Source organism: Conger conger, chromosome 16 (genome assembly GCF_963514075.1).
Source record: "Conger conger chromosome 16, fConCon1.1, whole genome shotgun sequence".
NCBI lineage: Eukaryota > Metazoa > Chordata > Actinopteri > Anguilliformes > Congridae > Conger > Conger conger.
The window spans coordinates 17,618,228-17,749,883 of NC_083775.1; the positions used below are offsets into that span (position 1 = coordinate 17,618,228).

The following is a 131,656-nucleotide window of genomic DNA, read 5'->3' on the forward strand; positions in this document are numbered from 1 at the left end:
GATTGCATCACCACATATAAACCGTCCCGTCGTTCAGCTGTTGTGAGATCTCACTTCCCTGGCTGGCGTTCCTTGTCTGCAAGATTATTCCAGGAATATGTTGTTTTTTTTCCCTCGGCCGTTTTAGTCAATATGCAGACAGACCAGACTTAAACTTGGCAAACTGCACAGGTTTGCTCGTTTGTTCCGGTGTCGCTTCGGGACACGGAGGGGGGAAGGTTAATAGTTTTAAGAGCACGAGGAAGGAGATCATAGGCAGTATAACGAATACGTTTCTATTTTCTTCCGGTTTAGCCTTTAATGTGAATAGGCTACGTAACTATGTACGTTTGAAACGACACCAATGTTATGTTATCGCTGCTGCTGATTTGCATGGAAAGTACTCTCGTTAATGCCAGCGGTGATTAGACTATGTATTTTATTATACTAGAACCACACATTGCGCTTTAGTGTGTATTAACATGAGTTAAGTATTTGAGACCCGGTTTAAACATAGCCTATAACGAAGGGCCTCAATTTTTCTTAAATATCAGGAATGTCTTGGGCCTGTAACTACGTCAATGTCCACAAACATACTGTACTTACAGGTACCTGCACGCGTGCGAATACGCACACTTACTTAAAAGGCAATCCCTGGATTCAGACCACCACCCTTCTGCTCCACGGTTCTCCCCTCTGCACACCACAGGCTGATTGGATTATTGATTGTTCAGCGCCGAATTGGTTGCTCGTCTATTGTTTTCATTAGCCCAGAGAATCGTCCCTTCACTGTATTCCGTGCGCAATTTATTTTTCCGCGTAATTGATTGCGGAAATCAACTCAGAGGGTTTGATTCGCCTCGGTCAATTAAGTAGGTAGGTCAGTCCAAGCGAACCATCAGCGCAGTGAATAAAATCCATTAGCTAACGTTCGCTGCCACGAAAGAGAAATGGCCCTTTCTTCAGCCGCAGTCTGTCTTTGTGAAGTTAATTACATCTCTTAATGTGGCTGGGATGAATGCAGGCACAACACAGGGCTCTCCACTACGCAGATAAAGAGATACGGAAGGATGTGCTGCTGACTGACATCACTGGCAGCGCGTTTCGAGTTGCACTGTTCTGTTACGGTTATTAATTAAAGTCTGGGCAATCGAGTTCACGAGGGAATAACGGTAAGCTTTAGAATGGCGGATTCTGAGCAGAGGACTTGAGAAAACCTCCATTCAGTCAGGCAAACAATCCATCAATCAACTATTAACCAAATGGAAAGCATTACTATTTTTCTATTTATTATAATAAAAATACAATAATTACAATAACAATAATATAAATTAATTATTAAGTATTATCTATTTCTATCCATTCAGGTGATTCTGGATGAAAACAAAAACACATGACATTAGCCCAACAGATCATGATAATCCTTTAAACAATACAAAAAAAGACCACAATGACTGAGCATCCCGCAAGAACATTTTTCGTCCCTGGAAAGAAAGAGTACTCGGTTTTGTTTCTGATTTAGCAACAAGAGAGCAGACGGGTGGGGTAAGTGGCCCAGAAGTTTCTGGGAATCGGCGGGTTTGGCTGGAATGCGAGTCCGGTAAAGGCTAGCTAGTTCATCGGCGGGCAGAAATGCCTGCGCTGAAGGCGATGCGCGCACCACGGGGTAGCATGTGCCTAGCAAAAACCCTGGAATTAACTCAGCGCTTATCTTATACCTCACACATGTCGAAACCTATTCATGTGATCGAATAATTATTTGAGCGGCTCAGCTGTCGGTCCGCGATTCAGTCTTCCTAAAAGAAAGACCTGATCGCTAATTCAGTCAATAACCACTTTAAAACAGTGGATAAAAAGAACCCGTGTACCTTGTAAACTGGAAAGGGTCTATAGGCGCCATCTGCTGGGCGTAGTTGGGATCAACTTTGTTTCTTTTTGTCTTTTTGCCGCTTTAGAAAATGTTAACGTACCGTAGACTTCCATCTGAGCTGGGTTAAGCTTCTGAGCCTGACTGGTGAAATACCGTGAACCTCCGGCACAGACCAGGGTCGTCTATCCCTGATGTAGAAAGTAGCGTAAAGTTTTCCTTCTACTTTTAAATCATATGTCCTTGGGTATTTAGATTATATATTCGGTTATTTATTAAGTATTAAGGAGAAAGAGTACGCATACTTGGAATTCATTAACTTTATTTAATAGGCTCTTGTTTACATGGCAAAAGTAGAAATATGAAACCAAACAAAATTTGGGAAAAACAACTGGCACTCAACTTTATGATATATTTCTACACAAAAGTTTTTTTTTTTTTTTTTTCGATAATATCAAAGACTGAAACCTACACATTTAAGTATATACAACCATGATAAATAAGACAAATACTGCTTAGTCTTTAAGATTGTTTCATCTGCGTTTTCCCGCAATCATCAGTGCACTGAAATGTATGAAACTGGAGATGAACAGAACTATAGAAAAATAAAATGAAAGGAAAAAAACACTTGGTTTAAAATCTAAAAGCAACCACTGTTCAACTTGGGGGGAGGGAAAGCTTTTTCATTTATAAACTTAAATTACATTTTACGAAACGATTCTAAATCGATAAGATTACAAACTCTGGATGCTCCCGTTCCCACCGTCATTACAGAAAAGTAGCATGGTGGATGCGGTGAAGAAGTGCAATTCCATTGGTTGATGCTGTAGGGGGAGGGCCACTGCCCATGCTATACTATGAATGATAAAATAGATTCACTCTCACCGTAAACAAACATCCCTGCTGTATAGTTTGATGCGTACTCTGGTATGACCAAAGGTTTTTCCCTGACCAGTCCACCAGTTTTTTTTTTTTGTTTTTTTTTACTCCTGAAGTGGCAGTTAATTCAAATGGTACGGTAGCTTCACTTCCTCTAAGTATTCAACCAACAGTCTGAAATCCTGATGGGAAATAAACTTTACAGTCTCACTTTAACTGTACTGTAGCTACTTCGACTTCTTTCATACAGAACTCTGTAAATTCAAGAAAAAAAAGAAAAAAAAAGAAAAGTCAAACCCATTTTAGGTAACATTTAAGTGAGGGCAGATTAAACCTGATGGGTCTGGCATCCCGCATTTGAATATTAAGAAGGCATTTGTGTGGGGGCCCCTGGGTAGATTTGGGAGGGGCTGCAGCCGCACGGCGGCAGTGCTACGATGTGAAAACATGGAGACCGAACCGAGAGCTCAGCGCCCCCCTCCGCGCCCCTCTCAACTCCAGGGGGAATGAGCAGGTGAGCCGAGCGGCAGAGCGACCGCTCTGATCTCAGCGGGGGAGGAGGTCGGGTCAGGGTCGTGCGGCGCTCTGACAGTGCACCGGTGCATTCTGGGAGCAGAGACGCAACCTGGAGGAGAGCCAAAGCCCAGCCCGACAGGGCCCAGACGGCCCGGCGCCCTGCTCCCCCCTGTTCCCACCACCTCTGCGCGTTCCCATTCCCGCCCTGCAGGGGGGCCTCATTCCTTCCACACGTCGCCGGCTGAGACTGAACACTCTTGTGTTACAGCCGTAAACCGGCCGAGCGACCAATGAGCCAACAGCGCCGTCGCGGGCCAGGCCCGACGTCGCTGAGAAACCCGTCTCTCACACGCCGGGCCCGCCTCTCGCAGTCTGCCGAGGCAGCTCCCACATCTCAAAACTACAAAAACATTTTAAAAAGCGCAGACCAAGGCTTTCAAAAGAGCCCTTCCTTTTCAGAACAGCTCGTCTGTACTTCTTCCAAAGTAAAAGAGTCAAACAACAAAAACGCACGGCCCTCAGAGCGCGAACGCACAACAGAGGCCCGTTCCGACCTCTATACGCACAGCCAGGGGATTAAAGTCCACAGAAGAAAAAAAAAAACTACCAGTGAGAAATTTCTTCTTTGTAACCAAGTAAGAAAATTTTGGTTTCTTTACCACATTCAGTCAGACCTGCTGAGTTTAGAGAAAGAGAGGTGTGTGTGTGTGTGTGTGTGTGTGTGTGTGTGCGCACATTTGGCTGGGTGTGTCAGGGAGACAGGGCCTCTTGAGAGAGGGGGGGGGGGTCAAAGGGGCACAGTGAAATGTTCTGTGTGGAAAAGATGGGGGTGGGGGGAGTGAGGGCCCAGCATCCAGACAGAACAAGGCATCAGTAGAAGGGAGCAGCACTGACACCCCCCATCCCACCACACTGCCATACCAGCCGTATCCCAGCATGCACTCTGCTCCCCCACGTGTCCAGCCGTCACAGAGAAAGAAGCCCAGCCTAAACCCAGAGCGCCCCCCCCCTCCCTGCCCCCGTCCTGCTGGAAAAGGCCAGGTCCACTGTCCCAAAAGCGAGCAGGTTGGCACGGTCCAACGGTCCTGAGACGGCCTAGTGCCTCTTCATGGAGGACACCTTCTTCTTCCGGGCTGCCAGCATCTCGTAGAAGGGGTCTCTGCTGATGGCTGCCCTGTTGGGGTCAAGGTTAGTGTTAGAATCATTATTATTAACCTTCATTAAGTCACCTAACCTACATGTTTTGGGAAGAAACTGTACCCACATGCCCCTGCCCAGGATTCAAACGTAGCACCTTCTTGCTGTGAGGCAAAGGTGTTAACTTACTGCACCACTGTGAACAAAATCTATAAGCTATAATCTATCATTCTGATTATTAACACATCTATCAGTTTGTCTTGTATTGCGAAGGGTTGTTATCTTCTATGTCATTTCAGGTACTTCTCAATTCCCAATAAAATGAAAGAATCCCAAATGAACTGAAGCATATTCCAACAATCAGTGTTGTCCCACTCGAGGGAGGCACAGGGGAAAGGCCCAAAAGTGTTTATCTTGTCTTGTTAATTGCTTGTTGTGTGGATATATTTCCACAATTAGTGTTTATTCTTTTATTTACAATGACTTGTCATTATAATTCTTTGCAATTGGCTGTATGTAAAGCACTTTGGGCAACACCTGTATGTATGAAGGGTGCCATATAAATAAAACTTACTATATTAGTATTATTATTGTTATAGGATCACAAGTGACCAATGAGAGATGGGCAGCGACAGCAATTGACCAATGGGCAAAGGGCAGACTCACTTGATGCTGTTCATCCACTCATCCTTCTCCTCTGTGGTGGGGGCGGAGATGCGGTAGAAGGTGTGGTTCCCCTCCACCACCCGGCCGTCTGCCTCGGTCTTGCAGGCCTTGATCACCTGGTCCTTGTTGTCAGGGATGAAGAGCTCAAAGCAGTTCTGTGGAAACAAGAGGGGAGAGCTAAGATGGACAACACCAGCAGGGGGAGACAGAGAGCCCACTACACACACTCGTCTGGACACTTGGAAACAATACATTTACTGGATCGGCTAAAAGTTTAAATAACGAGGCTACGTGGCTGAAAACTCAGGGTCTGTAGAGGAGAAAAAGAGAAGGCTCACAGGCTTCTTGTCCTCCACTTCACGGATACTCAGGTTCTCCAGGGGAATGATGCCTCTGGGTTCCTTATCCTAGAGAGAGAGAGAGAGAGAGTACACACATGTACACACTCAGACTCAGTGCAGCTTAAACAGGGACTGAATGATCTTTATTCACACAAGGGGACGCAGCTATTAGACATGCTGCCTGTCCTCTTTCATTCTGATGCTACAGAGGAAAAAATCTGTACCACAATCTCACTGCTAGGGAATACTGAGTAGCTGAACCTTTCACACTTGTGAGAGAAGCGAGGATTCTGGGATTTGTAGTTCTTTCAACAGTACTCACAGTGGTGTACTCAAAGTAGTACAGGCAATTGTCCGTCAGGATGAACCACCTTCTCTTCCAGGTTTTTACCCGTCCTCCTGGGGGAGCACAAACACCAAGGTCAGCGCGGGGTTTAGAGGTCAGGGGTGGGCAGTGGAGAAATGGCTGAGCACAGAGCAGCAGAGGACGAAGAGAGGCAGACGAACAGATGGACGCACGGACGAATGAAGGCCGCTGTTCAGGCTCGCTGCTGAAACAAGACAAGGACCCCCCTTCCCCACCCTTTCCCCCCAAAACAGCCCACACCCCTCAGACATCGCTTCACTGTCCTCCTCGGCATTCCAAGACACCTTTAGACCACTGTGAGGAACTCGGCCCAGAACAAGAGCGTCTTTCGGCTTTTAACGCACATATATGAGTTTTCGATGAGAGTGTTCTTAACTGGACATTGTAATGCTGATGTAACAGTCATTGAAAGCAACTGAATTCTAGAACAACGACTTAGGACTTCCCTCAAAAAATCCAAAAAGCCTACAAAGGGTTTAAATCAACCTATCCTCCAACACTGGGGGTAGCCCCCAGTCTACAGTTACAAATTTACTTGCAAAGTCACTTATTCCCAGATGTACAGAAATTCAGGATGCCAAGAACGCAAAGTCTAATGACCTAAAGCAAACCCGGACTCTGTAGCCAGCTCCATGGCCGGCAACTGAGTAAACTGGCAGGGGAGGAGGAGGGACATTAAATCCGGGGACTCTCAAACCTACACTCCTCTGGCCAGTAATCAAGGTCCCAGGCAGCCGGGCCCTGACAAGTTGAATGGAGGAGCAGTTGCCACTGTGACTGAACAGCGGCCAATCAATTTCTGGAGGCGGAGCTCGAACAGGAGGTCAAATCTGGGCTACCAGGACCAACTGGGAGAACTTGCCAAAAGAGGAAAAGTCCCAGTCCTTAATAAACACGCTTATTCCATTCAGTGAAGCTCTCCATCCATTTCTCCTGCATCGCTCCTCATGCCTGCCGGCTGCTGGTGGTCTGTGACGTCCAGTACAAAGGGCTGACCCTGAGACTCACCCGCTCGCTTACAACACTGCAAAACATCACCGTCTTAACAAGCATTTTAGTCTGGTTATAAGACTTATTCTTTTTCTCTGATGTAGAAAATATTCGCTCGTTTTAAGTTAAAAGTTTGCTCGACAAGCGAAAACAACTTTATTCCATTCTTTTTCTGCAAATCTTGAAATGAGCCAAACTGTCTTACTTTATTGGCAATATCTTTTAATAAAAAAGAAAAAGGGAAATAAATAAGAGTCAGGGCGGCCTGTAGCGTAGTGGTTAAGGTAAATGACTGGGACACCCAAGGTTGGTGGTTCTAATCCCGGTGTAGCCACAATAAGATCCGCACAGCCGTTGGGCCCATGACCCTGCATTGCTCCAGGGGAGGATTGTCTCCTGCTTAGTCTAAGCAACTGTACGTCGCTCTGGATAAGAGCATCTGCCAAATGGCAATAATGTAATGTAATGTAAAGCCTAAAATACAACTGGGACCCTGGACCGGCTGGGTCACCCCGCAGTAAAATAAGGACACAGGTGTGTATTCTGATTTCAGAGAGACACTGCCGACTCAGCAACCAGCTTCTGTCCTCCCTCACTTAGCACGGTCTCGTGACCCCTGACCTCTGACCTCTTCACTCCCTGTTTCTCTGAGGGTGAATCTGACCACAGCTGTGGATGACAGCTGCTGCAGTTGGGAGTTGGGGGGGGATGACTAGATGGGACTATGATGAAATAACCTCTTGACGACAATGGGGCTATGTGATGGGAATTACACCCCAACACAAAGAACAACGACAACAACAATAACAGCAGGGTCACAGGCACAGACATGGCATGTTCCACCACCAGCACCCACAGAACGGAGAAACATTGCCTGGGACACTAGCTCACATCAAATGCGGCAATTCACTGCGCGGTTAGTGCACCACCCATCACCGTTAGTATGGGACGCCGCCTGTGAACGTGCGCTAGCTCCCCCTGCAGGAGGCCACCGCCAATGCCACTGGAGATACTTCCTGTGCTCCCGGTTATCCCCCCTTCTCGCACCGGCTGCGATTGGTTCCCCGAGTCCCGGCCCCTCCCTCCCTGCCTCCCTCAATATCAAGGAGGCCTAGGCCCTGGGGGATTCCGGAAGGTTAGCGGAGGCGTCGTGGAAGGCGAGAGACCGGACAGTGGAGAAGGCAGGCAGGCAGTGACACACGTTTGGGCCGGGAGACTGCGGTTAATAATCACCTGGTTGCTCTCGGTCAGTCAGGCAGCGATTACAAAAATGTCCTGCAGGGGGGGGGCCAGGTGGATTGTGGACTGGGCGTGGGATTTGTTTTAGGTGGTCCCACAGGGCATTTTTGTAGTGGAGATGTGGGTGCAGGACTGGAGGGGACAGCGTACAGTCTCTCACTGCCCAAAGAGCTTAAGAGGCGTCCTATCAGAATCCATTCCCCCGCCAGGCCCGCCCCTCCCCCAGGCACACTGTCAATCTCCAGTGTCATTTTCAGCACAGAAAGGCACGCAGCGAGTGTTGCTTTGGCACAGGTGCAGTATTCCCTTTTCCTCCAATCACAAAGAGCCTCCCGCCTGCCAATCAGAGAGAGCAATCAAGAGGCCAGGCGTGCTGCTAACCAATCAGTGAAGAGTTCTTTAAGGGAGAGGGTTCCTGTGCCAGTCAGAGAAGAGGGCTCCGAAGAACAGCACTCCTGTCGTCCAATCAGAGCAAGGTATGTCAAGCAAGAGCTCCTTGTCAATTACTCTGCTTCAAAAAGTGACTGTGTTCGTAATAAAAATAGGAAATCATATCCATACAGATGCAAAATATCAAGCTTTTTTTCACAAATTTTGTTCTTCAAAATTTAAGTCTGGTTTAAGTTTTGGCTGGTTGATTGCATGTTTGACTGCAAATTCAAGATTTTTCAAGACATTCAATATAAATTGTGGAGCTGTTAATGGAGTCTCCCTGCTGTAAGTCAGGAGCTTTGAGTTCGGAAAGGGAATGACTGCAGCTACCAAAACAGAGGCCCAAGAGACTGAGAGAACCACAGCAAACAAGAGAGAGAGGGCTAACTCTCCACTACAGTGGTCACAAAGCGTCACCGGGTGGTCCACAGTCTGCCTGACCGAGGACCACCGCCGCAAGCACCCGGCACCCACAGAAAGAAAGCAGCACACGGACAACCCACCAGCTTCAAGAAAAAAAAACCAACAAACAAACAAACAAACATACAGAAACTAGATTAATCAACTGAGGCACAAACCAAAAACCAAACGGAAGAAAAGAAACCGTTAAGTTGGCGACTGAAAAGTAAAAAAAAAAACTAAAAACAAAAACAAAGAAAACAAAACAAGAACCAAAGCACGGCGGACCACCAAAAGCACCCGCTAGCAGGACGTCGGCACGGCGACCAGAACAGTTGTACATACCTCCTGAGGAAAGACAACAGCCAAAATCATGGAAAACAAACAAACAGACAAACAAACGAGGAAGAAAAGGAAACAAAAAATAAATTAAAATGATAAGTAAATTACACCGTACTGCTTAATGGAACAAAGGACAAGCTTGGTGCAATGCTTTTCAGAGGTCATTCACTTCTGTCATGATAGATTGAGTACACTGTGACAAACTGAACCACAGTGTTGAAATCAAAAACCGTTTTAAATGTTCAAATGTTGGAGTTCCACGACTAACAAAATAGAGCCGGCGGTAGGCAGTTCTGAAGCTAGCCACAAGGGGGCGTCATTAACCAAGAAACAGGGGTAGTGTTTTAGACCTGCGTAGCCAGTAGAATTTGTCCAGATTTCAGTCATGACTGAAGCCTTTTTGACAGATTATGACATGGGCCTGCTGGCAGACCCTCTGATAGGGAGCGTTGCACCACACCTGCTTTGGACCGTGGGATAGGTCAGTCCACGTCCTGAGGAGGGCTGTACAGGAGGGTTCCACCGAGCCCAGGCAGCTAACTCACTGACTGAGCTCAGGGAACCACCCTCTGGGCAGCAGACCTCCAGGACCCGGGCTGAGAGGCCCCTGGGACCACACACTGTGGGGACCGTTCTCCAGTGGAGCTGTGTTTTCACCTGGGACACTGTGTGTGCGTGTGTGCGTGTGTCTGTGTGTGTGTGTGTGTGAGAGAGAGAGAGAGAGAGAGAGCATGACTGTGTGCAAATCAGTACCTGTGTGTGTGTGTGTGTGTGTGTGCGTGCGTGTATGTGCGTGTGTGTCTGTGTGTGTGAGAGAGAGTATGACTGTGTGCATGTGTACCTGTGTGTGTGTATTACAGTATGTGTGTGCGTGTGTACGACTGTGCGTGTGTACGATTGTGCGTGTTGGTGTACCTGTGTGTATTACTGTGTGTGTGTGCGTGTGTCTGTGTGTATGTGAGTATAATATGTGTGTGTGTGTCACGGCATTGCTGGCTCAGAGAGAGGCCTGCACACAGCACCACTGGCGAATGTGCCCACACTTCGGCTCACAGAGACCAGAGGATTCCCCCTCATCACCAACTCATCCTGTGATTGTGATGTTAAATCACCCTCCTCAATTTCTCAGGAAAAGGTTAATTGTTAATCAGCTCGTTTGATTCCTCATTGGGGAGAGACCAGGGACCATGCTGGGGCTCAGGGCTGGAGGTGCAGGGCCACGGGGTCAGGACTGGAGCTCAATATGCCGCCCGCTGTCCTGCAGAACCCAGCCAGCCCCAGGATGGAACACTGGCAGAGAACCTTAACACAACGTTCTAGCAAAGAACACTGGAACAGAACACTGAAGAAGAACCTTTGTTTGGCACAATGATACAGAACTCTGGTGTGGAACCCTGGAGAGTAATTCTGGTATGGTATCTTTACACAGAACCTTGGGATGGAACCCTGCAACATGTCACCTGTTAATCAAATGGGGGGGGGAACCAGTTTTGATTGAGTTTAAATGCATACGGATGGGAGGCAGTGAGATTCAGTTAGCAGGAGAACATTCAGTCTAAATATCCTTTCAAAGGGCAGTAAGGGTCCTGGTGAGGGCGCTTGTGTGTCTGTGGATATGCCTGCTTTCAAATATTAATGTACACGTTTGATCTTAAGGCAACATCAATAATGTATTGGTCGAGTGATGTATTCTCCAGATGCCCCCACACACACATGCACACACACACACACGCATGTATGTATGCAGACACATGCGCACACACACACACACACACACACACACACACACACACACACACACACACACACACACACACAGTGTAAGGGCCAGTGATTTCACACTCTCACACTAGTGAAGGGATGGTGAATTGTATTCTGCAGCAGTAACAGTAGTAATGAGGATGGTGGCAATGTTTAAATACCAGGGCGGATCTATTCTCTGGCGGTTCATGCGGTCCATGTCGAATGCCCCGGTCAAATGCCCACTCACCCAGTTTGAGCAGCCACCCCTCTCGGTCAGGGTTGAAGAACGTGTGCGTGAGGTCGTTCCCATCATCCTCTGGGATCTTGAATGGTTCGTTCTTGATGCTTTCATAGAGGTTCTGCAGGAAGGGAACAAAGAGGGAGGTGAACACAGAGAAGACCCTGACAGAGATCAGCCCAGGGATCAGCCCAGGGATCAGCCCAGGGATCAGCCCAGGGATCAGCCCAGGGGTGAACCCTACAGACATTAACATCGTTACCCAGCGTCTCACGCTAACGGCAGTGGTAGAGCTCTGAATACGAAGGTGTTTCAACACATTGCTTAAAAAAAAAATAAAAGTCTTAATAAATGTCTTGTAATGAGTAATGAAACAAAATATGAGCTTGTTTTAAGTTACTGATTGCTTGATGAGTGAAATTTTCTCCATCAAATGGAAAATCTTGAAAACTGCCTCACCTTATTGGTAATACTTGTCTTTTGAATGAAATGAAATAGAAATGAGATAACTCTGGTTGAGACTGACTCATTGTTTGGTTTTTGCAGTGCAGGGGGGGTGAGGTGTGTACGGACCCGCAGAAGGTCCTCGGGCAGGTCTCCCCCGTCGTTGATGCCTCGGTTCATGGATATGAAGCGCTCCACCGTGGGCTTGTCCTTGACGTTGGGGTTGTGCAGGCTGGTGTTGAGCATGATGATGGCGAAGGACAGGATGTAGCAGGTGTCTGCGGGAACAGGCAGCCGGGTCACATGACCGGCCGCAGGGACCAATGGGAGCACACTCCGGAGTGGAGCGAGTGATTGATGACACTATCGGCGGGCGGCTGACACAGCGACGCCTCGTCCAACACTTCAGGACGAGCGGAGGTCTCATCAATAATGCAGCCTCTCCACTACACAGCCATTAGAGCCGTGTGAGGCTCTTACTGCACTCTGATGAACAGCAGCCAGACTCTCTCAGACAAACACACACACACACACACACACACACACATACACCCACACACACACACACACACACACACACACACATATATATACCCACACACACATACACACATATATGCACATACAATCACACGTATATGCACACACATGCGCACACACACACACATATATACGCATATACACATACACATATATACAGATACACATACACACATATACTTCCCACTCTCACACACTCATAGACACACAGACACCCACTCACCCACTCACAGACACACTCACACATACATACACACATACACACATACTCACACTCACATACATACACACACAGACACACACACACACACACACACCTGTGGACTGAAAGACTCCAGAGTTGCACTGGCAGTAGCGCTGGGCGAAGGCCTCCATCATGCGGTCGATCTTCTGCGCCTCTCCCGGCAAACGGAAGCTCCAGAGGAACTGCCTGTATGTGGACAGAGACACAGGCCCGGCGGGGGGGGAACGTGACACAACGCCCCAACCGCACGGATACAAGAGCGCGGGCGGAGGGTCGCCACGGCGACGGCGTGGCGGAGGGTCGCTACGGCGACGGCGTACCTGAGGGCCTGCACCAGGTTGAGGTCGGTGAACTCGTGCAGCTCCACGAAAGCGTGCAGGACCTGGATGTTGAAGTCGTCTCTGCAACAGGAGCAAGAACGGCAGTCAGCGCAGTGACAGGGCAGTGACACTACAGATAAAAGCCCCTCACCCACTCGCACGACACTGGCCCAAACACAAAGACACTTTTATTACCCAGTTCCTCCCTCAGCATTACATCACTCCTGATCTCCACGACCTCCGAGTCTTAGATACCCCCATGGGGTTGTGGGATACCCCCGGTGGGGCTTATGATCGTGATCGGTGGGAAGACGGTCATTAGCCGTCTAAACAGAGCTGGAGCACAGTTCATCCACAATTGACCCTGCTTCATAAAACACTCTCTCTGAGGTAAGGGAAGCCCAAATGCATTAATAACACGGCTATAATGCGTATACCATTTTATTCTGCATGTGAATGTGGATTGCAAGCATTACGTTATTCATTATTTCAGTTTACTCCTGCAATCATCCCTCAACTATTCAACTTTCAGGGTAATACCACCTTTTGAATGATTATGTCACATGTACTGTGAAATTAGTTTATTTATCTATCTATCTTTATCTGGTGATAAAAAATGGCTCAAAGCAATATTGAAATATGTCTTATTTAGAATCTGAAAGAATTATAACTGTATCATGCTTGGTTCAGATTATAGACTGCTACAAAAATGTTCAATTTTGTAATTTCCGCCATCTTTAGTAAAGTATGCAAATGAGGGTACATACTTCCTGATAATTGAAGTACGTACCTCTGAAATGATCTGGAGGACAGATGCATTTTCGGTAGAACATTAAAGCAGGACAAGCAGCCCCTGTTGTTCGGCTCCCTTTGTCAGGGTTGTTCTGATAAAAGCTGATTAGAGATTCTGGTCCCCAGCCTATGACATCATCTCTGCCCGCTACGGGAGACAAAGGGCCCGTCTCCCGGCGCCCGTCCACGCTGCGCCTTCGCTCGCGACCCCGCCCGTAACCTCCGCCCCGACGCAGACCCAGAACAGAGCGTTCCCCGGACCAGAGAGCTTGGGCGTCGGCCACGCGTGCCGGCTGCAGATTAATGCGCAATCGGAGGCGGGTGACCATCACACGCGGCCTCACGACGCCCTCTCCGAGGATACGAGAACATAACGCTTAAACCGCCGGGATCGGTGGAAAGGGTGACGGGGGGGGGGGGGGGGGGACGGGCCACCCGGGCAGGACCTCGGACACCGTGACCCGCAGGCAGAGGGCTTTCGGAAATACACTGTCCCTCCCGGACGTGGTACACATCGCACACTCCATTAAAAGCATGGACAGCACAGCACTATTCAGGGCCCATTCACAGACTGAGTGGAGTCATAAGCGCGCACGCTGTCACACACCTGCGTACACAGGGCCTCGTCTCTTCCAGACCTGGGTGTAAATAGCATTTGTTTCGGATTCAAATACTTCTCTGCATTTGACAAAGCTTGCCTGGCGTATTGAGACAAATGAAATGATCCAAAAAGTGTAAAGCCCACCCATCTGCTCCCCCCTGCAGGTGTGGTGGAGATATCTGCGTCACCCAATTCCTGGTACCGGGGTCATTGTGATGCATCATCCCCTAATTGGATACAATATAGTTTAGCTTCATAGCCGTCCACTAGCAAAGTAGCTATAGCTATAGCTAAGGCAGCGTTAGCTAGCAGGCTACATGGATACCCTTAAACCTATCAAAGTGGTTTGGGCATGAAGTTACAGTAGGCTCTAGGCAGCTAACAACGTTAGCTAGCTAGGTTGATAACTGGTATGTGTTGTATACATGTGCTTTCGGTAACAGCTATTAGCTTGCTATCCACCCACAGTGCTATCTTGCTATACAGCGCTAGCTACATAGCTGAAACGAGGTACAACTTCGACAAAAAGGTAGCCTGAATGTGGCTGTTAGCAAAGGCAGTGTTCAAATGCTTTCTTGATAGCCTAGCTAGCAGGTTTCCTTTGATTGTTTTCCCATTAACCCTAAATAGCAAGCTAGAAGGCCAGCTATTAGCAAAGTAATGGCAACAACGTCCACACTTAAGCAAAAGTCGTAGTTCCCACAATCATGTGATAGTGTTGTAGCCAATAAGGGGTCGATACATCACAATGACAGGAACCAGGAAATATGTGACATCTCAGGTGATGCAAATATCTCCACCATACAGGCTCAAATGCACCAGGTGAGATCAACAGAGCACAGAAAAGTATTTCAATCCCTAACAAATACTATTTGCACCAAAGCCTGGTCTCGTCTCTGGAGCATTACCTCTCTCCCAGATAGTCTCCGATGGCGGTCTTGTTAAGCCCCTCCCCCTTGTAGAGGAACTGGGCGATGTCCTCACAGGTGTTCTTCAGCAGGTCATTCTCAATCAGGAACTGGATCCCCTGAGGCCAGCAGAGTTAACAGTCACACTCAAATAACCAGGCAGTACACACAATCATCTGCAGTTGCCAGGTAGCACAAAGAGCCTTAATGCCGACAATCAATAACCAATCAGCGCAGTTTTCTACAGTAGCCAGTCAACACACAGAATCCTAATGGCTACATGGTAGGCAATTATCATACAGAAGTATGTTCAGTCAAAAGACAGCATACATAGCTACATTTAGTAATCAGTTGGCACACAAAGCTATTCATCCTACACTAAGTAACGAATCAACACAGAGATCCATATAAAATAACCAATTAATACACTCTCACCACTGAAACGTACCTTTTTGGGGTCCATGTTAAATTTCTTGCGGCCCATGGCCACCTGTTTATTCCTCTGCATGTTTTTCCTACAGAATAAAGGTGTTTACATAGTTACACAATATACACGCAACATGAATAGACTTCGGTTGACCATGGTGGCATTTCTGCCTTATATAAGCTCTGCTAAGATCATAATCATTTGACCAAGTAAACAGGAGAAATGTCTGGGTCTTTCCAACTTTTCCCAGGGAGATCCAATAGTTTCAGCATCTCTGACATTCGTCGAGGGCTAGAACATTTATGTTGTAACCTTTACAATTACAGTATGTACTTTCACAGTTCTTCATATTATCTTTCCATTCTATTTTAAGATTTCGAATTACATTAATAACATTCACAGAATGTTTGTTGGACCTGTTGTAAATGGTTCAAATCAGGTTTAAATCCTGTAGGGTGCGGTGTAGCTATAAACCCTTTGAACATGATACTTGCCTCAGTAAGGCTCCTACTGGATGAGCAAGATATAAGTGCATAAAAGAGCCTATTATGATGGTAATAATACCAGCAATACAACCATCTAGTGCAGGCTAATCCATTTCTGTTGCCCATTCACTCCAATGATTCATATTTAGTGCAATCTGTGTGCTCAGACAATACTCATTGTCTGCAGATAGAATAGAACTTAATCCCATTACATAAGTGGAGTCATAATGTGCTCATGGGTGTGGCCCACTTACTTATTGGCCAACAGCACAATTGAGCAAGGGGGGGGCAGTGTGACCTCACAGGTATCACCATGGTGACTTCACCACCCTCAATCCAGGAAGAGATTTTATTTTCTATCTGAGCTGATCTAATACACACACACACACACACACCCACGCACACACACACTGAAAACTATTGAAAAATGATCTTTAGAATTTGTACAGAAAGATAAGTACAGAGTAAATATACCATATTTCAATAGATTTTAAAGGCTAGTTCTGTAGATGACTGGAATGGGGGGGTGGGGGGCAGGACAATATAATTGCTCTCCTCCCATGATGCATAAATGAGTAATGTTACTCCTGACCTGCATTACCCCCCACCCCACTTCCTCATGGGACACATGGGCTGTCTGCTCCACCAAGACACCCCTGAATTATTCAGAACCCCCCCCCCCCTTCCCATCTATGTGGGACAGGCTGTTGAAACATTTAAAAAGGCGTGTTTGAAGATGGTAGGGCGTGTGTCCTGGGAAAATGGCAGGATGTTAAATATCTCTGTCTAATGGGGTTACTCACTGAGTTTCCATCTCATTTAAAGTGAAAGCCTCTTTCAGCTCACTTCTCCCTGGTTCGAGCCCATCTCTCTTTCTATCACTCTCACACACACACACACACACACACACACACACACACACACACACACAACTCTTTGTCACACACTCACCTCTCCTCAGTGGAGCCCAGGTTTTCAATTTCATTGGTCACCTCTGCTATCTCATCCTTCAGGCGCTGTGGGGGAGGGGCAAATGATGACATGTATTAGCAAATCTCAGTGACATCATCCCTGCTGGTGCTAGCACTCATAGTGCTAGCGCTGAGACAGGCTAATAGTCCAGACTCAAGCTCCAGCAGGCATGTCCCACCACATACCAACACACACAGACACACACACACACACCCATACACACAAGACACGGCCTGCATTCTGGGGTCCCTCAGATCCGTTCCTGACAGCCAGCAGTAACTCCCTGTGTTCATGTGTTCAGGTAAACACTCAAAGGTCAAACACCCTCTCATACACACTGACCTGCAGCCAGACACGAACACACAAAGAGAAAAAGCTGAAAGGACAGGCAGAAAGACTGACCCTTACTCTCATACCATGCTCATCAGAGAAGAGACAGGGACCTCAACAGCCATGACTCAATACAGTTTCAATCACACGCCAGGGGGAAGGGGTGCGGGGGTGTGGGAAGGCAGAATAAGAATGCAGACTGAATTATGAGATACGACAAGTCTGCAGCTTGAGAAGTCACAGACACGAAACAAAGATGAGAAACTATTTTAACACCACAGACGGAGGGCAAAATCTCACACTACCACAAGCAATCCAAGAACCAATATAAAGTTGTGCTTTCATCAAAATTACCCAATTTTATATTGTTTCAGCTTTATTTTTCCATTTCAAATGAAATATATATATATATATATTTTCTCATCATTGTACATTACTGCAGTTGATGTTGTTTTTATATTGTTCTGTAACCATATTCCAGTGATATTGTTTTGCCGGTGCATCAGACATTCTACCTCCGGCCACACAACTGCTCCTCTGTGCTCCCAATAAAGCAAATGGAGGCTAAAATTGAATTGAGTGAGTTTGTTATGGGCGTGGATGGGCCTGGAAGACACTCGGGAGGTAAATGAGCGCTGTTTGATGGCTGACGGTAAGCTCCGCTGCGCTATGAGATTTAAGGCCGGCTGTGGAGGAAGCGGAGCAGTGCGCGCTGCATTGATCCGCCGCGATTAGCGCTAAGCAGCGCCGCGGTAACGCTCATTACTCTCAATAAAGGCCTTAACCCCCGCCCGCCCGCGCTCAGGGCGGCCGATCCGGCTGCAGGCACAGCACATGCGCACGCATGCACACACACACACACACGAACATACACACACACACACACATACAGAGACATGCACACACACACACACACACTCACATGCACGCAGAGAGACCTGCGCACACACACACACACACACGTGCACACACACATGCACAGACACACACAGAGACACGCACAGAGACACGCACACATAGAGACACACAGACTCATGCACCTGCGCACACACACAGACGTGCGAGCACATATACGGACACATGTGCTTATCACACGTTACACAAAAGCATACAGGCATCACGAACAGACACAAACACATGGAAGTCAGAAGTATCCAACCATGCAAATATGCAGACCCATGTAAGTGCCCTCTTACATAAGCACACACACACACACACAAATTCAGCAGGGGCAAGGGATTCAGGCCAGCCAAGCCCTTCTCCCCGCTGGGCCAATTCCTTCCAGGTCATAGGTCAGCGCCTTCCTCCAGGGGCTCACCCCGGAGTCGAGCAGCTGAGAATAGCAATCGGTCTCCCAGGGTTTCAGCGCACAGCGAGATTCAAGGTTAAAGCCCGTCTCCCCCATCTCTGTCCGTGAACCCCAGTGTTCTCCTCTTTCATGTTCCACCCATCCTTCTGCCTCTCTTTAAAGGAGGGCACAGAGAAGAGACAGCAGCACAGCTTCAGAGAGGATTCCTCAGATATCAGCTTTCTCCAGCGGAGGGGAGGCATCGGGGGGGTCAGGAGAAGGGATTAGGGAATGTGAGGGCAGGGAAGTGGGTCGAGTGGCACCTGCTGCGTTTGGATTTATTCCCAAACCGGCCAAGGCCGGGCCACAACTGTGGCCCTTTAAACTCCCCCACCCACTCTAGACAACCTCTCACCCCAATCAGAACTAGAGGGTAGACATTTTGTGGGGACAGAGTACAGGTGGGGGGTGGTTTCGGGCCAGTGAAGTAGAAGTAGGCGTGGGACCAAACCCTAAATCTCCAGGAATGCATAAGGAATTTGGCTTGACTTCACTTTAAAAGTCACCCATATGCCATCTAGTCTCCAGCAGTCCGCAGTCTGATTACATAATAGAATCAGTGTAATTGACGTTGCCATAGCAGCAATTTGATTATGCGAGCAATGCCAGTAAGCAAGGGAGCAGAAGGGCATGATGGGATTAAACCCATACCCTCGGTGCACTTCCCCAAAATCTCCTACGCTCCCACTAACCAGACCATAGCTACGACCCAATAACCCACATCCATGAGTTTCACACAATCAGTTAACACTGGTGGTCCTGCGAAAAAACTTTATTAGGATTGAGAGACTCTGACCATTCGGCTTTGAGTTATGAGACAGGCTAAGGTTTCTGCTTGAAGGACACATTTCACATTTCAATCTCTTCTTTTTTTCAATGTCACCAACAAAGCAAAACAAACTGAATGACCCGAGAGTCTGGATTTATGAACCCCACTGTGTGAGAAGCCACTGAGTGCTGTCAATCACTTACTTCAAAAACTGTGATTGGTTCCTTGTATGAATATCTCTGAATATCTCAGCCTTCTCTCGCTCTCATCAGGGACAGTTAGTAGCCTGGGTCCCCGATACATTCAGGAAAATGAAATGGCGAGATTTCCCTTCAGCATTGTGCTGCACCCAGAGATTTCCTTTTAGTTTGGAGAACCCACGTCCAGTTAGCATGCTGTTACTCACTGCCTGGACATCCCCTGTGAATAACCGCAAAGCCTGCTGGGATAGCGCCCACCCTAAACTCACTTTCCCTGAGCTGAAACACTGGGAGGTTTTATGGAATTAATTTGTGTTTGGCAGCTCTGAGGAGACAGACGTAGGTGGAGGGAGTAAATATTTAATGAAATAGCAGCAGATAGGCAGGCAGAGCCTTTGGAACCAAAAGACTGCTCCTCTCAGCATGACCGAGCATTGTATATAAGCAAAGATCACTCGCTAACACTGCAGAACAGTGTATAGCAGTGAAGACCACTGACTAACACTGCAGGACAGTGTATATCAGCAAAGATCACTGGTTAACACTGCAGAGCAGTGTATATCAGTGAAGATAACTGGCTAATACTGCAGTACAGTATATACTAGCGAAGCTAACTGGCTAACACTGCAGAACAGCGCATATCAGTTAAGCTCACAGGCTAACACTGTAGAACAGTCTATATCAGTGAAGATAACTGGCTAACACTGCAGAACAGCGTACATTAGTGAAGAACACTGGCTCACTGAACCATAACGCGGGAGATTAGTTCAGATCACTGCCATACACTGTACACTGCCATACACTGTAGCAGAGCTGCGCACTGTAACACTATATGTGCACCATGTCATATTTTCTAGCCATAGGTAAGTCATAACAGAAGAACCTCAATCAGGTCTGAGCTTATATCCCTATGTCCCTCCTAACAGAGAGACATCGCCAATCCCATACCGGAGTGCTGAGAATCACACATGGGGACTACGGGGGAAGACAAGCGACAGGCAGACAGAGACAGGTCCGAGGTGAGAGGTCATTACCTGAATGTCCTCCAGTAGCTCCAGTTTGCGGCGGCGAATGTTCTCCAACTCCTGCTGCTCCTCCGGAGTGAGGTCGTTGGGCACTGCGGAGAGAGAAAGAGAGAACAAGCGCTCAGTACGCCTCTCGCTCACTCACATTCACGAGCGTGCCTAGTACACCTATCATTACACCACAAATGCCCCAGCTTGAACTTTCAACTCCGAACTCCGGACCACAAATAACACGCAGAAATAAATGTACACGTTGCATTTTGTACACGTCGAGTAGAAAAACATTTCTGACCTTCCTGGCTTTCCATAAGAGCAGGGAGAGATCAGAGTTCAGTCAGGGTCAATACTTGATCCGCGCGGGTCTTCTGACCTCCCAGTAACCTTAGTAACCTAACCACAAGCGCCACCTGTACACGCGTGTGCTGATCCAGGATCAGCTTAGTGCAGAACGCATCTGCGTCACTATCTGCAAACCGGGCCCTTCAGCTAAAGCAGCCGACCGCTGCTGAGGTGGAGGAGTGGAGTGGCTCTGAATGAGCTCATCTTATCCATCTCTGTCCTCTCAGAGAGAGATTGAGAGAGAGAGAGAGAAAGAAGGGGAGGGAGGGAGAGTGAAAGAGAAGGGGAGGGAGGGAGAGAAACAGACAGCAGATAGCAGGTACCCGATTTTAAGTTTTTGTCAAACTTTTGGCGACAGAAGTGCTGAGCACCGTAGGTAGGAGTTCTGTTTTCTGAAAGAACAGCACTCACACATACACATACACTGTCACAAACACACACACACACAGACACACAAAACACATGCATGAGCATACACTTGCACACACACTCTCACTGTGTCTGTGAGGGCCTGATTGGGAGCAGGAGGAGAGCACTTAGATATTTACCAGAACTCCAGGGCAGACAGCCAGCCATCCCTCTGTTTACAAACACTCATGGCATCTGTCATATCCACTATAAAATAACTACCACAGGCCCTGCCCCAGAGGGATCCAGCCTAATCTACTCCTGTTCCCACAGCCCAACATAAATCCTCTCTTTTATCACAGACAACTCTCAGCTCACAGAATCAAGGGCACCAGCAGCAGATCCAGGTCTTCAGATACAAGCTCGGCTAGATGGCCCAAATGCAGTTACACATGCCCTAAATCCTCAGAAACAAGGTCAGAACTACCATTGAGGACACCAAGGTCATGTCCTCAGGACTCTTTCATGTCTATTACCAATGCCTATAACTTACTTATTTTCATTCTTTAATGAGAACTTACATTGCAATTAATTTATGAGTGGAATGAATGGTCATTAATGTTTTTTCAAAGTTAAGTCTAATCTAGAAGCATGTACAGCATTTACACCATAAAATGCACCCTCAATTAAATGACTATCAAAAACAGAGGATATCCTGGCCTAAACCCCACCCTCTCTCACCCAACTCTGGCCAAGTCACCTCTGTATTTGCTCAGGCCTGGTTATACACCTGCTTATATATATGACATTACATTACATTACATTAATGGCATTTGGCAGACGCTCTTATCCAGAGCAACCAAGACATGACCAACATGCTCAGTTACCTGGCACAAATTATGTGGCCAAAATTTTCAGAGACATGACCCAAATGTTCAGAGACATTGCCTAAATTCTCAGTTGAAGGCTCCTTCTACCTTGGATGTGATTGTCCGGCCAGGACCACAAATAACATGTGGACAGCAAAGCACTCGGTCTCTTCTCAGGATGGGCACCTTAAACAGGCCCCTCAGCCCAGTCCAGGAAGAGAGTTGCGGAATGAAGATTGTTTGCCTTGTAGTCGGGGGCGAAAGCATCCAGAGCATGTTGCCTTTCTCACATTCCTCTCAGCTAGGAGGTGACCCGGTCGGTTCGGCCCCCCTCCCCCCCCCCCGGGCATTCAGTGGTCCAAAGGTCAAGCCCGCTACATGTTGGGGGAAGGTGGAGGTATGATGGACCTCCTGGGCAGTGGTCTTGCTCGGTTACAAAGTTATAACCATCAGGCCACTGTTTCAACGGCCGGTTATAGCTAATTCACTCAGGCTAACGCTGCTTTTCCTTCTAACCCAGGGAGATCAACCCACCCACTCCCACTCTCACAATACCATCAAATCCACACACGCACACACACACACATACACACACACATACAAGTAGCCCACAAACTACACAAAAAGGAAAAGACTACAATATACATAGAAGATGCTGAATTAAGCCGATAGCTGGGTGGCCCAGCATGAAAAGATATCGCATTGGAAACTCGGGAGAACTGGCAGAACTGGGAGAAATTGGACCCTGGCAAATACAGTACTAAATACTAAATAAGCTCTGAGACCAGAGTCTTTATTCCATCCAGAAACTTACCCAGATGGTTTATGACATTACGATACAGCAGGAGACTATCTACTAAAGGTCAGGTTCCCCAAACACAAACCCTGTTAATGTAGAATAATCATTGACTCAACTGATCATTGTGAGCGCAGAGGAACAAACACCAGCAGCAGCATTAGCAGATCAGGGAGATCTCCTACTGCTTGTACTGTACAGTATGAGCCCAAGGTCTCTCTGTAACAGTGTCCTACAACAGTACTGCTAGGGGTACACATTCACCCCAATGTACAGAACACTGAGAGATGCAACTGGGGAGTTAAGAGGCTTAAATTGCTTTTGAAAAACAGAAAACACAGAAAACAGGAACTTTTTGTCAGAATGAGGTCATTTGGGGCGGGCACAGAAACCGCATGTCTGCCCACTGAATTTTCGGGACACCGTTTATGCTCCGACACGCCACCTAATCCTCACTGGCCATACAGAATGAGGGACTTAACCCCTCACCCACCCGGGGCGTCATGGAGTGACCAAGCCCGGCTATTTGTACAGCTCTGGGAATTCTGGGAAATGTGGGGTTTAGGTAGCTGGTGTGGGGCCAGGCCCTGTGGTTGCGGCCCTGCGGAAAACGCTGCATCACCGGGGGATCCGCCCTCGCTCTGCCATCCGCCGATGGCGACATGGAGAAAAGAGGGGATTTTTATTTTTCCACAGCCCCGGCCGCACCACACTTTCCCAGCAGAGCCCCAGACACCCCACCTCTGAGCAGGGGGCCCGTCCCACCGCAAGACACGGCTTCAAGAGTCACTTTGGCATCGACCCTTTTTTGCTTTTGTGAATGAACGCCTCAGACACTCAGGCTTGGCCTGAACTCCAGTGACCAAAACTGGCAACCGTAGAAACTCACACATGAGCTACAAAGGAGGAAATGAAGTCTATCAAACCCTGCCGAGGGGCGGAGGGGTGGAGGGGTGGAGGGGTAGAGGGATGGAGGAAGCGTATCTGCAGAGGGCTCCGCCCGAAATGCTCGTCCCTCTGGGACAAACAGGAATTCTCTCTCTTCATAAATGATTCAGATCATGTAGAGCATGCATTCTCAAACGCTCTACTCAGGGCAGGGGGGAAAGGGTCCGGGATCACCCATTCCCAACCAGAGCAGCGCAGTCAGACAGAGGTCAGGGAACACATTAAGGCCACAGATACCTTTCCTCTGAACCCACTGATCTCCATCTTATTAAAAGCACTACGCTGAAAAACATAAGGATTTAATAAAGGAGTGAAAAAACGGCTGAATGGATTCACTCATTCTCCCCGTTATTCATTCATGAATAATACGTTTGTATTAACCTTAAAAGACACCTTGCCAGGGTTGTGAGTGTGTGAGAGAAAGAGAGAGAGAGAGAGAGAGAGAGAGGTGGCAGAGGTACTTGCTTTGCGGTGTTTGGTGCATATATAATTGTGTTTTGTCTACAAACCACTAAACCACTGAACCAGACTGAGACGCAGAGTGCCACTGAGATAGACAGCAAAAGTAAGGAAGAGGCAGAGGAATAGAAAGACAGGCAGACGAAGAGAAGTGTCACCACCACTGGGTTCCACAGTGGTTTCAATGACATGCAGGGCAGAGGGCTGCAGAGGTATTCTCACTTCTTTATGTGAGAGGCAAAACCTGTTCTGTCTCATTACCTTCACAGTCAGTCACCCAGAAAACATCACATCTCATCTCTCAGCCTCCATCTCTCCCTCCCTCTCTTTCTCTCTCAGCCTCCCGTCTCTCCCTCCCTCTCATTAAATCACGCCGTCCAACAGTCCCCAGTCTGCTGAACTCAATGGGCCGAGCTCTCCGTTTTACTGGAAGACAAAGATGAAAGATCAGAAACCGATCTGATGTTCACTTCAGAACTGCAGCGTCTTTGAAGGCGAAGACGGAGATGGAAAATCCCTGCCACATCGCCTCCCCCATCCGCCCACTGAAGTCTTCTCGAAAGAATCGGGGCCACTTAAGGGGAACTGCAACATTCGGTCACTTCAGAGATGGGGCCTTGGAGTCACCCTCCACGCCAGGCACCCTCCGCCGGGCCATTAAAAACCGCCTGCCCACCGATTACAGCGACGGAAACGGAGAGGCCCGAAGCTCTTCGTCATCGTCATCGTCTTCAGGGACAGCGTGGAGACATCATCAGATTTAACATTCATGGGGCTACCCCCACCCGATTCCAGAATAACAAACTGAACCCCATGTACAGGACAGGGGTTTGGGGGTATTCTAGGGGAAAGCATATTGGCTCTCATCAAGGCAGGCTGTAGGACAATGCCATGGGCGACAGGATATAGTACAACACAACATCCGTTTACTCGCCGTGAACGATGTGACACATTTGCCGGGATCGAGCAGAGCCGCTCATAAATTCTGGGTGACAGCGAAGTGCGGCTTCGGTGACAAAACCCACTTAGCGTGAACAACCATCCATCTGCCAGCGGATAAAGGCAGCCGACTGAACCAATCTGTCTGGACGCTCTCTGGTCTAGACTCCCCATCCCCTCCCCCTCACTTTAGTCTAGACCACTGGTGTTTCTAGCATCCACAGTGGGTCTCCTGGATTGAGTTTGGGAACCACTGGTCTTGACTCTTCTGCTTCAAACTGATTCTGACTTTATATCTCACATTTTTTCTTCTTTTACTTGCTCCTGACCCGGAAATCAATCTAGGATTGATATTTTTAAGGATATTCCTAATTAACGTTCTTGTTTTTCACCTTTATTTTTCTTGCCACTTTTCCTAGCCTCTCCCGATAGGTGGAGCTAGGAGTAAAAAAAAAAAAAAAAATTAAAAAAAAAAAATTTTTAAAGCAGGAAAAGTAAGCGATCCCTCTCTCCCTTTCTCTCTAGAATTGTTCCCTCTTTCACTGGTGGCATTCTTGAGATTCAATCCTCTCACAGCACACTTCAGTCTGGTCTCTCTCAACTTGGTTCTGGCCTCTTTCAATGTTGTCCAGTCAAGACCATTTTAGAGCAGTCCAGTCTAGTTTCTCTCAATGCAGTCCAGTCCAGTCCAGATTCTCTCAATGCAGTCCAGTCCAGTCCAGATTCTCTCAATGCAGTCCAGTCCAGATTCTCTCAATGCAGTCCAGCTTAGATTTGCTCAGTTTGATCAGCATTAGAGTCTCAGACAAGTCTCTCTCCAGAGCTTCTGGATTCACGCTCCTCACACAGCCATGCCAGAGCTCTCCCCGACATACTTTCTGTGGGCGGAGGAAGGCATTCTGGGAAAGCGAGAAACCATTTCTTGTCTGAAGCTGAACTGTGGTAAAAATGTCTGCAATTTACACCAAATTTCCCCCCACCTCCCCAACAAACGAAAAATGGGTGGGGTGTGGGAGTTCTCAGTTTTCTTAGAACAGACAACCTCAGAATTTCACAACATCCCTTCTGCTATTTAAACACACGCACAGCCGCCAAGAGGCTAGCTCTGGTTGCCGTGGAGACCTTGTTTCGCTCTTCTCCTCCAAGGTAGCACTCAAAACAGACAGCAAAGCCAGGGGCTCCCGTTCGGTTTCCACAGACTAGGAAGTTCTGTAGGGAGACGTGGTTCTGGGAGGACGTGGTTCTGTAGGGAGAACCAGAAGCTCCTGTTCTTGTCCCACAGCCACGTAGATTCTGCAGGGAGACGCGGTAGTGGGAATAGGTGATTCTGTAGGGAGACGCGGTAGTGGGAGTAGGTGATTCTGAAGGGAGACGCGGTAGTGGGAGTAGGTGATTCTGAAGGGAGACGTGGGAGTAGGAGATTCTGTAGGGAGACGCAGGTCTGGAAGGAGGTACATCATGGCACAGTATTTCTGCGGGCTGCAAATGTCAATAGGAGTGTGATTTTGGGTCAGCGTGTGGTGTTGGAAAATGGGGCAGACAACCACCATGGCAACAGGCTGGCTGTAATCACGGCAGGAAACTGAGAAACGATTTTGCGGCAGAGATCCCCGGCGAGACCTCCAACATCCCAGTAATCTCAAATGATCTGACCCCGATTCATTCCTGGCAACATGAAGCCAAATAACTGAACACTGAAAATAGGTGTGTGTGTGTGTGTGTGTGTGAGTGTGAGTGTGACAGAGTGAGGGAGACACGCAGGTTCCAGTGCACTACACCTGGCTTGCCACACGTCCAAATGCCTAATGGGATCATTCCCGGTTATGTTTCCGGGGTGGAGAGGGAAAGGAGTGACAGCGGTATGGACCCCATACCTGCTGGGAAGGCCACTCCCCCCAGTTCCATCAGCACTCTGCAACTGGGGAGGGGGGTCAGTGGAGCAGCAGGGGGGGGACCAGGATTACGGCAGGCGACCAGACCAGCGGAGCGGTCAGATCCTCTTAAGGGCGATTTACAGGAAGGACAGCAGCATGGCGTGGAGGGCGGAGAAACCCCCTCAGCACTTATGGTGTCCACGGAGAATTCAATCACCTCCTCACAACCCCACATCCTATCCTCCCTCCCTCCGCCCCCCCCCCCCCCGCCCCCTCCTCCAACCCTTCACTCCCCTGCCTGTCCCCTCTCTTCTCTCAGTTCAGGGCCGGTAAATAAACAGGAAGGCGCGGGTGTTTTGGGAGCTGAGGGTGGCGGAGGATGGGAGGATAGCGGATAGCAGATAGCATCGCTGAGTCCCAGTCTGCCTCAGCAGAGCACTCTGACACCACGGCCCCCTTAACCGTCTCTCCGCCAGAACCCCAACCCCCAAAAACATAAGACAACCGCCGAAGGTATCGCTGTGACAATGAGGGTGAATACAACACGCTATGGTGATGAAGATTCACTTCACATTTTAGCCATGTCTTGTCCAGAGAAACGTACACAGCTTACTATTTACACATTTGGATATTTACAGAAGCACGTTTAGATTAAGTACCTTGCACAAGTGTAAAACAGCAGCACCCAACCTGGGAAAATAAAAACTACAATCTGGGAGTTACAAACCCAGTTCAAACTCCGCCGCAATAGTCGTAAAATCATCCCCTTCTATCCGTCTCGAAGAAATAGTGGCAACATCTTAATGTCAGCGCTAGCAAACAGCACAATCCTCCAGTTACGCCTGCACTATGTCATCCGTCTATGCTGATCACTTTCATCCATTTACACTCTCAGGGATTGGCAGCAGAGAGCTGACATCACTCCACTGCAGGGCAAAAAAAATGGGGGGTTGTTTCAATGACACAGGGGAAGTGGTGGTCAGAAGCTGTGGCAGAACAGGGAATAGGAGCGGCTGGAGATGGGACTCTCAGAGGTGCAGATAGCACACTGAACACATGTAGGCCTCCCCATGTGCAGTGAGCCAGCCTCTAGGCTAACCCAAGCTAACTGGGGCCCTGTTTCACAAAGCAGGATTACTGCCTTAGCTGGATAACTGCACTGAGTAAAACCCAGAACCCTCCCAAATCTGGAACATGGCCCGAGGTAAAAAGACCCATTCTGGATTGTACTCTGCTCCATGAAAGACCGCCCCCCACTCCAGGTTTTAGTTCAAACTGGCCTGGCTCAGACCCACGATGAGCGTTATTTTGATTTTAACCCCTGGGAGGTTGGGAATGCCCATCCCGGTCAGAGCTGCCCACAGCGCTCACCTCCAGCCCCCTGACCCCTGACCCTTGACCCTTGGACCCAAACACAGCACCACAGACAGGACAGGGTCACACGGGGAAAGAGTCACAGCACAATGCGCTCATTCAGCGAGACCCCGGTTGTGGGTCAAACTGAGGGGGAGGAGGGGTGGGGGTGCACTCTGCGAAGGAGGCGCGGGACCCCTGGCAGGGGAACACAACAAAGTGCACAAGATCAGAGCCTCCTTTGTGCCCCCGACATCTAGGACCATCGACAACAAAGACCAGAAGAGAGGTTCCACCACTAATGTACATTTATCTACTGGAAATAATTTTCCATGTTTTGAGGCCCCTTTCAATGCTAAGTGAGTGGAAGGGCTGCTTAGCATAGCATTAGCCATCAGTTTATTAATGCTTTGCAAAGTTTCACACTACATTAATGCCATTTATCAGACAATCTTACCCAGAGCAAATTACACAACTTATTTGCATTTTTTACACCCATTTATACAGCTGGATATATACTGAAGCAGTTGAGATAACTCTCACCAAGAGTTCAACAGCAGTGGGACAATCAAACCTACAACCTTTAGGTTACAAACCCAATTCCCTATCCACAGCAGCACACAGCTGCCACACTACACATTCATTACTCTAACAAACAGAATATACAATACACCGCAAATGTAAACAGTGCTCACAAGTAGTAGCTGTCATAGTACTAGACAGCTGTAGTGCACATGGTGCAGTGAGCCTCAGGTTGGGTTCAGTACTGCTAATAAGTGTGACCCCTATGTTCCCTCCTCACCAGTCCCACTTGCCCACCTGTTTTCCTGACCAGACACGAGTGGCCAAGCATGGTCAGCTAAATATTCTTTGCACCACATGTCCCAGTTCACTCAACCAGGGGGGCAGTTCTATGCTTCAGGAGCAGAGACTGTTTCCCACCCAAGCCGCAGGAACACCGTCTTTTACTACAGACTGCATTGCTGTTTGGTTACATGGCTTTACATTACAGTACCTTACATTATCTCCTTCTCACTTAGCAGATGCTCTGATTAAGAGCAACATACAGTACTGGAGAACATCATGGGAAATTTTCAGGAATACAAGTGAGGTATCCACATTAATAAAGGACTCTCACTGGTTGTATCCTCTCTCTATGCACCAAACACTGCAAAGTAAGTACCTCTCTCTCTCTCTCTCTCTATCTCTATCTCTATATCTATCTCGATCTCAAACATGTACATTCTTTCTGTCACGTAGGCTCGAGCACAGAATACGCACAAACATACAGCCCACGTGCACAGATGCTACATGTGCACAGGCACGCTAAAAACATGCCTTCACTGTGCCGCATGTGTTACGGTAGCGGGTCACGCAACACCTACCGTTCGCCGACACCCACATCGTTCACAAAGCAGACCAGGTTTCCCAGTGCTGGGAGCCACTCACACAGAACCACGTTCAGGTTTGAGCAGGACCGCGGACCGACCATAAGTTCCACCCAAACTCCCCAGCACCTCCGGGCTGAGAGCACAGACCCCATGAGCTCCCTTTTCAGCGCAGATCTCTAAAGCAGCTTTAACAGTGTGGGGGGAAATCCACCCCAGCGAGCTGAGCGTACCCGAATCGAGCGTCCCTGCCAGTACGACGCAGGTCTACCTCCTTCCTCTCCCTCCTTCCTCTCCCTCCTCTTTACGTTCCCCCTGTTCCTCGGGCTCCAGGCCAAACAGCTCCTCCCGCCGTTCCCGTTAAGAGTCGGTGGGAATCCAGGCGCGCGGACGCGGAGAGAGAAAACGGGTGGGCGAGAGAGCTGCTCCGGTGACGGAGAGAGAGAGCGAGAGATACAGAGAGAGAGAGAGAGAAGGAGCCGGCACAGCACTGTCCAAAACGCACACTACCCAGCCTTCTCCCAATACTCAGCTACATCTGGAGAGCAACCCCCCTCTTTTTCTCTTCCTCACACACTCTCTCTCTCTCTCTCCCTCCCTCACATTAATGTCACTGACAGAGGCACCACCTAGTGGCCAAACTCTGTTTCTTCACCCACTCATTCTCTCTCTTCGCAGATTTTAAAATAGATAAAGCATATATATTTATTTGTACAAGAGAACAACTGAACAAAGAAATAATAATGTGGAACTGATTTCTCTCTCTGTCAGTCTGTCAGATAGTTGCGCAGCCTATTATGGGGGGCGATATGGCTCAGGCAGTAAGAGCAGTTGTCTGGCAGTCGGAGGGTTGCCGGTTCGATCCCCCGCCCGGGCTGTCGAGGTGTCCCTGAGCAAGACACCTAACCCCCAAAATGCTCCTTGCATGTCTAAACGCCATTAGTGTGTGAGTGCGTGCGTGAGTGTGTGTATGAATGGGTGAATGAGAAGCATCAATTGTACAGCGCTTTGGATAAAGGCGCTATATAAATGCCAACCATTTATTATGGACACCTTTCCGACTGGCTGTCCAGCTCCCATGAGGTTTGGTGGGGTGGTGTACCACTTCTGCCAGCAGAGGACTGCCAAACTGACTTCCTGTCAAGTCACGGCCCCAGGGAACCAACAACTTTGTCACTCTCACGCCACAAATTCAGCAAACACACGCAATTAACAAGAAGGGTGTCGCAATGTCATTGCATCCATTTCCTTAAGATGACTCCGCATGTTCCTCGCCCTTTCAAATGACGCAGCTCATATTCCGAGGGGAACGACAACAGCGTCAATCTTAGGAATGGAACCCATCACCTTAACCCGCTTCCCTAGGCACTGCACCACACCGGCATGCTGTCGCAGCTCCTGCATATCCCAGGCTGCACTGCACCGAACTGTGGAAAGCGTAGCCAAGGGGACGCTGGAGTAATAGCTACCGATGTAAATCAAGGTATCGACTGGCCCTTGTGGTGGGAGCGTGAGGTATGAGACAGATAGACAGCTGCATTTATAGAGACACCAGGGAACCCCCTGAAAGGGAGGGGGCGGCCAGCATTAGGGGGAGACCGTGTTAATCACCACCCCGCCTCAGACACTCGAGGCATCCGGCGTCTCCCGCGAACGCGGGACGCTTTTCCTGCTCAGGGACGCTTCCCTCAGCCCCCAAACCCCACCCGCCGAAAGACACATGACGCAGCGATGCTCACAAGGGTGGGTGGGGTGGGGGGCAGGCCTGGGAATATCAAGTCCCCAGCCATACAGTCAAGAGAGTGACTCAGCATTAATGAGTCAAGACATACAAGACACAAGATCTCACAAGGCGCCAAATGGCCCAGAACAGCACTAAAGCGCAGAACTATTAATCATGTTACTGACAATATATTGGAAATATTAAATTAATGATTCATTAACATAGTCATCACTCTTTAACTTATCATTTTCCTGTTCTTGCGACCTTTCATGTTTTTTCAGTAATGCCAATACAGATATAAAAGCGATTTAGAAAATTAATGTTGCAGTCACGCCAACAGAACACATGTGAATGGTGACCTGAGCCTGTGTTAAATCAGCGCTCTGAGTCACTGGCTGTGAGTCGATCCGCCGTACATGATGACCTGCACTGGGTCACGGGGCGTCTGAGGAATGGCCGACCCTCAGGGACATTTCTCCACCCCCGTCCGCAATCCCAGAATTCTTCTGATCGAGTGAGAGGAAGCACAGTAAACACAACCCTCCCCTAAAGCAAACATGACACAGCTCTCAGCTCTCCGAAGGGATCCGATTCCTGCCCCGGAATGCAGCTGCCTCTTGTGAAACCTGTGAATCCGAGTGTGGAACATGGGCTGATCGTGGCGGGCTGTTCCTGGGGGGAACTTTAATGATGGCGCACAACATCTACTCCGGCTCCACGCCGCCCCCTCTGGGAACCAAGTGAAATGCACGCACGTGTCACAGGCATCGGCCAATGGGAAAGGTTGCTCATCCACATGTGACCAGCTGCTGTCCCTGGAGTTAAAGGTTAAAATGCCTCGCCTACTCTCAGCTGTGCTGTGCGGAGGCCGGTCTCACACCTGCCTTACGGGAAAGGCTGCGGCCATTTCCGTAACACCCTGTCTCACAGGCAAGGGAAGCACAGGACATGAGCAACGGTTGGGTCACAAGGCTGGCCACTTTTTGTTTGTTTCTCTTCTTCTGTAGACCATTGTCAGAAACAACACCATCTAGAATTCAGGGCAAGTCTCATGATTTAAGGCCAGAGTGAACCATTAAGACGGGTGTTTTCCAACAGGAGGTCAAATGGTTGCTCGCGGACTTGAGGCTAGTCAGCAAGTTTTATCGGCAAGTTGTTATAACAGACAAAAATGTCTATTATTGCATACTGATAATAGTTTGAAATGCTTATTAGATTTTTGACGCCCCCCACCTCGCCGAAACTGAAAATTCATGAAACAGTATCGTCTCTGCATACTGCTACTCCTTAGCAAGCTCTGTTTCTCGAATAGCTGGCTCATTGATAATATGAGGACACCCCGATTAAGATGTCACTACGGCTCCTCGGAATGGGTTTAGAGGTTCAGACTGAACTTTTATTACAGTCCCTTGTCCGTATGCTGGCTACCCCAACGTTATTGCATTGAGTGTGGAGGGACTGAAAGTTTCACACGGTCCCTTGGCTATGCGCTGGCTAACCCTGTGTATGGTGAGAGTCCTGCACACATTCCCCAGGGGTCAGCAGATTGGGGCCGGACTGGGAGACAGTGTTTTTAAGAGATGCTTACGGGGCTTTAAGAGGATCCAGGCCTGGGACAGAGGCCTCTGCTCTACATAAACAGGGACATAGCTGTGCTGAATAAACATCCTGTGATCGCACACACACACACACACACACACACACACACACAGACAAAGACACTCTTCACCTCGCTCTTCCACATACCACACACATTCCACATACAGGGGAGAGTGGTGTCACATGGTTCCTTCCTCCAAAACAAGAGGCACAACCTCAAAATTGAGCAGCCATTTTATGTGACTTTGTGTTTTGAGTTATGGTTTTCTAGTTTTTCACCCTTGCACTGAGTAGAGGAGAGAATAAAGTGACTTTAGCTGCAGACTTATGATTAGCTGACTTGGGATATAGTCCTAATTAGCACAAATGTTGGTTTGGGGAAAGTCACTATAAACTGACGCACATAACTTGCTCAAAAATACTGTGATGCTGTATAATCAGCAGGTTTGATGTAATAATACTAATGTTATTGTGGATTATTATACATACATATAGTTTAGATCAGCAGACATATCCCTGATCTACATAAGCCGAATTGATACTTGTTCCGACCAATTTATATGCGCTGGAACTGTCAATCTGACTCAGATATACAATAGACACAACTGCCACAGGTCACAGAGTTCTGCTGTCTTTCGTCATTGAGACTATTGACAGGAAATGGGGGTGGAAAGGGAGATGTTCTGCAGTTGTTCGTCATAGGGATTTTTGACGGTCCATCGGTTATATTTGGTTAAAAAATAAAAATACATTCACAATGAATTGGTGCTTATTTGTTGAAAAATCCAATGTGCACACCCTCTACTGAACTGACTATAACTCTGTACTGAAATAAGATATGAAGATGTAATGAATACATATGAGCCTGAGACTACATTATTTCATTTGGTATGACATTTATTCCATTGTGATGTATTGCGCCAAAGAAATGTATGAGAGAAACATGTGACAATAAACCCCCCCCCTCCCCCACATCTCATATGCTACACGATACACATACATAACTATGTGACTACATAACCAACGCCACTCAAAACCACATATGATGTATGCGTAATCACAATACAAAGTTGATGCTGATTATGCGCAATGTAAACACCTCAACCGTGAACTGCGAATATACATTTCCTGTCATATTAAAATCTATATCAACTGTTGACAAAGGCAACCTGCACCTCGGGCCCCGTTTACCTACAGAGCATCTACGTTTTTCACATTACGAGCAGCACAGCTGCGTATGCGAGAGGTTTTCGAACAACACACAGGGAGAGCCTCTTATCCACTGTCAGAACGTCAAGGAAGAGCTATCAAACTGCAAAGAAACTATGTGAGAAACTAGAGATGGCAAACTTATGGTTAAACTGTGTGATACGATTTACAGAAATTGCACATTTCATAAATTCATAAAAGTCTCATCTTTAGCATTGGACGCAAGGCAGCAAAACCATCCGTGCGCTATCGGGGTCAATGTGTGCAGACAGGGAGTTATAATTAATCCCCGTGAAACCAGTTCCTGTCACCAAAAATCACTTTTCCTGGCAACAGCAAGACTTATGTCACCTGCTCTCTACAGCAGAGAAGTTACATGGTAACACAAACCTTTTACAGGAAGCTCAGCTCACACAGAAACCGTGAAAACAAACCCTGCGCGAACCCTGTAAACAACGCGGCAGAGAAACAGTGAGTGACAGTCTCCGCCCCCCGTCAGATGGCACCCGAGAGAGGCAGGAAGTGGAAAGGGAGCGTACTTCCTGTTGGGCTGATAGCAGGGGCCCGCGGCTTCCTGTCAAAGCACTGTCTCACAGCTCTGGGCGGAGCCGCGAAACGGGCAGAATGGCGGGGCGGGCGGTTGCACGAACCCCAGGACTCCAACATCGGTGCAGACTGCAGAACACTTGACTGCCCTTGTCTCTAACTGCACCTGGCGCATGCTGACGGTCAGAAAAACCTGTGTCACAAGACCTCACAGCGCTACAATGTGACCGTGCTCCCACGGCAACTGCGGTTGAAAGTATACCAGCGAACCACCTACCCACCCCGCCTCCGTCCTACAACTGCACATGCACCCACGCTCATGTTCACACGCACTCCACTTCAGAACTTCCCCCAGGTACTCTTCGGAGCTTTACCTCAGTCCATCACTGCCAAAGGCTCATCGGCCTGGTCTGCATTTCAAAGCTGAGCTGTGGATAAAGCCGTTTCTCACACATAGCACCAAGCAGCAGTCTCTCCTGTGGTCTGTTTTTACAGCAAATGCGCATATAATTCACCCAGCCATTCACTCCTCAGACGAAACACAAAGGCTGCTGCTGAGGTGCAGCTCTCTCATTTAACCCCACACACAGAGCAGGAGGAACCCGCTGGCCGAAACACATGAAGAAGAAAACAACCGGGCCTGCCAGCCTACATAAACAAAGCAGTGTACAGACCTGGGTAGCACTCAGGCATGTTCTGTCTCTCTACCAGTCTCTCTCTCTCTCTCTCTCTCTCTCTCTCTCACGCACACACAGTGTATACATACCAAACACACACATGCGTGCGCATACACATGCATAGTATATATACACCCTAAACACACATATGTGCATGCACCTATACCCACATACATGCAGTGCACACACTCAACACACACGCCTCACTTCATTATCCACAGACATAACATGCAAATGTCCTTCCTGAAGGGTACAGGAATTTGATAATTATCCAGCGCACGGCCGGATTTGCATTGGGAAGGAGCCTCACGTTTCCCACAGTGCTGCAGGCCTACAGGGCCATGTGTGGGACAGGTGCCGTTTGCTTTCGCTGCTGAATTCTGCCATTTTAAGAGCTGCTCAGGCCCGCACTTCACTGCCGACAACCAAACACGAGGGGAACGAGAACCTGCCCCTACCTGCTCAGGGAGGGAGAGAGGGGGGGAGGGCAGTGAAGAGAGGGGCATGAAGGGGAAAGAAAAGGGCAGAGAAAAGAAGACAAAGATGATGTAGATGAGTGGGAGAGACGGAGAAAGAAAAACAAGGAAATTAAGGAAGAGACAGAAGAAGACCGACAAAGAGGAACTTTGAAAAGGAATAAAGAGAGATAAAGAGAAAGGGGGAAGGAAGAGCTCAAAATGATTATTTATTTTTTTTTTTTTAAAGAAAAGAAAAAAAGCTAAATAAAAACTCAACTGTAGCCTAGTTTCCGGATTGGGCCTCGCCCTCACACTGATCACACCAGGCAGAGACGTAACTCCACAACAAGATGACGCGGACATGCAACACAGGTGTCTTCTGCAAGCACGCAGTTCCAGAAACCACAGAGCACATGCACCGTGGTTAGCAAGAACAACAGTAAACAGAAACTTCGAGGACTTCTGCATTCAAGTGTCTGGAGACGCAGAGCTGTTTTTACAGACTCCCGCCCGAGGCAGAGTCACGCAGAGACAAGGATGCGCGAGAGAGCTGTGTTTAGGGGCGTGTCGGGCCGGTTGTATATATATATATATATCCTCATTTTCTCTAATGCCATGGCAACACTGGATGACTCCCAGCAACACTGGATATCCATGGCAACTGCCAGTGAGGCCTGCTTGAACCACAGCGATGCGAAGCTACAGCTCTGGAGGGTGTGAACGTACATTACGTTATCAGCGTTTCAGCAGAGGCTGTTATCCAGACCAACTTTCTACATGCTATCCATTTATACAGCAGGGAACATACTGAAGCTTTTTCAATCGAGTGCCTTGCTCACCGCGCTCACCGCACTTCCCACACATGCGCAGCTACGGAAAGCGGGAGAGCGAAACCTGACCTGCCAGAATGGAGCAGGAATAGCCGGGAGACAGCCGAAAGGGGATGATGCGATTAAGCCATTCCGCTAGCACAACTGGAGTGTAAGATGTGGGTTACTTCGATCCGTTTGCTGACTGTCGATACCTGGGTCAAATTTCACCCAGCGCAGATTTAGGAACTGAACTGGAAATGGGAGATTTCTAAAAGCCTCATTACATTACATTATCTACTGTGCTAGTGTGCAGACATCGAGGCACATGTACACTTAGGTTTACATTTTGGAATCAAAACAGTTTAATACTGCGAGGGTAATTCACGAAGAGTGCCTTGCCCAAGGGTATAATAGCATTTACCCCACATGGAAGACATCAAATTAGCGATCATTCTGTTTACTCCCAGTTCCTGAATGATTGAGCCACTCTCAAGCTGCCCCCAATTATGAACTAAAGCTTTATCTGAATGCTTTCTGGGGCAGGGAACTGCTGGTTAACTTTCTGCACCATTCACGGTTAGGCCTAAACAGCCAGCCAGAATCCAAGGCCATTCTGGACCAGGTATCAGTCCACTGAGCTACACTGAATCTGGATTATAAAGAACTGTTCAGGACAGAATGCCTATTTATAATTTGAAAATGTCTAAAGTACTTACTGATCCACCAATTCAGGAATGGAGAATCTTGCCAGGACGCTTCAGAATTAGCAACATTACAGGACATCATTCCGACAACCGATGGAATTTAGCTACTAGGTGCCTGTGCACAGTCCCTGTTAAACACATACAATTAATTCTGTATTTAATAAGAATTAAACTGGATCTCTTTCATGGCATTGGCCACCAAGATAAATAAATATATATATATATATATATATATATATATATACATATATATATATATATATATTTGAGTGAAAAATACTTTGCATGCAGAAAACATAATACTATATAACAAGCTTTTTTTTGCAAATAAATTGATCACTTATAGCTTCTTTTGAAGGCATAGAGGATAAAAACAGCACATTTTACAATCGCTGCTTCAGGTTTCACCTTCCTCCAAAAGCACCCGATTTCCTCTCCTGTGATTTTCCCCCTGAACCGAAGGCAATTTAGAGAAGTCTATCCGCAGCTGCGTACAGCTGAAGGGGTTTCATCTGAAATTCAGCACAGCGATAATGTGGCAGCTGTGTTTGGCTAAACAAAAAATGTAAATGGCAACACAGTGATTAGAAAACAAACACATCTCAAAAGGCACATTTTTCTTTACATAAAAACAGATGCCCACAGATGCCACATTCTGCCAAGCCCAGCAACGTGTTTTGTGCATAAACCTCGGAACCCTTCCAAAACTGGAACATGGACTGAAATAACCAGTTCCGGGTTTTACTCGGTGAACTTATCCAGCTAACGCAGTAATCCTACTTTGTGATATACCCCCCAGGTTAGAAACCATGTATGAGAGAAAAAGCCTTGAAACTTTGCACAATGAATCTAGCAATGTGGCGAAACTGATATTTTACCCCTGTATCCGCTGAACAGGACAGGTGTGAAGGAAATGAAAGAGAAAAAAAACTTTGCAAAACAAAAATACTGCACATATGTAGCCTACATTTACTGAGAAGTGAAAACTGAAAGGTTGTCGCATCTCTAAATTCAGTTTTCCTCTGAATTCTCTCTCAGAAAGTTAAAACCAGGCAGCTTTAGGACTCAGTGGACTGTTCAAGCCCAGATACGTCCAGAGCTAGAGACACTAAACCAACAACATTTTATAGTCCACCCTTTTCCGTAAGGAACTGAAACCTTTCAGAAACCAGTGCCCAATACCATTTACAGGCAACAGACACAGAGATTCTACAGCATCCAATCAATTCAATCACTAAAGTGCTACAGGCATAAAGGGATCCAGGCAGCCAAGGGCTTTCTTTCCCGCTAATGAGATTAAAAGATGATTTACAGCTAAAAATGTGCTTCATTTAAAGTATTCCCAAGAGAGGAAACGCACGGTGCGCAATGCAAAACAATCACTGTGCCTATTTCCAGCTTCCTTATAAAGATAATGGCACTTTTGCATCAAATGCATAAATATGGAAATGAAGCATATTACGATGAAGTTCATTTTGCAAATGGGAAGCCTTACTTGGTATTCAGAAAACGCATGCCGTTTGCGCCACATTAAACTGCATTTGAATCCAGTCATTTAGTGAGGCCTTTCTTTAATGACTTTCGATTAAATTAGAACCACTGATCCTTCTGTTATCAGGGCAAATGCGTGGATTATGTCGGCGTCCGATTACGACTGGCATTGTGACACAAGGCCTGCAAGGGAAGACCATGACTGACAAGCTATCACAGGAGCAGGAAGTGGCCTCTCAGGCATCGTGTTTTCATTTCCCGGGACACTGTTTACAAAAGTACAATGTTGAGTTTACTTCTGTACAACCAACAATAATATTCAAACACATGTAGCCACCTATGAAACAATATTGCTTGACAAAGGCGAACAGCACGAAGGACGGACAAACCAAGGCACTCTGTCTCCGGGTGAAAAAATGGATAAAAAGCCTTTATTAGGACGGGCAAGAACAAGGCTAAAAGAGCAACGCGTGATGTCTAGCCACCAAATCAGAGAAAACTTAAAAGGGAATGCCGGTGGAATTACTTTTCTGAAGTTGACGCAGTCTCAAAAAATAAAGATACAGGATATGTGTGACAGCTTATTCACTGAAACTGGAAGGTATGTTCATGAACATCAGGTTGCAGCAGAAACTGAATCTGAACTGCTAAAAATGACATTAATACATGTGTCAGTTGTACACAACCCATCTGTGTGCAGTAGCTCATGAAAAAGTACCAGACATAATGGACCCTCACTGCTTTATCTGATGCTCATGGGGAAAAAAAAAACCCTGTTACACTGTCTTATAAGTGGATATTCTCGGCTATGAGTAATAGACATGATGAAGCAATGTGTCTTTGTGTCTACCACTTTAATAAACAGAACATGCACCTTCAACAACCAAAAACTATTTGACACGGGGAGAAGCTGATTATGTTTTAAAATAAGTTATCCACCTAAAGTTTGTTTCTTGAGGTGGATGTAGCCTACATTCTGGTTTAAAAAGTTTACATGTTTACACAAAAAGTATATTCACATGTTCTGTTAATATACAACACCAAGAATATAGACCATCATTATTATTTTATTGTAAAATGTATGGCTATAATCAGAACAAATTATATGCAACTCTAGTGTAGCAAATGAAACTTCTGTACTTGCATATCACGAATTCTTACTGGTCTTACGTATTTGTAGTAGTCTACATAGTTACATTCCATTATCGGCCCAAACAAGAGACCAGTCTATTCGTGGAACGCCAAACTCAACACGCGACCTGTTGACTAAACACCATTATATCATTTCACAAATATCGCAAACGTAGGCTACTTTACAATTACAAAACATATTTACACTTGCAAATGTAACAAATAGAAATATTTCAAAAAGAATCAGTCATATGACGTTTCACAGACATTTCACGAGGAGCAATAAAGTTTTAATAGCAAGTAGGCTTGAAACTTACCGACTCCGTCTTCCGACTTCAGCACCATCGTGTCTTCTGAATTCCGAACAGATGCGAATCGATCGGTAATCAAATTGCTTTGAATACTGAGCAAAGTTAGTTAAATCGCGTGTTGGTCGCCTTTTACTTAGGGAAGATATCTTTCTATCGAAAAACAAATCGTGCTTTGGCAGATCGCTTTCAGTAGGAGGGAGCTGTAGGGAGTGGTTTCAGTCCACACTGGCCAATATACTTCGCTCTAGTCAACCGGTTGCGGGGGTTGGTAAGGGAGGAGGGAAGGGTTGCCAAATGACGCGCTCGCTGTCCGTGCGTAATTCCGCCCCGGAGAGCTGTCGGTGTTCAGTTTCACACGCACACACACACCCAGTTGTTTCGCGACAGTCAAGGGTTGCGATGGGGGCTGGGCAGGGAAAGTGAATGACAAAAACACTAATCTCGAAGCCTGGGTGCTGACCTATGCAGTACTGATACGCCAACACAGCCGGAAGAGTAACTGTTAAATCTGCAACAGCATGCTGAGATATAAATCGGTACATTTTCTGAGTCAGTAAGTGAAAGAGTTCTAATGTGAGTATATTTAAATAAGTAAATTCCAATTAGCACATCGGCACTGCTAACCTAACCTAGCCATTAACCCTGTCACACAAAATTCGATGACAGCCAGAAACAGCTACAAATCTATATTTATGTTGAGGCGAGTTATACCCTTATCCAGATATTTCGTATAACACATTGTATTTTGTTTGTTGTTGGTGCTAATAATAATGACACTAATAATAATAACCACTATTATCATAATTTATTAGAATGTATTATTAGTATTATGATTATAACAGTAATAATAATAATAAAATAAAAATAATAATAATTTATTTATTATTGTTATTGTTATTATTATTATTATTATTATTATTATTATTATTATTATTATTATTGGGCGGCACGGATGGTGCAGTGGGTAGCACTGCCGCCTCACAGCAAGGAGGTCCTGGGTTCGTTTCCTCCGGGTGCTCCGGTTTCCTCCCACAGTCCAAAGACATGCAGGTCAGGCTGATTGGAGAGTCTAAATTGCCCATAGGTATGAGTGTGTGAGTGAATGGTGTGTGTGCCCTGCGATGGACTGGCGACCTGTCCAGGGTGTATTCCTGCCTTTCGCCCAATGTATGCTGGGATAGGCTCCAGCCCCCCTGCGACCCTGTTCAGGATAAGCGGGTTCAGATAATGGATGGATGGATGGATGGATGGATTATTATTATTATTATTATTATTATTATTATTGTTATTGTTATTATTATTACTGTTGTTGCTATTTATATTATTATTATGATGATTCATATAAGGATATTCATATAATTATTATTATGATGATTCATATAAGGTACAGTCGCTTATGATATGCATTTTATGGTCCTGTTCAATACTGATTATTTAGGATGCAAAAGTCTAGAATGAGGTCTTTTAGGAAGGCAGCAGTAAAACCAAAAACGTTTTTGTACTTAATTTCAAATCCACAACGACTTACAACACCATAGAAATCCAATAATAATGGTGACTTAGAATTAGAGGGGTGGTGGATTGTACAGATATTGCATCTAGGCCACATACTTTGGGGTCACTTGGCACATTAGAGAATAGTTCAATGAGCAATTTTCTAATGTAAAGCATGGGGTTAGGGGCATGTCATGGATGAAAGTGCTGTCCGTGTGTAATGGCGGGAGGGGATAGGTCCCACAGTCAGTCCACAGACTGCCCCAGGGAGCAGACAACTGCCCCAACCTATGAGCATCACAAACTGCATGGCACTGAAGCGAGCCCATCAGCATTTGTGGGAGAATATGGAGGCAAAAACTACGCTTTTGCATCGTCAAAACATCACAAGAAAAGTTTCAACTAATTAACAACGCAAAAGTTTTCAGAAGACACTTTTCACCATGGTTTATGAGTAGCCTTGTAGACAGATATATATTTTTTAATCCCTATAAAACGCATAACTATCACTTGTGTATGTGTATGGGTTGTTTTTAATACATTTGCGTGTCCTTGCACGTCTGCTGGTAAAACCAGTTTCGTTTAAAGATGAGTAGGAATGCTGTCTGGGTAGTAGCGATGGCAGGGGAGTGATACAGCAGGGGAGTGATACAGTGATATGGCAGGGGAGTGATACGGTGATACGGCAGGGGAGTGATACGCAGGGGGGTGATATGCAGGGGAGTGATATGGCAGGGGAGTGATATGGCAGGGGAGTGATACGCAGGGGAGTGATACGGCAGGGGAGTGATACACAGGGGAGTGATACGATAGGGGAGTGATACGCAGGGGAGTGATACGCAGGGGGGTGATACGCAGGGGGGTGATATGGCAGGGGGGTGATATGGCAGGGGAGTGATACGCGCGGTGGGGGGGTGATACGCAGGGGAGTGATACGCAGGGGAGTGATACGGCAGGGGAGTGATACGCAGGGGAGTGATACGCAGGGGAGTGATATGCAGGGGGTGATAAGGCAGATCTTCCAGCTGTCACCCTCTATCGCCTCCAATGTTTCTGTAAAGCACCACATATGCGTGCCGAGAGGTGAACGTCAGCTGCTTGACTGGCCATGTACTTGCCTGTCGAAGGCAACATCTCCATGAAAATAAAATAAAAAGATCTGGAGGGTAGGCCTATACCAGGCTCTTTGGGCTCCGTTTCAGGAGGCAGCCTACCCTCTCCATGGTATTCCGAAAGGTTATTTCGGTAAGGCTATTGTTTGGCCTATGTCGCTGACTGTTTTTTTCTTATTTGTCAGCCTCATGGCTTCCTTCACCGTCATTGACACAACTCTGGTCTTCATGTTGTCAAACACCAATAACAGATTCCAAAGGCAATACAAAGCCTAGAATCAGGACTAGATACTGAAAGCTCTCTTATACCCGCACTGACACCTTATACCTGAAGCGATTGAATACACTTGACAAATCAAAAACGGCTGAGAAGGCTTTTGGTCCCCTAAAATGGAGGCACTAAAAAAGGATGCAATTCATACACAGATCACACAATATAGATGTACATACCCTCAGATTAAAAGGTGACAGTCTGCACTTTCACCTCATATTCATAGTTGAATTTCATTTTGTGGGAAGAAACTGGTGACACAGCCCTCTCCATACATGTGGCTCACAAAGACTTCATTCACTTCATTGTGCACCGCAGGACAAGTAAATGTGCTCACATATTATGAACTTAAAGTGTCCCAATACAGCACAAAGGGAGGCCTTGTTCATTCCAACACTAAACACATGACCATTTTATACAATGAGCAACATTAAAATCAGTCCCGCATTTCATGATGCAAAATAAGACGTTCATTTGATTCTTCTCCAAATAGCATTTCAATTGTATGTGCATTTATTAAGCGGACAATGTGTTGTGTCCTTTGTATGTCTAATGACTTGGCTATGTGCCGGAAATGGCAATATTGAGATGTGTGGTCAAATCTCATTTTACACAAACCATTCACCATTTCCCATAGGCTATTTTACACACTAGTCATTCTCATTGATAAAAATATCAATATTTTAATTCAGCCGTTTTCTGGAAAAAGGAAAAGGTTGTACTATGTTGCCATTCGCACTGGATGTCGTCTGCAAATGCTGTCAGCTAAAATGACCCGAAGACCTGCTGTCAGAAACCCTCTACCACGCGGCTTCAACAATAGTACAGAGCTGCAATGCAGACATTATACACTTTAAAACAAGACAACAAGAGCAAGACGCTCTGTATTGAGGGTGTGCATGTTCCAGATGTAGCCAGATTAATCAAACTTCCAACACACCATGAAAGAACTTTTGATTTTGCATTGGTGTTTCATTACAAATTGGCATAAGATAGCATTCATGTTTCAGCCGAAAGTATTTAAAAACATGAATAGACATTCACACAATAACAAGATATTACTTGATGCACAGGCTGGTGAGTTTTTGTTGCTAGTTAAACATTATACTTTACCATCCTCTTTCATTACATTACATTGTGGAAAGACAGTGCGGCCTTTTCCGCCGCTGTCAGTCCATTTGCTGTCCATCTTCTATTTACTGCACAGCTAAATCTCCAAGTTACACTTATTTTTCCCAACAACTTCACCCAAGAATAGCTTCAAGTCAGACACCGTCCTTTTCTCTGATATCAACAGAAAACAACTGTTGGTGAGTTATCATGCAAGTACATGATAAATGGCTTGTATTGCACCATCATGATGACAAGTTCCACAAGTGATGACAAGTTCCACAAAGAGTTAAAGTAGAGAGTTATGTATGCTAGCACAGCTTTGCCCCGCGGGCTCAATGACCCAGAACTCAACCAGAGAACACCGACTCCACCTTTCACATCTTTTAGCACAAAGGGAGGGGCTGTTTTGTTTCCACACTGCAAAAGAGGCAAGCAGCGCTATTTGCGGATCACACTTCTTCCTAGCATTGTTTCCTGAGACCTTGCTTGCTCACATTGCATCCTGGGATATGGGAGGTAATGACAAAGTCATACTGGCCTATGGGACAGCCTACTAAGAAATGCGAAGGACCCTTGAGAAAGCCACACGACTGCAATGTGGGGACGTTGGTAGTATCTGCATTCAAAATGTGTGTATACACTGTGAAATCTAAAATGGCAGTCTTAATGATGAGTCATCTCAACTCAAAAATGGAGTCATGCAACAAGCTTATTAGTAAGAATTCAATGCAGTTGTGTGGACACAATAGGGCACCACATACCCGCATGCACCCGCACGCGCACTCTCACTCACACACACACACACACACACACACACACACACACCAGATGGTGCATTCACAAGCATATTTCTTGTTATACAACAGATCAGTCAAAAGATTAGGACTGCACTGGAATCATGGGTAATCTGACAACCCGGGGCCGTCTCGTGGGCCATTGTTCCCCGATCAACAAGGTGCCACCGCCCAGGTCCCGGCAAACACAATGCAGACCACTGAGTGCCAAAAGGGCAGCGATGGGGTAGAGCACAACCATGATGGCTTCCCTGGTCAAGTTGACACAGAAAGGCCTGGCCCTGGGTGAGGCTATGGAGCCTATGGGGCATTGCAGATTTGACCCCGCTCATTTGCCCTTTTCAGCTCGACGTGCGTTCATTTCAGTTTTCCATTAACGTGTCAATCGCCATGACGATGTGGTACAAAGGGACCGTCTAAAACGCAAAAACAAGATTGTGAGGGTAGCCTTCCAAACATTACCTGATGTCAACTCAGTACTCAGTATATTTGACAAACTTACATTTGCTGTTAGACTGACATTATCCCGTGGTGGACAGATCAGCTGTGTGTGTATGTGTGTGTGTTTGTGTGTGTGTGTACATGCAGTGTATAAACTACTGAATCTGAGAAACACAGCTATGCTTCTCTGGGAACAATATAATGAGTCAGCTACAAAGTGAGAGAGACAGAGGGAATGAGAGAGGAAGACAGAAAGGAGGTGAGAGAGAGAAACCAGGAATAAAAGGAGATGCTGAGAAAGAGGCAGGGGAACAATGAGAGAGGAACAAAGGAGTTAGAGAGAGAGAGAGAGAGAGAGATGGTACAGAGATGGAAAAACAATATTCCGACTCCTCTCCGGCATTAGTGTAGAAAGCTGTCTCCCTGGAAACCGGCTGCTTATTGCACGGGGACTGTGGGCTGGCAGCTGTGCTGTTTGCCTCGTTCAGAGACACGTGGCCAGGCTCAGAACCGCTCAGTGCCTCGGCAACCAAAAGCCCACCTGCCCCGCACTCCCGCCGGAGTCTGGTACTGCCAACTGCAACAGAGGCACGGGACCCATGGAAACCCTTCAGCAGGCTCAGCAAAGCCACGCCGCAGGATACTGTGAGTACGGAGGGCAGTCAGCGCTCAGTCCATAAAGGCGTGCCCCACGAGCCCTAACTGGGCCCCATAATCACAGGGTGGAGCCCTGATCGGTGCCATTCAGAGACTATGACAGGGTTCCTCAGGCTACTGCTTATTTAGTTCCTTCCAGTGACATGACAGGTTAGCATCGGGCGTGAGATGTGCCCCCTCTTGTAAGCACTAGCGCACTCGAGTGTACACCCTTCAGCTGCAGTGCCCCACATGCACAAGTGCAGGTGACGCCACTAAGTTAGTTGGATAAGTTCACAGAGTAAAACCCAGAGCCCTTCAAAAACTGGAACATGGACTGACGTGAAAACGGCTGTTCCGGGTTTTACTCGGTGAACTTACCCAGCTAGCTTAGTAATCTCGCTTCGTAATTGTGGCAAGGGCACAGTCTGCGGGAAGGAAGCAGAGCAATCCGAGGACCATGCCTACCGGTTAAGTAGGCACACACCTGGACTACATTGTGAATTAGTCCTGGCTTTTAAAATGTGTGCTCTTCCCGCAGTAGGGTTCTGAAACCAGGAAACAACCGTACCAGGGACAGCCGTGTACGAGAGAGCTGTGTTCGTGTGAGCTGCAAGCAACGCTGAAAAGCTGCAGTTGAGGTTTCGGTTTTCTTCTGTTATTTTAGTTTGTTGTTTTTACCCCAATCCCGTGAGGATGAAGGGAGAAGGCAAGCTACGTACAAGCTATGTTCTCTCGTTCTCTCGCTCTCTCGTTCTCTCGTTCTCTCGCTCTCTTTCCTTCCCGGTCCTGTGACAATATAATAACATGGCGGTGCAATCGTGCAATCGGACTTCCGATATCTCCCTGTGTCCAGCTCGTCTATCCTCTCAGGGGTGTGTCACGGCGCGTGACAGTGATGTACCCCCCAGATCTGGAATTACAAAAAAATAAGGCTGGAATTCCTTGGAACCAATGAACACGCTATGATTCCAGCTGTTTATGCAGTGCTCCAGTAGCCTAGTTTATGTACTGTTCAGTGACCAGGGTTCATTCTGGGCTCTCGATCAGCTGCATAGAGATGCTCAGTGTCTCACAAGACATTCCAAATAGTGTGCGTACACACAGAGGATTCTAGTTAAGCCTGTTGAAACATATCAAATATAACAGAAGGTGGAGTCAGATTTCCGTAAATAAATCTTATTGTGGCGTAACAACAAGGCAAACTATTTGGCAGGAAATGACAGGTCTAAATCCCAGTTGGGGCTCTGCCATTTCACTCAGTACACATCACCTGCATTTCTTTCATTTATACTGCATTACATTTTCAGCTGATAACATGCAAAATGTAAGGCATGGATGGTTTATGTGTGCTCAGGAAATAATGCACCGTAACAAGGTTAAGTACCCTGTGAGGTAAAGTAACTGAATGTAATATAACCTGGCACGTGTACTCAATAGCTGCAGACACGTGTTGCTAAACCACAACTCTTTCTTGCAAGACAGAACTGTGGCATTTCACGAAGTTTGCTAAATTCACTTTGATAAATGGCAGCACTGTTCTTCCTGTGGTTTTGACACTGCATGTCTTCACACTGGCCTAAGCTCCCGTGTGAATGATCTGACCTCTATTGGTCATCTGCGGTAGTACAATGTTCAATCATAAATGCAGCAAATTTTCAGATGCAATACATTTGCAATGTGCCTCAGGGTGTCTACTCTATCCCAAAAATGATATAAAAAAAAACCATATGAATTCATTTTTTGAGCTTTCACTGGAGACAGGAAAAATGCAAAATAAAATCAGGGTGTGGATGTTATTTGAGCTGTGGACAGGTCCTCAGGCATCTCTGTTTATTTCCATATTTGAATGGCATCACTCAAGCAGACCTCATTTACACTGTGACACAGTAGTGTCATATATCATCACGCACCATCATTAACACATTTGTGGCGCTGCGTCACCAACACCACCACCAGCACTAGATATGAGCGACATGAATGAGTGCAAGAGAGGCTAAATGGCAAGGGAGAGAAAGACAGACAAGGGGGTAATAAAATTGGCAAAATGGAAAGAAATGGAAAGAAACAAGAGCGAGAGAGAAAGAGAGAAACTAGGAGGGAGAAAGCAAGAAAGTGGAATGGAGTGAGAAAGAAAGAGAGAGGGGGAAGGGGAGGGATAGAGAGGGACAGCTAGAGAAACTGAAAGAGGGGAGAGCGAGAGCAAGAGAGAATGAGAACAGGGCAAGAGGGAGAGTGAGAAAGAGGTTAAGAGAGGCAGAGCGTTGCGTGTAAAACAGTGGCAGTCACCCTTGAGGGGAGACATGAGGAGGAGGAGGAGGAGGAGGAGGAGGGGCGAGTGGGCTGTGCTGCAGATGGGGCACAGGCCAGCCGGGGGGAAATGTTCTCAGGAAGAGTAATGTAAATAATAACCTGATTCTCACCCTGCAGTAATGCAATCTGCAGGATCAAACTACCTCACACATCTTCATTTACCAAAAACCACCGCCTCTGCTGTGCCGGCCCATCAGTCAGCCTAAACCAGACCCCAGCATCCCGCCCGGTCGCGTTTGCTCCGATTACCCCGCACCGCTGGGAAGAGTGACACCGCGGGCGCTAAGCAGTGTGGCCAGGCTGACTCTGGACCAAGGGGCTGCAGGCATGAGTGTGTGCGTAAGGCTCTACCTGCGTTCTAGCACGGCTTCAGTGTGTTTCTGGTACCAGAGCGAGGGGGTGAGAGGGAGAGACGGACAGAGAGAGAGAGAGGGGAGCGAGGGGATTGGAAGGTTGCAATTTTTGCTCCGAGTAATCTGGTCGTCATGGCGATCGAGATTCGTGCACTAGGCACCTGCGTTTTATAAAAAAATGATGTGAAGCTTTAGTTTGAAGTGGACAGGACAGGAAAACACACACAGCTGCTTCCACAAGCAAGAAACCACAAGCACCCAATCAAAGACAGGGGAAAGTGAAAATGCCTGACCAAAAACAACACAGGGGCCCTGGTGCATTCACCCACCTTTATGCCACTGTAGTCAACAAGGCATGTTTTAAACAAACTAGATTAAAATAACAAAGATGTACTGTAGTATACTGTCCACCAGGTGGTGCTGTCCAAAAAGGAGAGACAATTTGCATTACCTTGGGAACAGAAAAATCTCTCCTTCAGTCAAGATTTCGCTGGTCAATGTTAAGCTTGCTGAACAAGTAGACTTGGGGCATTTCCAATTTTGTGATTGTGAATGGTGAAATTCTCACACAGACCTCCAAGGTTAATGGCGTCAAATGCATTATGGTAAAATGCATGATAGTCCTTGAAGAAAAGCAAAAAGGCCCAGTTTAAACAGGTTGAAACTTTATTCCATTTAACGCCTAACAGAGTCTTAAGGCCAGTCACTCACTCTCTCCCACAAAGCCTTCTCAAGTAATCCTATGATCTCGTACAATCCTGGGCCAGGCTGTGTGTGTGTGTGTGTGTGTGGCAGCAGGATAATCCACATTTGGAGCCACTGTCCAGGTACTTATTTCCAGGGACAATTAATCAGCTTAAGGCCTGGAAGGGTCACTGTCTCTGACACAAACCCTGCTTGCCTGCTTTGCCCACTAATGCTAATGCTAATGCACCAGCTTGACCTGTAAATACCTGTACAAAGAGCCATGCTGGTCAAATAACCTGAAGGACACATGGAGTTGTATGTTAAAGACCCAACAGAGACGTGCTCACATTTCAACAGACCTACCGTGCAAAAAGTCTTCTTAATATTTTAAATAAACACTTTCATGTTCCTCACTCTCTCTGCTTCCTCCCTTTTCTTTCCCTGAACCCATCTGATTTAGATCCCTCTCTCTCTCTCCATCACCTCATGCTCAGTGCCCGTCTTTGTGTTCAGTTCCCATCTCAGTGTTCAGATTATGTCTCTGCCTTCATATCCAGTCTCAGGAAAAGCCCGGATGATGGTTTGTTAAACAGTCAGGGAGACGCTTTCATCTTGTCAGTGCAATTCCGTAGGTGGTGAAATCACTTCAATGTAATTTACATTGTAGAGCACCTGTGACCCTCCTCCCTCCACCCCCGCCAGCCCCCACCACAACAGCTCAGTACTGAGCACTTTCCTTATAGCACAAGTACCCTGTTTCCCAGAAGGTCCTTCAAATTTAGATTGTCATCTTATCAAATTAGGTCCATTTGTGTGCAGATAACCTAAATAATCTGGTAGTCACAGATTTGAACTGCATGTTTGCAGCAGAAACCGTATACTCCGCGGTTTCATGCATTTATCTGCATTTTGTTCTGATCGTATTATTTTTTGTAATGTTATACTGCGATATCAAATCAAAAAGGCAGAAACATGTGGGCTGGCAGCCTTAATCCAAATGTCGACAGTTCACCTAGCCACTATATTAACCACCTGGATTTACATGATGAAGCTGGTCGTTCTAAACTCTTGGTCACAGTCCATTGTCACAGTCTCTCTGTATAAATAAAGAACTTGCTCTCCAGGCTCTGAGGTCTCCAGGACTCCTGGGCGATCTGCGATGGCAGGCTCACTCTGTGACATGCCACATTCTAGCACAAACTTCTAGAACTGGTGTCAGGGAGTCACGTAATCAGAATTCCGAGGCAGCACTGAAGCAAAGCTTCGAAGAACCAAGACACAGACGTGTGTGTATCAACACCTAATTTATTCTTTAGCAAAAGCACATAGTCATCTCAAGCCTTCAGTCTATCCTCACTATGGTCTCACTCCAGAAGATTTGAGTTGGTAGCAGGAATGTCTGGTCCTATTTTGTCAGTTCTTCGTGAAGGATCAGGCCAAAAGACAAAACAACCACCAGTACTATTATTGACCATACCATCCATCAATTAAACTTTTTCTGAATTATTCAGCCTCAAAGATGGAAGCACAGTCCAATATTTGGTAGCTGGCTATTTGGTTAGTCTACAGAATCACAGCAGTATCCTAGCAATAGTCAAAAGTCATTGGCTTGGAATCTTACCTCAGAGAAAGTGAGGTTAGATTCTCTCTTGGCAGTGCTGTTCACAGGACCAGCTGCTCAGCCTCAAACAGAACGCAAGAACTCCATCTTTGTGTCAGTGAGATGAGCATCTAGTCTGCCATGCCATGAACTCTGTTAACAGGACATACCTCTCAACCCCACTGTTTGTAATGCCTTGGATGGTCAAACATAGAAAACATCATTGCTGTCTAGGCTATGCCATTCTATATGCATACTGAGGTGCTTGGCTGGTTTTATTATTATTATTTTTTTATTATGCTTTTTTTCCACCATTTCTACCCAATTTGGAATATTCACGACATAAAAGCTGTCCATTTAAGATGGACAGATCCAATTGAATTACTCAGGTGTAATTTTCATTAAGAGTGGTTGAAATGAGTGTAAGTTGGAGCCTGAATGTTCAGGTAGGTCCTTTTTGGGTTTTTTCAGGAAGGACACCATGACCTTGTCTATAGCACAATGCTCAATTTTTAAAAATGGGTCTTTTTTTCAGCTCCAGGATGTCATGCCTTTCCCTGGCTGGAAATGAAACAAGCTCCTTCCAATCTCCCCAACTGCTAGTGCCCACATGCTGTTTTCTTATTACTATTTAAAAAAAAGACACACAGACAACCAGCAGGCAGGCTGACAGGGGCAGTTTTAGAACTCTGGGATTACGGATTCATCGTGCTGCCTTTCGGACTCCAAAATGCCCCCGTACTTTGAAGCATCCAGCAGATTGAGCCATTCCATCTCAGGAAATCTCTGCCCCCCCCACCTCCCCCCCCCCCCCCCCCCCCACACACACACACACACACACACACACACACACACTTTTCTCCGTTATCTGCAGTCACAGTTTGGGGGTGTTTGGAACATCAGTGCGGCTGGCTGGTGTGATTAGGATGAGGTCAAAGCCCTTGCTGAGATGAGTCACTTAATGTATGAATAATTTCAAATGCTGAAAAACAAGGCAATCCCTGAGTCGCTGTGGCCCCGCAGAAGCCAGGATTGGCAAACGAGCCCAGAGATTTTGTTACGGCATGCTTCTGCAGACCATAACGGCGCAGCTCTGTGCCCTTCAGACAACACTCCATGGGCATAAGAGAGAAAGGGTTTACCCTGAAAGAAACAGAATTTGCTGCAGTGCAGTGGTAAGACTAAATGCTTGTGCAGTGCACAGCACTTCATTTATGCAGTTTATGCAGCAATGAAAATATATCCAGTAGCAGCATCTCAAACATCGAACCTGGTTTAGTAAACGATACAGTGCACCTTCCGCTGCAAAACTACAGGACTACATAAGAGTTATTGTGCTCCCAGCTGGATCAAAACCAAAGCCCAACTCCACACCCAAAATCACCCCCTGTATGCCACAATGTTGAGGATGGGTTGTTTCTGCCTGTGTGGGAGTTCTTACAGAAGGCCAGTCCTGTGATTGGGCACTGTCTAATCTGATGCTCTAGAGTTATGCGGCCTGACCGGTAACAGTGGAGTTGACAAGGAAACCAAAACCAGTGCAGATCAGCATTTGATTCGTCTGTGGGGAGGCAGTGTAGCAGAATGGTTAGGGAACTGAACTTGTTGAAGGTTGTGGGTTCACTTCCCTGAACAGGCACAGCGGTTGTACCCTGGAGCAATGTTCCTAACCTGAATTTCAGTAAAATATCCAGCTGCACAATTTGATTGCATATAAAAATGTCATCAGTGTAAGTTGCTCTGTAATGCCATGTAATCACTGACCTATGAGCACTTGCCAGCAGTGTAGAGGAAAGAAAAAACCAACACAAGTGAACGTGTGCAGACAGACAGACAGACAGACAGACACACACACACACACACACACACCTGATTGCATGGTGACCTATCCTGATGAAACATTCAGCAAGGTTATCTATTCAAACGGTTGCAACATATTCAGCGATATCAACTGTCCAAAAAACATTCCACATAAGAAATAAATTCAACATAACCAAAACAAACCCTTTTGTTACCAGTGATACATCACTTGGCAGCCAAATAGCTGGCCTCTACCCAGGACTATCAGTTATGAATGATATAAAGAGGCACAATCTTTGGCTCAATTGCTGGTAATCAACCACTGACAAGGGGGAACGAATGTCTCATTGCTCGACCAGTAACAAAAGTCCTTCCCTTCCTTCCCAAGGCTGTTGTCCAGTCATACGGTCTCCTCCCTACCACAGGACAGAGACAGAGATTAGTCATTCGGAAGGGACCGTGGGCAGATTTTAGGGTTTGCACACGATTTTGGTACAAAGTCACCATTAATTAGGATCAACTTAGTGCCATTTCCAAATCCCTGTATCAGGAGCGCATTTATTTTAAAATAGAAATAAAACTCAGCATCTCCAACTTCTATTCTGCTTGAACATCATTTGCACAATCTCCATTACCTCCCTCCCTTTTTTACCAGTTTATTCAGCAAAATGACCACGTTACTTCTTCTTTCCATTTGATTGAATGCTGACTCGAAACTCCATGTCAGCAACCCCGAGACTCCAACCACTTGTACACATAGAACATGGAAGATGAAACTATTCTGCCGTTCTCTTGAACTCTTGTTCACACAGCCAAAGACTATGCAGTATTGTTTTCATTATTTTAGTTGACAGAATACACTGCCTGAAAAGGCTGGGGCAGGCATGATTTTGCCAGACTCTTGCTCACTCACCAGGTAATCTATCGAACATCTGCTAAGTATATTGCTCATAAAGGAAAAAGTAAATGTATTGCCATCCTGCCATATTTTAAAAGTAGAACTTCAGAAACCTTTGTAGAACTATATGATATGGATGTTTGACTGTGATGGTGTGTAATGTGTACTAAGTCAGTAAGAGAGGCTATAATGTTTTTGTACATCCTTAGTTTACTTAAGAAAACATGTAGCTTGCTTGATCGAGCAATACGAAGGTTTTATTCCCACTAATTTTGAAATAGAACATTTACTGAAATGTCACTAGGTATTGGGCTGTCAAAAATCGCAGAAGCAACTCGACCAGAACAGCTAATCTGGGTCTCACTCACACGTGACCTCTAAGCGGTAAAAGACTCCGGAACATGGAACAAGGCCGCATGTGTGAGAAGGGGGTGACTGACCCCGCAAAACAGACCTCATTAAAAACATCCAGTTCTGTTATTCTCAAAAGATCAAAACCATACCCTCTCCCATAAGCCTCTCCTCTTCTGCTCAACGTGACACTGCTCAAATGCACCCTGGGTGCTTGTTGAATCTAGAACACTGTAAATTACAATCCCGCCGTTTTCGTTGGCGTCAGCCTTTTTTTCCCCTCAAAAAGTTCTTACTGTAATTCTACAGGGAGATGAGTATAGGGCTTTCGCATTATGAGGCTCTTCAGAAAGGTCTGGAACAATCGGGAGCAATGTGTCCTCCCAGCTCCTTTCAGACCAAAATTACCGAAGCAAGGGGAGGACATTTTAATCTTCACGCACTCAATGTTAGGGAGAGAACCCTGCTGCGTTGTTCTCAGAGGTACAAATGACTGCTCACACTAATGCAAGAGCACGGATAACAGAAGCTCTCCAGGAGACAGGGCAGTGGCACATTGTCCACAGATAGGTGGATTGTCAGTGTGTGCCAGTGTTATTATACGTTATGAAACCTCACTGACTCTGGATGGTGTCAGTATGTCTGCGTGTAACACATCACTGGTTGTGAAACGTCTGTGGGTAATGTTGGCGTGTCTGGTGTTTGTGTAGGAACGGTAGGTGTGGAGTGTTGCGTGTGTCTGTGGATTTAGCTTTGAGATACAGTACGTCTATAGGTGGAACATCAGTTCATTTCTGTGGGTGGAGCTTCACTGCATGGGAGGGATTCCCAGGGAAGAGGCCCAGGTCTGCTCTCGTTCACCAGCAGGGCATAAAAGGCGTTGCTTTAATCTGCCCTGTAATGGCATTAGCCAGGCCACTGCTCGAACAGAGGAGCCCCTACCCTCCGCCCGTGCTCGAGCCTGGTTCTCTCTCCTTATGGGAAAAGTGTAGTATGATGGGTAGAAATTTGGGCTAATAATTTAAACGTTGCAGTTCAGTTCCCAGGGATGCACTGCCATTGTAACCTTGAAAAGGGTATTTCACCAAAATTGCTTCAGTATAATGTATAAATTAATACTATGTAAAAGTGCAGTTGTGAAAGTCACTCTGGACATGAACGCCTGCTAAACGCTTGTAATAACCAAAAAGGACGATTGCTCCTGGCCCACCAGACAGCTCTCCAGAAAAGGGAGGAAACGATTCTTCCAATCAAAAGTCAATTAGACGGACGCCCCCTGCGATTCGCGGCGGAGTAACTGAGGCGTAATCCCATCAGGGAGGGGTTATCTGGAGTCGAGTGGCAATCAATACTCTTTACAGATAAGGGGGGCCGCCAGATAGCGCCCGTTTCGATACGCGTGTGAAGGACATGAGGACAGGACGGACAGACAGACGGACAGACCCCGCTGCCTCCCGGCAAGCGCGGCGGTGAATGAGGGCCACCCTCAGGCGTCCACTTCCCCCCCCTGCGCTGGCTGTACCACCATTACACACTCAATGCCAGCAGACCACCAGCAACCAGCGCCAGCAGACCACCAGCAACCAGCGCCAGGAGACCACCAGCAACCAGCGCCAGGAGACCACCAGCAACCAGCGTCAGCAGACCACCAGCAACCAGCGTCAGCAGACCACCAGCAACCAGCGTCAGCAGACCACCAGCAACCAACGTCAGCAGACCACCAGCAACCAGCGCCAGGAGACCACCAGCAACCAGCGCCAGGAGACCACCCGCAACCAGGCCCATTCCCCTTCTCCTAGAGCACGGATCGTCAACTCAAATCCAATCCAGATCATTTCTTAGTGTGTGTTCACACCTGACTCCCAAGAAAACGGATGGGGGGAAAACCAGCCGTTATTGCTCTACAAAGTTTCGGAGTGCCAATTTTTCTTCGGAAAGCCCAGCAGTAACCTCAGGTTCCAAAACCGAAAACTCTTATGTTCACATCATCTTCTGGAGTATAGAAAACAGAACTACACACAGACTAATATGAACAGAAACAAAAACGTTGGCTCCTTTAACCTTGGGTGAGACACACTGCTTATTTCACAACTGTCAATTTGCTTATTTCAGTTTTCCACTTTTCAGCTCTCTCATCTTCTTCTCTTTCCCTCATCTCTAAAACCAAACCAAAATGTACACGCTCCCACACCCACACGAATGTCACCAAATGTACACACATACAGCTGCACACATTCACAGGCATATGACACACACAGGACATGGCATACACACAAAGCACACTCAAAACATATACACCCTCAAAGATCACACACACATGAATACACACCCCGAGCGCCTCTGTGTGAGTGCTTCCCTGAGATCCAGACACTTTATCGCCAAGGCAACAGGAAAGCACTAACATGACGTTATGCTACTGGTTTCCCTCTCTCGCTTTTCCATTACAAAACATCCGAGTCCTTCCCAATCGCCCGGCTCAGCAGGGATCTGCCAATCCATTCAGCACCCAGTGTTCAGAACAGACACAACCTAATCAATGTACATTATATTACACTTCAATAATGAGCAGAGATACTCTTATACAGAGCAACTTACACAGATTACATTTTTACAAACAATCCATTTATGGAGCTGGATATTGCCTGGAGTATTTACCGGAACAGCAGCTGGGAATTAAACCCACAGCCTTTGAGTTCACTCACCACAATGCAACACCGCTCCCCACTCTATACAACCTAAAGCAAAGAGCTACAGCCAATGCCTCCTCCTTCCAGAAGGTCTGGGAGTCACCTGGCGAGGTGTCCTGCACTGTGGGGCACAGGAACGCCTGGAAACTGGACACGCAGAGTTCGCTGACGGTGCCCATGTTCGCGGCGTGACGGGCGGTCGCTTGCGGCTCCTTTCTCCTGGCTCCCTCCCTCCCTGTTCAGCCGGCGAGCGGGCGAAGAGGAACTTGTGGAGGACGCTGTCCCTTCCCCCGGAGTTCACTTGTCCCTGTGAGCCAGTTGGTTGTCCAGTCCATGGACTGGTTCCTTCTTTCCCTCACCCCCACCCCCCCCCTAGCCCAGTGCCGGGTTCTTCCACTCAGCAGTCTGCCCAAGTGCTTCCCGAATATTCCCAGCACACGGTTCCACCCCAAGCTCTTTCAATCCAGCTACAGTCAGATAGTCTCGGCTATGTGCTCTCTCTCTGCCGCCTGTTCTCTCACTCTCTCTCACCGTTACATGTTCTCTCCTGCTTCCTCTCTCTCTCACTGTTACATGCTCTCGCTCTTATGTACTCTCTCCCCCCCGCTCTCTCTGTCACTGTTACATGCTCGCTCTGTTACTGTACGTGCTCTCTCTCCTGCTCTCGTTCCCTCTCTTATGTGCTGTCAGTGCATTATGTGCCTGCTCTCTCTCTCTGTAATGTGTCCTCTCTCTCTGCTCTCTGCTGTGCTTGGTTTGCCCTCTCTCTCTTTCTCTCTCTATGTAAACTGTAAACTGGCCCTTCTCTAGCTCTCACGACCGCTCAAGATATTCTTAGACTCACTTTCCCCACACACGCAATCATAATCAAACACAAACTATGTTACAATCAAACAAACATGCATACACACATACAGACACAAGCTGTACCATGTAATACCTGTCTATTTTACGGTGGCCCTCAATATATTAAAATTTAATTGACAGCAGAAAAGTTCTGAATTAATTTAATTTAATATTTTTTATATTTAGTTACAGCATTCAACAGCCCAAGGGCATATGCACTGTACAACACTATGATAGATTACCAGTCTGGAATATCCACCAGTGGAGGATTACAGTGGTGGGGGATTTCTCATATTTATTGCTCTCCATCAATCCATAACAATTAAAAATTGTCAAATGTTATTTAACCAATTCATACCACACAAACAGGAATCTTACATATTCCACCACTTCACCACACACACACACACACACACACACACACACACACACACACACACACACACAGCATACGTACATACAGTGCAGTCTGTAAATATTTGAACAGTGTTAAAATGTCTGCTCTTCTGGCTCTGTACTCCATCACTTTGCATACAAAATGAAACAAGGAATTCAAAGTGCAGATTGCAACCTTTAATTTAAGGATAATTACATTCATATTGGTTGATCGGTGTAAGAATTACATCCCGTTTTATACATAGTCCCCCCTTAGGGGACCAAAATAATTGGACAGTTTGTAACATTATAAAGAAAGGGAGCACTGGAGAGCTCACATAGGGGCTGGTAGGCCAAGGAAGACCACTACTACAAATAATTAAAGAATTCCCACCACAGTGAAGAAAAACCACTCAACACTTGTTCGACAGATCAGCAACCCTCTTCAGGAGGCAAGCGTGGATGTGTCTGTGACTAGGCAAGAGCAAAGTGTGGAGGTTCCAAGGAACTGCCCAACAATCAAAGCACCCCCCCTCATCTGTGAAACATGGTAGTGGGGGTGTTATAGTTTGGGCATGCATGGCTGCCACAGATGCTGGTAGACTTGCCATCATTGATAATGAATTAATTAATTCTGAAGTGTACAGAAGTATCTTATCTGCTCAAGTTCAATGAAAGCAATTGAATACACCAGACTAATCAGAAACAGCTAAGAAACCAACTGTTTACTTACTTTTGGCCCTCAGAAATGGGGGGGGGAGACTATATAAGTATATGCACAAATATGTACGCATACAAGCGTTCACGCTCACACACACTCGGAAAAAGCACACTGTTGGAGATGTCTCCAGAATCGTGCTGATAATGGTGTCCGCTGTGAAAGAGATACCAAGAAATCCACTAGCACTGCAATTCCCCCTTGTTTGTACAGTAAGCTGCATGCTTGTGTCCACTGCCCTGCAAGCACGCAAGAGAATAACCTCTCACCCTTAAAAAATTCTCATTTGTTGATGCCGATAATATTGCCGTTTAGCAGCTGACAGGTTGAAAGCAGGTTATGCTGTTGCCGCGACTCTCTCCCCGCTGAAAGGATTAGCGAGCTTAGTCTCTGCATTCGCGTTATTTTGCCGGTGTGAGGCTTGCTTTGTGAAATCAGCACCATGCAAAAACCACAGATTTCAACAGGACCCTGTATTTCTACATTCACCCGCTGGCGGTAAGGACAGGTGGGTCACGTCATTGGCTGATGCAGGAGGGACGGGGTCTATGCTTGCAGACTGCCGTTTGGAACTCTGAAAGGGAAGTATCACGACATTACAGGCACTTAAGACACTCTTTTCCAGCACGACTTAGGGGAGAGTGGGGCATAGTCACACTTTCTTATTTCTTGGGCCCAATACATCACAATCAAATAAATGTCAGACCAAATGAAACAATGAAGTATCAGACACATATTTTGTATTCATTACATCTTTATAACTTATTACAGTTATAGACAGTTAAGTAGAGGGTTTGCACTTGTGGCACACTATGTTGGGTAAGTGTGGATTTTTCAATGAATAAGAACACAATCATTGTGTAATTCAGAATTTTTTTTTTTTTTTTGTTTGTTTCAAAACCAAATAAAACCAAGGACCAGTGGGGTAACATTAGTCCATTCAGAAAGCATTACCCTAAAACATAGTTATTTGTATTATACAATATCACAATGATTTCTATGTGTCAATTTATAGTGGGGTTTATAGTGGGAGTCATTGAGACAACTTTGCCCCAAACTGACAATGAGGGCTAATTAGCATGTGCTAATTAGGGCTATATCTCAAGGTCATAATGTAGGACTGCAGATAAATTGCAGCTAAAATATTGTATCAAACTTTATACTCTCCTCTACTAAGTACAAAAAGTACATTAAAATAGTTTTTGCTATATACTGAAGACAACTGAATTTGAGGTCAAAAGATGCAAACAGATCCAAATATCAGCTTTTATTTCCAGATATTTGTATCTAGATTTGTTAAACAAGTTAGAATATATCACCTATTGTATCAGACCACCCAGTTTTTAGGTGAGCAAACGTATTGGAGCATATGACAGGTGTTTCTTGTTGCCCAGATGTGTCCTGTTCAATTGATTGGTTAAAAAATAAATAGTTTTGAATGTCTACTCTTGGTTTTAGCCTTGGGTTTTGCCTGTGAAGATGGTGAGATAATAATTTGCAAAGAAGTACAGAGATGAGCCGCAAAAGTTCTGGAAGAACGTTTTATGGAAAGATTAACCTCTACCATTACCAAAGTGATGTAAAGGCCAAAGTGGAGAAAGAAGGGCTCTGCTCATGATCTAAAATATACAAGCTCATCTGCTGTAAATACCAGGAAATAAAAGCTGAAAATCTGAACTCTTGTCTGGTGTTCATCTTTTCATCTCATCCCAAAATGTATTCAGTGTATTGCAAAAACAGCTTACTTTTGGAGATGACCGTGTAATTTTGAACATTCGTACCTTATTACTTTTGAAGGTGAGAAAGAACTGTCCTCACCCCAGATAAGTGTGATTTTGGCCATGTGTAAACATGAAGTTGACCTCAGAACACAGAACAGAAGTCACACAAAATTACTATTCCATTTTTAAGGTAGTGCCTCTTGTTTAGGAGAAATGGACAGTGTGACAACTTACCCATGTGAAAACCTACCCCGCTCTCCCCAACATAACTTTTGACATTGTATCCATTAAGACAAGTGGCCAACATGCTACCTTTGGTTTACAAGCCCAAAAATTTGTTAGGGAAGTTTACTGAAGTTGTATTTAATGCTTAGCCTACAAATATAGATCTCACTGTTGCTTGGCAACAGGTTACAGAAATGACTAGATATTGTGAGAGAATTTGTGAGACCATAGTTTACATATTTCTTCCATTAACACATTTACGCTTACACGCCTTCACACCCAAGTGAATCAGCCATCCAGGGCCAAGAACTCAAACATGCCTTTATGTTCACACGGGCTGACACCAACAGCTGTTCCTCGCTGCGATAAAACACACAGCACAGCGCACACAGCGTACACACAGAGCGCACACACACACAGTACACACACTCAGAAAATACACATGCGCACACAGCGTACACACAGAGCGCACACACACAGTACACACACTCAGAAAATACCCATGCGCACACACACACACAGTGCAGACATGCACGCACACAGGGCACATTGCTGCCTACACACACGCACACACAGCGTGCACACACACGCACAGACAGCGTGCACACACACGCACAGACAGCGTGCACACACACACACACACACACACACACACACACACACACACACACACACACAGAGTGCACACATAAACAGTTGGAGCGTTCAGCATATATTTGCTGTGGAACTCGTGATGCGAGGCAGCTGTGTACTTGCAGGGAGAACCAGGCTGCAGCAGGGCAGAGACCGGACACTAAAAGAGGACATGTTCCTTTTGCCTTCTGCTCCCTTCCACTCACAACCCACAGACCACCGCATTACACCATCTCTTAAAATACTACACACATCATAGGCCTCCTGAATATATGTTACTGCAGCTCCAAGGTACATTTATTTTTATTTATATTTTAGCCATAAGAGCAGACGCTCTTATCCAGAAAACCTCACACAGAATCAAATTATACAGCTGAATATTTGCTGAAGCTATTCAGGTTAGGAAACTAAGAAACTGGATCAAGGGCACATCAGCAGGACCCCCTGGGGACTGAACCTACAACCTCAAAACCGGGAGCCCAGTTTCCAAGCCGTTACACTGAACTCCCACCCTGTCATGTGACCAATTTTGCCGATACTGCACGCAAATACATGCCATAAACTCAGCATATCTCCCATCATCCCCAGGCCCTCAGCCCAGCTCATGTCACATTAAGACTTCCACACTCCCTACCGAGCAAAAAAGCCATGTTGCACTGCGACAAGGGAAGCTGCAGGGAGCAGGTCATGTGAACGCGGCAGAGCCAATCGCAGGCCACTTCCTCTTCACTCCCACACGGGAGGAGGAAGTGGTGCCCAACGCTCGAATGTTAGCACACCGCAGCGCACTGTGGGGCCTGCAGGGAAGAAGACTCAGCCCAAAAAAAAAATCTTTCCGTTTCGTCAGAAAGAGTCAGAAAATGCCTTAAATGTTCCCCTTTTATAAAGCCAGCTCAGTATTTTTAATTCTGGTAAAATCACCAAATGAAAACTGCAACAGCCTCAGCAAGGGGTTTTACACCTCATGTTTATGAAGCGGTAGCCTTTCAGTTCTGTTAGCACTGGAAAGTCTGTTCTTCTTGGAGTATGGTCTTGTAAACCTGAGGATAAAAGTCCCGTTAAAGGCCGGGATACAGCCGACACTTGTCCTTGGCAGACTGAAAACATCTTAAAGCTTTGTCTCCACAAGTACCTTCCTGTAAAGTTCATTTTTGTGCCGGCTACCATGGACGTGAAGAGCAAAAACACTTTAGGCTGTGAGCAGCGCCAAGGACACTGACTGCAGACAGGCAGAGTCAGAGAGGCATGGTCAGTATGTACTGACCATGTACTGCCTCAGCAGCGTGAGCGTGCGTCTTCACGTTCACGCTGGTCTCGCTGAGCGGACCCCCCCCCGTTCACACCTCTCCGAGAGAAGGGTCTCTCGCTCCATGTGTACCTGTGATTAACCCAGGGAAACTCACAGGCCTGTCAGCAGCTCTGCCTTCATCATCGCCGGCGGGCTGCGGGCCTCAGCACCGAGCTGCCCTGGCCTGCTTACGCACACGAGAGTTGCCACAGAGCTTGCCATCCTCGTCAGAGAGAGAAGAGAGGGAGAGAATGAAAGAGAAAGGGAGGGAGAGTGGGGAGGGGGAGAGGGAGACAGGAAAGGAGAGAGAAACAGAGAGAGGGGGAAGGAGAAGAGAGAGGGTGGTAGAGAGAAACAGAGAGAAATAAGACTGGATAAAAGGACAGAAGAGTGAGAGCAAAAGGGGCAAGAAAGAGAAAAACGCAGGACAAAGAATAAGAAAACAGGACCGAGAGGGAAAGTTGGACGAAGATTAACTGCATTTCCCTTCGGGACAGTTGGAAAGCAGGCATTCCAAAAGGCCCACTCTCATACTCCACCAGTTATGATTTCCCATTACTCGACATGGGTAATATTTATACCCAGCTAACACACAATGTCCTCACAATGTTACAACATTTACAGGACATTTTCCCTCACACTGAGAGAGCATTTTGTGTTAGCTGGGCATCTGCTCCACAGCAATGGCCTCAATAACGCCTTTAGTGAAAGGCCCCCTAGTGTCCAATTCCACTGACTTCACTCACAACTTGCACAGAGTATAATGTTATCGTTTGCTTTAACATTTCAACATTATCAATATCAGAAAACGGGTCAAATCCTCCCTGGGTTTACGTGAACCAGTAACATCAATCAGTCAATCTCCCCGCAAGTACTGAGACACTTTCCTACCCATGGCCACGGCAGCTGCTCCATCCATAATTGATCAGTTCTATTTTCACCCCACAAATAAAGCGTTTGCCACCTCAGAGTCTTGTGTACAACAAATGACCTCATTATTTCGACATAAAGTCTAAAAAGCGCCTTTGTTAATGCAAATGTATAACTCGCACCGTGAACAGGAGTGATTCTGAGGGGGTGAGCTGTAGGCTGTTTTCCGATAAGCCCGTGGTCTGCATTGTTCCAACGAATACCATGGACTACATTATCAAAAGGAACCTTGCTATTTTTAAACATACAGAGGACCTGCTGTTAAAATGGCTGCTCAGTTCTAGAGACTACGTCTGTGTAGAACAGGGACGTTTCTGCACTCCTGAGCCCTGTGGTTCGCATGAAGCATCTGGGGTTCAGTCCTATCACTTATTTCATCTGTGTTTGTCTTCTCGAGCCTCGCGAGACCCAGAAATCGATGGAGGTACACCATCTTTAAGGACATTTCGGTCCATGATATGCTCCTTGGAGGAGCGGGGAAGTGAGGGTACACCAGAGCATCCTTGGGGGAGGTCTTACATATACGCGGAAAGGAACTTTGAATCTACCTCTCCACATCTGCCACGTCTATAACTGACGTCGCTTCAAACAGACGCTTGAGCAAGGATGTTCCATTTGCCCAATACATGTTGCCTAAATTCCTGTCCTCATATCTCGCACTTGGATTTCTTTCTCGTGTACTCCGTTGAGCGGAGCTAAGGAGCAAGGAAAAGATGTGAGGAAGAGATGCGAGGAGTGAAAATAAGTGATGGGAATGAATAAACCGAGGGCCATTCCAATAGGTTATCTTCTGCTCATGTTTCCTTGCTCAAAGGAAAGATTAGGAGTTCATAACTTCTACTACTAGCTCCTAGAAGCAACACTTATTGGGTTGGAATGTCCTTAAAGAGGGGATACCTGGATCGATTTCCGGGTTAGGAGCAAGGACAGGAAAAGAAGAGGAGAAAAATAAACGATGAATCAGTGAATCAGTCGTTTACTTATTCCCTCACTCATCACCCACACACATTCATGCATTCGCTCACTCTTGAACCAACTCACACGACAGGACATTACATTACATTATTGGCATTTGGCAGACGCTCTTATCCAGAGCGACGTACAGTTGATTAGACTAAGCAGGAGACAATCCTCCCCTGGAGCAATGCAGGGTTAAGGGCCTTGCTCAAGGGCCCAACGGCTGTGCGGATCTTATTGTGGCTACACCGGGATTAGAACCACTGACCTTGCGTGTCCCAGTCATTTACCTTAACCACTACGCTACAGGCCGCCCCACGAGGAGGAGCAGGACAGGAGACGAATGATGGCCTCAGTGCTCAGTGACTGGGTTTCTCTGGGTGAGCGACTGGCTGGGTTTCTCTAGTCACTTCACTAGTCCCTCTGTTTCTCACATCACAGAAATGTGCGTCAAACCAAAATACATCCCATGGGGATTTGTATAACAGATCTGTTATGAGCATATATGTATTTAAAAAGGGACAGGCAGGGTCATACGCTTATAGCTGTTATCAGATATCTGTCACCCATCACTGAAATAACCACAATGACTCAATCAAACAAGTACACATAGTTCACCAAGACATAGTTCACCAACGGACCCACAACCAGGCACCAGTCACTCACAGTCTGCAGGGAGGGGCCAGGCAGAGGAGTGACAATCTAAGGCAGTGTGGTCGTCTGCACGTCTGACTGGTGACACAACCACAGTGACCACACACTTGCACAGTCTCTCCAGGTTTGCTGCATACTCACTTTGTGCACTGTGTTAATGATGTTCAGACGTGTTCTTAGGCAAACCACGCAACGTAATTTAAACTTCACAAGCCCTCCTGAATTAACCAAAACCCGAATGTATCTAATAAAATAAAAAAAGCGATTTGCAAATTGCGTTCTTTTACAATAGTGATTTCGGTGTAAAATAGATTGATTCATCTTTCAACCCTAATCTATGTGCATGCATACTATTGATAAGGCATGAATGCCTCGAGAGAGATGTCCAAACTACTTCTTAAAAATGTTTTAAGTTGCATCGCTTCTAACTGCTGTGTGAATTTTATTTTATATTGATTTATTTTGGAATCTGGAGTTACAATTTACATTCTCTTAGCTGCAAGTACAACACACCAGTGGAGATGCTCTCTTCCACAAGTTGAGAGCTCCCCCCAGTGGCGATTTCAGGTAACTGGACTCGGCACGATGCCTTGTTTACCAGCAGTTCCAACAGTCGAGTGAAAACATGACAGGCACAGCTCTATGAAACCCTGGGCAGGCACATCTCCACAGAAGTCAAAGGTCAAACCGAGACGAAGAGTGTGACATACTTAAAGCTGGGGTTAGCGTTCTTCGGGCGTGAGCAGAATCTGGGCAGAAGAAGAAAGTACACAGCGGCAAAAACCCCACCCCGTCCTCTCCAGTCAGCCTCTCGGGGACGCGCACCGTTATTTTGCTAGACAGGTAAGGCCACCTCCTGGCTGAGAGCTGCCCTCGATGGATGTTAGCTACCACGAGCGATGAAAAAAGTCCCTGAAAATCTGTCCTGGGACAGTCAGAGATATAGATTTTTATCCCAGAGCAGGTTTATTGCTAGCTTTAGGAATGTGAAGAGAATTTCACAAAATATTACCCTAAAAAAATCACCGACCCCAGCTTTAGGCTAATGTTCCAAACAGCCAGAGGAGAATTTAACTTTACACAACGACTTGCGGTTTCCTGGTAAAACTGCAGACAGAAGGTGCATAGGTGCATACTGATGAACAGATTTTCACTGCACGGGAAATGAAACTTAAAAACGAAAAAAAAAAAAAGACTCCCACACGACAACTGAAAATCAAAAATTTCCAGTAACACTTGAACAAGAGGAGACAGTATTTTGTGTATGAACACGGTAATGCACTGGCATCATCATTTACACAACTGACGTGGGTCAGAGTGAACTGAAACAACAATCACAAACCACAATCTCATCCACACCTGTGCTAGCAGTGGCTGGGTTTCTCTCTTTTCAGAAATGTGCGTCAAACCAAAATACATCCCATGGGGATTTGTAGAACAGATCTGTTATGAGCATATATGTATTTAAAAATGGACAGGCAGGGTCATATGCTTATAGCTGTTATCAGATATCTGTCACCATCACTGAAATGACTCAGTCAAACAAGTACGGTACACATAGTTCACCAAGACATAGTTCACCAACGGACCCACAACCAGGCACCAGTCACTCACAGTCTGCAGGGAGGGGCCAGGCAGAGGAGTGACAATCTAAGGCAGTGTGGTCGTCTGCACGTCTGACTGGTGACACAACCGCAGTGACCACACACTTGCACAGTCTCTCCAGGTTTGCTGCATACTCACTTTGTGCACTGTGTTAATGATGTTCAGACGTGTTCTTAGGCAAACCACACAACGTAATTTAAACTTCACAAGCCCTCCTGAATTAACCTAAACCCGAAAGTATCTAATAAAATAAAAAAAGCGATTCGCAAATTGCGTTCTTTTACAATAGCGATTTCGGTGCAAAATAGATTGATTCATCTTTCAACCCTAATCTATGTGCATGCATACTATTGATAAGGCATTTACCAAATAATGAGTGTCTGCAAATACTTCTCTCTCGAATGCACACTCTTATTCCTGCCAATCTATTTATTGTCATGAGAGCATCATTACACGATTGCATTATTTTCTCCTCCCCTAGTTATTACATATCAGCACTCATTGCCACAGCCTCTGCTATTGTTTGGGACGCGCAGATGAGCGCATGCTCTCTCCTGAAGCCAGCAATGTCAGCCACCACTGCTCATCAGACCGTGCTTGTACAGACAGACAGAGACGAGATTTCACAACAGACACCACACTGTGGGACCCATACATACCCGAAAAAAGTGCCTCAACAGATACCAGAGTGTGGAGCCCATCCATGCACTAGAACAGTGCCTCAACAGATACCAGAGTGTGATGCCCATCCATGCACTAGAACAGTGCCTCAACAGATACCAGAGTGTGATGCCCATCCATGCACTAGAACAGTGCCTCAACAGATACCAGAGTGTGATGCCCATCCATGCACTAGAACAGTGCCTCAATAGATACCAGAGTGTGATGCCCATCCATGCACTAGAACGGTGCCTCAACAGATACCAGAGTGTGATGCCCATCCATGCACTAGAACGGTGCCTCAACAGATACCAGAGTGTGATGCCCATCCATGCACTAGTGCTTTCACAGAGCCACCCAGCCAGCCCTAGTGCTGCATTTTCAGAGACTCAGCAGTCCCAAAGCTGCTTGTCTCTGCATTTGATGGCCGGCCACGCACTGCAAATTAAAACCTTGCGTGGTTTGAAGGTGGACGTGTCCGGAATGCTTCCAAAGATGAGCTCACCATCTTTTGGTTATTTCTATGCACTTTGTGTTACGAAAACGTGTATGAAAACAACAACGTATATAAAGTAATGCATTGTTTATTTTGTTAATACTCGGTTGCAGTTGCACATAGTTTTATGAATTTGTCCACATATTTCTCAGTTTGCTAAGTTAAAGATTTGGCTACTATATGAACATTCTTCCATCTCCACAATTATATAAAAAAATTCATTCAAGTGGGAAGTTCCTGTGTCAGTTAAGACTTTGTGAAGTTTGGGCATTGAGGGGAAAGTGTAATAAAGGTTTCACATGAACATAACAGGAACCTGAGATTCCCAAAGAAACTGCATCAAACTGAGTTGGCAGAACTAGTGGAAAAGCCAGGGTTCAGATATTCACACACAACATCCACTTGCCACAATACAGTGATGTGAACTACGGTGGCAAGATTCCCTATTGAACGGGGATTTTCCCTATTTTGACAATAGTCTTACCTCAGGCACTTTTGCTAGATTCTGCCAAGACTAAGAGATGTAGGAGGTGCACCAAAAGCCGACATCGCCCAGGATGCATTTATTTGCCGCTGACTAATATCGTGCAAACAGACCGTTAGACAGGGCGGTGTTTCGTGACGACATATACAATATACGTTAAAAACGGAAGTGGAAAAATAGCGGTTACAGTTTCAGGTGCAAACCGGGAGGAGTGCGTTTAGCCAACACATAAGTTATATTGGCTTCTGCTCTGACTTATCTAAGTCGAATCACAGTCCCCATAGTCTGTGCCAGAAGTGGCTGGATGCTATTTTTGGACATTCAACGCAACTAAACAGTTCCAACTGCACAAACGAACGTGTCAGTTTGCTTAACTGATATGTATTCAACCATGCAATCAAAATGCGAAATCACTTCATTGCTTCAATTTCTTATTTGTATGGTTTTTGTTTATCATAGCAGACACCCAAAAGCTACTGGTCTAGTACCCTCTAGGATCTCTCATACTCGGCCGTCGAGACTCACCCAACCTACAACAGGAATTCCAGACCATCACGCCTATTTTTAGGTGCATTAAGCACTTAGCAAGCTGAGAGATAAATAATTGATATGCTCTCCCACGTGGGCAACAGGGCTTGTATGTAACTGTAGATGAATATTTGCAGTGCCAGGGAATGTTGAGGACATGACGACTCCGTCATCACACGAAAGGACCACCGTTATACAGTCCGAATCTGACAGAATGTTGGTTTAGATAATGTCTAAACTTGTGGGTACACATTGACGTTAACACTGAGAAAATGTAAACATGTTATTTGTTCGAAAAAAATTAATAATAATAATAATACTGCAGGACACTGAATCGTTTGTATTATGTCGAGGATCCCTACGGCAAATTCCAGCGAGCTGTCTTTATTTTATTGCCATGTTTAATATAGCATTGGGAGGTTTGACAGTTAGCTACACAAGTAAGCTATCTATAGAGTCTTATGACGCTGGTTAGCCATTTAATTAACTAGCTAGCTACCGAGCAAGCGACACTTGACAGCCTACCACATGGTACATCATGCCTTGCTAAATTGACAGCCACTGTGCCGCTCTCCACTTCTAAACATACAGAAATGTGCGTCAAACACAATGATAATGAGATGAGACGAATAACTCCAGCCAACAATTAAAACCAATTCCAGCTAGGTTCCTTTCGTTTATACCTCGCCGACTGTCCGTCTCTGCTCACATTGCAACCACGCTTTACCCCAGCACGCTTAAAGCGCTTTCCTGATGCGTTACACTGATCATTATATCTCCTGCAGGTATCTACAGCCTGCGTTTAAACTTAGGTGAAATTTTGATTCCTCGTGTAACTCTTTTGCTTTGTCACTCTGAGCAAGCAGCATCATCAGCACTCGGTTTACAATACCGTAGCTTCAGTAGCTAAGTGCCTGGATTCCTGCTTCCTCCAAGTCTGCTTCAGCCCAGGGTAGCAAGGTAGTTAGGCTGCATACAGACATTTATTATAGCGTCTCATAGCTGTAACAAATTCCGACGCGGTAAGAGGGCTGTAGGATATCTTACCGTAGTTTTCCTCCTCCATGCTGCCGTTTCTCGCCTCGATGTTGCAGGCTTTCTCCTCGAATGTTGCCACCACTCCCGTGCCTACTGAAGGTCCACCCACGCTGCACCGTCTAAATCTCCCCACTCTTCCAAAGTATTTCTCCTTCTTCACTCGCAGCGTCACACACTCAATACATACAGTGCCAGCTCTGCTCCACACGATGCCAGCCCATCTGCAAGTCCATGCTGCCAAATGCCATTTTTATCCTGTATTATTTCTTAAAATGCCAGAATCAAAATGACTCCACTGCAAACATAGGACTTCCCCACCCACAACTCAAATTAAAATCACAAATATCGGTACATACACTGCATGCTCTCTTTCTGACTCTATCCCCGAAGACCTGTACATTTCCATATGATTCAGAAAAAAATCCCGTTTTCTGGCAACCTCCAAGCAGGTTTCCCCTCTCCACTGCGTGGTACTGGTGGTACTGTGCGGTATAGGCTAGCTACTCCGGCTGCATCCATGTAAAAAACACGCTATGTCACGCGCTGTAAACTTTTACCCTACACTAGCCAATCAAATGCATGGACAGGAGCTGTTCCGGTAAAATCATTTACAGCTATTAATTGCCTTAAATAACTTTTGTTTGGCACTAGCTAAATACGCGAATAGAACAAAAAGGCTTTGTAGTTCCCTATGATATTCACCTGTGCTACACGTCCTGGGCAAGCAGAAGCCACTCCATTAGGTGCACTGTTCTTAAATCAGGTCGGACCTCTAGAACCGCCAGAATTCTTCACAGCTTGGATTTAACAGTACACAGTTAACAAAAGTACAGAAAATATTCCTTAGGGATTTTGGTCCATACTGACTTCATAGCATCATAGTCCCTGCTACATTCATGCAAATCTCCCATTCCACCTCATCCGAAAGGCACTCTATTGGATTCTGGGGAGTGCGCAGGCCATTGGTTCGTGGAACCATCTTGAGATGAGGCACACTTTGTGACACCACAACCAACAACCAACCAGGATGGATCCATGGATTCATAATGATCAAAAACAAATTCGGACCCTGCATGATGTAGCACAAATAACGTTTTGTCAGGCAATGTCTTTCCCGTCCTCAATCGTCAAGTTTTGGTGTTTATGTACCCACTGTAGCCTCCTCTTCCCATTCTTAGTTATTAGCTGCTGAAGCCCATCTGCTTCAAGGCTCCACACATTGCGCGTTTGTTCAAATGCTCTTCCGCACACCAGTTACCAGTAGACCGCTATTATTTGAGCATTCATGGCCTTTCGGTTTAACGAGTAGGTGTACCTAATAAAGTGAGGCCACTGAGCACTGGTAAGCAGCGCTATGCAACTGGAAGTGCTCAGCCACAAGGCATAATTATCCCCAAACCCACTCTACAATTGGTGGTGAAAAATCAGCTCGGGTTCCACAGTTTACCACTACACGAACTCCATTCCAGATGGCCCATGAATACCGGACAAAGGCAGAACTCACGGTAAGAATATTATTCATAATAAACGCCCATCAGGACAAAAACAAAATAAGATAAGAACAGACCAAGTACTTCCACAAAAGTGACAACTTTATTGCACCTGTACAATTATACACTTTCCTTTGTATGAGTTCCTATCTTAATAATTAAAGGTCTCTCCTTGGTCAGAAAAAATGGTGCAAAATTAAGAACCATAAATGCAGATTATGACATGGGATGATTTAGACCAGTCAGTGTTCAACAAAAATGTCAGTCTCATTGCTATTACACGTCTAATTTCAGGTTAGTTTCACACGAAACATTCATACATTCTAGAACACTGTACTCGTATAGCAATATGCCTCTTTTTAATACCGTCATTTACTGTATTACTACAGTAAAAGCATTACGGAATCACATGAAAGACATTGCATTTCTCACATCTATTTGCAGATAATTTCTAATCACAATCCAACAACCCATAGATACGACAGGTTTTTTAAAATGTATATATATATACTTTTTTCAATTTTTGTGTAACGTATGTATAGAAAATTTGATGCCACTGAATTAAATCAATCCAAGGCAACCTGTCTATAGCGAAATGGAGGGGAGAAAGTGGGATACTTTTATACTATAAAACAGTACAAGAGATTAGGAGAGGAGGTGTGCTGTGCAGGTTTTACATTGGCAAAGCATTTTCATTATTCATTTATAAATGCAGTGTATCTGTGCCCAGACAAATGGAAGACCCCACAGATTTTTTTTTTTTTTGTCTTTACATTTTCAAATATACATTATAGATACGTATTAAGGAAGTGTTCCAGGGGAGATGACTAGGGGAGGTATGTGTGATATTAAACCATCACAGGGCATTGTGACATTTCAGGGAATAGTTCAATGGTCAGTGCAGCAATGGAGAGGGTTGAGAAAAATGGGGTGCGGGTTTTTTTTATGGGTTTGAGTTTTCGGTGAGAAGGGCAACAGTGTTGTCTAGGACGGTCAGTTTTCCTGAGACACCCCCCCGATGTATGTGACCGCAGAGACAGACAGACAACGCGTGCAGCGAGAGACAGAGACACACACACACACACACACACACACACACACACACACACACACACACACACACACACACACACACACACACACACACACACACACACACACACACACACACACACACACACACACACACACACACACACACGATTGAGAGCAAAGTGGCACTGCGGCTTCCTCCAGCCTGCTTCCCGTGGCCATCTCTCCCTGGACCCAGAGACGCCGCCTACACTCCACTCTGTTACAAACACCGTATGCAAACCTAGCTGCTGACAAACAGCATCTGTCCAATATAAACTGCCAATACTCTGTAAAAAATATATAGATCTTTAAATATGTTACGCACTTAAAGCAGACATCAAATATAGCCACTCGTTTTTGTCCTGAGCACAGACTATAGACCATTTTTCTATGTGGACAAAATTACACACATGAAATATGATGCAAAAAAACCAAAACAAAAAAAAAAACATTTATTCAGTATTTATCTTCGCTCATTTCCTCAGTGAATACCGGCCCTGGGATGCTGGTGGATTCTGGAAACAAACCGGGGGTGGTCCACCAACAGGACATGTGGACATCCCACACCTTGGAAAGATAGTATGTTTACAAGGCCACAGAGCAGACAAACAGAACGCCTAAGAACTTCACCAAACCAAAGCATCTTTAGCTTTGCCCAGGCCCAAATGAAAATAACTCAAACTAAAATGAGGATGGCAATAACATGCTTGGTAACGAGTGTATGGTGTTACGGAGGGAAATAAAAACAAATGTGAAAATAAAGTAGGTGCGCCGTTAGAATATTAACATCATGAAAAAAATGCAGAAAAATAGCAGTAATCCAACTTTAATAGGATTTGATCCAACCACAAAGAAGTTTGACGTTAAATTAAAGATTTCAATTGATACAACTTTCAAACATTTAGATTATTTCAACTTAAAATAATGAGAAGGTTAGGAGAAATTATGTCATTTTAAGTATCCCTCCTTGCAACAGGACTGAATAAATTAAAGTTACACACAACCCCCCCCCCCCACATATACAGAATTGGAATTACTGAAGATATGTTTGATACAATGGATACGTAATCCATAAAATAGATATTCATATAGACCTGAGCCCTTTTGCATCTCGAGCATTAAGCACATGCACACAGCCAACCTGATACTGAGACTGATACTGTCTCCACATAATATAATAATGCAAATTAACCTATTTGCAACCATTTAGATTTTTGGCTAAGAATGGTAAATGTGTCTATCAAACAATGAAACAATGAATTTAAATACATTCTTCAGTGGTGGAAGAGAGAGATAAAATCCTATAAAATTTTCACAAAGCTGCTGTACGGAGATGAAGAGAAGATTCTTCAACTCAACTCTGCTTGCCTGACACAAAATAAAAATAAAATAAACTGAAAGCATGAGGTGAAAGCCTAGCTGGAGAGCAAAGTCAGAGAGCTTCCTGTTTGTGAGGTCTGACACTGAAGGTGTGGTTAAGGTGCCACGCGGAGATTTGCTCTGTATACCTTTTTTAAACATCCTACAATGTTTCGTTTTTATTTCTGCACCATTTGCTTGTAAACGATCAAACAAATACATTAATCCAAATATATCCTCAATGTCAACGCTATCCGTTCAATATAAACCTTCCAAGTTAATGATTATTTGGATGTAAAATTCAAATTAAAAAAATAAAACCAAATTCAACAAAACATTACATGCATGGAATTCATCAACAGCAACAACAACAACAAAAAAGTTCAAAACCCCTCTTTTTCATGACGTGTATGAAACTCAACTGTGTGGGCCACAGAAATGTGCCTTAAAATAACAGCATGTTTGGCAAAGGAACAAAATTACACTTGGAAACTAACGGCCAAACAAATAAACAAAAAAAATCCAACGGTCTACTGGTGCAAGGCTTTCAGTAGCCATCGGCATTCCAGCAAAATGTTCCTCAACTGTAACCGGTGCCCATAATAAGCCTGAGGATTCAAAACGGTGTGTTAACTCAAAGTCAAAGTTAGCAACGGTGCTCTCTGCAGTTTCAGTAGGGGTGGCTATGGGTGGGAGAAGGATGTGGTTAAAACATAACCCCACTCTTGAAGTCAAGGACAGGTAACAGAGTGTTGCCTTTTCCAGGTCCTTCCGACTGCTTTACTTTCACCCTTGACTGTTAGGAGTCATTCTTTGGAAAGGAGGTCACTTGGCAGGATGATGCAGGTGTATACAACATTATCACACCATAGGCAACACCACAACTAGCAGGATTCCTGCCCTGAAAGACTCATTACAGCCTGCCCCCTGGTTGCTGTTGGCCGCTTGGTTGTACAGAATTTCCCCTCTTGCACGCGCCCGCAACACATGATGTCATTCTCAAATCCAAGTTCACATTCCCCCTCATTCACCAAGATTTCACGAGGAGCACGGGGTGCATTCAGTCAAACACAGCTCGACCAACTAGACCCAGCTGAAGACTTAACAAAATCAAAACGGTTACAATGGCCAGAAATGACGGAAGGATATTAGCATGCCGAGATTTCGTTTTCACGTTGCGCGAGTATTTCTCCGAAAGAGCGGAAATCTTGGTGAATGGAGTTTCCGTTCCACGAACATTTCCAATCCGAAAAACAGGAACGCGGGACGTGGCAACAGGACTACCGCAGCTTGACGCCCTTGGTGCCCCCACTCATTTAAAAGGTTAGATTAATGAGGGGGGCACACAGCAGGGGAAGCTCGGCTCATGTACTGCGGTAGCGCTTTCCCCGAGATGAGCCGTGGGTTTTGCGGGACTGGTCACGCGACAGTCAGATTGTGGTCCATTTCCCCCAGCAGAGAACCTCCCGGAGGAGGCCGTCGGGCCGCTCGGAGATGCCACCAGGCCGTCGCCCAGACCGCAGGGCCGCCCCGGCCACGTCCCGGTCCGATTGGAGCAGACGGCAGAGCCCGCCCCCGTCGGGTCCGGAGCCACGGAGGACCGCCCCCCTTCTTAAAACATCCCAGATTCCAACTGGGAGGAGACAGAGAATTCACAAAACCAGGTCAGTCAACCGACCGATCAAATAAAGAGCCGGGCAATCGTAGCTCAGTACTTTTTAATTACGAGGCAGGCTGCAAGGGCTTGACATTCATTTTAGAGTTCCAAAGGAGTGACAGTTAAAAAAAAAAAGGCAGTGCGCTTTGGATTTCTGCTTCGTCAGAATCTTTAGGGCAGTAAATCTGACGAAGCAAACAAAGTGCTTAACGCAGCAGAAATGTTTTAATGCGGTAACGGACAGCTTAACTCCAACCGTGCTGTAGCATCCATTTGAAAAAGGTCTTTTCGCACAGGGCGGACATTTTTAAAGAATAACGCATTCTCAACACCTCACCGTCTGTGACAGTCACACTTCGCCTACAGAGACCACAGAGACCACAGTAAGTGCAGCCAGGACGCTCACTCACTCACCTGGTTCCCTTGGTCAGTAGCGGTATCCCATGCAACCCTTCTTCCCTCCTGGTGTGACGGACCACATGCTTTTCCGGTCCTGTATCTTCTGGAAAACGTTAAAACTCCTCCTCCTCTCCTTCTTGTACTTTTTCACCTTCTTTACCTGCTCGGCCACACAGACGGATACACGAACAGACGCATACCGACACACAGACGGATACACGGACAGACACACAGACGGATACACGGACAGACACACAGACGGATACACGGACAGACACACAGACGGATACACGGACAGACACAGACGGATACAAAAGACAGTTAAAAACGTGTGTAATAGTAAAAACAATTGTGTGTAATTCCAGTTCATTCGTTCACAGAGCAGTTCTGTGAACAGCACTTGTTACGCATAGATTATGTACATGGTGATTTTGAGTTTGACTGCAACGTTATTTTAACTTTCGGTATACCTCCAGGGGTAACATGGGGGCGGGACAGGCTCCTCAGTGTTGGCGTGCGGTTGGCTTCAGTCACCCTTACCTTGCCACTGTCAAAGTCCTCGTCCCATTCGTCGATCACGGTGTCAAATTTTGTGTGCCGTGTATCCTCTACCGCATCCCTGCTGATGGCAGAGGCCTCTCCATCCCAGCCGAGAACTACACAGACGCACAGACACACAGAGGCACAGACGCACACGGGGGATAGGGCATCCTGTCATAATCCACGCCACACTGTCCACAGAATAAAGTGAAGCTGGCCGTTTAAACTGGTGACATTGTACCACACTACCTACAAGACACTTCTAACTAATGGCCAAGAGGAAATGAAAGGCATAGGTTTGAGCCTATTTTTGCAAAAATTACAAAAATTATCTGACAAAAGTCTCGTAAATTTACTTGGAGGCACAAGTCAAAATAAGTCAAAATCAGCTCTCCATCTAAAACAGAAAACTTTTTATATGCATTGAAAAAACTGAGTTAACAGCGGAGGCATAGCCGGTTTCCACCCTCTTCCTGCACTGTGCCCGAGCATGTGCACCGATGTTCCAGAAGCTTCCGCGGCCCTCACCTGCCGTTCCGTACGCTTTGTCCGCAGAGTTCCTGAGGAGCTCCTCCACCACGCTGCAGGTGCGTTTGCCGTCCCAGGCCATGGGAGCGGGCCCTTCCTCTGCGGCAGGGGCTTCCTGCGGACGCTTGTACCCGTCCCTCACCTGGCGGTCCCACACGAACACTGCGGCTACGGGGCAGGGCACACAATTACCAGCCCGTTTCTGCAGGCCTGCCCCATGCCAGAGACATGGCCTGTTAACACCGCCTCGTTTTTAAGCGAGGTTTACTATAAAAGTGACATTGAACACAACATTAAACGCGACAACCCTACTCGGCACCCTCACTTGAAATAATTAAACAGCTGCAGTTTGTACTACAAAGCACTGTTACATTTCAGCTGGCAGCAGCGGCAGGTGAAGAGGCTGTGGCATTGTGGGTGTCCATACCGGAGCTGGAGACGGGGGCCTTCCCTGCCTCGACGGCGCCGCTCTGTGGTGGGAGGACTGAGCTTGCGTCTGCGTGCTCCTGATCGCTCGCTCCCTGGCTCTTCTCTCCACATCTCTCCACGTCTTCCTTCAGCTTCCTCTTCTTCTTCTTCTTTTTAAGCTCTGTCCCAGTGTCTCCTCCCTCCATCGCCGAGCTGAGGAAAAGAAATGAATTACGTGAAACCATCCATTCTGTACACAAACTGATTTTCATTTCACTTAATACTAATGAGGTTCTATAAAACCACCACTTTGGCTCCCAGGAGAGTTTCTTGGTCAGTATAGTTTACTTCAGCAGACATTTGGTGGTGTTCTGGCACAAAATGGCTGCCGTGCCTCACCCAGGTGGGTGCTACACATTGGCGGTGGTTAAGGCGAGCAACAATCTCTCTACTTGCTCTATAAAAATCTCATCTTTGGCCTTAATTTTGTGTGCATAATCTGCTTCTGGGGACGTGGGTGGCTAGCGCACTTCATTAAAATGGCGTTCTCTACCAGCAAGTTTTTTTTCAGGATAATAAAGTGAAACTAATTGCTAAAGCTGAGCTAAGAGCTTGGAGCAAGATCAATACAATCAGAACGCGAAACCTTCCTGTATTATTGCACGGAAGAGAGCCTGCATATCCACGACCGTCGCAGGGGTGGAGGCAGACAACAGAATCAATCCCGTTTGGCCTCAAGGCTCCTCACACGGCCCAACGCGCACAGAACCATTACAATCCCTTTACTCTCAGCTCGACTGTGCCTTTATTCATTTTAAGATTCGAGCCGTTTAGCAAGACGCTCTGACCAGGAGGGACCAGCACTTTTACATAAAATAATGTACTGATAATTACTGAAGTCATTCAGGTTAAGTACTTTGCTCAAGGGTACGATGGCAGAGCCCCAACTTAATGTACCTATTCACTTAGTTATAAGCCCGCTTCCCAAACCTTTGTATGGGAACCTCGATTCAAAAACGCGCTGGCATTTGCGACTGTAGACTTGGGAGACCCCTTGCTGTGCGGGTGACTCTGGTGAAAGCCGTACCGTTCAAGGACAGGGCGAGAGGCGGTCTCTTCTTCCCGTCGCTCCTTTCGTTTCCTCCTCTTCTTCCTGACTGCGTCTGCGGCCGGCCGTTCCGTGCGGGGGGTCTCCGGCCGCGCCCCTGCAGGTGAGGGGGAGATGGTCCAGGGCTCCCCCAGACACCAGTCCTCCTCCTGAGGGGGCTGGGGCAGGCTGGGGGCCTCCCTGTGGCTCTGGGGACGCTCCTCCTCCTCTCTCTTCCGCTTCTTTTTCTTCTTCTTTTTGCGGACGGCCTCCGTCTTTCCCGCTGGGGGCAGCGGCTCCGCCTCCATCTCCGAGTGACAGCGCTTGCGCCTCTTCTTCTTCCTCTGCGGGGCGGGACCGACGGGCTCGGGGGCGGAGCCCGGGGGGACGGAGGTGGGGCGGGCCGGACTGGGGGTCTTCAGAGGGCGGGGAAGAAAGCCATTGGTCTGAGCAGAGAAGGTGGGCGGTGGCCTGGGCAGAGCGGAGGACGGGGGAGTGTGGCGGGGGTCTGCGCTGGGCTGGGGTAGGGGTGGAGTCTGGGGTTTGGGCGAATGGAATGGCTCAGCCCTGAATCAAACAGAGGGGGGGGGAAAAGATGAAAGTCAGCAATGGCACAAGACCCACACAGACAGACGGGAACAGACAGCAGACAGCAGCAAATCTGCGAAGAAATGTGAAATGTGGTAATAAGTAGTAATGCATTTTCTGCGGAGGGAGGAGTGGCCTCCGCTCAATGGGGCGAGGTGCGAGGCAGCGATTGGCCGTACCTGTGTGCGCGCGCGGGAAGAGCGGAGATGAGGGGGTGGAGTTGAGCGGGATGCGTGGGGTCTCTGGACGAATGGCGTGCTGGGGGGAGCGGAGCCTCACTGCTGTTCAGACTCCTGCTGGGACTGGCCTGCAGTTATTGACATAAATAAAAACTTGGTGGTCTAAAGAAAAAAAATAAAACGCAGCCATGATCGTGAGAAAAAAATGAGGGGGTAAAAAATAAATAAAGGAAGGGTGGGGCAAGGAGGGGGCGGGGGTAAAACAAGAAACGGACAAGAAAAGGAACAGGGGAGGAGGGGAAAAACAGAAGAGGGTATGGCAGAGAAGAATTAGAAATGGTTAGAAGAAAAGGATAGAAAAATCGAAGAACAAAAGGAAAAAGGACTAAAAAACAAGCCAAGAAATACAACACACAGCACAGACGTGTAGCTCCCCATTGAGTATCGTTTAGACTGGACTCCAAAAACAGCTGAGCAGACGCCCCAGGAGGACCGCAGGAAATGCTCATTAACCGGGAGACAGAACGAGAACATTCCAGAAAACTAAGTGTAAAATGTATGGTCATTAATATTAATCTTAATTGTAAATTCAGCAACAAATCTGGCATTTCAATACCGACATTTTGAATATGTTATCGACACGTGTTCTACATCTTTTAAAATGAGACTAATTCCCGGACGTTACCAGTAGGTAACACACTGAGAACATTCAGGTTGCTCTGACAGAACTTGTAAATATGTTTGAACGCTGTCTGAAGAACATTCTTGTTGTAACAATCTCAAGCAAATACGGATCAAACAACCTTCTATGTTAACGGTGTACACACTCATTCAGGGGTAAATAGTCTTATGTTTGTAATCTACTGTGAGCTCCAGTAGCAGCCTTTGTGAGAATCAATCAATAAAATCTATGTCAGCAAGTGAGAGGTTATGGGACTTTCTAAATGAATCGATCAGTGATCAAAATTACAGTGACCTTTGCTACACAAGTTAGTGATGAACATGCTAGCGTAGGCCATGTCATTGTTTACATTTATGAAGGGCCTTGTGACACTCAAATCAAGCACAGAAACGCATTTCAATCCAAATGATTTGACCCAGGTCTGATCTCACCTTCTTGGCGGACAGGGCCAGTTTCTTAGCGGGCGGGGGCGACATGGTGCTGGCGGGCTCGGAGGCGACGTTGGTGAGGGCCTGGGGTTTTAATTTCACCGTCTTCTGGTCCTCTCCGGCCCGGTGCTCCGCGCTCTTGGAAGCCGGGGCCGAGCGGCTGGGGGAGGCCGTCCCGTTCACGCCGTTCCTCTGGGGGGCCGGGTCTCCGGCCGGGGCGCTCCGGGGCCCCCCGCAGTCCTGGAGGGCACAGCGCAGCCGCGACCTGAGACACGGCCACCACCCTCGCCCCCCCCGCTACACCAGGGCTGTCCAATCGCACCCGGTGTAGGCTTTTGCTCTAGCCCACCTGATCAACTCAAGGTCTTGACTGAACAGGTAATTATCTGATTCTGGTGGGCTAAAACGAGAGCCTGCCCCCAGACCGGCCCCTTCCAGATAAGTTCTACACATACATGCTTTTCAGCAAATGAAACCAATTTCATTTTTTAAAACAATCTATCTATACAGCTGGGGATTTTACCAAAGCAATGGCTCAAGGGTACGATGGCAGCACCCCAGCTTGAGTTACAAGCCCAGTTCCCCAAACTTCATACTAAACTGCCGCCCCAGCGGGTTCTGTTCTGGGGTTAGGGTTATCGACTCCCCGAGTCAGGCACACTGAGGACAGCACAGTCTATGCCCTGCTAATCCAGACACGTGACTGCAGCAGCAAAGCGGTGAAGACCACTCAAGTTCCATCACCGGGTGGAGAACGATAGAGCAGTTAAAACGGAACATAACAAATGACGGCCCATGAAGTTACCGCATACGCTCATGCCTCTCCTGCTCCTGACCAGTAGGTGGCAGTGTTTCCCAATAGGACAGGGCAAGGTTGACAGGAGGGAAAAGATTCTAAGGTGGAGGGAAGGCAGTGCTTGCTGGGGTTAGGGTGGGGCAGGGTTGGGTAAGTCTGGTCCCACACGGCGGTAAGCGAGGGGAGTGGTGCAGAAGCTCTACCTTGGAATCGGAGGTGTCGGCGGAGGACGAGTCGGAGAGGGACTTCATTGAGGTAGATGCAGGCAGGCCCCTGACCTCCGACCCCGGCCGCCGCTCGCCGTCCGCCCTGCCCAGGCCGTTGGAGGGGGCGGGGGTGGCGCTGCGGCCCTGGGTCTGCAGCGACGGCTTCTTCAGCTTCTTGAAGGGCTCCTCGATCAGGGTGGGGCCCGGAGGCTTGGAGGGGCCGTGCCCCGAGGGCATGCCGTTGGCCAGCTTGGGCGTGGGCCCGCCCCCCCGGGCCACGGGGACCCCGACCCCCCCGTCCATGGACTGTATCTTCCTCAGCTGAGAGGGGTCCAGCTTCTGCAGGGGAAACCAGGGAACAAGCTCAGCCTCCTACTCAACTCCTGTGAGGTTCTCGTGCATTTAGAATATTCCAGAAAGATCAATCTCAATGATGTAAACTTATATTTGTACGCTCGATTCGTAATCAGTTTTGCTCTTATTTTATGACCCAAAACCAAAGAATGCATACACGTCATCACAATTCATTTAACCCTGGCCATTTTTCCTTTATACATCATAAAAGGGCTTTATGTCTCGTGGTTTTAAGAGAGGGTTCTGACATCTGTGTCAACTGCCACTGCCAAGGATAAAAGCTTTACTTTTGTACTCGGGAGATTCTTTTTTTTTTTGATGTCATAAAGCGAAAAAAGAAAATCAAACCTGTGCAGGCGGTGGGTGAAAAGGAGAAAAAAAAAAAAAAGACCAATCCCACGGGAGGAATGTAGTCACATGGTGTCCTTTCCCATCATCCCCCATACCTTGGTGACCTGCGGAGACGACAGCGGCCCGTTGAGGGTGGCCTTCTTCAGCTGTTCGGGGGTCATGGCGTTCCTCCCAGCATGCATTGCCCCCTGCTTTATCATCGGCCCGTCCGTGTTCTTCTTTGTCTCGGGGATTCTACGGCACCCAACAGAACAGTGTTGACCATCACCGTGCCGTTGTGTGGCATCACCACCCCCACAGACCAGGAGTTCACCTTCTGATTACCTCAGATAGAACAGGACGTAGGCCTGCTGATTGAGGACCACCTTGATGTTACTGGAATGGACCATCGAGTCGTTCATCTGGTACCACTGCCCGTTGCTGGCCTGCAGAAGATCGAGAGAGCCAATGAGCTCCTGGCCTGACTTCTGTCAAGCTTGCAATTTCCCCCCCCCCTTTCATTTTCACTGGATTCAGAATTTTAGGATTGAAGGATTATCTTGTATTGCTGAAACAGTCAAGGTCTCATGGACTTTGAAGATGGAAAATGCTGACTTATCAAGCAGCTTATTCTCAGACTGGACACACACCCGCAGCTGCTCTCAGCAGTAAATATGAGTCACCACTGTCCTTCAGCAGTGGATTCAAGGTACAAGCCAGCAAGCTAGCAAATTTGTTAGCAGGAGCAGCATTCTGACATTTCTGGACTTGACAAACGACATCAGTATGAAGCGAGCAACAAAAGACGCAGTTAGGCTGCTGCATATGAAATGTTAAACAATGCAAATTGTTCAAAAGCATCAAAAAGAATATTCCCAGGTGACTACAGTACATTTCCACAACAGTGGGAATATTCCACTTCCCATGACCACCCAGGCTGGACAGATTTGATGAAATGCATTTTTCACTTTCATATGCATCGCATTTCTCTCACTGTGGAAGAAGCAGGTATTAACCCCCTGTCTCTCAGCAACAACATCCTGGGCCTCTCACCTTGACATAGCAGTAGTAGTGCCCGGCATGACAGCTGTAGCCAGAATGCACCAGGACAGCATACAGGCCGTACATAACTGGGTCCCCTGAGCTCTGTGACATGTAGGGCCGTATGTTCAGGAATTCTGGGTAACCCACGTCCTGGAGGGAGGACACGGAAAGAAATTCAGATAGAGGAAAATTAAATCAAAAGTTTTTACGTTATGTTCACCCCAAAATTTAACACCAACAAAGAACATGCAACTTGCAATGAAGGATAAAAAATTAAGCACATAAAAATAACTGCAATGTAATGTAATGGATGAGTATTTTGTTACATTAGGGAGATACCATAATTATAGCATTATCCATTGATAATAAGCCACATTGTTCATTCTACCCTTTTCTTAATTACAGAATATGCTGTTCTTGCCAAATAAGGGAAGTTTGTGAAGAAATGTAAAAACTGAGAGGCACATGAAGAGGCAGGCATTCTCCCCTGCAGGAAGGCGCTCTCCAGGGAGGCCGCTCACCTTGGTGATCTTCCCACCGCTGAAGTTAGCGAACCTCTTCAGCGACAGCGTCAGCACATTGGAGGTCCGGTGGACAGTGAACCGCTTGGTCGCCGGTACTTTCTTCTTGCACCTGAAGACGAAGGGCATAAAACAAATGAGAAAACGTTTAAAGTGGGCACGCTGGCACAGGAGGGAGGGTCAAACAAAACAGACGGCTGTGAACGAGCTCGTTTGCAGCCGGGGGGGGTATAGCCACATCTGGTAACCATGGGCTGCCATCCGCGGATTAGCGTATCTGTAATATCCTGCATGGGTCATTCCCCACCCATTTCACACCAGCAATTTAGACAAACTTCCTGAAAACACTGTGGTGAATTAGCGGATTAGTCACATTCGTGTTTAGCAGTCCCTAAGGAAACCTCAAAATCAGACTAGTATATCAGAATGTGCACTGATGCCGACTAGCCTAGCTGACTCAATGCTTCCAGGTTTCCTCAAGGTTGTCATAAGGAGCCTGGAGCCATCCTGACGGTGTTTACGGTCGAAGTGACGGAAAACTCTGGAGTACAGAACAGCACTCACTTTGCACACATGTAAGCGTTCTCTCCGCTCAGAACGTCTGGTTTGACGAACAGCTCCAACGCCCGGACGATGTTTGCCGCTTGCTGAACGAGACGGACAGACGGACAGACAGACAGGCGGACAGACAGACAAGTCAGCTCCACGGCTAACAGGAGCTCCTCAAACAGCAAAGACCACAGACAGCAACAAAATCTATAAAATCGCAACTTTACTCGAGTTTTAACCTCAAGGAATGAGGGATTCATCTAAACAACAACCACGGAATTCCACAAATCCTGTTCCAACAATTTTGTGCAAACCCAAGCAAAAAAGCATTAACTTAGCCCATAGGTGATAATGAGCGTTATAACAGAGAAGCAAGCCATGGCTCACCCTGATCTCCACAGCAATGTCCAGGTAAGGATCGTAGGTGTCCGATACACTCTTACAAATGGAGCACTTAACTGCAGAAGAAAATACATTCACAAATTCTCAGACAATTATTCATACAGAAAACAGCGGCAAGAAGCAATCCCAGGGGCCAGGAAAATGACAACATGACCCATATGTGATAAAGAGAAGCACACCATAAAAAGGCCACTGCATGTCCACGCAATACAATTTGCATAATTATTCACAATGAAAATGGGTCAGTTTCCTACTTTGGCCGTGTTTTCTTAACCTAGAATAGAAACGCCTTGCGACCCATCAACATGAAACCAGCTCAGCAGTTTCCTGACCTGCGAGGCTGAAACCGTGCCAAGTTTGATCCAAACTGACAGAACGGCTATGTGTTATTTGTTTAGCTGAATGGGGTGTCTATAAAAGCTGCAAAAAGACGCATGACAAGGCAACTTTCTCTGAGCAAATTTAATAGGGTCGTCACTTATGAGAACAACCTTTTTTATGTTATTTGAGAAGTTGTGAACCGTTTCGGTAAATATTTTGACTTGTTGCGACAAGTTCCGTTTCACGGAACATTTCGCGGAACATTTGCAAATCTGGCGACTAATTGACTGTCGTGTAGTCATCTATGAAGCGGTAAACGGCCATCTACTGCCATCAACGAACAGAAGCATTTTACCGTACCTCGTGACCTGAGGTAACCCCCAAAGATCTGATGGACCAACGTGGTGGCCTGTGTCTGCCTGTCCAACCTGCAGGGGTAATGGAGAGACAATCAAGTAATTACATTTCACGGATTACAAAGTGCTCATTACGAGTATCTGTATTTACGATATGCAATTAAACTACGTGCAAAAGAGCAGTTTCCCAGTCCCGTAGCAGCACGGGACTGCCTGTACGCGAGCTGGAGAAGGGCTCGTGTAGCTGCTGCCCTGGTCTTACTTGGGGTAGCCGTTCAGGCAGGCTTTCTGCATGGCGTCCACCGTGTAGCGCAGGAACTCGTGGGCGTCCTCCTGGCTGCCAAACCGGAAGTGACGGGCGATTTCTGCGAAAGAGGGGACAGGTTACGCCGCGCAACACCATTTTGAGTGCTTCATCAAATCCTGCGGTCAGGCGACATGACCGGGACGTGTCGCCATCCACACCAGCTCCGTCAACCAATCACTGACCCAGCACAATCACTGAGTCGCTTCGGGGAACCAGGACAGCGACCTGATCATGACCCAAGCACATCCACAGAGAAACATTCATGACCAACCACGTACATCCACTCAAAACCACATACATTTTGCATATACACTCAAAACTGCCCATAACCTGCTCCGACTTAAGTCTGTAGGGGCTTAGGACCTCTTCAACCTCACAAGCACATTCAGGACCAAGACCTGTACTGAACCAGTCATGATCCACACACAGCCTGTGGCAGTACAGAATGGGCCATGAGCAATGTGAATCAAATTCCTTCTGAAAAATACAAATATGTAGCTAAAGATATTACGAAAATACTATCATTTAGTCATTTAGAAGGTTTGTGAGCAGAAAAGAGATAATAAAAATGAAAAAAAGTGTGCGAGGGTGGCCTTTGAGTCTCGGTGACATTGTTGCCGTTGCTGGGGATTTGTGCCAGACATTCCCAGTCCGCAGTCTCAAGGAGAGAGGGGTCACTGCAGCAGGAGGAGGAGAGAGGGAGCAAGAGAGAGGGGGAGAGGGAGAGAGGGAGAGAGGGGAGAGCGAGAATGTGAGGGAGGGAAGGAGAGGGAAGCAGAGGGAGAGCGAGGGAGAGGGGGAGGGAGATGGAGAGCAAGGGAGAGGGAGATTAGGGGGAGAGAGGGGGAGAGAATAAGGAAGAGAGGGAGAGAGGAAGAGAGAAGGAGAGTGGGCCAGGGCAGAGGATGGAGGAGGGGCCCTCCCTTGGGCAGCACCACATGCGCAGCCAGTCAGAATCATCTCCTCTGTGCTCCGCCGTCGTCATGGATTCGCTCCGTGACGCACCCTGCGAGGGGAGGGGGTGACGTCACCTCCCCCGCAGCACCGCCAGCGGAGAACAGCGGGGAATCAGCGCGCTACAGCCGGGACTGTACTAGAGCCAGGACCTCCACCACTGTACACAAGGTCAATTTTTGGCCACACAGACACAGACACAGACACAGACACAGACACACACACACACACACACACACACACACACACACACACACACACACACACACACACACACAGACACAGACACAGACACAGACACAGACACAGACACAGACACAGACACACACACACACACACACACACGATGAGTGTCCTTACTCTTCAGATCTCTGATGAAGGACACAGGCTTAATGGCGTTCCCTGTGTTGGCGAAGGCCTGGACGATGTGGTTCTGCATCACACAGATCATGCAGAACCCCGACTGGTGACCTGGAGAAAAGACCGAGGCGTGAGACCCAGCCACAAACCACCAACCTTCACCCACAAATGCCGGCTTCACAAACTGCTTTTACTGCCTCGTCCAAACAGAGCTGAACTAGCCTGAGACTGCGGGCCAATGGCATGTGCTATTGCTACAAGGTGAAGTCTCGCCAGTCAGAGAAAAAGCAGAAGAAAACTGGAAATGGAAAACTTGGGTTTAGAAAGTCCTCTACAGTATCAGCTAGATCTGCTTAGTGCCATAATTCCTCAGCCAGGAGAATCATTACATTACATTATTGGCATTTGGCAGACGCTCTTATCCAGAGCGACGTACAGTTGAATAGACTAAGCAGGAGACAATCTTCCCCTGGAGCAATGCAGGGTTAAGGGCCTTGCTCAAGGGCCCAACGGCTGTGGCTACACCGGGATTAGAACCACCGACCTTGCGTGTCCCAGTCATTTACCTTAACCGCTACGCTACAGGCCACCCTATCAGAATCAGCTATGAAGTTCACAGGTGGACTTTTACTTCCTAAGCCCTGGGCTTTACGCCTCTCAGAAAAAGGCAGGGGCGACGGGGCGGGCCGGACTCACAGGTGCGGCTGTGCTCCTTGGACAGCAGGTAGTTGGCAAGGGGCGGGGTGTAGGTGAGACACTGCACGGTGGAGTTGAGGAAGCAGGTGTTTCCCAGGTTGTGGAGGCCGGCCCCCACCCTGTAGACACGCTCCCACCTCATGGAGAGGCGGTTACCGGGAAACAGCATCTTCTGGGGGGCGGGGATGCCATCGCTCTGCCCACCGCCCGCGCTCTCCGAGACTGGGGAGAACAGAGCCGCGTTAGCTAAGGCCAGTCGCCACGTGGAGCATCGAGACATTCGCAAACATGCACGCTGCCTTCAAATAATATTTCATTATTTACCCTCTTCGATCATATCTTCAGACATTCAACATACTGTCCCTTCAGTTCAGGAATAACCCCTAATAATTTCCAGTATTAACCATACTAAGGGTTAAAAATACAATTAAATGTAAAGTGCCCCAGCCCTACACCTACCCTGCCGCTTGATGTGGACGGGGTCAGAGGGCCTCTGGACCACGGTGCTCTCGCTCTTGGGGTTGAGGATGACGTACTTGGTCTTCAGGCTCTCCAGCTGGTAAGAGAAGCCCTTGGTGGCCGGCTCAAACTCGATCTTCTGCAGCAGCACCTTCTTGGCGGACGAGGCCAGCAGCTTGTTGAGGTCTCCCTCGTCGGGAGAGTCCTTGCGGCCGGGCTTCAGGGCCTCTTTCAGCTTGTCCACTATGGGCATCGTGCATCACTGTGGAGTCGGGAGCAGAACACAGTGGGCTATGGGCATCACTGTGGAGTCGGGAGCAGAACACAGTGGGCTATGGGCATGGTGTATTACTGTGGAGCAGGGCACAGAACACAGAGGGCTATGGGCATCACTGTGGAGCAGAGAGCAGAACACAGTGGGCTATGGGCATCACTGTGGAGCAGGACACAGAACACAGAGGGCTATGGGCATCACTGTGGAGCAGAGAGCAGAACACAGAGGGCTATGGGCATCACTGTGGAGCAGGGCACAGAACACAGTGTGCTATGGGCATCACTGTGGAGCAGGGCACAGAACAGAGTGGGCTATGGGCATCACTGTGGAGCAGGGCGCAGAACACAGTGGGCTTTAGGCATCACTGTGGAGCAGGGCACAGAACAGAGTGGGCTATGGGCATCACTGTGGAGCAGGGCACAGAACACAGTGGGCTTTGGGCATCACTGTGGAGCAGGGCACAGAACACACTGGGCTATGGGCATCACTGTGGAGCACAGGAGCTGCACAGGAGCTGCTCAACAAAGGGTGAGCTCATCCCAACCTCTTCACTGTAGCGCATAACCAGTGTGGTTTACTCAGCGCTCGACCTGTTCGCATGAATATCCACATGAGGAGCAATGGCTTTTTCATCCGTAGATAGCCTTCAAATAAGAGCTAAGCTATATAGCCTATAGCCTATGCTGCCCCCTACTGCCAGAAGCTTGCATGCATTTTACTATGTGTGGCAGCAAAACGTCAAAAGAAGTAAACAGGCGGCTGATGAAAGTTATGGTAAAGCTATACTGGCGTTTATCTGTCAATAAGGAAATAACACCTTTTTGAGAGAAGGCAAGAACGTGACAAAGCAGCAGCTGGAGCTGGGAGCAGACCAGGTCATCGCCAGGGTAACGAAGGTCACCGGCTGTGGCCGAGTGGCCGTACACACACAGCCTACCGCTCTTCATCATCAACAGACCATCATCATAATGGCCTTCAGTGTGTCTGTGCCCGCGCACACACACAACCGCATGCGTTCGTGTCCATACGTACACGTACGCTACATGACATTTCATTACATTCAGCAGATGCTTTTATCCAAAGCGACATACAAAAAAAGTGCATATAAAGGTCATTAGAACAAACTACAGAACAGGTTTGATGGATCAGTTTTACATGTATATGTACACATGTGTTAATGCCAAAGGCAGTCTTTAATGTTGAAGGCGGCCTTTAATACTGAAGGTAGTCTGTATGCCCCTGTGTGTGTACCTCTTCAATGTTTAGTGTTCTGACAGGAGGCATCACACAGAGGGTCCATTATGCTGAGTGCCTCTTAAAGAGGAACAAATTGCATCAGTCTCTGCCATTAAATTAGCTCAGACTAGAAAAGGCCTTTACACAGTTCAGAGCCCAAACCCATCAGGAGCATTGGTGAACTTCCGCCCGCCCTCCCGCACACACTCCCGCACACTCGCCCGCACGCACACCTCATCATCATGACCTGACAAGAGCCCAAGCCCATTAAAGTAAATGAGCTCCTCGTCTCTGCTGATAAGAGGAACATTAGGCAGGGCTTTACCATGGGCCAGAAGAGACCGCCATCGCTGTTCCTCCAGCCAACACCAGACCCCCCCCCCCCCCCCCCCCCCCGCAACCACTGGATGGAAAAACAACAATTCATGGAGCGCCTGAGAGTCCTTTTCCTCGACCTCCCTCGCCACGCGTCAGCCAGTGGAGGAGATGCAGCCGAGCGAGCATGGTTCTGGGACTGACGCGGTAACGGTCTCCTGGGCTGTGCGCGGTGACAACGGGGCTTTCCACATTCCATCTGCTGCCCCTACGCTTCTGTTCCGGCGTCTTCCGGGAAACACAAAGACCCGCCGCACCGCCACCCACCCCCACCGCCCCCCCCCCCCACACCACACACGCCCGCAAGGAGAACCCCCACCCCCACCTCCGACCTTGAAATGTCTCACAGACGCAAGCGTGGCCCAATAACACCATCTGTTTTTGTGTGAACCTGCAGAGGGGAAAGTGGTGGGGAGCCAATAGGGCGTGAGCATGGCTGCAGGGCTGTAAAAAGGGGCCGGTTTTACGGGACTGGCTGAGGACTCTCCGGTAAGAACGATTATGTCATCCCCACACAGCCACGCGAGCAGCACGCATGAGCTGCAGTCATGGCCAGCGCTGATGGAGGGGGGGGGGGGGGCAGAGTGACGTGGAGCTGGCTTTAGTCCCAACCAACCACCGCTCCCCTTCAGCAGTCAATGAATGAGCAAGGCTCACACACTCTCTCACACGCACACACACACACACACACACACACACACACACACACACACACACACACACACACACACACACACACACACACACGCACACACAGAGACACGCACACACAGAGACACGCACGCACACAAAAGCGCACACACGCACACACAGAGGCAGACGCACACATACATGCACAGGCACGCACAAGCACACGCACACACAGGCGCGCACACACGCACACGCACGCACGCGCACACGCAGGCACGCGCACACACAGGCACGCGCACACACAGGCACGCGCACACACAGGCACGCGCACACACAGGCACGCGCACACACAGGCACACACACACACACACACACGCACACACAGAGACACGCACGCACAGAGGCAGACGCACACATACATGCACAGGCACGCACAAGCACACGCACACACAGGCGCGCACACACGCACACGCACGCGCACACGCAGGCACGCGCACACACAGGCACACACACACACACACACACACACACACACACACACACACAAGGGGCGGATCACAGCGTGCATGCTCAGAGCCGGGGCTGGTATTAAGAGGTGGAGGGGCACATGCATCTCACACACAAGGGCAAGCTAACCTTCATGAGGAAAAGCGCATATGATTTATACTGACAACGGCTGAGTGTGCACAGAAGACCACCATGACGTAACAAGACAAATTATTTCATCCTCAAATCTCTTTCCGCACAGGAACAATGGCAACCTTTGCTTCACGAAGGAAACGTGACTCACAGTTCGACAACAACCTCCTTCACCCACCGCTGCCCACAGACAAATCAAGATGAACTCTGGACTTGCGTGCTGCTACAGGGAGACGGAATAACAGACTTCATTTTGTTCCATCCCTTTACGCAGCAAAATATTTCCTGAGAAAAATGTATACATAAATTTCAAATTGATTTTTAGTCTGCACTGGCCCACTTGTATGACAGTGTGGTTCAAAAACAGTGATAAATGAAGAGTTACTCAGTTCCAGCTCTAAGATGGCTGCACTTTTCCTTTTTATAATCAGGGAAGTGATCTACTGGTTGTCATTTCACTCACTTTAATGGCCTTTGTACACACCAATCACTCAGATAAATGACCATGCCTTCATATCACATTATAGCACAAATGCTGTAACCCTGTCTCCACGTTCACAGGAAAAAAATAAATAAATAAATAGATAAAATGTTACATACATCCATACTTAAAATATTTCAGCTTGCTGATTATTATTGAGTCTAGGCAACTGAATCTCTGTAAATGTCTATTTATTATTCATCTTTAACAAGCAATCATATTATGATGAGGCTACTTGCAAAGCCCAACATTTTCACTTAATATACAGCAACAGCAGAGCATCAAATGCATTGTTTCTCTGGCACATGCATTTTGTGTCATCAGAACAGGTGAAAACCAACCATGGAACGGGGATCATCAAATCTCGCCATCAAATCCATATCCGGCCCTGGTTTTCTTTTCTTTACTGACTGAACAATTTCACAATGTCTGCCAGGCAGTATTATCAACCTGCGAATTGGCATGAGTGGGGAGACTGATTTGGAAACTAATAAAGCCAATTTATTTTCCTGTCAATAGAGAAAAGACATATTAAATTACCCAATCGGTGCCTGTTGCAGCAGTGTCATCTGATGATTTTTTTCGTTTTTTATTGACTGACCAATAAAGGGACTGTTAGCATGCAAATCCGGCCAAACAGTTATGCAAGTTGGCCGGCTTGAAGCCCGCGGTCGGTAGCCAATTTCTGAAAGAGGCAGACGCACTCGGTCTCTTCACCCAAGGCTGACGACTTCAAGGCGTGTGTGTTTGTGCATGGCCCTAGAGCGTGACCCTGGTGATGTCACTGCAGTGACTCATGCGTGGGAGTGGGTCTTCGAGTGAACGGTGAGCCGGTTGGTACAGAGATATTTCCGCCAGGAAAAGCACCGTTAATGTACTGTCCCATGCCAGGGCCAGGGCCATGTGGGGACGCTGAAAGGGCACTACGTTCTCCCACGCCCCAGACCGAGGAGACCGACACGGGGGGACCGTCGCGGCAGTGGCCACGGCTCACGGAGAGGATGGCGGCGCGGCAAAGCTGATTTTCAGGGATTATTCTCTCCGCTGCTTTTCCCCCCTGCTGAGATAAGCTTATTACATCAGACTTAAAAAACACGCACTCCGGAACGAATATTAGGCGAGGAGCCTACCCCGTAAACAACTGTGTTCGAGCGCCTGTGCCTGTGTGTGTGTGTGCTTGTGCAACCCAGGGAGGGACGAGGCCCAAAAGCCCAGCTGTACGATCCCTCAGTGACTCCCAGGGCCATACGGCCCCTGCACGTTTCCCTTCCTTCAGAGGACAGACTATTACTTCACACAAAAATAATATGGGAAGGAGGGATTGCTTAATCTGCTTGTGTAAAGGCACAATGACAGCTCAGCAAAACTACAGCAGCTGCATCTGCAACATCAATCCATGTTTTTGAGAGCAACTAGGCAATACATTATTAAATGCATTTGACAGATTATGCTTACTCGTTAGCAGACACGCATCTACAGATCTTACGAATCCATTTAATGCAGTACAGAATAAACATGCAAATAAACCGGCCAACAACTGCAGGGCAGCACTTCTGCTTACGAGAAGAATACCTGAACTGGCATTCAGGACAGTTTCACGAATTTTATTTTGCATACATTTTCTGCACTATGAATTTTACAGCCAGAAGGAATGGCAGGATTCATGGGTACAAAAGGAGGTGGATGACAACACTGAAATGAACAGCAGGCGAAACCGGAATCCAAATCAGGGGACATGTTGAGCAATCTACCTATCCTTAAAGAGCAAGAAAAACAATAATTGGCTGACAGCTGGCAGCAAAGAACCAACAGCTGACCCTGCTTTTAAGTGGTGTTGGATTCATGGTGTGTACGAGTTTCCCACCGGAAAGGCACTCATGAACACCTTATGTTGGATGATCAAGTCAGGGAAATCAGGATTTTAGATGCAGCGCGAATTGGCCGGAATTACTCGGTTCAACAGTCGAAGAAAACACAGTCCACAGTGAACTGTAAAAACTGTGATACACTACATTACAGGCATTTGTCAGATGCTCTTATCTAGAGCGACGTACAGTTGATTAGACTAAGCAAGAGACAACCATCCCCTGGAGCAATGCAGGGTTAAGGGCCTTGCTCAAGGGCCCCACGGCTGTGCGGATCTTATTGTGGCTTCACCGGGGATTAGAACCACCGACCTTGCAGGTCCCAGTCATGCACCTTAACCACTACACTACAGGCCGCCCTCTACATTAAAGCCAAGTGAACCACACATAGACATTCTTTGATAACTAGAGTTGGAGGCTCAGAGCATTCAATTTCCTGTGTTATTTGCATTTTTCAACCCCAGACATTTCTTGCTATAACTAGCTTGTCGGTTGCTAGACTAGAATGTAAACAATCCCGACAGGAACCAACACGCAGCCACACGATCTTTCTTCTAATTGTCCGACTATAAAGCATGAGAACGTGAACGAGTCCCATGGCCAAGTTGGGATGTATTCCGGACTCTGGGAAAACAAACGACCCAACATCACTTGAAAGCAGGGTGAGCGCACCTCAGACCAGAACATTAGAGAAAATTCTAAATTCATGAAATCACAATGTCATCAAACGGCTTAAAATCCAGGAGCAGCAGCATTCTGTAGTGTGAACTGACCTGGGATATTGGCCTGGCCCTGCAATATTCTCTGCCACTTCAACACTAGCACGTCTTTCAAACACATGGCCAAGCCGGGGTGCAGTTTAATCTCTTGGTTTCGTTTCAGAGCTTTGGGCTAAACCACGCTGCCGCGTGTGATTAATCACAGCGGAGCAACGCTAACCCATCTACTAAAATGACCTGTGGGGACGCAACTGGTCACGCGTGAAAACCATGTTCCAGCGAGCACGCTCAGTGCAGCTTCAGCGTTTTCACACGTCACCGACCAATCTCTCCATCCATTCACTGCCCCATTTCGCACTCCTTTACATACCAGCAGTGCTCACCACTGATTTAAGCCCGAATGAGCTGTTGAATGAACACAGAGACATGTTGCATCGATGGCAGGCCTGGTTTCACACACTGAAGAAGGTGGTTTGACCCAAACGTTTGCGCACTGAAAAACGATGATCTACCTGAATCTTTTTGATGCTCCATTTTGTGGTCGGCCCAGCACGGCGTCTGAAGCTCATACAGAAACTTCCATCAGCTTTCACTCATGCACCAACAATGGCTCATTTTCAAAATGGAGTATCTTATTCTTACTAAACAGAAAATTGTACGTTCATCACTGTGTCTACTGACGGAAACATAAAAAAAACATTTTGTCATAAATTACCATTAGATGTGCCTTTTAACACCTATAGAAATAGTTATAGTTATATTTAAACTAGCATTTAAACACTGCGCATTTAACTTTATTTGAGAAGAAATCAACAGATGCCAAACACAGATAATGATGCAATTAATATCTATGCTACAGCACATCAACCTAATAAACCAAAAACTCAGTTGGAAACAGCGTAGGATGCACCAGCCCACTACAATGGCTCCCTGAACCATGGTTAATTACAGTAAGGAACTTAAGTCATATGGACAATCTGAAAACGGTAGGGCACCAAAATAAATCGCTTGGAGACAATCCCTTATTTTTTTATGGGGGGTGGCGATTGTCACTTTATATGTATTGTCCTACATTATACATAATTATAAAGCAAATATTAGGCCGGCAATCTTTACATTACATGTATGGGACAGCCGCACACGTTAGAGTATATTGACAGACTGTATGGCATCCAACTTTAACCTCCCATAAGATGATCACAGATAACATATTACGCTCTTCCCAAATATCAACAGCTTCTCTATTGTCACTTCATTAAGCAAGTGTTAAAACTGGCATTTATTCAACCAATTCCGTTATCTAATATAACTGATGTCAAAACAAAGAAAACTTCAGGACAAGGCATTTGATGTGGGTACTGGCTTGTAGACTTCAATTGTAATGATACAGGCAAAGCTTTAAGTCCTTTAAAATGTACAAAGGAAAACCTTTACGCTATAATCATACTGTAGCTAACGTTACGCAGTCTGGCGTCAGATATACCCCAGCTACACCTCAAAGCGAAAAAACAGCAAGCCAGCTAACGAGATTCTTCAGCGAGTGCAACGTTATGTTCACATGTGGTAGCTGGCTGGTAAAATTAGCTAAAAGCCGACTTAGTCTAGCTGCTTTTTTGTCAAATTAGAACTCTCAAAACGACACATTTTACCAACCACACAAGGTGATCAGCCAAGATGCCGTGAACAGTACAGTGCTATCGTAGCTAGACAGACCTGTAGTTTGACGCCAGTTGGCTAGGTAGTTAATAACGGTTATGAAAGTTATAAAAATGATAAAATTGTAGATTTTCAGGAGAATTCGACTGCATTCTAACGACGGTGACCATGACTTAGTCTAGCCTTAACCGGTTCGGCTAGCCAGCACATAGCTATACACTCCTACTGACCTCCGCTAGCTTGTAGAAATCTCCTGACGATAACCTGAAATATTTATTTCTCACTAGCCGAGATAGCAAGAGATATTCCACTAGCCATCATGGCAACGGAGTGGAAGGAAATTACATGAAATTAATGTCCGTGCCTACAGCACCAGGCATACGTATTCTGGTCGATTTGCGAAGTGTCCTCAACAGCGAAAAGAACCACCATGTCACCAGGCTAGCTACAGAACCACAATGTGGCCAGACGGCTAGCCAGCTAGCTTGCAAACCACGATGCAAACGAGTGGTTTTAAAAGAGAAACGTAGCGAGATCACAAATGTTTTAATAAAACGATACCTTTAGCATCCGTCATAATTTTAAATGAATGTACGCAGCTATAGAAACCGAATGGTCAGTACTGCTGAACAGTTAACGTTAGCTAGCTACGACAGAGGGAACAGCTAGCTCCTCATGCAGCAATGTGTATTCCCCCACCCTATCCGCCCGAAGAATATAGAGAAACGTTGTAGCATAGCATCACTTCTTGGCAGTTCTTAAAATGTAGGTAACTGTAGCCGGAATTTTTTTTTTTTTTTTTACCTTTCTTATCTTCCAAGCACGATGTCCTTTTAAAATGAAGAACACCTCTTGCCTTGCCACAGTTGCTACCTGGATTTTGTTACATTCTATCCTCCATGCTGCAATGTGAGAGGGCGGAGCAAAGATGACTGGCAATGCTGTAGGCCTATAATATGGACTCCTTTAAGTCGTGGCATTTCCATCCAGTCCGAAGGGACAGGAGGCGGGTAAACTGGCAACTTTCATAAGGAATCCATTTTAAACTAGATTGTTTACGACTCTTGAAGTGATTCTACCCTGTCAATCTCGTCCGGGCTATAATGGGGTTACGGCCAGGACAACTTTTTCAAAGAACTTCAATATTAGCTGTATGCAAGGCTATTTTATAGAAAATTAGGCCGTTGTGTAAACCAGTTAACACATTAGCAGGCCTCTATCCCTTCTTGTGTAATGAGCTTGACAGGGAGATAAGCAAGACACTGTACTAATGAATGATACATTCTTTGTCATGGTTTCAAAAATAGTTACTCTTCAGAATTGTTTATATCATTTTACATTATTTATTTCATTTGGACACATGCTTATCCAGAATGACTTGCACAATATACATTTTGTTTTCATTATTCATTTAAATGCAGCTGGCCACAGAGCTGATCACAGTGCCAATTTTGCCCTCTATGGAAAAACGGCAACATTTTTTGGAACTGTCAAGAAACTGCTCAAAAATCTTAAAGCACAAAGCTTGTCTGGTCAGAATGACAGGCACAGTATGTCCTCATGGAAGACATAGAAGTCAGTGGAGGGGGTGGTCTTTCATTAGAAATAAAGAATTTATGCACATTTCCAGTTGATCCTCAGACTCCCAATTCCAATCTGAGGGGTGGACAGCCTGTCAACTGCCCAGTGCCCACAAACATGCTCTAATGGCCGAACATTCAGTGGAGGAATTGATCTGATATGTTATCCCCCAAACTGCTCTTCTGGGACAAGATGAGTTTTCACATTGTTCGGTGTTTCTTGCCTCTTTTAACAAAATGTTTAAAACACAAACACACACACACACACACACACACAAGGCAAATGTTCTTTCACTGAGTAGAATTAGGCCACTGTGCTCTTCCCAGAATTTGAACAGCTGGTTATTACAGTTACTGTATCTACGACTACTACAACATTGGGGCGTTTTCTGAGTGTTGTCAAATTCGACTGGTTCCAACAATGCCATTTCTAACGATATGGCCAATATTATGGTTGTCTGGGAAATCGGATATATTTTGTTGGAATAAATCACGTGCTTCAGGCTACTACCCCAGATTCACCGCAGGTTTGTGTTGCTGTAGGCTCACAAAATAGAATACACGCGCTTCATCAGATTAAGGAAATACTGCAACAAGCCTTAAATGTATGGAGAGGTAGCATCCCGCAATTACGGATACAGGCGAGTCGCTTCTGAGGGAAGGAAAGCAGGCATATGGAATTCCAACACTGTCATTAAAATAAGTTTAATTCATAAAATAAGTTTAATTCATACTGTGTAATTCATTTAAAATAAATTAAGCTAAATATTTTAATAGGCTATGGAATCCTGGACAAGATGTGTTGCAAGAGTCATCTCATTTATCAGCTGTTCTGAGCGAACAAGATGACATTGTTATAGGATAAAGCATTCTGGTGTTCCTGTTCGAACAAAAATATTTTGGCTTATTATATGTTATACGTATAAATCGCCGCAGTATCTTCAGTACTAATATAACATTCAAATATGAGATAATATCTAACGAATTACTTATTTCTGGTTAGTTCCCTAGCAAGTTAGCAAGTGCGCAGCTAGTTTTTTTGCTGGCGACTGTAGCTATTCTTTCAAATTCGCACTGACGTCATTAGCTACAGAGGCTCATCACCTTGATACAACACATTGCTCCGTAAACCAGCGAGCAACTATGTAGTCTAGAGCATTCAACTCGGTTCTAACGGCGTTAAACGCATGGAAGTTTACAAACTAAATAACATGTGCGTGTTACAGGAATCAGTAGGCTTGTAAGTGCCAATATTGTCGAGCTTTTATTATGCTATATTTGTTGGGGAAAATAGCTAATGTGCCAGTCTTATCTAAAAGCGTAGGTAGTTAGGCTACATAGGGACACGTGGGGTTCAATTAAAATATAGCATCAGCACAAGTATAATTAACGTTACTAGGTCGCTAACGCTGTATAGTACGTGCAAAACAACCTCTCCTCTCAACAACCTCACCCAGCGAGCCACCGAGGATCAGGAAACACACAGACCAACCACGTGTACATACAGCACGTGTGCAGAGTCACGGGATCAGTCTGTAGGCCGTCATTAAACAACGAAAGTCATGCATACTACAAAAAGTAATTCATACTAACCACCACTGAAGCGAGACAAACACGATAAAATGATTACACAGGGTTTTAAGGGTCATAAGTGTTAGCCGAGTGAAAGCATTTGTTTACCTACCTAGCACGGACTAATGCAAATGCAATTCCTACCAATACCACTAGGCGTCTCTAACAGAAACAAACAAATGCTGAGGAGGCGACGATACTGGCGCCCCCTTGTGGCGTTGGACCATCTGCGCGCAAAGTCGAAGATGAGGCCTGTAGACATGCATGATTCGTAAAATGATGTTGATATGTTTCTCTTTCCACATACTATATCATTACTATAGCGTACATATCTCATTTGGCGTTAGGTAAACAGACAAAACAGAGTATGTTACTCTAAATTTTTATTTGGTAATACTGTATATTTCGTCAATTGACTGAACATCCACATATTAATTATACAAAACATTAAAGACATGCATAGTCTGGATCTCGTTACACAGCTACTCTCATGTGGTTCCAGCACAAGTCTCACACTACGCAAAACGCTTGAGAGACAAAGACTAATAAAAAAAACACGAAAAAACATAATATACAAGAAAATGGCATATAAAATAAAAACATGGGTTTACCCATTTTTAAATTACATTTGCATTTTCCAATATAATTCTTGCAATAGCATGAAGAGTACGAAAACATGTAAACGCTTCATCTGATTGTTTTTAACATTTCATTAGCTCTAAAAAAGATGTGTTTCATTTGTAACACAGAAAGATTCAAAAAGCATAAATGAGGAGGTTGCAACTGTTTTCTCTGCAGAATCACTAACGGGGACACATTTGGGTGCATTTCACTAATCAGCAAGAGAGGAGCCGGAGATGCAGTGCTAGCCTGCTCAGTCTCAGCCATTGACTCTCAAATGTTTATTTGAAGGAATTAAATTCTCACTCTTAATGATCAAACAGTTTTTGAGTTAATTGAAAGCATCCATTATCCATAGTGTGATCCATTGCACTAATTATGCTGTTCATTGTAACTTTGGCTTTCAGGAGTTGAACTTTAGTTTGCCTGCTTGGGCAGGGGGTGGGGGTGGGTTGGGGTTCTTATAGTGGTGTCAAATTGGATTGCAGTGACAAAATAAACTAGTCCCGCAATCCCACAATCCCGTTCACCCCACGGAAGGAGTGATGTGAAGTGCCACATGGCCTAGCTCAAGCACACGTGTTGTTGGGAGATCTGGCTATGAGCACCTGGGCCTCTCCCAGCCACCACACCCCTTTCCCCTCACATTCAACCTCCCACCATCCATCACCACCAAGCAAAACAAGCCATATATACACATTTATAAAATACAGATGCTAATGATGTGAGAATGATGCTTCTCCACCACCCAAGTAATATAGATTGCTGACTCCTACATACCACTCACAGGACAATAGCAAAACACTATGGTTGGTTCAAAGCAATGATAGCTAATTATATTGTAGCTACTCACATTTTTGGTTAATTATGAAAATTATTAAGACGCAGTTATTACCGTACCAGTGTCCTTGTCATCCAAACTCGGTCAATACTTGATTGTAAAGGGTTTATTTTTGGTTGAAGTGTTTACAAGCAGAGGTAAGCTTTGGGCTTTTTTTTTAACTGTGCACTTTACTGCTTACTTCGCCCAATCAAATTTACATTTTTTTTTCTCCCATTTTTAAAATTATTAATTGCATCAAGGTTATACATGTGCCCTATACACAACATACATTTTAGTGCAACATATTTTGGGGGAATTTGGTGATGCAAATATTGGACTAATTGACTAACTGGACAAATTATGTCACAGAAGAATTGTGGAAAGAAATCCTGCATGAGCACCAAGCCTGCAGGAATTCGATTCCACATCTCCCTCTGAAGATTACGGCAGTTCATAAAATTATGTAAACTCCACCTCTCAAGCGGACTCCAAGTGTTATGTCTCACTTAACACCTAGCAATCTCTAAGCCCTCAACTCAGGGATAAACAAAAAAAAAGTATTTGAAAAAAAAGACATAAAATACAATAAAAAAAAACAGTAAACACATCTTATAGCAATGGCAATACAAAATACAATCAAGATAGAAAACCACTGGAAAGTTATATCAAGTACTATAAAGAAGCTACAAAACAAAAAATATGAAGCAAAGAGGAGACTCAGTCTTCTCTTGTTTTGGATGTTTCTTTTTCAGGGGGAGTACATATCTAGATAGAATCAATATTATTAACCAATTCATAGTAATAATAGGTGGTGGGGGGCGGGGGAAGGAAACGGTGACCACAGGGAATGGACCCCATTTCTCCATACAAATCTCATAGACTGGACAAGTGAGACGTCACAAACGGACTCAGAAAGGCTAAAGGTCAAATCCATCACTAAAATGCAGATTACCTTCTTCTTATTCTGGTTACTCGTCCTTACAGTGCTGTGACAGCAGCTTGAGAACACTGGAGAACAGCGATATGAATTTGGCACTCATAAAAGATTAGGGCTAGGATAAGGTCAGCGGATATCTACAATTAACCCTTTTGACGATGTTTCTACAAAGTGTCTGCATAACCTAAGTGATAGCCATATCAGAAATGACAGCACAGCACAGTAGCAGAAAACGCTTAGAGCTAACAAGAGGCTCCGAGCCATATTCCTTGTCATTTCTGTTTACATTTTGATTGGGCAACTGTAGAGTTGGTTGCGTTCCCCAAGGGTCACCACAAATGTTCTGACTCATTCAGTTGAATCAGATGAGTTACAAGCAGTATGATGCAGAGGAATTTCCTTCTTTAGAGAATTCTCCCATCTTGTTTTGGTAGAATGAGAAGCACGGCATTTTAAATAAAAGTCACAGACTAAACTAAGTCACAGCTAATTATTGTCATTTAAAATGAGTTGGGATTGTAAGTATAATCTTTCTTGTTATGATGACAATGCAAAATGCTCAGAGGTATTACAATACCATGTTGGGCACAACTAAAACTAAAAATAAATCTCCTGGGGTCTAATTCTTAATTAAACAGGGGAACATTTTAATTAAGAATTATGAATCAAAAACAAATTCAGGACCCTCAACAACTTTAAAGAAAGATAAGGTACCTGGCTCCCTCATGTCTGGCTCATAGTTCATTAAGACTCATTCCTCATGACATTATATATGCGCTTAAAAAATTATATCCACTGTACATTTCTTATGGATTACGACATACTACTATCTAATTTACATTTACATTACTAGTGTGTCTCATGTTTCATATGGTCAATAACCATGGGACAGGGCTACACAGGGGCATAGATTCAACTTTGGATTTAGGTATTCCTCTCATAGCTCATGCTTCACTTCTTTACTCATTCACAAAAGACATGACTGAATGGTCTGGGAAGGCCTGCCTTGCCACTAGTTACAGCATGGTTACAAGGAAATTTTTCCTTTTATTTTGGCTTCAGAGAAGTCTGACAACACCTTAGCTTTGGACTGTGACTGAAAATGAACTACCAGACAGAGGTTGACCAGGAAATTTTAATGTGCTTATTTTTCTAAAGAAGGGTAAGAGCTTGTTGGGGCAGAAAGTGCTCTTGTCACAACATTGTCCCTTGAATAATGACCATATTTTCTACTGCCAGCCTATTCCAGGAAGTGACATCATCACTCACCCAGTCTATTTGTGTTGCATGTTCTATGTCCATATCAATGGTTACTTTAATTGTATTTTCATGATAACATTATAATTTTTGTGTATGTCTGCTTGTTTGTTATTTATTCTCTTAATGCAGGCATTTCTATGCGGGCTCTGCAGTGGGCAGTCGGGACAGGATTAGGGGTCCTCAATGTCCATGAACTCCTTCTTGGGCGGTGCAACCCCACGGTACCAGGCACAGGAGCCATCGCTCCTCTTGATGCAGGCGTAGTGGTTGGCCTGGCGACCACTGATGCTCTTCTCCATCACCCAGTCTGTCCACAAGCACTCCTCTGGGCTATTGATCATGCACGGGATAGAGGGGCATCGAGTGATCTGGGGGCGAGAGAGGGAGAGAGAGAGAGACAGAGAGAGAGAGAGAGCCAGGGAAGGAGAGGTTGGTAATGGGAAACAAGGAGGAGAAAGGGGTAGGCACACATGAGAGAGTATGAGTGTGAGACAGACAGCAAGAGAGGGATGGTCAGGTAAAAAAAGAACAAAGAGAGACATACAGGGAATAGAGAAAGCGGCAAGAAGTGCAAGAAGCAGAGAAAGGGATGGGCAGGGATGGAGGGAGAGGAGGGTGGGCAGGGAGGAGAAAGATAAGGGCAGGCATTGCAGAGGGATGAGCACAGATATGAACAGACAGAAGAACAGGGTACAGAAGGGGCGTGGTGGAGAAATCCATTAACATTGTACCCCACAGAGAGATACATGCAAGTGCATTCTGGGTAACTATTTGAGGAAATTATACCCAGGAAGTGCTCAGCTGGCCATACCAAGGAACTATAAATAATGTCAATAAATGTAATTTGTGCTTCTCATCTAGAAACATCATCCCTGAGGAGAAATCTTTACAGGAATGTATTAATAAATACCAAAGTCAAATGACCTGCACAATAAATAAACAAAAATAAATTTAGAGAACCCCAGGGGAATTAAAACGGCTATTTCCCAGTTTACTGGGGCAGTGCATTTGTTAACGTTCCCTGGTGAGGGGGTGGGATTGGTCCCCATGTCCTCCCGGATGGGCCTCACCTTGCAATCGCAGCCCATTTCATATCGCTGAGTCAGGCTCTTCTTCTGCGTGAGGCTCATGGTCTCCCATGGGGTGATGAAGTCACACAGGGTCACATGCATGGACCCATCTGCCTCTGTCTTGCCTGTGGGAGGAGACAGGATGGGGGTGAGGGGGCAGGGATTTTTTCAAACGGAGCTTGAGGATTGGAAGAGGACACAGTCGGAAACGCCACGGGAACTTCAGCCAGGGCCGTGCGCTGCTTGAGGGCCTCGCCCATCTCCTTGGCTACTGGAGAGCAGGATATGAAACCATGGTTGGTGGTTTTGCCCCAAAGCCGAGTGACTGACAGCACTGCGATTTATTCTATTCACCCTTTTTACAACTAAGAAGACCCAGTTGAGAAACATGGCCTAAAAAGCAAAGTTTCAAAATGGCCAACAATAAAAATGAGTAGCTAGACTCTACCAGCTTTGGGGTTCACAAAGACTCAATCGCCATCAGTGATGGAAGCAGTGGAACTATATATTGTTGCACCACACTGTGTCTATTGTGTGATGGAACTATGGCCTGGCCTTTGATAAGTTTCCTATGGTGTAACTGAAGCCTTACCTGTGATGAGGTACTCCTTCTTTCCATTGGTCTCCATGGTTACCCCACACACCGCTGAGGATGGGGCGGTAAAGATGAGCTCAATGTCCTTGTCTGGGCCTTTGAACATCTTGGCAAACAGAGCAGAAAAATGCCACTTTAGTGTCTGATCATAGGTCAAATTCACAACATCAGCATAGTAACAGAATAGGACAGTGTGCTGATCCAGGATCAGTGTAATGCCTCTCTCCTTCTGTGGATAGGATATAGCTACAGTACGCTGGTCTTGTATCAGTTCTATCTCTCTATACCCCAATATTGTAATACTTGGCGAAAGGATAAGGGAAGGGTAAGCAGGTAAGTATAAGGTCAGCCCCCCCCCCCCCCTCCCTGGACAGAAGAATGCAGTGTCCAGAAGACTGACTCCTTTGTACCACCTGATCCTATAGAGTTTAATGCCATCTACTGTACTCAAGCCTTCCAAAGAGTGGAGTTTACAGTTAGTGATAGTTTTGTGTCACTATGTTCAATCAACCAAGTGTGTGTGAGTGTGAGTGAGTGAATGAGAGCAGGTATGAATGCATTTTGGCAATTCTACCTTGATCTGTTTGATGTCGTACTGGATTCTCTTGATGGGATGGCCGTATATGTCGTTCCCAGAATCCACCTCTTTCCCTCCAACCACCTTGGCCCTGATGACTGGTGGAAGAAACAGACATGCCCACAGTCAGTCTGTACATCCGTTTACAGCATTCAATTGTCAGTTACCAAAAACAGACCAATTCATAACTGACAAATATGTCACACAGGGTCACACATTACATTACATTACATTATTGGCATTTGGCAGACGCTCTTATCCAGTGCATACCCATAACCAGGGATAAGTGCGCTGAAAGGCCCTAGAGGGAAGTATAATTTCAATTGCTACCCGTACAACAAAGATAAGGACCAGGGCCTATCTTCTTTTTTTTTTTTTTTAAACAACAAATAAACAATCAACAAAGCAAAAGTGACCAAACTTAACTATCCAACTACTGCTTACCGAGCCAACTAAAAAATACCGAAACACAACGTAAATCACAAAGACAACAATTAAGGTTCACAGGGAGGTAGGGATGGATGGGGAGAGGTGCTGCTTGAAGAGGTGCGTCTTCAGTTTGCGCTTGAAGGTGGGGAGAGATTCTACAGTTCTGACCTCAACGGGGAGTTCGTTCCACCACCGTGGAGCCAGAACAGACAGTAGTCGTGAGCGTGAGGTGGAGGTTCAGAGAGGGGGAGGTGCCAAGTGGCCTGTGGAGGCTGAACGAAGAGGTCTGGCAGGGGTGTAGGGTCTGATGATTTTTTGTAGGTAAGCTGGGGAAGACCCCTTAACTGCTTGAAAGGCTAGCACCAATGTTTTGAATTTGATGCGAGCCATGACAGGCAGCCGGTGGAGGGAAGTAAGCAGGGGGGTGACGTGTGAGTATTTGGGCAGGTTGAAGACCAGACGAGCTGCTGCAATCTGGATAAGTTGGAGGGGTCTGATGGCGGACGCTGGAAGGCCAGCCAAGAGAGAATTGCAGCAGTTCAGGCGGGACAATATGGCTACTTTTCAGCTTTAATATGTTAATGTGCTCTTATGCACAATCCCCAGTTCCATATGTTGTTATCTCAATCTGATTAAGCTATAAACATTTTTTTATATTAATCTGGTGTAAGGGTAATTTTCTGAATTGATTCTTAATTGACAATGTGTTAAAATAAAGACAATCACATGATTACAAATAACCTTTTAGTGATAATCCTTATTACTATTAGACCACTTTCTGAATGAAGTGCTTACTATGAGTATTTCTGTCTCTCTCCCAGCAGACAGACAGCCTTTGACCTTAATGTCTCTGCTTCTCAGCTAGCACATTCTGGTCTTACAGCAAGGTCAACAAGGGGTATTCAGAAGACAAAATACTGATAAATGTTCATGGCCAGCTTCATGTCTTTTTGTTTTGGTAAAGCCCCCCCTTCTGGAAAAGTGTGTATAAGAGTCTATGTCTGATTCAAATCAAAAAGCCGGTAGGCATTCTCACTGTCTGTTATTTCTTTGCGAATGAATATGAAAATTAAACTATTGAATAATGCTATCGTTGTTTTTCCTGGGATCTGTTTCATCAGACGATGCTCACCTGTGAAATTTTTCCTAACACTGGCTATCATTGGTTCTTACTGTATAATATGTGATATATTAATATAAATCCGTATCAGGCCAAGTATTACAGCTGACTATTTGCAGTATCAGGAAAATAAGCTGGCTCCTTCCACCATCTCTCTCCAGGAAAATTCACAGTTTGGGTCTATATTGCCCTCCCCCATAATTCACACCATATGGGTCTTTAACTGTGTCTGTTCACAGTCTGGTTTTGTGCCACTACTGACAGTATGGGCCTGTCTCTGTAGCCAGAGTCAGTGTCTCAAAGTCTGGGACTTGATGCCATCTCTATTCACAGTTTGCATGTGTATGTGTGTGTATGTGTCTCTGTCTGTATTCTGTATTTGCATTTCACCTCGCAGTTTGGCAGGAATCTAAACTCAAAGCCAGTAGGTGTGTATCAATATTAAATCAAAGATAGACAGTCTGTCAGTATCCATGTTAAATCTTAGCCTGTAGGCCTGTGTGCATGTTAACTCAAAGCGCATGGGCCTGTATGTTAACGGAAAGTGTGTGGGCCTGTTACAGAGTGCTCGGTCTGCAGTTTGTGCAGGTGCCAGGTTTTCCAGAAAAAGAGATCACACAGAGATCTCCATTGGCCCCTCTGGCTGTGATTTCTCAGGGCATTCTGGGTGCCACCCCACCCTGTGGAAAAGTGGGTAGGTCAGCAGTCTCCTGTGACTCCCCCTCACCTCCACACCTCACCCAGGAGGTGTGTTTGCTTCCCATGCCACTCCACCTAGGATACGGAGGGCGGAGATACCGGTACCAAACAAACCTCTCTCAATTTTTCAATTGAATTGAATTCAAGAATACTTTATTGGCATGATTGTAATCAAACAATATTTCCAAAGAAGTGAATGTAATAAACCTGATATTAAGCTTAACAAGAAAAATAACAGAGGGAAAATAAATAGTAATACATTTAATTACGAAAACAGTGTTGGTGTCCCCCCCTCATTGTCCCTCTTACACAATCCCCACCCCCCTCCTTTTCCTGTCATTTTTTTATCAGAAAGTCTGAATCAGGGAATTTCAGAAGAAGAAAAAGGAAGAGAGAGTGAGAGAGGGGGGAAGGGAGAGAGGGAAAAACCCTCAGTCAGAGCCAAATTCAGCCCAAGAAAACAAAGTGCAGCGTCTGCAATCAGAAAATACTCCCACCCTCACGCCAGCTCTGTCTTCAGTTCTAGTCACAGGCCTGCATGTACACACAATCACACTCCACAATATGAAAGCTTAAGAAAAATGTAATGAACTAAATTGAAATTCATTTCCCTCTTTAAAAAAATGAATATTTACATACACAACCATCCATTTACACTCAGTGACTACTTTATCAGGTCGACCCGTACACTAGCTTGTCAATGCAAATATTTAATCAGGCAATCGTGGGGCAGCAATTAAATGCATAAAAGCATTCAGACGTGGTCAAGAGTTTGCAGAGAATGGTGAGAAGGTATATGTGGGTGGATTTCTACTGGATTTCAGCTGAAGCACCTTTTCTAGGGGGAGCCATGCACAATTCTTGAACTCTTCTAGGTTACTCATCAGAACTCCATGGATGAACTACTCGCTACTTACTGCAGCTAAAGTTATTAACCTCATGGGACAAGCATCATACCTTCACAAGGTGTGCTAACTCCGGGTACGCTAGTGGGTGCCACTGCTTCTTGCTTTTCCACAAGCCTGAACATTCCCCTCTCCTAATCCCCTTGGTCCTCAGCAGATCAGGTAGTGTATAAAGGAGCATTTGTGGTCAAGCATTATTAACGGTGGTGAAGTATCGAAATGCTGAAGGTAGCAGTCATTTCCGATACGCTGTTCCCACCAAGGAGGTGCCGTACTGGCAGACCCAACAGCTGACCGGCAGACAGGCCAGAAGTCTATGACTCAAGGCTTTAGGCATGAACGTGCACAAGGTTTTGGCTTGACGTGGCTGGCCTGACTGAGGAAAGGCACTCCTACAGTACTTCTGCCAATATGAGGCATGTCTATCGTCCAGAACACAGGGATAGGCATTGTCCCGTTCAAACTCAGGTCTCCTCCCGCCTCCTTCGCCTTTGGGCCAAATCAGGACCGTAGGCAGGAGGATTTTTGAGTAATTAATCCATGTGTGCTGAAAAATTTGTGTTTGTATTTATTTATTTTCCTTTAATAGTTAGATGAAATCAATGCCACGTGATCCCTTAGACATCTGGATGGCTCGCACGCCTTTATTCACCTGGGGCCCGTGTACATCAGCCAATCCACATCATTTAGAAAGCAGTGATTCTGTGTCGCACTGAGGTTTTGGGACTAATCATATCTGAGTTGGGCTTTCCATTCTCCTCCTCTGCCTCTGGGAACCTAAACAGGGTTGCCAGACGTGATTTTCCTCTGGCAACCAAAACGCTGGACCACCTCGCCACCCCGGCCACCGCTGACCCAGCCGAATGAGTGCTGTGCCTGGGCCTTCGTACCCTCTCAGAGGCTCCACACCCAGCCTGATCACATGACTCCAACTCACACAGCTGGTACTCAGCCCAGTCCTCCCTTCTGACTCTCACTCCAAGACTGGGTTAATGGAAAACAGATGAAATGAAATGAAAACAGACATTATCTACTCATGCCACACTTTGTCACACACACATGCGTCCACACACACGTCCACACACACACACAGCTTCATTAGCTGCTCCCTAGCACAACCCTACTCGTTAGTAGCGGCTTGATCCGGTAGCGCCCGCCTCACAGGCAGGGGAACATGTTGCTTTAGCGGCTAACGACCGAGCGGGAGCCCAGCCAACATGTCCTCTCCCTGAGCCAGCGACCACGCGGCCTGTCCAAAGGGCTTTTACAAGACACTGAGGGGAGAGACGAGAAGAGCGGAGAGAGGCAGAGGGGGTGAGAACTTGAAGGGAGCTGGAAGAATGAGTGAAGTAGAGAGAGAATAAAGGACAGAAACAGGGGATGTAAAAGGGATGAACTCTACAGGTAGGCTGCATTGGCCTGCGTGTCACGGTTGTGTGTGCGGGGGAGGGGCAAGCTCCGGTGGGAGGAGCTTAGCTCGTGACATCATGCATTGCTGGCAGGGGTTTGAGATGCCTGGAAAATATGAGCAGCTGGATAATACCAGCAGTCATAACAGGAAAAAAGGCACATGCTCTAAAACACACAACCACACAGAGAACGCCCCTGCCCTCCCCCTCCTCATTCCTGCAGGCTAGGAATGACTTTACTGCATGGAAGAAATGTGACAGTGAGGGGTTTATTGCTCTGAGAAAGAACAAACATTCCCAGGTTCCCAGACAAGCCCGGTATCTCTTCTTCCTTTTCTATCTAAAACCATAGAACGAGCCGCTTCTAGTCAACTTTCTTCTTTCTTTTCTAATAACAACCTGCTAGACCCCCATCAGTCTGGCTTCAGATCTGGCCACTCGACAGAGACCGCGCTCCTCTCCGTCAGTGAATCACTCCATGCCACCTTCTCCTCTGTCCTCATTCTTCTAGATCTCTCTGCTGCCTTCGACACTGTGGATCACTCCATCCTCCTGTCCTCCCTGTCAGCAACAGGGATATGTGGCACAGCCCTGGACTGGATTGAGTCCTACCTCTCTGGTCGCTCCTTCCAGGTTGCCCGGGCTGGTACAGTATTGACACCTCGGCCCCTTGCCACAGGAGTTCCCCAGGGCTCAGTCCTAGGCCCGCTTCTTTTTTCTCTTTACACTCGTTCCCTTGGCCCTTTTATCACTGCACATGGTCTATCCTACCACTGCTATGCAGACTATACCCAACTCTTCATTCTCTCTCTCATTCCCACCATCTGATACACATTCAGCCTGTATCTCTGCTTGCCTGAGTGACATCCAGAGCTGGATGGACAACCACCATCTAAAGCTCAACCCAGGTAAGACTGAAATGATATTCATCCCTGCTATTACCTCTCCCCATCTGGATCTCTCCATTTCCCTAGAGGATACCTCACTTACACCATCACATGTGCAAGGAACCTCGGCATGGTGATGGACAGCAGACTGTCCCTCTCCGAGAACACTGCGGCAGTGACCCGGTCATGCAGGTTCTTCTGATACAACATATGGAGAATCTGCCCCTTTCTCACCCCCTACTCAACCCAGCTCCTGGTCCAAATGATGGTTTTGTCCCGCCTGGACTACTGCAATTGCCTCCTGGCTGGCCTCCCAGCGTCCGCCATCAGACCCCTCCAACTTATCCAGAATGCAGCAGCTCGTCTGGTCTTCAACCCAAATACTCACGTGTCACCCCCCTGCTTACTTCCCTCCACTGGCTGCCTGTCATGGCTTGCATCAAATTCAAAACATTGGTGCTAGCCTTCCAAGCAGTTACGGGGTCTTCCCCAGCTGACCTCCAAAAAATCATCAGACCCAACACCCCTGCCAGACCTCTTCGTTCAGCCTCCACAGGCCGCTTGGCACCTCCCCCTCTCCGACCTTCCACCTCACGCTCGCGACTACGGTCTGTTCTGGCTCCACGGTGGTGGAACAAACTCCCGGTTGAGGTCAGAACTGTAGAATCTCTTCCCATCTTCAAGCGCAAACTGAAGACACACCTCTTCAAGCAGCACGTCTCCCTGTCCCTTCCTACCTCCCTGTAAACCTTAATTGTTGTCTTTCTGTGATTCACTTTCTGTGTATCAGGATGTTTTAGTTTGGCTCGGTAAGCAGTGTTTGGCTAGTTAAGGGGTATGTTCATACATTTGGTTGTGGCGATCAAATCAAATAGGTGACAGCATGCTGGGGTACAGGTGCGGTAAGGCATGGCATGGAATGGCACAGAACGGTACGTATTGGCACGGTACGGAATGGTATACCATGGAATGGCACCATATGGAACAGTACACCATGGAATGGCATGGCATGGACCGGTACCCTATAGCCAGTCCCAGCCAGGAGCAAAGAGTGCCGCTTCTTTACGCTGCCACCTCCACGCCGGGGAAGAGCAATCATTGCACATAATCAAGCATGCTGCGTTCACTACAACTCTCTCTTACACACACATACACACACAGACACACACACACAGACATGAAACAGACAGACACAGAGTTTCTCAAAAGGTTCCATTTCAAGCATTGCATTCCGAGGTGAAGCCGTGTGCGAGTGTTAAGAGTGCGGGACTTTGAGAGAAAGCAGACAAGCAGGCAGCGGTTTAACTCACCACGATGCATGGGATTGCTAATCCCTTTCTCCTGAATTTGAACGATCTAATTCTCCCTAATAATATAGCACAGACCCTGCTTTTTATGTGCGTTGCTTTCCAGCAGGTCTGATGCATCCTGCATCGGTGCATCCTGACGAGAAGAACAGGCCACTCGGTTCATGGGGTTGCGGCCCACAGGTCCGCAGGCAGCCAATCACGTGTTGGGTCCCACACATTCCGTCTCTCGCTCTCTAGATTAAGAAGTGCTCCCTGGTGACAACTCATCTGAAGAAAACCACTGTAGAGTGCAGCAATGGCGCACGGCTAAAGCATCGGATCTTGCTGCTGGCATCAGTTGGTTACTGTTGCGCACACACGAGTTGCCAGTTTGCCCAACACACATGGAAGTGGCATTATTGGCTCCAGGTGCTAATTTATTTAATTTATTTTTTGCCAGATTTGAGTGCAAATAACCACACATTACAACAGTGGTGTGCAGAAGAGCATCTCTGAACACACAACACGTCAAAAAGTGTATAGGCTACAGCAGCAAGACCAATAAGTCTAAAAGAAAATAAGTCTAATAAATACCTAATAAAAATAAAATTATAATACTATTCGAGGGGGCACCTATATATTACAATATGACATATTACTTGTTTAAATTCCTTACAAATGTAATATATGACTTGTATAGTATTGCGGCAAGGGCGCGGTTTGCAGGAAGGAAGCAGGGCCTACTGGTTAAACGGAGTCCAGGGTGTGCCTACTTAACCAGTAGGTCTGGTCCTCAGATTGCCCTGCTTCCTTCCCGCAAATCGTGCCCTTACCCCCACCATCCCTCCCAGTTTTCCGGGCAAAGTGATTTAGGAACTTTTGCACCCACAGATGGAGGTACCAGCAGTCCAGCCCGTGCTGTTCCTCTGGCATTCCCGACCCAAACGCTGCCCTCACCACAGGACTGCACGGGGCACGCCCCGCGGTCAGCAAGGGTGTGAGAAAGGGCCCAGCGATCCGCTCCTTCTGGGAAACACCAGGCCCATCGGCGCCCTATTACCAGCATCTGTTACCATACGCGCTCACCCCCAGCATTACGGGAAGCTGTCAAACACAGCAGTCATTCAGCAGCACCCCCTCCAACACAAAGACACACCCCCCCCCCCCCAAAAAAAAAAAACAACAACAATCCAGCTCATCTTCTCCCGGAAGCCCTTCACGGTGACGGTATGTGACCAGTGTGGGCGTCCGGCTCACAGTGACCACTTTGTGTAACTTTGGCTCCCATGGTGCCGAGCAAGACTGGCCACACAATCAGTCAACAGCCTCCGCTTCTGCCCCTGGCTGAGACTACAGCCCTGTCTCATGCGTCTCATGCTGTCTCATGCGCTGAGCTGCCAGCTATGGCCCACACCCTCTCGTAAGGAGTGGCAGGGGTGGAGAGGTCAGAGGTCACAGCTGCACAAAATCTCAGAGCTGGAGTCACTGGAAATCCCCCCGCGCCACCCTGACTAACGGCGAGACCGCACACGAGCGGTCAGAAGGAGGGCGGTTGAGGCGGTCACCGCGGTTTGCCTGCGTTTTTGGCGGTCAGGCCGCTGTGCGTCATCATCGCTCCGACAGCCGTTGGTGTGTTGACAGCTCTGGTTAACTCAGAGACAGGAAGTGTTGCTACAGCTCAACGTCGCACAGCACTCCCCTGGCAATGACACAGACCCCTCCCTGGTTAACTGACACACACACACACACACACACACACACACACACACACACACAAACAAACAAAAAATTATGCAGGCACTCTTATGGCGAGCAACTGTAACTACAGGAAAAGATTTACTCTTAGAGGCAGCAACAGCGCACACGGTCACACTCTCTCTCCATCTCTCTCTCCATCTCTCTCTCACACACACACACACACACACACACACAGTCAGAACATAAGCAGCTTATCACAAAATCACAACATGGCCTCCCCCTCCACCATCTCAAGGTGCTTCTCAGAACGCCTTATAAATGTGACGCCCCGCCCTGCGACTCGCAAACAGCCATAACACACACACCCCTGGCTATAACACATCCCTGATGGTATCACTTCAATGGTTTCAGCCCTGATAACAACTGGACTCCAGTCAAGGCAAAGAGTCAACAGGACCCTGAGAATTTCTGCAGTACACTATGAGCTACTGATGTGAAAGGAAAAGGAATGAAAACTGGTTCACGATGTGCCCGTCTGGAACGAGTAAAAAAAAAAACCCCAAAAAAACAGCTTCATTCAGTCCCCGCGCACAAGAGCATCAGCAGTCAAAACAACCGTGCCCTAGCAAGGGGCCATGTGCTGGAGGAAAACAACTGTTTTTTACAGCCATAGACACAAAGACACAACTCAACTGTACCTGCATCAGCACGTATAACCACCCAAAGCCCACAGCATCATGGCCCCTCATCTCACTGTCCACTTCACCTCAGAGCTCCCCCTCCCCATCTCACTGCCCACTTCACCTCAGAGCCCCCCATCACACTGCCCACTTCACCTCAGACACCCCCCTCCCCCATCTCACTGCCCACTTCACCTCAGACCTCCTCATCTCACTGCCCACTTCACCTCAGACCTCCTCATCTCACTGCCCACTTCACCTCAGACCCCCTCATCTCACTGCCCACTCCACCTCAGACCCCCCCTCCCCCATCTCACTGCCCACTTCACCTCAGACCCCCTCATCTCACTGCCCACTTCACCTCAGACCCCCTCATCTCACTGCCCACTTCACCTCAGACCCCCTCATCTCACTGCCCACTCCACCTCAGACCCCCCCTCCCCCATCTCACTGCCCACTTCACCTCAGACCCCCCCTCCCCCATCTCACTGCCCACTTCACCTCAGACCCCCTCATCACACTGCCCACTTCACCTCAGACCCCCTCATCTCACTGCCCACTTCACCTCAGACCCCCTCATCTCACTGCCCACTCCACCTCAGACCCCCCCTCCCCCATCGCACTGCCCACTTCACCTCAGACCCCCTCATCTCACTGCCCACTTCACCTCAGACCTCCTCATCTCACTGCCCACTTCACCTCAGACCTCCTCATCTCACTGCCCACTCCACCTCAGACCCCCCCTCCCCCATCTCACTGCCCACTTCACCTCAGACCCCCCCTCCCCCATCTCACTGCCCACTTCACCTCAGACCTCCTCATCTCACTGCCCACTTCACCTCAGACCTCCTCATCTCACTGCCCACTTCACCTCAGACACCCTCCTCCCCCATCTCACTGCCTACTTCACCTCACCCTGTTCTCACGCCTCAGGAAGAGAATGCCAGACAGAACCAGAACCGGAGCCCTCCCCACCCCCCCCCAAAAAGCTGGCAAACGTCTGGACGTGATAAACACGCGCACTGGGGGACGCTCCGCTCGAACAGTCCCTCTCCGAAGCCTTGGCAATCTCTCTGCCAGCACATCTGCTGCACTTAACCCAGGAGGGATGTTTGTCTTTAATGGCTCATCTGCTCCCCCTGCATGCAGCGCTGTCTCTGGGCAGAAACCCGTGCGCTTTAGTCAGCCTTCCTCTCCCAGACCTCAAAAACAGGTCATTTCACATGCCCGTCCGCCACACCGTGAGACCGCTCCCCTGCTCCACAGTGACTGTTTGTGACTGACTTAGTGTCGGAGAGCACTCCATCAAGCACCAGGGGAAAAACCTGCACGTCCAACCCGTCGCAGTGTCTCGCGCACCAGGTAGGAAGGAGAGAGGACAGGGATTTGGGGGTGATGTGGGGTGAGGTGACCAGAAGGTTGCACGTTCATTTTCCAGGACAGGCACAGCTGTCTCTTTGGAGAAAAGCTGGTCTGCTCCAGGGTAGGATCCAGCTGTATAAAGCATTAAATGAGATGTGCACGTCACTCCCCAAAAGAGCATTGTACACAAAATTGCGAAACATTAACATCATTAATACGGCTACCAACACAGCTGGCTAAATGCAATGCCCTCGGCTGCGTATAAAACCACAAGTGTAGACCACAAGCCATCTGAAATCTATTATAACTGAATGTTCCTAACCTCGCCGATAAGAACAATCCATCCAGTTCTCATACAGCTCAGTGGTCCACCCAACCAGGCCTATCATGATTTCAGACAAAGAGGGAAGTCAAAACAGTCTTCAGCTGATGATGATCTGTTGCTGAAAAAATTCAGTACGAAGGAGGGGTGTGTTCTGCTAAGACACTTGTTCCCAGTTTTCACAACAGTTTCCCAGAGTGTGGGAGTGAACTGAATCCCCACTCCGCCCAGCAGCAATGCAGGGTGGCTAGGACTGTTCAGGGAGGGTGGGAGACAATCAGCAGGATGATCCTTGCATTGTCATGATCAGGAGCCAGCAGTCTGTCTCTGAAAGCTCTGCAGTATAAAGTGCAGTCTAGAAAACCCTCCTCACCTGGAGAGACAAGTTCACTCAACCCATATGGTCCATGCTGAGTCACAACCAGTCCTCACACACAAATACACACACACCCACCCATGTCAGAAAATTTGTGCTGACTCATGACCAGTCCTTACGCAAACACACACATACATATGTACACACACACACGCGCACGCACGCACACACACACACAAACACACCCACCCATGTCGGAAAGTTTGTGCTGACTCATGACCAGTCCTTACGCAAACACACACATACATATGTACACACACGCGCGCACACACGCACACACACACACACCCACACACACGTCTGAAAGTTTGTGCTGACTCATGACCAGTCCTTACGCAAACACAAACATACATACACACACACACAAGTCTGAAAGTTTGTGCTGACTCATGACCAGTCCTTATGCAAACACAAACATACATATACACACACACATGAACACACACACGCACACACACACACACACACACACACACACACAACAGGATGTTAAAGATATCATCTTCCTGGCCTCAAAGAGACAGTCTGACTCAGAAGCACACATGGTTTCAATCCAGACCTCAGGAGACCTTCGGCCACATTCTTCACTGCACGTCAGCCCTCTACTTCCAAAGACCCACTGACAGATAGGGCCTCTTTAGTGGAGACAGGCATAGCTGCCATTTAAAAAATAATTTTTTTACATTTGTGTTGCTTACTTACAGAACACATGTCCCAATCAAAACAAATGCTCCGAATGGGGAATAATGTGAGCAACAGCAAACAGAAAGAGTGTAAATCAGGAACAGCCTGGACAATCAGCCACCAAGCCACCAAGCCACCTCCCCATTTCACAATGCAGATTTCAACATATCATACCCTGAAAGTTTGCGTGTAAATTTTGCTTGAGCAGTGGACACACCTTTTGCCAGCTGCACGAAGACAAACTGACATATTTCCTCCGAAGAAAGAACAAAACAACGTGAAGGAGAAAAGGGAAAACTGGCTTTTCCCCCTCTTGTCATCAGTCATGACATCATTGCATTACGAATGCAAGACTACTGTATATTCCACAACCAAACTTTCTAGGCTTCTGAAAGAGAAAGCGCACACACACACACCACGGTGCTGTGGAAATGCAGAGGAGAAAATGAGTGACCTTTTAATAAGCGAACTTATTAAAAGGCCCATCCAGCACACACGAAGGAAAAATATTCTCCCAACAAGCAGGGCAGTATGTTACAGGATGTGTGAGAAACAGACGCATGGCTGTTTGGGGCACATTAGCATGTGTTTGTACACGCCAAGGAGACCGGAATGGTGGAATCTAGTAAATAAAAATGAAAAGAAAAGGCGCTTTCATGTGGCCATTTTGACAAGGGCGAATCAGACGGCCGCAGAGAAGCGGAGCTCTAATGCGTACCTGACCTTTCTAACATCGTTTTCATTCATTCACTCAGCAGGCTCATGTCCCAAGTGCATATTTTCACCCGCCCTCCCCTTAAGCGGCTGGATATTTGTGGACTGCAACATGGGAAACCCTATCCCCTACCTTCAAGGGGATGTCAACCATGCCAAATATGCGGTGTGTACAGTTATGTACAGCTCCTGTGCTACTGAGCTCCACCCATTCCCAGGGGAAACATATCTTAACGTTCTCGTGATTCAGATGGCCAGTCCTGCTCCTGGGTCATGCTGGGCCTCTACCTGTTCAGTCAGCCCCTGCCCACATCCCGCTTACTGGAAAATCCACCCCCACAGCAAGACTTCTCCCAAAAACCTCTGAATGAAGACTTCTGAAAAAACTTCCACACTGTCATAGAGACTAGATTCAAAACCATTCCAAATCTTGGATATTGACAATTCATTTTATTTATATACAGTAAATACACTCACCGAGCACTTCATTAGGAATATTTTTTACTTTATTACACCAACTTATTCAGGCGATTATCTAGTCAGCCAATTGTGTTGAAGCAGTGCAATGTATACAATCATGTACATAAGGGTCAGGAGCTTCAGTTAATGCTCACATCAACCATCAAAATGGGGAAAAGTTTTTGTGGAAAAATTGTTGGTGGCAGATAGGGTGGTTTGAGTATCTCAGAAACTGCTTATCTCCTGGGATTTTCACACACACTAGTCTCTAGAATGGTGCAAAAAAACTAAAATATCCAGTGAGCAGCAGTTCTGCAGACAGAAACGCCCGGTTAATGAGAGAGGTCAGAGGAGAATGGCCAGACTGGTCAAAGTGGAAGGGGACCGTAACAAATAACCACACATTACAACAGTGGTGTGCAGAATAGCATCTCTGAGCTCTCTGAACACTCATGCCACCATCACATTTTCCCCATTCTGATGGTTGATGTGAACATTAACTGAAGCTCCTGACCCATATCTGCATGATTTTATGCATTACACTGCTGCCACACAATTTGTTGATTAGATAATCGCATGAATATGTAGGTGTACAGGTGTTCCTAATAAAGTGCTCAGTGAGTGCACATTCGTACATTTAATTGGCAGATATCAATATGTAGGGCAACAACTCTATGCAGTATATCTGTTATATACATTTTCTCAGTGAAGCGAACAAAGATACGGGTATAATTTCCTACACTACTCATTTTTAATAAACACTGTTCCTTTTTATGAAACCTCCCCTCTCCCTATTTCTCTCTCTCTCTCTTCGCTTTATCAGGCTCTTTAAACTTCACTACAATAGCTTGTTTGAAATGACAAGCAAAGGGCCCACTGGAAATCTGTCTGAGAAAACAAGGGGCGCGGCTCCAGCTGTGTCAGCATCTGGATTCAGCCGCTCGGCGGGGGCGGGACCTGCTCGGGGGCGGAGCCACAAGGGCGGGAGCTGACCCATAACAGCATTCCTGCGATACTTCAGATCTTTCTACTGGTGGGCAGACCCGCCTTCCAGACCCAGCACTCTGGGCCACAGAGAACAGACAGAAAGAGCAGAGAGAGAGGAGAGAAGAGTGAGAAAGAGGGACAGAACAGTGAGAGAGAGAGAAGCAAAGAGAGAGAAAATGGAAGGAGGAGAGACAGACATACAGATCCTGGCAGAGAGGGATTAGTTAACCTTCAAAAAATTACTAATCCAGGCCAGGCGTTTCATGACTAATCATTGTATTACCCCATTCTTTTGTAAAGTATTTATTCTGTTAATTGTAATGCAGGCCTTGTAATAACTCATGATGGATAACTAAAGGCTAGAATTTTGAGGTAAAAATGCATAGCCTGTAAAATGGCTGAATTATAACCACACATTGGCAGAGAATTCCATGGTCTCTGGGTAATGTCTGTTCAGCCAGCAGGGATGCAAACTCCAAAATGGCCATGACTCCAGTGCCCAAAGCCCACTTTCACAAGGCTGCTTAAGGGTGGTTAATTGTGAGGATATGCAATGCGATGACACACACAAACCGACTTGTGGATTGGCAAATGGCCAACGTGACGTCATAAACCGGAAAAAGTGAACGGCAGAGATGTTGCGCACATGCAGTCTGATCAGACAGGGGCCATCTTGCTCAAGAGCACTATTCTTCATGACCTTTGAATTTTAAGGTTGCATCAGCATTCTGGGTGCTTTTGAGATATTGAGCATCAACTATACCAAGGTGAATGAGCTCCAAGCAGACACCTTTTAAATGTAGCATTTTTATACTTTTAGACAGTATTTTTGTATACAAATTTACATATATTGCCCTAAAAACAAGGTATTCATGATATGAACTCATTTTGGTAAAAAATCTCAGTTAGAACCATATAATTCAAATGATAACTTAATGTTTGGGGATGTATGAACACAGCCTTTCTGTTCACTATCCAACTTTCCCCTGACTTTCCCCTGAGCTCATTGGATTCCCCAGCTCACTTTTTTCACTGAACTCAACTGCTGATGGACTAAAACCCAAAACCCTTGAGCCTGAGAGTTCTCAGTGTCTCTCAGGGAGTCAATGCCGTTACTTTTAAACTTTTAAACTAGTAATGGGTTTGAAGGAATGCCTTCCTGCTAATATTCCTCTGTAAGTTAATTAACTTTGTCTGTGTTTGGGGTGGGCTACACATAGGAATTTTCAGCTGGTAATGCTACCCCCCCCCCCCCCCCACACACACACACTATTTTTAAAGAGAGCGCAGATCTAGGGAACGAGACAGGGTCCCACACCCCTGCCTCAGGGCCAACTACAGAAGAAAGGAAACCGAGAGAGAGAGGAAAACAGACCGACAGGATGTTGGGTTTGCCTGACGCTGCAAAAGAGGGGGAAGGAGGGAGAGGAGGGGGGTCAGAGTAAGGCAGATATTTATGGGCCAGACTGGGCGACTGATAAACAAATCTCTGCCATTTTTCTTCTGTCTCCTGTCTGATCTGGACAGCCGATACTGACACACGCGCACACACAAGGGCACACACACACAAAATTAAATTGTTGTGTTAACAATAACAACCCTCGACCATGTGACTGCTTCTAGTGATGTAGTGCAACAGGTCCAAATGTGTTGGAATAAACGTATTAATATTAATACGTTTGCTCAAGTAAGAAATGGGAATGTATCATTGCATTAGAATTTGAATATATATATATATATATATATATATATATATATATATATATATATATATATATATATATATATATACTATGTATGACATATTAATATAAATGTAATGGTAATATTAACTTGTAATAGAAGATTCAGCACCGGTTTTTTTTTTATCGGAAATTTAATATGAAAGTGAGCACGTGAGGGATGGATGAGGGCACACGTGAGGGTGGGGAAAGGTTCAACAACAACTGCCCTCTGGGATTCAAACTAATGACGGGATGCGGCACTGACTACTGCAATGTGCATCACAGGCCCAAGAGTATTTCCAATCCCAAAACCAGAAAATACAAAACACATACTAAATACAAAACTGAGGATACGTATACGAGAATATGGTTCCGATATCCGTTCATACGCTACCTTCTGTGTGATATGGGCTGGCTTTCTGTGATGGAGACAATGAAAATAGATCATGACGGAAAAAAACAAATTTGAGACTTCGGAACTTTCTCGAGTCCTCTGAAGAATTGCAAGCTACAATTTGCAAAACAAAACAGATAGTGGGACTCATATAAGCGCCTTCCTAAGACGTCATAGCCTTTATCCATGATGCCATGAAGTCGCAGTAGCAGACACACAGGCTACCATAGCAAAGAGATTAGAGCCTCACATGTGGCAATATGTTGTGCCACTGTAGAAATTTTGTAGGGCAGTCTTTCATATTTAGACACCACGTTTCCCCTTTCTGTGGTGTTCTGGAGGAAATAAACAACATAAGCTACAGCTTCGCCACAGCATCTCCTCTGCAATACAGGTAGCCTACTTTAATGCAGCTAGTCTGGTATGCTATTCCAATTTCTGTACAATAAACATGAATACCCAGCCAATTTCCCAAGAATAAATAAACTGTGCTTGCCGTAGTCTACCATTACCTATTAATTGATCTAGATAGTATGATATTTACAGACATGCATATCCGCAAATGCCCATAGCCAACACAAAGAGCTGTTCTTCTGATTGAAATCCAAGCAGTGTTTTCCCCCGGTATTTCTATTTCTGAAATGCAATTTGTGTCATTTACTTCGTGGTGTCGTTTCCAGCATACAAACGTGAAATCATTCAGGCTCCAGAATATCCCCCTGTTGGAAAACACGCAGCTATCGGAGCTGATGGCCCACATAGTAGCCTAATAAAAACTTACCGTTGGGATAACATTGTAACAAAAAGGTGTCAACTGGAGGAAAATTTTGAGGTTTTGCTTACCTACATCTGCGTTGCAAAAAGCCTGCTGTGGGTGCACAGGGGAGCAACTGCAGGCTTCTGCGATCTCTTCCACACGCCACAGAAGCAACACCGCCACAGTGGCCAACAGCCTACTAACTGTGCAAATCATTTTCGTCTTCTTTCCTTCCTTGTTGTTGCTTTTTTTTTCTTTAAAAAAAATTATTCACGTTTAAACGTATAGCTATACTTGTGATTCGCTAGGAAAGATGAACCTCTGCTCTATAATGCCACGGTGGCTTTGTAAAAAAAAAAAAAAAATAGCGCTGAGGAAAAAAGATCGAAGTTGCGCTGCTCCTGTGTGAGTTGGTGAGTCGAGCTGGTTGGCAAATTCTATTTCGGAAATCCAACAGAACGGATCTTGAAAAAAGGGATGAAAAATACGTGCGCTAATGTTTGCGCCTTTGAGTATCTAATGCCCTTCTTGCCACAACCTTCCAACGGTCTGTTTTCTCTTGGCTCAGATCTGTCTACGTTTTTATGGCTGTATGTCGGAACTCCACCCCTTCTCTCCCTCTCTGATTGGGAAAGGTCCTACCGTTCGCTCAGCTACACTGCTTTGCATCTGTCTGCCACAGTACGTCTTGTCTACGAGGTACGGAGCCGGCGCCTTCTATATGGTTTTGGTCAGCATTTAAGTAAATCATTCTATTGTCAGACTAGCTTTTTAATCCTATAAACGGGCTATAAACGAATTGCCATGTCATACTGGACGGCACAGCCATTTGATTGATCCCTCAAAATAGTATAGCCTGCAAAAACATTCCAAATAAATACCATTCTAATCCCGCGGTTTTGACAAGAATGAGATATATTTTTGAAAGTCATTTGTTATAGCCTAATATGCTATTTCTTATGGTTGACTTGAGCGTGATTTCGACACTTCACTCGGACCCTCGTTTTCTCCTCTGTGGCAAGGAGTAGATGGCCGGTGACCTTTTTTGAAATTCCACCCAAGTTCTTTGGATTCGAAGGACCACCGACCAGCATATTTGGTGGCTTCAAAGTTGAAGTTTCCTCGGAGGTGGCAGTGTAGCATAGTGGTTAGGTTAGTGGTTATGATTGTCCAGTTGTTGCCTGTTTGATTCCTACACAGTAAAATGTCCAGGGTTCATTAAACTCTGAGAGTATACTGCTGTAGCCTATCCACTTAGAGTTATGATGCGTTGTGTGTTCAGAGATGCTCTTCTGCATACCACTATTGTAATGTGTGGGTATTTGTGTTACTGTCACCTTCCTGTCAGCTTTGACCAGTGTGGCCATTCTCCTCTGACCTCTCTCATTAACAAGGCGTCTGCAGAACTGCTGCTCACTGGATTTCTTGTTTTGTTTTTTTTGCACCATTCTTTGCAAACACTAGAGTCTGGTGTGAATAAAAATCCCAGACCAGCAGTTTCTGAAATACTCAAACCATCTTGTCTGCCACCAACATCATTTCACGGTCAAAGTCACTGAGATCAATTTTTCCCCATACTGATGGTGTATGTGAACATTAACTGAAGCTCTTGACCCATATCTACGTGATTGTATGCATTGCACTGCTGCCACACAATTGGCTGATTAGATAATCGTATGAATAAGTAGGTGTAATCAAGTGGAAATGTTCCTAATAAAGTGCTCGGTGAGTGTATATGAGTCCATTAGGGACCAGTGTATGACCATATGTACTCTGTAAGAGATTTCTGATATCCCTGTGTTTGTAGCCAAGACTCAGCCCTAGACATGGCGAGAGAGTGATTACAGGGAAAGAAGCAGAGAAACGAAAGGACGAAGGGGGGTACCAGCAATTGCGCTTGAGGGGCAAAGCACCTCCCAGATCCCACTAGTCCTTTGATGAAGTCATATTTGGTTTTGAATTTTAAATGGAAAACAAAATCTATATTTAATTGTGTTCTTATTTGTTGAAAAATCCAAGTTACACTCTTTACTTAACTGTCAATACTGGTACTGAAATAAGACATGAAGATTAAAAAAATATGCGACTGAGACTTCATTCTTTCATTTGGTATGACATTTATTCCATTGTGATGTATTGCGCCCGAGAAATGTAAGAGAGCAAAATGTGTGAAATACGACTTGCTTTCCCCTACTGCCAATGGATGTTCCTTCCTTTTTTCAGTACAGATGATCTGTTTTCAGGCATAGCCACAACTCTTGACGTGAAATAGTTATTACAGTCTCTTATTCAGTTGACGGAGTGTTCCAAAATAATAATAATTGTTCCTCTTGAAGCTGTTGATGCTAAATAGATTTTATTTGTATCACACGTTTTATTGAGACACTGTCACAATCAAGACTCTAAGCAGAAAATCAGATCATAGGATTATTAGAAAAGACTGAGCCTGGAGCCTCAAGAAGCCAGCATGTGTAGTAAAAAGAAATGACATTCATAGCTGATTAACAGTCCTGACTCCTTAATGTATGTTCTTTGTTTTGATAAAGTGTCTAAAAAAGAACAATTGTTTGCAAAAATCCCAGGTGTGACATTTTGGTAGAATGCTTGAGCAAGGCACTTGACCTGGATACCTTCCGTAAATATGAAGCCGTACAAAAGAACAGTTTAAGCACGAGCTTTGCATTGCAAACCACCAAGCAAAATACCAATTTAGAGTAAAAATAAATAAAATGAATAGGATGGGGTCGTAGTAATATACTGTAAGTGGTTGTTTAAAAAAATCTTACTGCTTTTATCTTCAGCGTGCACCTCCTTCCTAATGCTGACATCATCCTTGGCTAAAGGCAGCGGGTCCTCCGGGTTCCCCTGCAAATATTTCCAAACTTTTTCCAGGGAATTTGCATTTTGCAGCTCTACAATTCCACAGCCATCAGCAGTCCCGAGTTGGTGAGGACAGATGGTGAATTATGCTGAGAGAGAAGCGGAGAGGGAAAAAGCTTTTTTCCACCATTTTTAAAAATATTTTTCTGATGTTTCTCTGACAGTACATTCTATTGTGAAGGTGTGTGTGCTCCGCACTGCTGGTAACTCCCTAAAAACATCCCCCTCAAAAATCGTCCTCCAAAAGCCACAGCCAATTTCTTGGTTTTGTGTGTGTGTGTACATGTGTGTGTATGAGTTTGTCTTTCTACATTTAGGGCTTATCATTGCATATTGGTTACTTTTGTCTTCAATAAACATGTAATGATTATCATAGACAGCTGAAGGAATACAGACACAGAATAAACAAACACTCCATTACTCAACCGCCCCACCCCCACCATCGAAAAAATCTGTCCCTTTATCCATCTCCCTTAATAATACTCAGATCCTCAGATCTAATCTTCATTTTCAGACAGACCGGCCCATACTGAAATTGATTGAAGATGCAGTGAGGTGATGGGAATGCTAGTAGTATGTGTGTGTGTGTGTGTGTGTGTGTGTGTGTGGATGAAAATAAAATCAAAATGCATAAACGGAAATGCTACCAACAGGATGAAACAGATGTCTTCTTGGCCTACATTCCACCATGAGTGCAGTGACCACAGCAGGCTTCAGTGCTCATGGTCTCTATTTCTGGGCCTCCCCCCTCCCCTGCACAAACACCTCAGCTTCCTCTGAGCCCTGCCCTCTCTCCCTCAGCTCACTGATGTGGCTGTCTGGATGGGAGCTGTGTCCGCGGGGGCTTTCCAAGATTCCCAAAGTGACGGGTCAGTGTTATTGCATCCGCCCCTCTTTCATCTTGGAGCTTTGATAGAGCACTCTGCCGAGGCATTCCATGGCTGCTGCATAAGTCTCTCCTGATTGATGAAGAAAGTAGAGGGAATGAAACGTGGAGGACTCCATGCGAGATGCCCGGTGAAAAATTTGTTTTGATTGGTAGAACTTATTGGCGCTCACTTCTGCTTTCTCACTTGAATCTCTGATGAAAGAAGCTAGTGGTATCAACTCTTTGATCTCTTTCTCTCTCTTTTCCAAACTACTCCTAACCATTATTCCACAAACCTGTCATATACTCATGATGCCTCACAGTGTGTCTATGTATTTTTAACATCCCACCCACCTCACGTTGTCTCTTGCAGGGTAAGGACCGCTATCTATGATGAATGAACAGCTCTGTGGTATTATGCAGGAAATGCTTCAGTTTGCTGTCCTATCCTGAGGCCACAAGTACCTTTTAAAAAAACAATTTGGACAGAACTCCAGCCGGGGTGGGTGTGGACCTACAGGGGTTAGCCTGTGACTCATCATTCAGCACCTAGACCCATCAAAGCAGGGGGGCCTCAGGAAAGGCTTCCAAGAAATTTTCATTTTTGTCAGGCCCACTGGATGGGACATACCAGCTAGGGCCCACGCACCTCAACCCTTGGCGCCGTCCCTGTCTGCCTTGCCCACGCGACGCCAGTGCCCCCCCCCCCCCCCCAACACCACACCACTCCCTCAGGTCATCTGACCAAAGTGACCAAATAAAGCTCAAATGCAAAGCAAACACCAAGGCTGGCCAGCCCACCTCCTGACCCAGATAGATGTGGGCGTAAATTAAAACATGACTGGGGAAGGCACTGGGCAGAGAGGCGACACTCCACTACTACCAGCTAACTGTCCCCTCTCCTCCACCAATCTGCAGTGTCTGATGGAGGTCTGACCAACTCCCTCACCCACCCACCCACCCCAAGAGTCCTGTTGCTTATTGACCTCCCCATCCTCCTTTGCTGTAAATAGAGTAGAACAAAAAAACTGGCCATGATTACACCTTAATGAAACAGACTTTATAGTGGCCTGTCTGAGCTGTGGATTGTAACCCCCAGCCCCAACACCAAACTGGATATTCTGGCACAGACTATTAACATTCAATCTTTGTTAATCAAGGATGTCTACTCAAGAGTTTGGATTAATGAAAATCACTAATGAGCAGAACTCACAGCAGCATTTAAAAAGGAGCCGCCGTGTAGCACGTCCAAGCGTGAGATGAAGACCAGCACAGAGGAAGTTGGGGTTTGGCTAAGCAAACTCTTGTTCTTAGGTCGTTTATTTTGCCCATCAGCCTGACCACACTGTGAACCACAGGAAGTGAAGCAAAATTTGGCTGATGCACTGTCCTTATCAGACCTAGGGTGGGATGACTTATGTGGGTATCAAATTTTCCATGCATCATATTTCGACATTTAGCAGACATTCTCGTCCAGGGTGAATTTTATATACAATCTATTTTTACAGCTGGACATTTACTCAACAGTTCAAGTACTTTGCTCAAGGGTGCAACGGTGGCACCCCATCTGGGAAATGAATCGACAACATTTGAATAACAAGGCTAGTTCCATAACCTTGATCTTGCAACTCAGGTGGTGGTATTTTTTCTTCACAGTTTACAGGAAGTTGAGCTTCCTGTAAATTGTGAAATGAAATTGCAACACCACATGGTTGGCCAAAATTTTAGCCAAGTAATTACACCTTTATCGAGCAAAGAATAATAAATTAGCACTAGTATTCTGCTTTACTGGGGAAATACAGTGAAAACAACACCTTGAAATGTACCCAAGCTAAAAATAAGAACACGCTGTTTGCCATTGCTGAGGATTAGCAATTCATAAAAACCCTCTTTGCCCAATCACCGTATGCATTTAACCATGCTATCAGGCCATTACCACTTGTAATTAAACGCCTACATACCTTTACCGTAACTTGTGACTTTACAGTAAATTAATGACCTACTATCCGGCAAATGTCTGTCTGTTTTCCTTAAAATCTCTGGCCACTAAAAACTGGTGTTTATACATTATCCACAGACTCAGACTCTATGAGACTAACCTCAGTATCCCTCAGACCTCATTGTGGATGTTGAGTGAGAGCGTTGCAGGGCAAAGTGGATTGAGCCATCAACTTTTGCAAAACCTTTCATAGCCTGGTCCAGTGTGACTAAATCAGAAGTGAATTGACTTACCTTCAGCTGAACTCTGTGAGCCTGTGGTACATGCCGGCTTTCTCCATACTGGGCTTCATATTCATTTCTTATTGAGTGCCAGAGGACAGAATACAGCTAAGCAAGGTTAGATTGATCCAATAACTCGCTCCTGTGCAATTTGTCTCTGACCATGTTACATGTGGGGCGACATGGCTCAGGCAGTAAGAGCAGTCGTCTGGCAGTTGGAGGGTTGCCGGTTCGATCCCCCTGTCGAAGTGTCCCTGAGCAAGACAACTAACCCCCAAATGCTCCTGACGAGCTGGTCGGTGCCTTGCATGGCAGCCAATTGCCATCGGTATGTGAGTGTGTATATGAATGGGTGAATGAGAAGCATCAATTGTACAGCGCTTTGGATAAAGGCGCTATATATATGCCAACCATTTAACCATTTACATGTTGTCTTCTGTTACGGGCACCAAGGACTCAGGACACAAATGCTGAAAGACAGGGAGACAGGAGTAGAGTAAAAAAAAGGGAAATCATACAGGGGGGAACCAGGAAAAATAAACGGGAGTAAAAACTAGACAATACAGGAACAGGTACATCTGAATATCTAACGAAGAGGGAGCAACACAATGAGTCAGGACAAAACAAGGGGAGTGGGGACAATACTGTATATACACAGAGACACACATGCAGACACTCACCTAATCATTATTGCAGCAGACACTGCAGACTAACAACAATCAGTAATCTAATAATGACAAACAAACAAACATGAGGGTGAAGTGCTGACAGCCTCTGCTGATCAACTGCAGGAAGGGCCTGTGGAAACCTTGACAGAACCACCCCTCACTTCCAGGAAAGGCACCTGACAGAACGTTCAGTATATGATGGCCAACGACAATGGAAGTCCCGACCAGATATGGGTCTAGTGTCAGGCAGGGGAACTCAGGAGGTTGGACCCAAGTGCAGGAACACAAGGAGGCAGCGAGGAGTGAGGTCAAAAACAGTTATTATTAATAGGTGGTCCAAAATAACACCAAAAAAATCCACAAAGACGAAAACAATAAACATAAACACAAGGAGCTGATGACAAACTCAGGAAGTATAAACAAAGACTCAGCACAGAACAAATGGGAGCAAGGACATATATACACCAAGACACACTTCCAGACAATAATCTAAATTCACAAAACATGTGCGGAATGAAGGGACCTAATAATCTAATTATGACAAACAATTAACTCTAATGAGACAGGGAGACAATAGGGGTGAGCTGGTGACACATGGAAAGTTGGTTTAATTCTTATGGACTGATGGAGTAAAAGACGGTAAGCAAAGGGATTGATTCACCATACAACCTTAAAAGGTTACCCAAACTGTCACACCAGCTTGGGAGACTCCACCCACAGCATAACGTCTCTCATGGACAGCCAGACCCTCAGGTCTGCGTAGTCAGTTAGCCTGGACCTACTGCTGCTGGGACACCCTCAGTAGTGTGTGGCTAGCCCACTGCTAGGTCCATCACCACTGCATGGACTGTTAGGCTGACGATACTCCTACTTCTACCTTGTGATCAGGGAACAGTGGCGGCGCATACCCAAACTTGAACTCTAACAGGTACATGCCAATGGAGGAGCAGCACAAAGTGTTGTGGGCATACTCATACACATACAAGATGATCAGTCCATGAGGTCGGGTTAGAGAACACAAAGCAAAACTCTCGTCTCCAGATCCTGGTTGACCCACTTCATCTGGCCATTGGACTGGGGATGGAATCCAGAGGACAGGCTGATGGAGGGTCTGTGGAGCTGCCTTCCCGAACCATGAGGTGAACTGAGGGCCATAGGCTAAACACCCAGAATACATGCTACACCATAATCTTGGCTGTCTCCAGAGGAGAGAGGAGCTATAGCAGGGGTACAAAATGGCTGGTTGACAATGACAAGGATCACAGTGTGGCCCCAGGGCAGTGGGCGGCAGATAATGAAATCTATATGGAGGACCATGGATGGCTGGAGATGGGAAGTGGATGCAGCAGACCCGTGGGATGTGACTGGGGGTTATTATTTTGGATGCAGATGGTGCAGACGACTACAAAGGACCAGACATCCATCTCCATTGCAGGCCACGAGAACTTGAGAGTCCTGGAGATCACTGGATGGCTAGTGAGGTGGGAGGAGTGCCCCCACTGTAGGACTTTAGATCTCATCGTTCTAGGGATGCATAGGTGATCTGGGGGACCATTACCAGGGTCATCCTCTCTCTTCTGCGCCTGCAGAATCTTGGTCTCGATTCCCCAGCAGACCAGGGCCAGATTGAGCTCTGAATGATGAGCTCAGGAACTGCCTGGCGAGAGTATCAGGCTTGATGTTCATTGACCTGAGGCAGTAAGACGGGACAAAGTTGTAGTGGTTTAAAAAGAGGGCCCCAATTGAGCATCTTGGCATCTTGGATGTATGTGACGTTATTGTGGTCAGTACAGACGAGAAATGGATGTTGGGCCCCCTCCAGGTAGTGCCACCACTCCTCCAGCGCTAGCTTGACCGCTAATAGCTCTCTGTTGCCTATGCCATAATTCTGCTCTGCTGGGGTGAATGAGCTGACTGCAGAAGTTGGCGAATCCCAGGAAGTGCTGCACCTGTTTGACTTAGGTGGGCTGTGGCCAATCACGGACAGCTTAGCAGGATCCAGCTGAATGTGATCCTCAGTGATGACAAAACCCAAAAACAGTACAGTGGGAATGTGGAATGTGGACATCCAGAGGATGTCGTCGAGGGAGGCCAACATAGAGCGGTTGAGAAGATCATGGTGGCCATAATTTACAAGGGCTGGCAAGATGAAGGGGGCATTAACTAATCCAAAGGGCATCACCAGGTATTTGTAGGGACCTGTTGGTGTGTTGAAGGCAGTCTTCCACTCTTCCCTGAGGTGGATCTGGACAAGATTATACGCATTGTGTAGGTTGAGTTTGGTGAAGATGATGGCCCCTTGGAGTTGCTTAAAGGCTGTGGACATGAGCAGGAGAGGGTAGCGGTTCTTGTTGGTGGTCTTGTTCAGACCATGGTATTTGATGCAGGGGCGTAGACTGCCATCTTTCTTGCACACAAAGAGGAAGCCTGCTTGAGAGATGGATGGGCAGATTGTGTCCGGGGTGAGCGGGTAAGTGATTGTACTCCTCCATGGCTATAGTCTCAGGGTCGAGAAGGAGAAGAAATGTCCTTGAGGGGGGTGGTGGGGGGGGGGGGTGCCAGTCAGGAGCTTGAGGCACAGTCATATAGCTGAAAGGGAGGAAGAGTGGTGGCCCAACTCTTGCTGAAAGCCTCCTTCAGGTCAGCATACTTGCAGGGCACTCTTGAAAGCTTGGGATGGACAAGGGAAAGAATCAGGCTTGAGTCTTTAGTGCCCTCTCAAACTCCTGTCCCTCAGGGACAGGAGCCTGAGAGGGCACTTGAGACTCGAGAGAGTGAGGAGACGGACATAGACAGGTTACCTGGCAGAGGGACCCACATTTGGTGATGACCCCAGTGGCCCAACCAAGGTACAGGTTGTGGTAGGCCAACTATAGGTAACCCAGGAGAAGTGAAAATATACCTGAGCTGATGAGGTGG

General features: G+C 46.5%; 3 protein-coding genes across 5 annotated transcripts; all 3 read right to left on the minus strand.

Moving 5' to 3' along the window:
- Positions 1-2,151: 2,151 nt before the first annotated feature.
- On the minus strand, positions 2,152-70,383 carry LOC133114404 (cytohesin-1). Of its 3 annotated transcripts, none has more exons than XM_061223743.1 (13): positions 70,232-70,383; positions 20,550-20,632; positions 16,848-16,912; positions 15,433-15,499; positions 14,985-15,103; positions 12,684-12,764; positions 12,437-12,549; positions 11,709-11,857; positions 11,145-11,256; positions 5,708-5,784; positions 5,383-5,451; positions 5,045-5,199; positions 2,152-4,415 (listed from the first exon to the last, which is right to left on the minus strand). In XM_061223743.1, exons 1-13 carry the CDS (start codon positions 70,248-70,250, stop codon positions 4,337-4,339), a joined length of 1,188 nt encoding a protein of 395 aa, XP_061079727.1. In that variant the 5' UTR covers positions 70,251-70,383; the 3' UTR covers positions 2,152-4,336. The 3 variants fall into 3 exon arrangements, with proteins under 3 accessions (XP_061079727.1, XP_061079728.1, XP_061079729.1); XM_061223744.1 differs by lacking the exon at positions 70,232-70,383 and adding an exon at positions 57,168-57,381; XM_061223745.1 differs by lacking the exon at positions 70,232-70,383 and adding an exon at positions 40,521-40,760 and having other exon boundaries at positions 5,708-5,786; positions 11,144-11,256.
- Positions 70,384-73,798: 3,415 nt separating this feature from the next.
- usp36 (ubiquitin specific peptidase 36) lies at positions 73,799-97,104 on the minus strand. The gene is made up of 21 exons (XM_061224335.1): positions 96,976-97,104; positions 88,297-88,558; positions 87,838-88,059; positions 87,142-87,252; positions 85,783-85,885; positions 85,525-85,592; positions 84,829-84,899; positions 84,457-84,539; positions 83,893-84,004; positions 83,381-83,521; positions 82,673-82,773; positions 82,444-82,582; positions 81,641-81,982; positions 80,645-80,881; positions 79,532-79,659; positions 78,765-79,331; positions 77,697-77,890; positions 77,270-77,437; positions 76,742-76,857; positions 76,217-76,361; positions 73,799-75,778 (listed from the first exon to the last, which is right to left on the minus strand). The coding sequence occupies exons 2-20, from the start codon at positions 88,547-88,549 to the stop codon at positions 76,230-76,232; spliced, it is 3,288 nt and encodes a 1,095-aa protein (XP_061080319.1). The 5' UTR covers positions 88,550-88,558; positions 96,976-97,104; the 3' UTR covers positions 73,799-75,778; positions 76,217-76,229.
- Positions 97,105-99,693: 2,589 nt separating this feature from the next.
- Positions 99,694-122,683, minus strand: LOC133114817 (metalloproteinase inhibitor 2-like). The gene is made up of 5 exons (XM_061224478.1): positions 122,188-122,683; positions 105,204-105,304; positions 104,627-104,735; positions 104,035-104,159; positions 99,694-103,332 (listed from the first exon to the last, which is right to left on the minus strand). The coding sequence occupies exons 1-5, from the start codon at positions 122,315-122,317 to the stop codon at positions 103,135-103,137; spliced, it is 663 nt and encodes a 220-aa protein (XP_061080462.1). The 5' UTR covers positions 122,318-122,683; the 3' UTR covers positions 99,694-103,134.
- Positions 122,684-131,656: the final 8,973 nt, after the last annotated feature.

Coding starts and splice junctions, on each gene's coding strand:
- LOC133114404 (XM_061223744.1), bottom strand. CDS start 57,243: ATGGGCACCGTCAGCGAACTCTGCGTGTCCAGTTTCCAGGCGTTCCTG. Junction 16,913..20,549: donor AGCTACTGGAGGACATTCAG/GTAATGACCTCT, acceptor CCTCCCCCACAG/CGCCTGAAGGATGAGATAGC. Junction 15,500..16,847: donor CTGGGCTCCACTGAGGAGAG/GTGAGTGTGTGA, acceptor TTTATTCTGTAG/GAAAAACATGCAGAGGAATA.
- usp36 (XM_061224335.1), bottom strand. CDS start 88,549: ATGCCCATAGTGGACAAGCTGAAAGAGGCCCTGAAGCCCGGCCGCAAG. Junction 79,660..80,644: donor TGGCCCTGTCCGCCAAGAAG/GTGAGATCAGAC, acceptor CAATAACTGCAG/GCCAGTCCCAGCAGGAGTCT. Junction 77,438..77,696: donor GGCCCCCGTCTCCAGCTCCG/GTATGGACACCC, acceptor CCTGCCCCGTAG/CCGCAGTGTTCGTGTGGGAC.
- LOC133114817 (XM_061224478.1), bottom strand. CDS start 122,317: ATGATTTGCACAGTTAGTAGGCTGTTGGCCACTGTGGCGGTGTTGCTT. Junction 104,736..105,203: donor ACGACATCAAACAGATCAAG/GTAGAATTGCCA, acceptor CTGTTTGCCAAG/ATGTTCAAAGGCCCAGACAA. Junction 103,333..104,034: donor AAATGGGCTGCGATTGCAAG/GTGAGGCCCATC, acceptor TCTCGCCCCCAG/ATCACTCGATGCCCCTCTAT.